This window comes from Indicator indicator, chromosome 23, assembly GCF_027791375.1.
Source record: "Indicator indicator isolate 239-I01 chromosome 23, UM_Iind_1.1, whole genome shotgun sequence".
Taxonomy (NCBI): domain Eukaryota; kingdom Metazoa; phylum Chordata; class Aves; order Piciformes; family Indicatoridae; genus Indicator; species Indicator indicator.
This window is the reverse complement of record NC_072032.1, coordinates 14,051,598-14,190,560: the sequence shown is the minus strand read 5'-3', so window position 1 is coordinate 14,190,560 and position 138,963 is coordinate 14,051,598. Positions and strand designations below refer to the sequence as shown.

Sequence of the window (138,963 nt, the reverse complement as noted above, 5' to 3'; positions counted from 1 at the left end):
AGCTTGGCACAGATGGCACAGTCAGTGGCACCCAGCCAACATCTCCATGGTTGTCCTTCACTTCAGAAAGCCTCTGGGACTTGAAACAGCAGCCTCAGCACAAACTGGACCTGGAGCCCCATCACACCCTCTGACAGCCCTTAAGTGTCACCTGAAGGGGAGCCACCAGCAGGGACAGGCAAGGGTGGGCTGTGGCATCTTCCAGCACCAGTGACATCCCTGCCTTTCACAGGGGACTGCAGCCCCTCCACTCAGCAGGGAAAAGAGGGAACAAAACCCCTGACACCCCATGGCCCTGCACCTTCCCCATCCCAATGCCCCTGGGAAGATCTGAAGATCTTCCAAAGCACATCCCAGGAGAGGTGAGCTCCAGCCAGACACCAGCCCACAGGACAGAGTCACCTTCAGCACTGACAACTTGACAGGGACCATGCCTGCTGTGACACCCTCCCAGCCAGCACCAACCTCCCAGCCAGCACCAACCTCCCAGCCAGCACCAACCTCCCAGCCAGCACCAACTCTAAGCCAGCACCAACTCTAAGCCAGCACCAACTCTAAGCCAGCACCAACCTCTAAGCCAGCACCAACCTCTAAGCCAGCACCAAACTCTAAGCCAGCACCAAACTCTAAGCCAGCACCAAATCTAAGCCAGCACCAAACTCTAAGCCAGCACCAACTCTAAGCCAGCACCAACTCTAAGCCACCACCAAACTCTAAGCCAGCACCAAACTCTAAGCCAGCACCAACTCTAAACCAGCACCAAACTCTAAGCCAGCACCAACTCTAAGCCAGCACCAAACTCTAAGCCAGCACCAACTTCCAAGCCAGCACCAACCTCCAAGCCAGCACCAAACTCTAAGCCAGCACCAACCTCCAAGCCAGCACCAACCTCCAAGCCAGCACCAACTCTAAGCCAGCACCAACCTCCAAGCCAGCAACAACCTCCAAGCCAGCACCAACTCTAAGCCAGCACCAACCTCCAAGCCAGCACCAACTTCCGAGCCCACACCAGCAACCTCCAAGCCAGCACCACCAACCTCCAGCCATGAGCATGCAGAGCTCCTCCACCACCCTGCCCCCCAGTCCCCCCTCCTGCCACCCCTCCCTTACCCTCCAGCTCCCCTCCAGGGGCCGAGATCTTGGCCATGCTGAGGTAGGCAGTGCCGATGACGTCGTTGTGAGTCACTCTGTCCCTGCAACACAACCCAGGCTGCCATCACCCCACAGACACCAGGGGTCTCCTCCTGCCCACCCCACTCCTCCAGCTCAGCTTTCCTCGTGGGCAGCCTCCCGTGGGGAGCCCCATCCCTGCTCACCAGTCGGTCACTCGGATCCTCATCTTCTCACACATGGAAGGGAACTGGGAAAAGAGAGAGGGAGAGGAGTGGTGAGGAGTGGTGAGCACTGGTGAGGGAGGTGGGGGGGAGGGAGGAGGAGTGGGTGTGGGAAGGGATGGGGATGGGTGGGAGGAGGACAGGGGGAGAAAGGATGGGGGAAGAGAGGACAGTGGTGGGGGTGGGAGAGGATGGGGCAGTAGGAGAGGACAGGGTTGGGAGGAGAACAGGAGGGTGGGTGGAGGACAGGAGGGTGGGTGGGAGGAGAATAGGGAGTGGGAGGGAGGAGGACAGGGAGTGGGAGGGAGGAGGACAGGGAGTGGGAGGGAGGAGGACAGGGAGTGGGAGGGAGGAGCCCAGGGGGTGTCTGTGCTCACCATGGCTGGCAGTGTCAGGCTCTGGTTCCACTGTGGGTTGGCATTCTTCTCCAGGATCTTTGAGTAGAGCTGCAGGTGTGAGATGGGGGAGGAGAAGTCAGAGCTGGAGGGTCTCAGACCCCCAGAATCCAGCTTCCACTCCCTGGGTGGCCTGGTGAGGCTCTGCACTGTGGGGTCAACCCCTCTGGGCAGCTGGTAGAGGATGGTATGAGCTGCTCGAGGTTCTCACCCCCCCAGCAAGGACCCCCTGGGACTCACCTCTTTCACAGAACCATTTTGCTTGGAAAAGACCTACAAACACCAACCCAGCACTGCCAGGTCCCCCTACGCCACTTTGGGGTCCTTTGTTGGACACACTCCAGCACCTCAATGTCCTTCTTAGAGTGAGGAGGCCAAAACTGAACTTGGGATTCAAGGTGTGCCCCCTCCAGTGCCAAGCACAGGAAGATCCCTGCCCAGCTCCTGCTGGCCATGCTGGTGCTGATCCAGGCCGGGATGCTGGTGGCCTTCCAGGCCACCTGGGGACACGCTGGCTTCATGTTCAGCTGGCTGCTGAATAGCTCAGGATACAATCTCCAGCCTCTGTCCCCAGTCAGGCACAGTCCCCAAGGGAAGATTTCTGAGCAAGGCAGACTCTCAGCTCCTTAGTGATGCTGAAGACCACAATACAAGTGGTGGCTCATGGCCATACATCTTGGTGAAGGTACTGGAGGAGTTGTGGCAGCAAAAGGAAGCAGGATGGGGCTCTGCAAAGCCACCAGAGTCACCTCCATGCCCTGGCTAGCCATGGGGGGTGGCAGATTTGGTGCTGAGAGGACAGCACCAAGAGCACCCTGAAGGAGATCAGCTTCTCCATCCCTATTTCTAATGCACCACAGGGAGTCCAGCAAAGAAACTACTCTGGTGCAGCAAATCATATCATGTCTGGTGGCACTGCTCAGCTCCAAATGTGCCATGAGCAGGGGGATAGGGCTGGGGACACCACCTGGGCTGCAGGACATTGCAGTCACAGAGTGGTTTGGGTTGGAAGGGACCTCTAAAGGTCATCTAGAAGCAGCCTCGCTGGAAGCCAGGGTGTGACAAGGACTGATGGGACCTCTGCAAATGCTCCATCAAAGAAAAGGACCAAATTTTGCCCCTGCTGGGACCAACTGCTTCCTGTGCTCAGCTGCCAGCCCAGCCCTGGGACCAGGGGGAGCTGTCCCCCTCTGGCCACTCACCGTCTTGCCTGCGAAGCTGACTTCCACGAAGGGATCCACCAGGTTCTTCTTGTTGCTCTCAAAGCCAAAGATCTGCCTAACGTTGTCCATGACAGCATCATCCACTGGGAGGGGAAGGAGAGGCTAAAAGCTCATGGAAGCAGATGGATGGCCCCAGCTCTGCAGGCAGGCTGTGCCACCAGGCAGGCTGTGCACCTCCGCGGAGCCAGGTGCAGAGGAAGAGGAGCACAAAGCCAGTGTGCACCAGCAAGAAGCTCCTCCCTCAGGGCATTGCAACTGACAAGTATCTGCAGGGGCTTTGGACCAAGGCTCCTTAGCTGAGCCCTGATTCTCTGTCCAGCAAAGGGGACACTCACTCTGGGGCAAGTCTTCAGCTTTGAAGATTTTCAGGCAGAAGTGAGCTGCTCGCAGGGTGACCCCAGTTGGGCGCAGGAGGTTGCTCTCAATGTCTTCCTTGTCTTCAGAGGCTTCCTTCTTCTCCAGCTGCAGGACAAGAGGACAAGAAGAAAACATGATGACCAAGCTTGCAAAAGATCCTGAAATCAGCAGCAAAACCCCCAAATCCAGCACTTTGCCCCCAAATCCAGCACTTTGCCTCCAAAAGAGATGAAGATCAAAGCCTCCTTCCTGCCAGCTTCCTGCTTGCTGCAGTGTGTCCAAAGCTGGGGAAGGGTCTAGAGCAGAAATTTTGTGAGGAGCAGCTGAGGGATCTGGGGTTGTTCAGCCTGGGGAAAAGTAGGCTGAGGGGAGACCTTCTGGCTCTCTAGAGCTCCCTGGAAGGAGGTTGGAGCCAGGTGGGGATTGGTCTCTTCTCCCAAGGAACAAGTGACAGGAGAAGAGGAAATGGCCTCAAGTTGCCTCAGGGGAGGTTCAAGTTGGACATGAGGAACAATTTCTTCCCCAAAACAGTTGTCAAGCCCTGGAAGAGGCTGCCCAGGGCAGTTGTGGAGTCCCCATCCCTGGAGGGGTTTCAAAGCTGTGTAGATGTGGTGCTGAGGGCCATGGTGAGCTGGCAGTGCTGGGTTAAGGGTGGGACTCCATGATCTTAAAGGTCTCTTCCAACCAGAATGATTTTCTGGTTCCCTGGGAACAGACATGGGTTTTGATGGCCCAGGGTGGTAGAGCAGCACAGTTGGAGCTTCCTCCCATCACAGCCACGGCAATACTCACAGGTGCTTCATCTCCAGGCCCCAGCACGAAGAGGCTGACTTTCAGATAGCCCTTGGCACCCGCAGAGAAGTCCTCTGGGTCAGAGAGCAACAGCCACTTCCTGAGAAAAGCATGTTCTGGGGGAGGGGAGAGACGGGGAGGGGAGAGACGGGGGAGGGGAGAGGAGAAGGAGAAGAGAGGAGGGGGAAAGGAGAAGGGGAAGGGGAAGGGGAAGGGGAAGGAGAAGGAGAAGGAGAAGGAGAAGGAGAAGGAGAAGGAGAAGGAGAAGGAGAAGGAGAAGGAGAAGGAGAAGGAGAAGGAGAAGGAGAAGGAGAAGGAGAAGGAGAAGGAGAAGGAGAAGGAGAAGGAGAAGGAGAAGGAGAAGGAGAAGGAGAAGGAGAAGGAGAAGGAGAAGGAGAAGGAGAAGAAGGGAGTTACATCTGGACTTGATCTTGAAGGTCTGGGGCTGCTCTGGCTGGGGCTGCACTGGCTGGGGATGCTCTGGCTGGGGACGCTCTGGCTGGGGACGCTCTGGCTGGGGATGCTTTTGCTGGGGATGATCTGGTTGGGGACGCTCTGGTTGGGGCTGCACTGGCTGGGGATGCTCTGGCTGGGGATGCTCTGGCTGGGGACGCTCTGGCTGGGGCTGCACTGGCTGGGGACGCTCTGGCTGGGGACGCTCTGGCTGGGGACGCTCTGGCTGGGGCTGCACTGGCTGGGGACGCTCTGGCTGGGGACGCTCTGGCTGGGGCTGCACTGGCTGGGGACGCTCTGGCTGGGGATGCTTTGGCTGGGGATGATCTGGTTGGGGATGCTCTGGTTGGGGAAGCTCTGGTTGGGGATGCTCTGGCTGGGGAAGCTCTGGCTGGGGACGCTCTGGCTGGGGCTGCACTGGCTGGGGATGCTCTGGCTGGGGACGCTCTGGCTGGGGATGCTTTGGCTGGGGATGATCTGGTTGGGGATGCTCTGGTTGGGGAAGCTCTGGTTGGGGATGCTCTGGCTGGGGAAGCTCTGGCTGGGGCTGCTCTGGCTGGGGCTGCACTCTTGGGACTTTCTGCCAGCCAGCCAACCAGCCAGTGGCACAATGGCTTGCAGGCCTCTAGGATGTCTGTCTTGGGCCAGGGAGTGGTGGTGGTGGATGCAGGGACCTGTCTGGCTTCCCAGGTGGCAGAGGTGTGTGTGGGGTTGCATTTCCCCTAGGCTTGGCCCAAAACCCAGGGGTTCCCCAAGTGATGCCAGACCCCAGCCCCTCCTTGGACTCACTTGGCTCCGAGTAGACAGCCTCGATGTCCATCTGTGCAGGGAAGCAAAGAGGAAATGTCAGTGCCCAGCCCATGGCTCAGCCTGGTGGGCAGTGGGGGTAAAGGGGGCACCTGGGGTGAAGGGGACAGGTGGGGGTGAAGAGGACAGGTGGGAGTGAAGGGGGCACCTGGGGGTGAAGGGGGCACCTGGAGGTGAAGTGGACTGGTGGGGGTGAAGGGGACACCTGGGGGTGAAGGGGACACCTGGGGGTGAAGGGGACACCTGAGGACCTCACCCGGAACTCCCCAAGCAGTGAGTCCGTCCGGAACGACCGAGAGTCCACAACCTGGGGGGAGGAAAAGGAGCAGACAAAGGCTTTCCAACCCAAAAAGCCTCCCAGGGTGCAGGGCTTGGCTGCATGGCTGTGCCCTGGGGAAGTGTGGGGACAGGGTGGCAGGGCCCCAGCTCACTGTGATGAAGATGGGAGCGTCAAAGAGCTCAGCTGGAGACTCGAAGACGTTGAAGAAGAAGGTCTGTAGGAAAGAGGGGAGAGGGTGCAAGGGGGAGGTCTGCCCCAACCTCCTCTCAGGCTGTGTTTGCACCTTCCGCCATCTCACATGTCCCCAGCTCCACAACCTGGAGCTTCTTCCCCTCCTCTCAGGTGAGACCTCCTGAGCAGCAACAGCCTCTCAAAGGGGCTGCCCTGGGTGACTGTGGTGCCCCAATGAGCAACATTCTCCAGTTTGCTTCTGCAGCTGGCCTGGGGCTGGTTCCCATCCAGATCAGCTCTCCTGGGCTTCTCCAAAGGAAGCACAGGGGCAGGCTGAAGCAGGCTTTGGGGACAGGGCTGGGGACAAGTCACCTGCAGCTTTCCAAGCATACTCCTCCTGCATGTCCAGCTGCATTGGACACCCCTCCCCAGGACATGCCACCTGCCTGTTACCAGTGGCTCTGGGCCATGAGCCATCTCTGGAAGGTGACCAAGATGAGCCCTGCCTGAAAGCAGGGGCTGCTGGACCTGCCAAAGGCAACCTGCTGCTCTTGGAGCTTCTCTCCCATTGCAGTCCCCAGCAGCACAGCCCAGCCTCAGGGCTGACCTGGGCTTTCCACCAACCCAGAGCATCCCTGAACCTTCCCTGATGCCCCCAGGCACACCCAGAGCCTCCCCCTCACCTCATCAAAGAAGGGGCTGTTGCCTTTCCGTATCCTGGTCCTCTTGGTCTGCCCAGCAACTGTCACCTTCACCACGGGCCTGATGTTGACCCCAGGGAGCTGCCTGCCCTCTATGACCCTCACCCTGATCTGGGAGGAGGAGGACAGGTGGTTGTTAGCATCAGTCCTACCCTGGGATAGGCACCCCCGGCGGGGATGAACCCCCTTGGGACAGCTTGGGGTGCCAAGGTGAGCAGCTCAGCCCCACCAGCCTTGTGTCACCTGGAAGTCCTGTGGCTTGTTGGACAGGGGCTTTTTGTGGGAGCTTCTCCTCCTCTTCAAGCCCTGCAGGTGGTGCATGTGGGGGGGCTTGTGGGGCACTAAGGGGGGTTCAGGTCCTGGGGGCCCTGAGGAGGAGGAGGGCTCTGTCTCATCTCCTGTCACCGTCTGATCCTCTGTCTCCTCCTCTCCGGCTGTCTCTGCATGGGGGAGAAAGGAGGTGGAGGACAGGAGTGAGGTGGGAGCAGGTGTGGGGCTGCAGGGTGAGGGGTCTGGGTGGAACAAACGTGGTGCTGGGGGGGACAGGGCCCCCAGGGTGCTGCAGGAGGAGGTTCCTGGTTACCAGTGACCGTGTCGGGCTCAGCAGCAGCCGGGGACGGCTCAGGGGCAGCCGGAGGGGGAAACAGGGGCACAGCTCCGGGTGGGGGCAGGTAGGACACTTGCAGGATGAGGAAAGCCTGGAAAAGAGGAAGTGGTCATTGTGTGGGGGTCCAGCAAGGCTCCTCCAGGGCGTCTGCCTCAGGGCTGGATGCCACCCATCACGTTCTGCCCAGACATGGGGGGTGGAGCTGAAACAAGTGCCAGGGAAAGGGGCAAAGCAGGGAGGTGGCAGTGAGAGGTGACCCAGGACTCATTGGGACACCAAGGGTGGGGATACTGCTCAGGCTGGTCTCAAACTGGGAGCTGTAACTGGCAGGACATCATCCTGACTGGTCCCCAACTAGGAGGTGCAACTTGCAGGGACAGTCCTCAGACTGGTCTCCAGCTGGGAGCTGCAGCTGGCAGGGACATGGCACAAACTGGTCTCCAGCTGGGAGCTGCAGCTGGCAGGGGTGTTGCTTGCACTGCTCTGACTGGTCCTCACGCAGGGACTCACCCCAGTGCTCTGCTTCTTGGTGTCCAGCAAGGGGATGTTGTAGGAGGCTGCCAGGCTGGGGGAGGAGAGGACATCTCGCAGGGGGACTCTGGCTTCTCCCAAAAATCTGGGGGGGAAGAGCAACAGGGGGTCAGGGGTAGCCTGACCCAGGGAAAGGGACTGAGGACCCATGGCTGGTGCCAGCCCAAGCACCAGTAACCAGCTGGAGGGGGATGGTGACATCTGCCAGCATCTCCAGTGAGGAACAAGCCCAAGGTGAGCATCCCTGAGGATTTTATCCCCTTTTTATCAAAGAAAACCCCCTAAAAGCCCACTCTGAGGAACCAAGAGCCATAAACCAAAGCACTGATGGACTTGTCTCTGCCAATGAAGCAAAGACAGGGACAGAAGGGATGGGGGTTCCACTGGGAGATCAGAGCCACCACCATCCAGGAGCATTTTAAACCTCCCTAAAACTGATTTTCTCCTGGTGAGTTTTGTAGAATCATGGAATGGTTTGACTCTGGGGGTGGGAGGAGCTGGGCAGCAGCTCTGCAGCCACTTCTCAGCCAGCCCTGCTCAGTGGAGAAATCATCATTGCTGGCTGGGCTGGGAAGTGGCATGGTGCAGGAAGGGTTAACCAGATGCCAAGCACCAGGAGATGATGATTCAAGGAGGAAGTTCTTCACTGTGAGGGCAGTGAGACACCCACCCCGGTGGCCCAGAGAGGTGGGAGATGCCTCATCCCTGGAAACAATCCTGGTCAGGTCATTTGGGGCTCTGAGCAACCTGCTCTAGTTGCTGAGGTCCCTGCTGAGTGCAGGAGGGTTGGAGGGGATGAGCTCTGAGTCCCTGCCAAGGCAAAGCAATCTGACTGCAGCCAGCCCCAGCAGCCAGCACAGGCCACGGAGTGCCTGTCCCTGGTCACTGTCCTGGAGGGTTCTCCTGCCAAGGGAACGAGAAGCAGAGCCTCACCATCCCCTCTGTGACAGAGGGCACCACAGTCCCTGTGGACCACAGAAGGAATCTCCCAGCACCAGGAGTGAGGACTCTGAGGCCATTCTCCCTCTATTTATAGACATGACACCCCTGAGCTGGACCAGACCCAGCTCCCACCTCCTTGGCCTCCAGCCCAAGAGCAAATCCAGCAGCAGCTCCAGCCCTGGAAATGAGATCCTTCATGCCAGGGTTGTCTTCCCCATCCCAGCTGGGTTCCCACCTTCCACTGCCCCCAAAATAAATCACTTCCCCTGGTTCTTGCCCTGTCCAAGCTGCAGTCCTGACCAAAGGAGCCTCCTGTGCAGACATGGGCCACTGGGTGTCCCAGAGCTGGAGCTGGCACCACCATCAGCTCTGCCTCTGCTCTGCACTGCAGCTGCTGGGAGGATGGAGCCCTCAGGGCCACGGTGGGACCTCCACTGCCCTCAGTGTGAGAGGCAGCAGGAGCTGCTGTGAGGAAGGAAGCTGTCCTGGGAGGTTTGTTTTGCAGACACTGCCCTTCCCAGCTCCAAGTGTCCTGGCCAGGAGCTGGGCCAGAGGAGCCTGGCTGCTGTCTCACACCTCCCTGGCCAAGTGCCCAGCACCAGGGCCTCCTGGTGCCAGCCTTGCTCCAGCCTTGCTCCAGCCCTGCTGGTGGAGCAGCCCGGGGGGGACAATGGGCACAAGGGTCCCCTTGTGTCCTCCCTGCCCTCACCCTGTCCTTGAGTGAAACAGCTCAGAAATGCAGCTCTTGCCTCCCACCAGCTACCCACATGGCAGCTGGCACCAAGGAGCAGCTCCCAGAGCTCCAGGAGAGCCCAAATGCCTCCCCTGGCCACCCCAGCCCTGGGTGAGGGTGTCAGGAGCAGGGCAGGGTGGTCAGAGCCCACACCTAATGCTTTCCTCACCTGTTTCTCCCCACAGTCTCATGGTCTTTCACAACCACAGTCAGCTCAGCACCTGGCTCCAGGGGAGTTCCCTTCAGGTCCCACTCAAAGCCCTGGAGGGGAGGAGAGAGGAGTCAGAATCAGCCCCCAGCTGTGATGCTCATGGTGGTGTCCATCACCTCCAGCACTGCCAGGGGCTCTTGATGCTGCAGCCACCCTGTCCTTCATCCCAGAAAAAACCTTGGCACCACACATGGGCCAGGTAAGATTCCACAGCTTCGGGAATCCTTTAGGCTGTAAAAGTCATTGGGTCCAACCCTTAACCCAGCACTGCCAGATCACCACTGTTTAGTGGCACCACATCTCCATGGCTTTGAAACCCCTCCAGGGATGGGGACTCCACCACTGCCCTGGACAGCCTCTCTCAGGCTTTGGTAACCCTTCCCATGAAGGAATTGTTCCTCATGATCACCTTGAGCCACCCCTGGCACAACTGGAGCCATTTCCTCCTGTCCTGTTGCTTGTTCCTTGGGAGGAGACTGACCCTCACCTTGCTCCAACCTCCTTTCAGGGAGCTGCAGAGAGCCAGAAGGTCTCCCCCTCAGCCTCCATTTCTGGCAGACCCCAGGGAAAAGCCTTCTCTCATCAAAAGAGAACCTGATGGGAGCTGGCACGCAGAGCTCTGGCACCAGCAAGGTCTTCCTTTGCTCACCAGAGCCCTTTGTTTTCTTACTGTGACCCAGGGCAGTGCAGGTCAGGGTTAGAAGGAAGAAGGTGCTGGAAAAAAAATCTCCTCCCAGTGGCCAGGCTGCTGCTGAGCCAAGCCCAGGCTGAGGAGCCAAGCAGGCTTTGTTTCCCCTTGGAGCTGCAATGTTTTTCAACAGCTCTTCCGAATGTGCCTGCTTGGCCCTGATAAGATCTTGATGGAAGGGGAAGAGGCTGGAGCAAAGGGCTGCAGCTGGCTCCATCCCTTCCTCCACTCCATGTCCACTCCAGATACAAAGCTGCCCAGGATGGAGCCCAGCCCCAGGCCCTCCATGGGATGACATCAGGGACTCATGGAAGCAGTTTGGTTGGTAAAGACTTTAAGGTCATCGAGCCCAGCCCTTACCCAGCACTGCCAGGGCACCACCAACCCATGGCCCTCAGCACCACAGCTACACAGCTTGGAAACCCTCCAGGGATGGAGACTCCACCACTGCCCTGGGCAGCCTGGGCCAAGGCTAGACAGCCTTCAAGGGGAGGAAATTGTTCCTCATATCCAAACTAACTCTCCCCCTGGTGCAACTTGTCCTGTGGCTTGTTCCTTAGGAGAAGAGACCAATCCCCAGCTGGCTCCAACCTCCTTTCAGAGAGCTGTAGAGAGCCAGGTGGTCTCCCCTCAGCCTCCTTTTCTCCAGGCTGAGCAACCCCAGTTCCCTCAGCTGCTCCTCACAGGACTGGTGCTCTGGACCCCACAGCACCCTTCATGCCCAGGCTGTGCCCCCTGGGGCTGGGGACACACTCACCTCGTTCCACACAGGGTTCACATTGTTCTTGATGACTTTAGTCCTCTTCTTCACCCCTGCAGGGAGCAGCACACAAAGCTCAGAGCAGCTTCCCCATCCAAACCACGAGGAAAGACCCCAAAAATTCCAGTCCCCTCCATGCACAGGAGTGGTTGGGAGACTCCAGTGAGACCTGCAGCTCCCAGGAGCAGGATCAGACCCTGGCCCTTGCACGTGGGCTGGGCTGTGCACAGATAGGCTCCAGAACCCTCCTGGGACCTCCAGCCCTGAAGGAGCCTCACTGGAAAACCCTGGAGAAGTCATCTCTTGGAGTCATGGAAGATCTCAAGTTAGAAGGGACCCATCAGGATGGAGTCAAAGCTCCCTGCTGCTCCCAGAACCACTGAAAACTGAACCACATGACTGAGAGCATCCTCCAGCTGCTCCTTGGATGCTGACAGCCTCTGCTCTAACCACTGCCCCAGGGAGCCTGCTCCAGGGAACCACCAAGCTCCCTGTTCTGGGAGGACTTCTCACCCCACACCTTCACAGATCTTCTTCCCTGGCAGATGTGGAGCTAACCCCCCCTCCCATCCTCACTTGGGGAAGCACCATGGCATGCCTCAGTTTCCCCAGGCCAGGAGCAGGGCACAGAGCAGTGGCTGCTGGGTGGCTTTTGAGCTGGAAGGTGCCATGAGGAGCAGGGACACCCAGCTGCCTCCACCCAAAACCAACATCCCGAGGAGCTCCAGCAGCAGGGGGCTCCAGCCCGGGCTGAGGAGCCCCCCTAAAGCTGCAGCCCCAAACCCTGACCCTCCCCAATCACACTGACAGCCTGCCAGGCCCCCAGGGAGGGACCAAGGGGAAGAGGAAGAGGAAGAAGCAAACAATAGCAGTGAGTCAAAGCCTGGGGTCACCAGTGATACCAGCAAGGCCTTATAGATCCAGACACACAGACAGGGGAGGGAGAGAGCCACACAGAGGTACAGAGAGAGGAACAGAGAAGCTCCCCAGGAGCCAGCAGTGCCCTCCTGCAGCCCTCAGGCAGCTGTGTGCTGGGCTGCAGCCAGAGGAGTGTGGGCAGCAGGGCAGCAGAGGGGATTCTGCCCTTGGCTCTGCTCTGCTCAGACCTCACCTCCAATCCTGCCTCCAGTTCTGGTGTCCCCAGCAGGAGAAGGACACAGAGCTGCTGGAGTGAGGCCAGAGGAGGCCACAAAGATGCTCCAAGGGCTGGAGCAGCTCTGCTGTGAGGCCAGGCTGAGGGAGCTGGGGGTGTGCAGCCTGGAGAGGAGAAGGCTCCAGGGAGACCCTAGAGCTGCCTACCAGCACATGAAGAGGTCCTGCAGGAAGGCTGCAGAGAGACTTTGCATGAGGGTGTCTAGAGACAGGCCAAGGGGGAATGGTTTGAAGCTGAGAGCAGGGTTAGACTGGATCCTAGGAAGAAGTTCTTCAGTATGAAGGTGGTGAGACTCTGGCACAGGCTGCCCAGGGAGGCTGTGGATGCCTCCTCCATTGGGATGCTCAAGGCCAGGCTGGATGAGGCCCTGAGCAGCTGAGTCTGGCTGAGAGGTGTCCCTGCCCATGGCAGGGAGGGTGGAGGAGATGAGCTCTGAGGTCCCTTCAACCTGAGCCATTCTGTGATTCTATGCAGTCTAGATTTAGAGATACAGAGAGAGCTACAGGGAGATTATAGAGAGAATACAGACAGCTGTGGAGATCTAGAGAGCTACATGGAGAGGGACAGAGAGAGTCAGAGGGATGTAGATGTATAGAGAACTATGGAGAGAGGGCTAGAGGGGTCCACAGAGAGCTATAGAGAGATTAGAGAGATCTATGGAGAGCTAGAGAGCTATATGGAGAAGGATACAGAGATAGAGAGAGAGAGGAATATACAGAGAGAACTATGTAGAGAGGGATAGAAGGATCCAGAGATACATGGAGAGATATAGAAATACACAGAGAAGAATATAGACAGAGAGAGCTGCATACAGATACAGAGAGCTAGAGAGACAGAAAGGGACAGAGAGAGGTAGAGAGACAGAGAGCGAGCTACATATGGATATATAAAGAGGGATATAGATATATAGAGAGTGAAATACAGAGGGCAATAGAGAGAGAGAGCTATACACAGAGGGATATAGAGATACATAGAGAAGGAAATACAGAGAGGGGTAGAGATAAAGAGAAAGCTATATCTGGAGGGCTATAAAGATACATAGAGAGCTCTACATGGAGTGATATATAGAGACATGCACAGAGATATGGAGACACATATCTAGAGAGAGCTATGAGAGAGAAGGACATAGAGAGAGAGGGAGTTAGACATATAGGAAGGAGAGAGAGAGATACTTAGAGATATAGAAAAAAAGGATATAGAGATATGGAGAGGGATATCCAGGGATAGAGAGAGGGATACACAGAGATGTGGAGCTACGGAGAGGTCCATACAGATGTACCTCTAGGCAGCCCAGGCTGTGGGTATGGCCCATGGGGCTGGCAGGGAGCCCAAGTTGCTCACTCAAAATATTCTCCTTTTTGTTCTCTCTTTTGTTCCAGCATCTCCAAATGGCTCTTTTCCTGTTTCCCTTTTTAAGGAGTTTCTGCTAAAGCTCCCAGCCTGGAGGCCAAGTGGCTGCTGGAGCCAGACCAGAGCCAGGGAGGTGGTCAAGCTGCCCCCACCCTGACACGGCACCTCTGGGCATTGTCACCCAGCCCAGGACACTCCAACCCCCTCGGGTTAGAGCCCATATCCTGCTTACACCTCATTCTCACGGGACACGGAGCCTGGAATTCCCCCCTCCCCCCCCCCCCAAGGCTCTCGGGATGGGGCCAAGGGGGAGGGATGGAGTCCACCCTGGGCAAGCACCCAGCACCCACCGCGGGATGAAGATGAGGGCTCCTGGGTGGGTGGGGGCCAGCAGCACCTTCCCCCCAGTCTGCACAGGAAAGGCCAAGTCAGAAGCTACTCAGCCTCTTCCTTTCCTTCTTTTTTTAATCTTTTTTTTTCCTTTTTGGCTAAAAATGAACATTTTCCAGGAAACAGCCATCTAAAAAAACCCTTCACATCCTGCAGCAAGTGCTTTCGAGGTGCTCCCTTCCCAGACATCCCCCCCTACCCCTATCCTCAGGGATAACCCTCTGGGTGAGGGCTTCTTCTTAGCCATCTCCTATTAATAATCAAGAGAAAAGCATCAGAGCAATCAGGAGCACTCCTGGGTGCAGCACCCTCCGGCAAAGCCAGCTCCTGATCCTGATGGCTACCCGATCGCTTCCAGAGGCAGTGAGAACCCTAAACGACCATCCCCACGTGTCCCAACACCACCTCAATCCCTGGGGAAACAAGATAGAGAGCACTCCATGGGTGCAGCATCCTGCAGCGAAGCCCTCTGCTGCCCTTCGCCGGGGTTCTCCCGCACATCCCAACACCTTCGGATGCTGTGACAGCCCCCCGAAGTGTCCCCACCCTGGGAAAAAAAAAAATCCCATGGGATTTCTCACTGTCGCCCACGCACCACAAAATCCTAGAGGAAGAGGGATAAAAACCACAGCCGTGGACGTGGTGGTGCCACAGGTGTGAGCAGGACACCGGGATGCATGGGGGAGGGCTTGGAGGGACGCGGGGGGAATGCGGTATGGAGCACTCAGTAGTGCGGTGGAGGGGAGGGGGTTTAGAAAGGAGTTAGGAGAAGGAGAGAGCTTAGCAAAACCCAGCGCTGCTCGAGGTGGCTGCAGAAGCAGGCAAGACAAACACCCCACCCCCTCTCGAGCCCAGATTTCGGGTCCCTCTCACCTCGGAAAGTCAAACTGGCCACCGGGTCGCTCTGCTTGTCCCCCTTCTCCAAGTTGGGAAGGTGGGTGGCTCGTTGGAGCAAGCACCGCAGCATGGCTGGCAGATGGAGCTGGGCACTGGCAGGTCAAGCTGTCGGACTTAGCCCTTTGGGGGCAGGATTTGGCCACCCCTCCACACCCACCCCCCCATCACCATTTCCTCCATCCCAGCCCTCCCCAGCTGGTGACACCAAGCGCCTCAACGCGGCAGCTCCGGAGGTTGCAAAGAGTTGGGATGCTGGGAGTTAGGAGGCTACTAAAGAACAGGGATTTGGGGATGTGAGAGCCCTGGGGATAGATTAAATCCCTGGGATCCAGGGAAGCTGCTAACCCCAAGGATGCTCGATCCATCCCTGTGGACTTGTGGACGCTGGGAACCCTAGGGATGCCTGAGCACTGGGATTGGGGGATGCTGTGAGCCCTGGGTGGGGTGAAGTAAATTATTGTGATCCAGGGATGCTGTGAACTCTGAGGATGCCCAAGCACCAGGATCTGGAGACGCTGTGAACCCCAGGAATCAATCACTAATACCCAGGGATGCTGCAAATCCCAAGGATGCCCAAGCACCAGGATCTGGAGACGCTGTGAACCCCAGGAATCAATCACTAACACCCAGGGATGCTGCAAATCCCAAGGATGCCAAAGCACCAGGATCTGGAGATGCTGCAAGCCCAAGGGATGGCAAATTAAATCACAGGGATCCAGGGATGCTGTGAACCCCGAGGACAACCAGACACCAGGACCTGGGGATGCTGTGAACTCCAAGGATGGCTGAGCAGTGGGATCTGGGAAGCCTGTAAGCCCTCATGGTAAATAAATCCCCTGGAGCTGGGGATGCTGCAAGCCCCAGAGATGGTGAATTAAATCATCAGGACCCAGGGCTGCTGTGGACTCTGAGGATGGGGAATAAAACACCAGGATTTGGGGATGCTGTGATCTCCAGAGAAGGCAAATTAAATCACTGGGAGATGGGAATGCTGTGAACCCTGAGGATGGCTGCACCAGGATGCAGGGATGAAACATCCCTGAGGATGCTGAAGCAGCAGGACATGGGAGGTGCCACACACACAGGATGCTGCTGACACTGGAGCACCCCAGGGGTGATGCACCACAGGGCTGCAGAGCTGCAGCAGCCCAGGGATGGTGGCAGCTGGGGAGGTCCCTGATCCAGGGATGGTACAGCACTGAGAGCATATCAGCATGGAGGGGTCCCACTGCTGGGCTGGGTTCTGAGCAACCTCACAGCACCCAAACCCCAGCTGGGCTCTTACCTGGGGGGGGGCAAGGGGCAGCAAGAACCTGATCAAAGCCCCCCACACCTCTGGGCCTGGCTTACGTTGGTGGCTGGGGGGCACAATAACTCTCTCAACAACCAACAACGGCAAAAACAAACAAAAACGCACAGCACACAAATACAGAAAAACAACAAACAAAACAAAATAACAAAACGCGGAGGAGGAGGAAACGCAGAGAGAAAAAATGTGCCCCCCCAAGCCACCAACGTAAGCCAGGCCCAGAGGTGTGGGGGGCTTTGATCAGGTTCTTGCTGCCCCTTGCCCCCCCCAGGTAAGAGCCCAGCTGGGGTTTGGGTGCTGTGAGGTTGCTCAGAACCCAGCCCAGCAGTGGGACCCCTCCATGCTGATATGCTCTCAGTGCTGTACCATCCCTGGATCAGGGACCTCCCCAGCTGCCACCATCCCTGGGCTGCTGCAGCTCTGCAGCCCTGTGGTGCATCACCCCTGGGGTGCTCCAGTGTCAGCAGCATCCTGTGTGTGTGGCACCTCCCATGTCCTGCTGCTTCAGCATCCTCAGGGATGTTTCATCCCTGCATCCTGGTGCAGCCATCCTCAGGGTTCACAGCATTCCCATCTCCCAGTGATTTAATTTGCCTTCTCTGGAGATCACAGCATCCCCAAATCCTGGTGTTTTATTCCCCATCCTCAGAGTCCACAGCAGCCCTGGGTCCTGATGATTTAATTCACCATCTCTGGGGCTTGCAGCATCCCCAGCTCCAGGGGATTTATTTACCATGAGGGCTTACAGGCTTCCCAGATCCCACTGCTCAGCCATCCTTGGAGTTCACAGCATCCCCAGGTCCTGGTGTCTGGTTGTCCTCGGGGTTCACAGCATCCCTGGATCCCTGTGATTTAATTTGCCATCCCTTGGGCTTGCAGCATCTCCAGATCCTGGTGCTTTGGCATCCTTGGGATTTGCAGCATCCCTGGGTGTTAGTGATTGATTCCTGGGGTTCACAGCGTCTCCAGATCCTGGTGCTTGGGCATCCTTGGGATTTGCAGCATCCCTGGGTATTAGTGATTGATTCCTGGGGTTCACAGCGTCTCCAGATCCTGGTGCTTGGGCATCCTCAGAGTTCACAGCATCCCTGGATCACAATAATTTACTTCACCCCACCCAGGGCTCACAGCATCCCCCAATCCCAGTGCTCAGGCATCCCTAGGGTTCCCAGCGTCCACAAGTCCACAGGGATGGATCGAGCATCCTTGGGGTTAGCAGCTTCCCTGGATCCCAGGGATTTAATCTATCCCCAGGGCTCTCACATCCCCAAATCCCTGTTCTTTAGTAGCCTCCTAACTCCCAGCATCCCAACTCTTTGCAACCTCCGGAGCTGCCGCGTTGAGGCGCTTGGTGTCACCAGCTGGGGAGGGCTGGGATGGAGGAAATGGTGATGGGGGGGTGGGTGTGGAGGGGTGGCCAAATCCTGCCCCCAAAGGGCTAAGTCCGACAGCTTGACCTGCCAGTGCCCAGCTCCATCTGCCAGCCATGCTGCGGTGCTTGCTCCAACGAGCCACCCACCTTCCCAACTTGGAGAAGGGGGACAAGCAGAGCGACCCGGTGGCCAGTTTGACTTTCCGAGGTGAGAGGGACCCGAAATCTGGGCTCGAGAGGGGGTGGGGTGTTTGTCTTGCCTGCTTCTGCAGCCACCTCGAGCAGCGCTGGGTTTTGCTAAGCTCTCTCCTTCTCCTAACTCCTTTCTAAACCCCCTCCCCTCCACCGCACTACTGAGTGCTCCATACCGCATTCCCCCCGCGTCCCTCCAAGCCCTCCCCCATGCATCCCGGTGTCCTGCTCACACCTGTGGCACCACCACGTCCACGGCTGTGGTTTTTATCCCTCTTCCTCTAGGATTTTGTGGTGCGTGGGCGACAGTGAGAAATCCCATGGGATTTTTTTTTTTCCCAGGGTGGGGACACTTCGGGGGGCTGTCACAGCATCCGAAGGTGTTGGGATGTGCGGGAGAACCCCGGCGAAGGGCAGCAGAGGGCTTCGCTGCAGGATGCTGCACCCATGGAGTGCTCTCTATCTTGTTTCCCCAGGGATTGAGGTGGTGTTGGGACACGTGGGGATGGTCGTTTAGGGTTCTCACTGCCTCTGGAAGCGATCGGGTAGCCATCAGGATCAGGAGCTGGCTTTGCCGGAGGGTGCTGCACCCAGGAGTGCTCCTGATTGCTCTGATGCTTTTCTCTTGATTATTAATAGGAGATGGCTAAGAAGAAGCCCTCACCCAGAGGGTTATCCCTGAGGATAGGGGTAGGGGGGGATGTCTGGGAAGGGAGCACCTCGAAAGCACTTGCTGCAGGATGTGAAGGGTTTTTTTAGATGGCTGTTTCCTGGAAAATGTTCATTTTTAGCCAAAAAGGAAAAAAAAAGATTAAAAAAAGAAGGAAAGGAAGAGGCTGAGTAGCTTCTGACTTGGCCTTTCCTGTGCAGACTGGGGGGAAGGTGCTGCTGGCCCCCACCCACCCAGGAGCCCTCATCTTCATCCCGCGGTGGGTGCTGGGTGCTTGCCCAGGGTGGACTCCATCCCTCCCCCTTGGCCCCATCCCGAGAGCCTTGGGGGGGGGGGGAGGGGGGAATTCCAGGCTCCGTGTCCCGTGAGAATGAGGTGTAAGCAGGATATGGGCTCTAACCCGAGGGGGTTGGAGTGTCCTGGGCTGGGTGACAATGCCCAGAGGTGCCGTGTCAGGGTGGGGGCAGCTTGACCACCTCCCTGGCTCTGGTCTGGCTCCAGCAGCCACTTGGCCTCCAGGCTGGGAGCTTTAGCAGAAACTCCTTAAAAAGGGAAACAGGAAAAGAGCCATTTGGAGATGCTGGAACAAAAGAGAGAACAAAAAGGAGAATATTTTGAGTGAGCAACTTGGGCTCCCTGCCAGCCCCATGGGCCATACCCACAGCCTGGGCTGCCTAGAGGTACATCTGTATGGACCTCTCCGTAGCTCCACATCTCTGTGTATCCCTCTCTCTATCCCTGGATATCCCTCTCCATATCTCTATATCCTTTTTTTCTATATCTCTAAGTATCTCTCTCTCTCCTTCCTATATGTCTAACTCCCTCTCTCTCTATGTCCTTCTCTCTCATAGCTCTCTCTAGATATGTGTCTCCATATCTCTGTGCATGTCTCTATATATCACTCCATGTAGAGCTCTCTATGTATCTTTATAGCCCTCCAGATATAGCTTTCTCTTTATCTCTACCCCTCTCTGTATTTCCTTCTCTATGTATCTCTATATCCCTCTGTGTATAGCTCTCTCTCTCTATTGCCCTCTGTATTTCACTCTCTATATATCTATATCCCTCTTTATATATCCATATGTAGCTCGCTCTCTGTCTCTCTACCTCTCTCTGTCCCTTTCTGTCTCTCTAGCTCTCTGTATCTGTATGCAGCTCTCTCTGTCTATATTCTTCTCTGTGTATTTCTATATCTCTCCATGTATCTCTGGATCCTTCTATCCCTCTCTACATAGTTCTCTCTGTATATTCCTCTCTCTCTCTATCTCTGTATCCTTCTCCATATAGCTCTCTAGCTCTCCATAGATCTCTCTAATCTCTCTATAGCTCTCTGTGGACCCCTCTAGCCCTCTCTCCATAGTTCTCTATACATCTACATCCCTCTGACTCTCTCTGTCCCTCTCCATGTAGCTCTCTAGATCTCCACAGCTGTCTGTATTCTCTCTATAATCTCCCTGTAGCTCTCTCTGTATCTCTAAATCTAGACTGCATAGAATCACAGAATGGCTCAGGTTGAAGGGACCTCAGAGCTCATCTCCTCCACCCTCCCTGCCATGGGCAGGGACACCTCTCAGCCAGACTCAGCTGCTCAGGGCCTCATCCAGCCTGGCCTTGAGCATCCCAATGGAGGAGGCATCCACAGCCTCCCTGGGCAGCCTGTGCCAGAGTCTCACCACCTTCATACTGAAGAACTTCTTCCTAGGATCCAGTCTAACCCTGCTCTCAGCTTCAAACCATTCCCCCTTGGCCTGTCTCTAGACACCCTCATGCAAAGTCTCTCTGCAGCCTTCCTGCAGGACCTCTTCATGTGCTGGTAGGCAGCTCTAGGGTCTCCCTGGAGCCTTCTCCTCTCCAGGCTGCACACCCCCAGCTCCCTCAGCCTGGCCTCACAGCAGAGCTGCTCCAGCCCTTGGAGCATCTTTGTGGCCTCCTCTGGCCTCACTCCAGCAGCTCTGTGTCCTTCTCCTGCTGGGGACACCAGAACTGGAGGCAGGATTGGAGGTGAGGTCTGAGCAGAGCAGAGCCAAGGGCAGAATCCCCTCTGCTGCCCTGCTGCCCACACTCCTCTGGCTGCAGCCCAGCACACAGCTGCCTGAGGGCTGCAGGAGGGCACTGCTGGCTCCTGGGGAGCTTCTCTGTTCCTCTCTCTGTACCTCTGTGTGGCTCTCTCCCTCCCCTGTCTGTGTGTCTGGATCTATAAGGCCTTGCTGGTATCACTGGTGACCCCAGGCTTTGACTCACTGCTATTGTTTGCTTCTTCCTCTTCCTCTTCCCCTTGGTCCCTCCCTGGGGGCCTGGCAGGCTGTCAGTGTGATTGGGGAGGGTCAGGGTTTGGGGCTGCAGCTTTAGGGGGGCTCCTCAGCCCGGGCTGGAGCCCCCTGCTGCTGGAGCTCCTCGGGATGTTGGTTTTGGGTGGAGGCAGCTGGGTGTCCCTGCTCCTCATGGCACCTTCCAGCTCAAAAGCCACCCAGCAGCCACTGCTCTGTGCCCTGCTCCTGGCCTGGGGAAACTGAGGCATGCCATGGTGCTTCCCCAAGTGAGGATGGGAGGGGGGGTTAGCTCCACATCTGCCAGGGAAGAAGATCTGTGAAGGTGTGGGGTGAGAAGTCCTCCCAGAACAGGGAGCTTGGTGGTTCCCTGGAGCAGGCTCCCTGGGGCAGTGGTTAGAGCAGAGGCTGTCAGCATCCAAGGAGCAGCTGGAGGATGCTCTCAGTCATGTGGTTCAGTTTTCAGTGGTTCTGGGAGCAGCAGGGAGCTTTGACTCCATCCTGATGGGTCCCTTCTAACTTGAGATCTTCCATGACTCCAAGAGATGACTTCTCCAGGGTTTTCCAGTGAGGCTCCTTCAGGGCTGGAGGTCCCAGGAGGGTTCTGGAGCCTATCTGTGCACAGCCCAGCCCACGTGCAAGGGCCAGGGTCTGATCCTGCTCCTGGGAGCTGCAGGTCTCACTGGAGTCTCCCAACCACTCCTGTGCATGGAGGGGACTGGAATTTTTGGGGTCTTTCCTCGTGGTTTGGATGGGGAAGCTGCTCTGAGCTTTGTGTGCTGCTCCCTGCAGGGGTGAAGAAGAGGACTAAAGTCATCAAGAACAATGTGAACCCTGTGTGGAACGAGGTGAGTGTGTCCCCAGCCCCAGGGGGCACAGCCTGGGCATGAAGGGTGCTGTGGGGTCCAGAGCACCAGTCCTGTGAGGAGCAGCTGAGGGAACTGGGGTTGCTCAGCCTGGAGAAAAGGAGGCTGAGGGGAGACCACCTGGCTCTCTACAGCTCTCTGAAAGGAGGTTGGAGCCAGCTGGGGATTGGTCTCTTCTCCTAAGGAACAAGCCACAGGACAAGTTGCACCAGGGGGAGAGTTAGTTTGGATATGAGGAACAATTTCCTCCCCTTGAAGGCTGTCTAGCCTTGGCCCAGGCTGCCCAGGGCAGTGGTGGAGTCTCCATCCCTGGAGGGTTTCCAAGCTGTGTAGCTGTGGTGCTGAGGGCCATGGGTTGGTGGTGCCCTGGCAGTGCTGGGTAAGGGCTGGGCTCGATGACCTTAAAGTCTTTACCAACCAAACTGCTTCCATGAGTCCCTGATGTCATCCCATGGAGGGCCTGGGGCTGGGCTCCATCCTGGGCAGCTTTGTATCTGGAGTGGACATGGAGTGGAGGAAGGGATGGAGCCAGCTGCAGCCCTTTGCTCCAGCCTCTTCCCCTTCCATCAAGATCTTATCAGGGCCAAGCAGGCACATTCGGAAGAGCTGTTGAAAAACATTGCAGCTCCAAGGGGAAACAAAGCCTGCTTGGCTCCTCAGCCTGGGCTTGGCTCAGCAGCAGCCTGGCCACTGGGAGGAGATTTTTTTTCCAGCACCTTCTTCCTTCTAACCCTGACCTGCACTGCCCTGGGTCACAGTAAGAAAACAAAGGGCTCTGGTGAGCAAAGGAAGACCTTGCTGGTGCCAGAGCTCTGCGTGCCAGCTCCCATCAGGTTCTCTTTTGATGAGAGAAGGCTTTTCCCTGGGGTCTGCCAGAAATGGAGGCTGAGGGGGAGACCTTCTGGCTCTCTGCAGCTCCCTGAAAGGAGGTTGGAGCAAGGTGAGGGTCAGTCTCCTCCCAAGGAACAAGCAACAGGACAGGAGGAAATGGCTCCAGTTGTGCCAGGGGTGGCTCAAGGTGATCATGAGGAACAATTCCTTCATGGGAAGGGTTACCAAAGCCTGAGAGAGGCTGTCCAGGGCAGTGGTGGAGTCCCCATCCCTGGAGGGGTTTCAAAGCCATGGAGATGTGGTGCCACTAAACAGTGGTGATCTGGCAGTGCTGGGTTAAGGGTTGGACCCAATGACTTTTACAGCCTAAAGGATTCCCGAAGCTGTGGAATCTTACCTGGCCCATGTGTGGTGCCAAGGTTTTTTCTGGGATGAAGGACAGGGTGGCTGCAGCATCAAGAGCCCCTGGCAGTGCTGGAGGTGATGGACACCACCATGAGCATCACAGCTGGGGGCTGATTCTGACTCCTCTCTCCTCCCCTCCAGGGCTTTGAGTGGGACCTGAAGGGAACTCCCCTGGAGCCAGGTGCTGAGCTGACTGTGGTTGTGAAAGACCATGAGACTGTGGGGAGAAACAGGTGAGGAAAGCATTAGGTGTGGGCTCTGACCACCCTGCCCTGCTCCTGACACCCTCACCCAGGGCTGGGGTGGCCAGGGGAGGCATTTGGGCTCTCCTGGAGCTCTGGGAGCTGCTCCTTGGTGCCAGCTGCCATGTGGGTAGCTGGTGGGAGGCAAGAGCTGCATTTCTGAGCTGTTTCACTCAAGGACAGGGTGAGGGCAGGGAGGACACAAGGGGACCCTTGTGCCCATTGTCCCCCCCGGGCTGCTCCACCAGCAGGGCTGGAGCAAGGCTGGAGCAAGGCTGGCACCAGGAGGCCCTGGTGCTGGGCACTTGGCCAGGGAGGTGTGAGACAGCAGCCAGGCTCCTCTGGCCCAGCTCCTGGCCAGGACACTTGGAGCTGGGAAGGGCAGTGTCTGCAAAACAAACCTCCCAGGACAGCTTCCTTCCTCACAGCAGCTCCTGCTGCCTCTCACACTGAGGGCAGTGGAGGTCCCACCGTGGCCCTGAGGGCTCCATCCTCCCAGCAGCTGCAGTGCAGAGCAGAGGCAGAGCTGATGGTGGTGCCAGCTCCAGCTCTGGGACACCCAGTGGCCCATGTCTGCACAGGAGGCTCCTTTGGTCAGGACTGCAGCTTGGACAGGGCAAGAACCAGGGGAAGTGATTTATTTTGGGGGCAGTGGAAGGTGGGAACCCAGCTGGGATGGGGAAGACAACCCTGGCATGAAGGATCTCATTTCCAGGGCTGGAGCTGCTGCTGGATTTGCTCTTGGGCTGGAGGCCAAGGAGGTGGGAGCTGGGTCTGGTCCAGCTCAGGGGTGTCATGTCTATAAATAGAGGGAGAATGGCCTCAGAGTCCTCACTCCTGGTGCTGGGAGATTCCTTCTGTGGTCCACAGGGACTGTGGTGCCCTCTGTCACAGAGGGGATGGTGAGGCTCTGCTTCTCGTTCCCTTGGCAGGAGAACCCTCCAGGACAGTGACCAGGGACAGGCACTCCGTGGCCTGTGCTGGCTGCTGGGGCTGGCTGCAGTCAGATTGCTTTGCCTTGGCAGGGACTCAGAGCTCATCCCCTCCAACCCTCCTGCACTCAGCAGGGACCTCAGCAACTAGAGCAGGTTGCTCAGAGCCCCAAATGACCTGACCAGGATTGTTTCCAGGGATGAGGCATCTCCCACCTCTCTGGGCCACCGGGGTGGGTGTCTCACTGCCCTCACAGTGAAGAACTTCCTCCTTGAATCATCATCTCCTGGTGCTTGGCATCTGGTTAACCCTTCCTGCACCATGCCACTTCCCAGCCCAGCCAGCAATGATGATTTCTCCACTGAGCAGGGCTGGCTGAGAAGTGGCTGCAGAGCTGCTGCCCAGCTCCTCCCACCCCCAGAGTCAAACCATTCCATGATTCTACAAAACTCACCAGGAGAAAATCAGTTTTAGGGAGGTTTAAAATGCTCCTGGATGGTGGTGGCTCTGATCTCCCAGTGGAACCCCCATCCCTTCTGTCCCTGTCTTTGCTTCATTGGCAGAGACAAGTCCATCAGTGCTTTGGTTTATGGCTCTTGGTTCCTCAGAGTGGGCTTTTAGGGGGTTTTCTTTGATAAAAAGGGGATAAAATCCTCAGGGATGCTCACCTTGGGCTTGTTCCTCACTGGAGATGCTGGCAGATGTCACCATCCCCCTCCAGCTGGTTACTGGTGCTTGGGCTGGCACCAGCCATGGGTCCTCAGTCCCTTTCCCTGGGTCAGGCTACCCCTGACCCCCTGTTGCTCTTCCCCCCCAGATTTTTGGGAGAAGCCAGAGTCCCCCTGCGAGATGTCCTCTCCTCCCCCAGCCTGGCAGCCTCCTACAACATCCCCTTGCTGGACACCAAGAAGCAGAGCACTGGGGTGAGTCCCTGCGTGAGGACCAGTCAGAGCAGTGCAAGCAACACCCCTGCCAGCTGCAGCTCCCAGCTGGAGACCAGTTTGTGCCATGTCCCTGCCAGCTGCAGCTCCCAGCTGGAGACCAGTTTGTGCCATGTCCCTGCCAGCTGCAGCTCCCAGCTGGAGACCAGTTTGTGCCATGTCCCTGCCAGCTGCAGCTCCCAGCTGGAGACCAGTCTGAGGACTGTCCCTGCAAGTTGCACCTCCTAGTTGGGGACCAGTCAGGATGATGTCCTGCCAGTTACAGCTCCCAGTTTGAGACCAGCCTGAGCAGTATCCCCACCCTTGGTGTCCCAATGAGTCCTGGGTCACCTCTCACTGCCACCTCCCTGCTCTGCCCCTTTCCCTGGCACTTGTTTCAGCTCCACCCCCCATGTCTGGGCAGAACGTGATGGGTGGCATCCAGCCCTGAGGCAGACGCCCTGGAGGAGCCTTGCTGGACCCCCACACAATGACCACTTCCTCTTTTCCAGGCTTTCCTCATCCTGCAAGTGTCCTACCTGCCCCCACCCGGAGCTGTGCCCCTGTTTCCCCCTCCGGCTGCCCCTGAGCCGTCCCCGGCTGCTGCTGAGCCCGACACGGTCACTGGTAACCAGGAACCTCCTCCTGCAGCACCCTGGGGGCCCTGTCCCCCCCAGCACCACGTTTGTTCCACCCAGACCCCTCACCCTGCAGCCCCACACCTGCTCCCACCTCACTCCTGTCCTCCACCTCCTTTCTCCCCCATGCAGAGACAGCCGGAGAGGAGGAGACAGAGGATCAGACGGTGACAGGAGATGAGACAGAGCCCTCCTCCTCCTCAGGGCCCCCAGGACCTGAACCCCCCTTAGTGCCCCACAAGCCCCCCCACATGCACCACCTGCAGGGCTTGAAGAGGAGGAGAAGCTCCCACAAAAAGCCCCTGTCCAACAAGCCACAGGACTTCCAGGTGACACAAGGCTGGTGGGGCTGAGCTGCTCACCTTGGCACCCCAAGCTGTCCCAAGGGGGTTCATCCCCGCCGGGGGTGCCTATCCCAGGGTAGGACTGATGCTAACAACCACCTGTCCTCCTCCTCCCAGATCAGGGTGAGGGTCATAGAGGGCAGGCAGCTCCCTGGGGTCAACATCAGGCCCGTGGTGAAGGTGACAGTTGCTGGGCAGACCAAGAGGACCAGGATACGGAAAGGCAACAGCCCCTTCTTTGATGAGGTGAGGGGGAGGCTCTGGGTGTGCCTGGGGGCATCAGGGAAGGTTCAGGGATGCTCTGGGTTGGTGGAAAGCCCAGGTCAGCCCTGAGGCTGGGCTGTGCTGCTGGGGACTGCAATGGGAGAGAAGCTCCAAGAGCAGCAGGTTGCCTTTGGCAGGTCCAGCAGCCCCTGCTTTCAGGCAGGGCTCATCTTGGTCACCTTCCAGAGATGGCTCATGGCCCAGAGCCACTGGTAACAGGCAGGTGGCATGTCCTGGGGAGGGGTGTCCAATGCAGCTGGACATGCAGGAGGAGTATGCTTGGAAAGCTGCAGGTGACTTGTCCCCAGCCCTGTCCCCAAAGCCTGCTTCAGCCTGCCCCTGTGCTTCCTTTGGAGAAGCCCAGGAGAGCTGATCTGGATGGGAACCAGCCCCAGGCCAGCTGCAGAAGCAAACTGGAGAATGTTGCTCATTGGGGCACCACAGTCACCCAGGGCAGCCCCTTTGAGAGGCTGTTGCTGCTCAGGAGGTCTCACCTGAGAGGAGGGGAAGAAGCTCCAGGTTGTGGAGCTGGGGACATGTGAGATGGCGGAAGGTGCAAACACAGCCTGAGAGGAGGTTGGGGCAGACCTCCCCCTTGCACCCTCTCCCCTCTTTCCTACAGACCTTCTTCTTCAACGTCTTCGAGTCTCCAGCTGAGCTCTTTGACGCTCCCATCTTCATCACAGTGAGCTGGGGCCCTGCCACCCTGTCCCCACACTTCCCCAGGGCACAGCCATGCAGCCAAGCCCTGCACCCTGGGAGGCTTTTTGGGTTGGAAAGCCTTTGTCTGCTCCTTTTCCTCCCCCCAGGTTGTGGACTCTCGGTCGTTCCGGACGGACTCACTGCTTGGGGAGTTCCGGGTGAGGTCCTCAGGTGTCCCCTTCACCCCCAGGTGTCCCCTTCACCCCTAGGTGTCCCCTTCACCCCCAGGTGTCCCCTTCACCCCCACCAGTCCACTTCACCTCCAGGTGCCCCCTTCACCCCCAGGTGCCCCCTTCACTCCCACCTGTCCTCTTCACCCCCACCTGTCCCCTTCACCCCAGGTGCCCCCTTTACCCCCACTGCCCACCAGGCTGAGCCATGGGCTGGGCACTGACATTTCCTCTTTGCTTCCCTGCACAGATGGACATCGAGGCTGTCTACTCGGAGCCAAGTGAGTCCAAGGAGGGGCTGGGGTCTGGCATCACTTGGGGAACCCCTGGGTTTTGGGCCAAGCCTAGGGGAAATGCAACCCCACACACACCTCTGCCACCTGGGAAGCCAGACAGGTCCCTGCATCCACCACCACCACTCCCTGGCCCAAGACAGACATCCTAGAGGCCTGCAAGCCATTGTGCCACTGGCTGGTTGGCTGGCTGGCAGAAAGTCCCAAGAGTGCAGCCCCAGCCAGAGCAGCCCCAGCCAGAGCTTCCCCAGCCAGAGCATCCCCAACCAGAGCTTCCCCAACCAGAGCATCCCCAACCAGATCATCCCCAGCCAAAGCATCCCCAGCCAGAGCGTCCCCAGCCAGAGCATCCCCAGCCAGTGCAGCCCCAGCCAGAGCGTCCCCAGCCAGAGCTTCCCCAGCCAGAGCATCCCCAACCAGAGCTTCCCCAACCAGAGCATCCCCAACCAGATCATCCCCAGCCAAAGCATCCCCAGCCAGAGCGTCCCCAGCCAGTGCAGCCCCAGCCAGAGCGTCCCCAGCCAGAGCGTCCCCAGCCAGTGCAGCCCCAGCCAGAGCGTCCCCAGCCAGAGCATCCCCAGCCAGTGCAGCCCCAACCAGAGCGTCCCCAACCAGATCATCCCCAGCAAAAGCATCCCCAGCCAGAGCATCCCCAGCCAGTGCAGCCCCAACCAGAGCGTCCCCAGCCAGATCATCCCCAGCAAAAGCATCCCCAGCCAGAGCATCCCCAGCCAGAGCATCCCCAGCCAGTGCAGCCCCAACCAGAGCGTCCCCAACCAGATCATCCCCAGCAAAAGCATCCCCAGCCAGAGCGTCCCCAGCCAGAGCGTCCCCAGCCAGAGTCCCAGCCAGCGTCCCCAGCCAGAGCATCCCCAGCCAGTGCAGCCCCAGCCAGAGCAGCCCCAGACCTTCAAGATCAAGTCCAGATGTAACTCCCTTCTTCTCCTTCTCCTTCTCCTTCTCCTTCTCCTTCTCCTTCTCCTTCTCCTTCTCCTTCTCCTTCTCCTTCTCCTTCTCCTTCTCCTTCTCCTTCTCCTTCTCCTTCTCCTTCTCCTTCTCCTTCTCCTTCTCCTTCTCCTTCTCCTTCTCCTTCTCCTTCTCCTTCTCCTTCTCCTTCTCCTTCTCCTTCCCCTTCCCCTTCCCCTTCCCCTTCTCCTTTCCCCCTCCTCTCCTTCTCCTCTCCTCCCTCTCCCCCTCCCCCGTCTCTCCCCTCCCCCAGAACATGCTTTTCTCAGGAAGTGGCTGTTGCTCTCTGACCCAGAGGACTTCTCTGCGGGTGCCAAGGGCTATCTGAAAGTCAGCCTCTTCGTGCTGGGGCCTGGAGATGAAGCACCTGTGAGTATTGCCGTGGCTGTGATGGGAGGAAGCTCCAACTGTGCTGCTCTACCACCCTGGGCCATCAAAACCCATGTCTGTTCCCAGGGAACCAGAAAATCATTCTGGTTGGAAGAGACCTTTAAGATCATGGAGTCCCACCCTTAACCCAGCACTGCCAGCTCACCATGGCCCTCAGCACCACATCTACACAGCTTTGAAACCCCTCCAGGGATGGGGACTCCACAACTGCCCTGGGCAGCCTCTTCCAGGGCTTGACAACTGTTTTGGGGAAGAAATTGTTCCTCATGTCCAACCTAAACCTCCCCTGGTGCAACTTGAGGCCATTTCCTCTTCTCCTGTCACTTGTTCCTTGGGAGAAGAGACCAATCCCCACCTGGCTCCAACCTCCTTCCAGGGAGCTCTAGAGAGCCAGAAGGTCTCCCCTCAGCCTACTTTTCCCCAGGCTGAACAACCCCAGATCCCTCAGCTGCTCCTCACAAAATTTCTGCTCTAGACCCTTCCCCAGCTTTGGACACACTGCAGCAAGCAGGAAGCTGGCAGGAAGGAGGCTTTGATCTTCATCTCTTTTGGAGGCAAAGTGCTGGATTTGGGGGCAAAGTGCTGGATTTGGGGGTTTTGCTGCTGATTTCAGGATCTTTTGCAAGCTTGGTCATCATGTTTTCTTCTTGTCCTCTTGTCCTGCAGCTGGAGAAGAAGGAAGCCTCTGAAGACAAGGAAGACATTGAGAGCAACCTCCTGCGCCCAACTGGGGTCACCCTGCGAGCAGCTCACTTCTGCCTGAAAATCTTCAAAGCTGAAGACTTGCCCCAGAGTGAGTGTCCCCTTTGCTGGACAGAGAATCAGGGCTCAGCTAAGGAGCCTTGGTCCAAAGCCCCTGCAGATACTTGTCAGTTGCAATGCCCTGAGGGAGGAGCTTCTTGCTGGTGCACACTGGCTTTGTGCTCCTCTTCCTCTGCACCTGGCTCCGCGGAGGTGCACAGCCTGCCTGGTGGCACAGCCTGCCTGCAGAGCTGGGGCCATCCATCTGCTTCCATGAGCTTTTAGCCTCTCCTTCCCCTCCCAGTGGATGATGCTGTCATGGACAACGTTAGGCAGATCTTTGGCTTTGAGAGCAACAAGAAGAACCTGGTGGATCCCTTCGTGGAAGTCAGCTTCGCAGGCAAGACGGTGAGTGGCCAGAGGGGGACAGCTCCCCCTGGTCCCAGGGCTGGGCTGGCAGCTGAGCACAGGAAGCAGTTGGTCCCAGCAGGGGCAAAATTTGGTCCTTTTCTTTGATGGAGCATTTGCAGAGGTCCCATCAGTCCTTGTCACACCCTGGCTTCCAGCGAGGCTGCTTCTAGATGACCTTTAGAGGTCCCTTCCAACCCAAACCACTCTGTGACTGCAATGTCCTGCAGCCCAGGTGGTGTCCCCAGCCCTATCCCCCTGCTCATGGCACATTTGGAGCTGAGCAGTGCCACCAGACATGATATGATTTGCTGCACCAGAGTAGTTTCTTTGCTGGACTCCCTGTGGTGCATTAGAAATAGGGATGGAGAAGCTGATCTCCTTCAGGGTGCTCTTGGTGCTGTCCTCTCAGCACCAAATCTGCCACCCCCCATGGCTAGCCAGGGCATGGAGGTGACTCTGGTGGCTTTGCAGAGCCCCATCCTGCTTCCTTTTGCTGCCACAACTCCTCCAGTACCTTCACCAAGATGTATGGCCATGAGCCACCACTTGTATTGTGGTCTTCAGCATCACTAAGGAGCTGAGAGTCTGCCTTGCTCAGAAATCTTCCCTTGGGGACTGTGCCTGACTGGGGACAGAGGCTGGAGATTGTATCCTGAGCTATTCAGCAGCCAGCTGAACATGAAGCCAGCGTGTCCCCAGGTGGCCTGGAAGGCCACCAGCATCCCGGCCTGGATCAGCACCAGCATGGCCAGCAGGAGCTGGGCAGGGATCTTCCTGTGCTTGGCACTGGAGGGGGCACACCTTGAATCCCAAGTTCAGTTTTGGCCTCCTCACTCTAAGAAGGACATTGAGGTGCTGGAGTGTGTCCAACAAAGGACCCCAAAGTGGCGTAGGGGGACCTGGCAGTGCTGGGTTGGTGTTTGTAGGTCTTTTCCAAGCAAAATGGTTCTGTGAAGGAGGTGAGTCCCAGGGGGTCCTTGCTGGGGGGGTGAGAACCTCGAGCAGCTCATACCATCCTCTACCAGCTGCCCAGAGGGGTTGACCCCACAGTGCAGAGCCTCACCAGGCCACCCAGGGAGTGGAAGCTGGATTCTGGGGGTCTGAGACCCTCCAGCTCTGACTTCTCCTCCCCCATCTCACACCTGCAGCTCTACTCAAAGATCCTGGAGAAGAATGCCAACCCACAGTGGAACCAGAGCCTGACACTGCCAGCCATGGTGAGCACAGACACCCCCTGGGCTCCTCCCTCCCACTCCCTGTCCTCCTCCCTCCCACTCCCTGTCCTCCTCCCTCCCACTCCCTGTCCTCCTCCCTCCCACTCCCTATTCTCTCCCACCCACCCTCCTGTCCTCCACCCACCCTCCTGTTCTCCTCCCAACCCTGTCCTCTCCTACTGCCCCATCCTCTCCCACCCCCACCACTGTCCTCTCTTCCCCCATCCTTTCTCCCCCTGTCCTCCTCCCACCCATCCCCATCCCTTCCCACACCCACTCCTCCTCCCTCCCCCCCACCTCCCTCACCAGTGCTCACCACTCCTCACCACTCCTCTCCCTCTCTCTTTTCCCAGTTCCCTTCCATGTGTGAGAAGATGAGGATCCGAGTGACCGACTGGTGAGCAGGGATGGGGCTCCCCACGGGAGGCTGCCCACGAGGAAAGCTGAGCTGGAGGAGTGGGGTGGGCAGGAGGAGACCCCTGGTGTCTGTGGGGTGATGGCAGCCTGGGTTGTGTTGCAGGGACAGAGTGACTCACAACGACGTCATCGGCACTGCCTACCTCAGCATGGCCAAGATCTCGGCCCCTGGAGGGGAGCTGGAGGGTAAGGGAGGGGTGGCAGGAGGGGGGCTGGGGGGCATGGTGGTGGAGGAGCTCTGCATGCTCATGGCTGGAGGTTGGTGGTGCTGGCTTGGAGGTTGCTGGTGTGGGCTCGGAAGTTGGTGCTGGCTTGGAGGTTGGTGCTGGCTTAGAGTTGGTGCTGGCTTGGAGGCTGGTGCTGGCTTAGAGTTGGTGCTGGCTTGGAGGTTGGTGCTGGCTTGGAGGTTGGTGCTGGCTTGGAGGTTGGTGCTGGCTTAGAGTTGGTGCTGGCTTGGAGGTTGGTGCTGGCTTGGAGTTGGTGCTGGCTTAGAGTTTGGTGCTGGCTTAGAGTTGGTGCTGGCTTAGAGTTTGGTGCTGGTTAGAGTTGGTGCTGGCTTAGAGTTTGGTGCTGGCTTAGAGTTTGGTGGTGGCTTAGAGTTGGTGCTGGCTTAGAGTTGGTGCTGGCTTAGAGTTTGGTGCTGGCTTAGATTTGGTGCTGGCTTAGATTTGGTGGTGGCTTAGAGTTTGGTGGTGGCTTAGAGGTTGGTGCTGGCTTAGAGTTGGTGCTGGCTGGGAGGTTGGTGCTGGCTGGGAGGTTGGTGCTGGCTGGGAGGGTGTCACAGCAGGCATGGTCCCTGTCAAGTTGTCAGTGCTGAAGGTGACTCTGTCCTGTGGGCTGGTGTCTGGCTGGAGCTCACCTCTCCTGGGATGTGCTTTGGAAGATCTTCAGATCTTCCCAGGGGCATTGGGATGGGGAAGGTGCAGGGCCATGGGGTGTCAGGGGTTTTGTTCCCTCTTTTCCCTGCTGAGTGGAGGGGCTGCAGTCCCCTGTGAAAGGCAGGGATGTCACTGGTGCTGGAAGATGCCACAGCCCACCCTTGCCTGTCCCTGCTGGTGGCTCCCCTTCAGGTGACACTTAAGGGCTGTCAGAGGGTGTGATGGGGCTCCAGGTCCAGTTTGTGCTGAGGCTGCTGTTTCAAGTCCCAGAGGCTTTCTGAAGTGAAGGACAACCATGGAGATGTTGGCTGGGTGCCACTGACTGTGCCATCTGTGCCAAGCTGGAGGGCAGAGAGCTGGGACACAGCTGTGGGGCTGCCAAGAGCCCCAGGAGCAGAGGCTGCCCTAACCTGCATGAGCATCTCCTGCTACTAACAAGCTTTGGTGGCACCTGCAACCCCATCAGACTTGTGCCTCTGAGTCTCTTGGCTCCTCTGCAACCCCCTGCCCCACTGCTAGCATCCTGCTGGCTTGGGCACATGAGATGGAGCTGGCACCAACTGCCAGGACATGAGCCTGGGGCCAAGCTGCAGCCACCTGTGTGTCTCCAGCACTGCCTGGCCATGCATGCAGGCATGGAGTTGGGGCTCTCCACCATGGTGCTTGTGTGTCTACCCTCACTCCTCTCCAGTTCCTGAGCAACTCCTGGGCTTGTCTGGAGAGAGAGAGAAAGGCTGGGGAGGGAGGAGGAGGCTGTGAGGAGTCTGCCCATGGCCAGCACACCTCACCTCACCACAGACCTGCTGGGGAGCTATGGGTCCCACCAGCCATGTGGCTCCATCCAGCCTTTGCAACCCCTTCAGGGATGCTGCAATCCTGTTTCCCACAGAATCCCACAGCTTCTGGGGAGGGCAACAGGGTGATAGGTCCCTGGTGAGCTCCCTGGAGTGGGACATTTTTCAGGAGAAGAGATGATGGTCTCAGACTGAAAGAGGGGAAAGGTGAGGAAGATGCTCTTCACTGTGAGGCTGCCCAGGGAGGCTGTGGATGCCCCATCCCTGGAAGTGTCCAAGGCCAGGCTGGATGGGGCTCTGAGCAACCTGATCTAGTTGAAGATGTCCCTGGCCAAGGCAGGGGTTGGACTAGATGATTGTTAGGCTCCCTTCCAACCTCTCCCATTCTGTGCTTTAACAACCTTGTCCTTCCTCTCTCTGTCTCTGCTGTGTCTTTGGGCACCGAAAGCCCAGGAGAGCATCCCCCCTGATTCCCATAACCCTCCATCCTCCCATGTGCTCCTCTGCCAGCCTTTCCTAACCTCCCTCCATTTCTTTGTGCCTCAGATGAGTTTCCTGCTCTTGTGAAGCCTCTGAAAGCCCCAGACCGTACGTTCCCCTTCCTCTCTCGGGTTGCAGTCACCACTTGGTAATGGTTCTGCTGCTTGAGCTGCTGGCAGGGCTGCAGCTCAGGCTGGAGCTCTAGACAGAGCTGTGGGAGCTCTGGCTGCACCATGCCTGAGCACCTTGGTGGGAAGAGGAGATGGCTTCTGCCCTGTGGAAGCTGGGAAGGGATTCTCCTGCCCCTCCTCACAGCGAGTTTGGGTCTGCATGTTGGGCAGCAACAGCTTTGTGGTCTGGCTGTGTGCAGAGCCAGCTGGGCACGGGGAGCAGCCAGCTCAGGAGCTCAGAGCAGGACCCTGCACATGGCTCCTGCTCCTTCTGCTCAAGGTGTCATAAATATGAGTCCTCCTCCTCCAAGCCCTCCCTTACTGCTTTGAGAAGCACTGGGCCAGCCTCTTGGCTGCTGGGAATCCCCTGTGCTGGCTCACAACAGGGAAGTGATGCTCTCCTTCCCTGGGGACACTTCCTGGGAATGGGGAGCTCTGATCCCCCCACCTCAGCCCCACCTCTACCTTGTCTTTCTCCTGCAATAAGGTAAGTGGCCATAGGACTCAAGAAGGGTGATAACCTGCAGTGTTCTCATAGTGATGGAATTGGTTTGGTTGGGAAAGAGCTGTAAGGTCACTGAGTCCAACAGCTAACCCAGCACCGCCAGCTCACCACCCAGCCCTGGCCCTCAGCACCACAGCTACACAGCTCTGAAACCCCTCCAGGAATGGGGATTCCACCACTGCCCTGGGCAGCCTGGGCCAGGCCTTGATAACCCTTTTGGGCAGGAAATTCTTCCTCATGTCCAACCTAAACCTACCCTGGGACAACTTGAAGCTGTTTCCTCTTGTCCTGTCACTTGTTCCTTGGGAGAAGAGACCAACCCCCAGCTGCCTCCAGCCTCCTTTCAAGGAGTTGTAGAGATGGAGGAGGAGACCTTCTGAGGGGAGCCTCAGCCTCCTTTTCTCCAGGCTGACCAACCCCATCTTGGTGGTCTCCAGCTGCACACATAGGATCCCCGTGGCCCAGCGGTGATGTCTCTGTGGGATGCACCCCTGAGGTGCCTTCAGGACTCTCCTCTAATGTCTCCTTTTGCCCCCATGGTGCCCAGTGGATGATGGCCTTGGCTTCCTGCCAACCTTTGGTCCCTGCTACATCAACCTGTACGGCAGTCCCCGGGAGTTCACCGGCTTCCCCGACCCCTACGAGACCCTCAATCTGGGAAAGGTGACCTCAGCTTCTCTCCAGCATGACAGAAACTAACCCAACCCCTCCTCCCTCCTTGCCCCAATCCAAGCTGCTCTTAACCCACGATGGCTTTGTCATTAGGAGCCTGCAGCACGTTTTTCTGGCTCTTCCTGCTGGATAATCACCTCCTGCCATTGCTCTGCTGCACAAACTCTCTGCCTTGGAAGCTCTTGCAGAAATACTTTGCCTGACCTCGCTCCCTCTACCACAAAGTCCACGGGGAGGGGGTACCAGGGTCCTGATGCCTCTCCCTGGTCTACCCCAAGGGCGAGGGAGTTGCATATCGTGGCAGGGTGCTGGTGGAGCTGGAGACCAAAGTGGTGGAGCACGTGGAGCAGAAGGTGGAGGACATCTCTGCAGATGACATCCTGCGGGTGGAGGTAATGGGGGGGCTCCAGGGGGTGTTGCTGCTTAGCAATGCCTAAAAGGTGGGGGGGGCAAGAGGATGGGGCCAGGCTCTTTGCAGTGGTGCCCAGTGACAGGGCGAGGGGCAAAGGGCACAAACTGGACCCCAGGAGGTTCCATCTTAATGTGAAGAGAAGCTTCTCTCCTGGAGCCCTGGAGCAGGCTGCCCAGAAAGGTTGTGGAGTCTCTTTCTGTGGAGAGATTCCAAACCTGCCTGGACACTGTGATCCGGAGCAAGCTGCTGTGGGTGACCCTGGACTAGATGATCTCCAGATGCCCCTTCTAACCCCTACCATTAAAATAAGGGTTGATTACCTTGAAAGGTCCCTTCCAACCCAAGTGCCTCTATAATTGTACCAAGTCCTGTGGGCTCAGGGGCTTTGCCCTCCATGGGATGCAGAACACTGTGGAAGGGTCATGGCTGTTGGGTGGATGATGTCCCTTGAGCAGTGGTCAGGGAGCTGCTGGAGGTGGCTGCTCTCCCTTGGAGGCCTGGAGAAGGCTCGGAGGCTTCTGCTGGAGGCGGGTGTGTGCGGGGCGGGCAGTGCCCTGCCTGCAGGGGGTGGGTGGTGGTGGTGCCCCCCGTGGCCATGGCCCTTTGCCCGCTGCAGAAGTTCCTGCGCCGCCGGCGGTACTGCCTCTTCGCTGCCTTCTACTCGGCCACCATGCTCCAGGACGTGGACGATGCCATCCAGTTCGAGGTCAGCATCGGCAACTACGGCAACAAGTTTGACACCACCTGCCTGCCGCTGGCCTCCACCACGCAGTACAGCAGGGCTGTCTTCGATGGTGAGCACCACCTGGTGGGAAACCAGCTCCTGGCAGGGGCTGCTTGAGGGCAGGCTCCATCCTTGGAGATCATAGAATCAGACAGGGTTGGAAGGGACCTCCAGGATCATCCAGTTCCAATCCCTCTGCCATGGGCAGGGACACCTCACACTAGAGCAGGTTGCTCACAGCCACATCCAGCCTGGCTGCAAAAACCTCCAGGGATGAGGCTTCCACCACCTCCCTGGGCAACCTCTGCCAGTCTCTCACCACCCTCATGGGGAAGAACTTCTTCCTAACACCTAATCTAAATCTCCCCTCCTCTAGCTTGGATCCATTCCTCTCAGTCCTATTACTGCAAAGTCCCTCTCCAGCTTTCCTGTAGCCCCCTTCAGGTCCTGGGAGGCCACAAGAAGGTCTCTTCAGAGCCTTCTCTTCTCCAGACTGCACAACCCCAACTCTCTCAACCTGTCTCCACAGCAGAGGTGCTCCAGCCCTCTGCTCATCCTTGTGGCCCTTCTCTGGACACCTTCCAGCACATAACCCCCATCCTCTTGCTCCAAAATAAGCCCCAGAGATGGGCTTCTGCCCGAGGCCAAATGCTGCTCAAGGCTTTCATCTCTGCTGTGGTCCTGAGGAGTGGGGTCTGCTGTCACTTCAATAGCATGAGCTCACCAGTGGTGCTGTGTCCCCCAGGCTGTCACTATTACTACCTGCCCTGGGGCAATGTGAAGCCTGTGGTGGTATTGTCATCCTACTGGGAAGATATCAGCGACCGGACTGACGCCCAGAACCTTCTCCTCTATGCAGCAGATAGGTTGGTGAGTGCCATGGTGGCATTGCCCACCTCCTCCTGCATCCTGCCTGGGGGAACAGGCAAGGGACAGAGCTTGTCTTCAGGCTGGGTCAGGTCTGGGGTCTGATGACTCTTGTGCTGTGGAGGGGAACACTGCCAGGGTCCCAAATGTCTCACTCAGTCCATGGATTGATGGAGGGTGAGGGACCACCTTCATCCCCACTGGGTGACAGGACCTTCCCTCAGCTCCTGAGCTCTTTGTGGGGTTTCTTGTTGGGGTTCACAGGAGCAAAGCCAGAGGTGCAGGGCCCTGGTGAGCCCCAGGATGGAGTTTCTCATCATGGGGAGCAGTCCCAAGCACTGGCTGGGAGGGTTCTGGACACAGAGCAGAACGAAGTGCCTGGGAGGTCTGTGCTATCCATCTCCTCTTCCTCTTCTTTCCTGCAGGAAGCAAACCTGGAGAAGATCCACCTGGCTCTCAAGGCCAATCACTCTCCAAGTGAGCTGGATGCTCTGGGTGCCCAGCTGGTGGATGACATCATTGCTGACTGCAGGTATTTGCTGCCAGCTTTGACTGGGAGCCTTTTCATGCCCTTTATTGCACAAGCTCTTGTTTGTCTTGGAAGGGTTTCCTCTGAGCAGTGCCAGTCCTTGGCTCATGCTGGTTTCCAAGGGGGCTGAGCCAAGGCATGGAGTTGAAAAGGTGACATTTAAGGCAAGCCATAAATTCCCAGTCTTCGTGTGAGGGCTGCAGCGTGGCTCACCTGAATGGGGAGCATTGTGGCAGGGCAGGAGCTAGAGCTGCTGGGGCTTGGGGGGATGAGGAGCCCCCAGTGGGGCTTCCCAGCTGAGCCCTGTGTGTGCCACATAGGAGGACCCCATACAGAGCACCCAAGGAGGTTGTCTGGCTCTGTGTGGGTGTTCCATGCTCAGCAGCTGGCCCTGGGGAAGGGCCATCCCACCACCCCCATGGGCAGCACCACAGCACCTGCTGCTGCTTTGTCTTTTTGAGCACTTGAACATCCCTTCAAGGGAGGCTGCTGGGGTTCCCTGAGCCTTTCCCCAATGTAGCCTCTTTTTTTTTGGAGCTGGATTGAGCTTTGTGGGGAGATGAGGAGCAGCTCTGGAGAGCAATGCTCTGATAGGGCCATGATAGGACCTCAAGGATCTCACAGCCTTCAGGAAGGTGTTTCTCAGGCACTGACCTCAACAGGGTCTTTGGACCAGGGTTCCCTTCCAGATATGTCCACGAAGATGTTCTCCAAGAGCTTGTTGCTCTCTACAGCTCCCTGAAAGGAGATTGGAGCAAAGTGGGGTTGGTCTCTTCTCCCAAGTAACAAGCGACAGGACAAGAAGAAATGGCCACAAATTGCCTCAGGGGAGGTTTAGGTTGGTCATGAGGAACAATTTCTTCCCCAAAAAGGCTGTCAAGCCCTGGAAGAGGCTGCTCAGGCTGCCCCCTACCCTGGAGGGGTTTAGAAGCCATGGAGATGTGGTGCTGAGGGACCTGGTTTAGTAATGACCTGGAAGTGCTGGATTCATGGTTAAAGATCTCTTCCAGCCTAAATGGTTCTGTGATTTCAGGGTTGTGTGGTTCCAGGGTTGTGTGGTTCCAGGGTTCTCTGGTTCCAGGGTTCTCTGGTTCCAGGGTCCTATGAACTTGGGCTTGCTTTTATTTGCAAAGGCAGCTGAACCATGACATGTCTTCCTGAGGCAGGAGGTGTTGTCCTTGTTTATCATGGAATGAAAACAAGGCTTACAGAGCCCATTCCCAGTGGGAACGCAGTGGCTGGGTCTGAGGAGAGCATTTCCCCTCAATTGCTGCATTTTACAGCAAAACCTCCATGTGGCTCAGCACAGTGATGATCTTCCTGGACTCCTGAAGCACTTCTTCACCAGCTTGGATCAATTTACACCAAACTGTGTGTGTGGGGTGCCTGACACAGCTCTGGCCCCATGCTGGCTGCTGTGGGTGGTGCGTGGGGCTGCCAGCATGGTTTGAAGCTCCTTTGCTCTTGGCATCACCACACTTCCAAATGTTTAAAAGGAGGGAAAGAACATTACATAAAGACAGGGAAGCCTCAGGAGAGGGTGACTGAGCTGCTAACACCATGTCCTTGCCTGTCCCCACAGCCTGAGCTTGCCTGATGTCCTGAAGAAGCCAGCCAGCACCCACCTGGACCAGAACATGTATCGGTTCCGCAGCACCAACCTGGAGCAGATAGTGAAGGCAGCCCTGAAGCTGAAGCACGAGGACTCGAGTCTGTCAGCAGCCCTGGAGCAGGCAGAGGACTGGCTCTCCAGGCTGAAGGCCATGGCAGAGGAGGTAATGCTGCTGTGATGGTGGCAGGAGCTGCTTTTCAGTTTGGGGAGGTCTCGTTCTTGCCAAGCTCACCATCACGGTGCTGGTCTGGCTTCCAGTTTGTGCCTGTTGTCCCCTCTCCTGTCACTGGGCACCACTGGAAGGAGTCTGGACCCATTTTCTTGCCCCCACTCTTTAGCTCTTGCTGAACATTGCTCAGATCCCCTCTGGGGCTGCTCCTCTCCAGGCTCTCAGCCCCAGGGCTCTCAGCCTTTCCTCCTCACAGAGATGCTCCAGGCCCCTCAGCATCTCTGTAGCCTCTGTTGGACTCTCTCCAGCAGTTCCCTGTCTCTCTTGAGCTGGGGAGCCCAGAATTGAACCTAGTACTCCAACTGTGGCCTCTCTAGGAAGGATAGAGTAGAGGGCAAGGAGGACTTCCCTCAACCTGCTGGTCACACTCTTCTAGAGGTATCCCAGAAGACCATTTGCCTTCTTGGTCATGAGGGCACATTGCTGGCTTACAGTGAGTTTGCTGTCCACCAACACTCCTAGGTCCTCCTCTGTGGAGTTGAAACCCTCAGCTGAAGTTGCTGCAGTAGCAACCTTGGCTGGCTGTGGAGGGCAGGACTTGGGGAAATGTGGGGCTGCTCTGCCTTGGTCAGACCCAGGTGGGATCTGGAGCTGCTGAGACGAACTTTGGGTGGATTGGTCTCACTCCATGGGCTTGGGTTGGCAGGGGGACATGGGGCACAGCTACTCTCCAACCTCCTGCATCCCTGAAGGGTTTGAAGCCCCTTGGTTAGACAGAGTGGCTTTTGTGTTTGCCAGCCCCAGAACAGCCTCCCCGATGTGGTGATCTGGATGCTGCAGGGGGACAAGCGCCTGGCCTACGCCCGGCTGCCAGCACACGAGGTCCTCTTCTCCAGGAACATCTCCAACTGCTGCGGCAAGAACTGTGGGAAGCTGCAGACCATCTTCCTGAAGGTACCTTGGCTTCAGTTGTGTGTGTGCAGGGTGGTGGGGTTTAGAACCTTTTACTCTATGAAAAAAAAAAAAAAGAGAGAAAGAAAATCAAAGCCAGGGGGAACCTCTGCTCAGCCCCCACCTGCAGTGCTGGGGCTAGCTCTGGAGTCCTCAGCACAGCACAGACAGGGACCTTCTGGTGTGGAGCCAGAGGAGGTCACAACAATGATCTGGAAGCCCTCTGCTGTGTGGTCAGGCTGAGAGAGTTGAGAGAAGAGAAGAGAGAAGAGAGAAGAGGAGGGAAGAGAGAAGAGGGAATGCAGAAAGCTGCAGGGAGACCTTCTGGTGGCCTTTCAGTACTTTAAGAGCTGATCAGAAAGCTGGAGACAGACTTTTGAGCAGGGCCTGTGGTGACAGGACAAGGGATGAGGGTTTGAAACTGAAAGAGGGAGATTCAGACTAGAGAGAAGAAAGAAATTTCTACTTTAAGGTTGGTGAGACCCTGGCCCAGGTTGCCCAGAGAGGTGATAGATGCCTGATGGCTGGAGAGATTCCAGGTCAGGTTGTTTGGGTCTCTGAGCAACCTGCTCTGGTTGCAGGTGTCCCTGCTGAATGTAGGGGGGTTGGACTGGATGTCCTTTGAAGGTCCCTTCCCAGCCAGACCTGTCTGTGACTGTTTTCTCGTGGCTCTCCCCCTGGCAGTACCCTCAGGAGGAGGCGATGGGGGCGAGGATCCCAGCCCAGATCCGTGTGCGGCTGTGGCTGGGGCTGGCGGTGGACCAGAAGGAGTTCAACCAATACGCCGAGGGCAGGCTCTCTGTCTTCGCTGAAACTGTGAGCATCCTCTGGAGGGCTGGCTGGTTTTCCTCTCTGGTGTGGGCAGCAGCTCCACCACATAGAGGTGAGGGTGGCCTGGACCATAGGTGGTGGTAACATCAGCCCCTACCCATCAGGAGAGGAGCTGCTGCCACCAGCACCCTGCCTGAAAGGTTGGGGAGTAGGCTGGTAACAAGTGAGGAAGCCTCCTCTTGGCCTCACATCTCCTTTCACCTCTGAGAGGGGGGAATCTGGAGGTGCTCATGGCAGCAGAGGGGCTGCTGGGGTTTGGGGTTAGGCTCTTCCCAGAGGTTTGTCCTCAGGATGGGGCTCTCCAGGAAGGAAGGGATCGTTCCAGGGGTTCCAGAAGGACTATTCGTGGGGTGCCAGGAGGATTATTCATGGGGTTCCAGAAGGATTATTCATGGGGCTCCAGGAGGATTATTCATAGGGCTCCAGGAGGATTATTCATGGGGTTCCAGAGGGATTATTCATGGGGTTCCGGAAGGATTATTCATGGGGTTCCAGGAGGATTATTCATGGGGTTCCAGAAGGACTATTCATGGGGTTCCAGAAGGATTATTCATTGGGTTCCAGAAGGATTATTCATGGGGCTCCAGGAGGATTATTCATGGGGTTCCAGAAGGATTATTCATGGGGTTCCAGAGGGATTATTCATGGGGTTCCAGAGGGATTATTCATGGGGTTCCAGAGGGATTATTCATGGGGTTCCAGAAGGATTATTCGTGGGGTTCCAGAGGGATTATTCATGGGGTTCCAGAAGGATTATTCGTGGGGTTTCAGGATTATTCATGGGGCTTTGTGACTCCAGTGAGAAAAACCTTTCTGCTTCTACTCCCTCAGTATGAGAACCAGACCAAGCTGGCACTGGTTGGGAACTGGGGCACAACTGGCCTGACCTACCCCAAATACTCAGATGTCACTGGCAAGATCAAGCTGCCCAAGGACAGCTTCCGCCCTTCCACCGGCTGGACCTGGGCTGGGGACTGGTTCATCTGCCCCGAGAAGACGTGAGTGATGCACAGAGCAGAGCCTGAATGGGCTACCCTGGGCTCCCCAGAAACCTGAGCAGGTGCTAAGCTGGTGGCAAAGCCACCCAGAAAGCTGGATGGAGGTCTAGGTTGCCATGGAGGTTCCTCATCTGCCTACCCTGTCTTTGTCTGTGTGCTGGGTGATGTCCCTGGGGTGGTGGCTGCTGCACTGGAGGTCATGGACATGGTGGCCCCAGCACCCAGCTCACTGGAGGGACTGTGCAAGTCCCATGCTGAGGAAATGGCATCTCAGTCGGGCACTGAGGGGGTGGGAGGGGATGGTGGATGCTCAGCACAGCTCTGCTGCCTGCATTTTGGGCTGGCATTGAAGCTCTGAGCTTCACCTGAGTTGGGTTGCTGAGGTCTCAGGAGAGCTTTGCTTGGTGCATCTGTGGTAGAAAGGGGTCTGGAGGCAAGGTGTGTGCTGGGGTGGCATGGCTGGCTCCAAGAGGACATGCTGCTGCCTGTGAAGGGCTGGGAGGGCAGGAGGGGGAACCCCTCACGTTGTGCATCTCCCTGGGGTGCAGGCTGCTGCATGATGTGGATGCTGGGCACCTGAGCTTCGTGGAGGAGGTGTTTGAGAACCAGGTCCGGCTGCCTGGAGGCCAGTGGATCCACATGACTGATGCCTACACAGATGTGGTAAGGGCAAAGGGGATAGCCTGGGGCCAGGCATCACCTCAGGCTGTGGGGACAGGAAGCTTGTGGGAGGGTTAGGCATCTGCTGGGCATCATTTGCTTGCAAACATCCTTGTGTCCCACAGAACGGGGAGAAGGTCCTGCACAAGGATGAGATTGAGTGTCCTCCAGGCTGGAAATGGGAAGATGTGGAGTGGGACACAGATCTCAACAGAGCTGTGGATGAGAAAGGTATCAGAGAGCAGTTTTGGGGGTGTGTCCTGTTTTCATCCCCTTTACTCTGCCCGTGGTGGCACCACCACCATCGTGGTGTTTTCTTCCCTGGTGCCATCCAGCACCAGGGTGGTGACATCCCCTTGGTGGCTGGATGAAGTGTCCCACTGGCTTTAGGAGAACAGCTCAGACCCTGGGGGGATCTCCTCTCCCTTGCTTTGGCTGAGGTGTGGAGGTTGTGGGGTAGGTAGCCACAAAGGCAGCACTTTCCTTGCTACTGGGGACAGTCCAGGATGTTCTTTTGGGTGATCTTAGCTGGCTTCTGGTGAAAGAGAGACAGAGGGGATCAGGCCAGAGAGCATCTGAGGTTGTCACAAGCACTGAGGTTGTCTGAGGACGGAGACAGTCCCATAGCTGTGACTTTGAGCTGGTAGGACAGCATGAATCCATCACTTGGGCACCCCCAGAGGGACCCCTCCATTGGGCAGCAGCAAGGGCAGGTCCACGTGGAGCAGCCAGCAGGGGAAGCAGCTTGCACCTGGAGAAACCTTTGCTATTCAGGCTGTTGCAGACTGCATGCACGTGGAGAGAGGTCCCTGGTGGGAGGCAAGGCGTGTGGGGGGGTTCTTCTGCCTTCACCCAGGTGTCACCTTGTCTCCAAGGCTGGGAATATGGCATCACCATCCCCCCTGAGCGCAGGCCCAAGGCCTGGGTGCCAGCAGAGAAGATGTACCACACCAACCGGCGCCGGCGCTGGGTGCGCCTCCGCCGCAGGGACCTGGCGCAGATGGAGGCCATGCGGAAGGTAGGGTGGGTGGGGAAGGGGAGGGGAGGGGGCTGGGGCCCCTGTTCCTGGCTCTCCATGTGAAGGTGGAGGCTACTTGGCCCCTACACAAACCTGCTGTGCTTTGCAGCCTGGTAGCCCTGGACTCTGGGCTGCAGCAGGTGGCAGCCTCTCTGATGTCCACCGAGGGGGTCGACAGCACCCAGAGGTGGAGATGAGTCCATGGGTGCTCGGTTGGACTGCGGGGTGGAATGGGGATCTCCATCAGCACCGTGAAGCCGGTCCGGGGACCGCGGCTGGCAGAGGTCCCCGGTCTGTCCCCTGTCCTGGTCCCTCCTCCCTCTAGGTGGTGCAATTGGACTGCAAATGCCGCCGCAGGGCTGCCGCTGCTCCTTCCCCCAGCCAGCTCCGCAGGACGCTTCTGTCCTTTCCAGCACTTTTTCTGGCTGAAAAGCTTGGAGATCCCCTGCCGGCCCATTGCCAAAGGGCTGCAAGTGTCATGGGGAGATGACACAGCTCTGGGGAGAAAGAGCCTTCGTGGGCTTGTGACTGATACCCCAGGGAGGCATTCCCCATGGGAAGGAAGGAGGGATCAGAGATGGTGGCAAAGTGGAGGGCAGGCTGGGAAGATGGGAGGCCCTGGTGCCATACAGGTCTGGGCAGGATGTGGCCCTCTCCTTGCTCAGAAAAGGCAGCCCCCAGCACAGCAACCCTTCTCCAAGTGGGGTACTCAAGGACTTCATCTAGAAAGCAGGAAACAGCCCAAATCACCTCCAGGGCTTTATCTCTCATTACTTTCCCAAGTAAGGTTGGACCAGATGATCCTGGAGGTCCTTCCCAATCTGGTATGATGCTGTGATCTTGGATATGGCAGAGGAGGCTCCTTGGAGGTGGGGTCTGTGCCCTGAGCACCAGCACAGATGGCTGAGGGACCTCAAGTGTCCTCTCCAGTGTCTGCATGGAGCCATAGGGCTCCAATGGGACACACACCTAAGGCTTAGCACCACTTGTGGGTAGTTGAGTGGGGCCAGAGGAGGTCACAGCAATGATCCGAGGGCTGGAAGCCCTCTGCTGTGAGGCCAGGCTGAGAGAGCTGAGGCTGCTCAGCCTGGGGAAGAGAAGGCTCCAGGGAGACCTTGCTCGTCGGGGTGGGTGAGACTCAGCCCCAGCCTGTGTGCCTTGCCCAGCTGCAGAAGCAGGAGGAGCTGGACGGGGAGGGCTGGGAGTACGCCTCGCTTTTCGGCTGGCGCTTCCACCTCAAGCAGCGCCGCACCGACAGCTTCCGCCGCCGCCGCTGGAGGCGCCGCATGGAGCCCCTGGAGCGCACCGGCGCGGCCGCCGTCTTCGCCTTGGAGGGAGCTCTGGTAGGTACCCACTTTCCCTCGCTCCAGAAGTGGGGTGGAAGGAGCCTGCTTGGATCTCCTGCCACCGCCCGTCCTACCCGAGAGGGAGGAGCCGGAGCCCAGCTCCTTATCTGCGGCTGTTATCTGCCGCCCGCACCCGCGGCTGTTTGCTTAACTGATGTCCTGGCTTTGGGAATCCTCTGGATTTCATAATCCTTTGGCTTTTCCAAGGCCTAAATGAGAACCAACCGCAGCAGCACAAAGCCCCTATTATGGGACTTTCTGTATTTTCTTTCCCCCATTTGGCTTTTTTCCCCTTCTTTCTCTGCTCTGTCCTTCCCTCCAGCCAGCCTTTGGACCCTGCAGCCCCTGTAAGACAGGAGCAGCTCTATGGTGTTTGCATCCATCAGCCCTGAGCTCATGCTGACCCCGTGTGTGGGCATTCAGCTTGCTGCCCACCCCTAGGGCTGCTGGTGGAACCCCAGCTTCTCCTTCTTCACCCCGGGGAGATTTTCAACCCTCTGCTTTATCCCTCAGCATTTCAGCAGTCCAGGAGCATACTGAGGGTGTTGGTCAGCAGTGGCTGAAGATGAGCCAGGGTGTGCCCAGGGGGCCAAGAAGGCCACCAGCATCCTGGCTGGGATCAGCAATAGTGTGGCCAGCAGGAGCAGGGCAGGGATTGTGTCCCTGTACTCAGCACTGCTGATGCCACGCCTTGAATCCTGGCTTCAGTTTTGTGCCTCTCGCTGCAGAAGGACATTGAGGTGCTGGAGTGTGTCCAGGGAAGGGCAGTGAAGCTGGAGAAGGATCTAGAGCACAGATCTTGGGAGGAGCATCTGGGGGACCTGGGGTTGTTCAGCCTGGAGGAAAGGAGGCTGAGAGGAGGCCTTTTGGCTCTCTGCAACTCCCTGAAAAGGGATTGGAGCCAGCTGGGGGTTGACCTCTTCCTGCAAGTGGTGCTGCTCCACTTGCCCTTCCCCATGCTGATGGTGTGCACGGGACAGGGCGGGGAAACTGGGAGGACCAGTGAGCAGAAAGATCATAAAAATAACTGAGGAGCTATTCAGCTTCTGTGGGGAGAGGTGAGGAAGGGAAGGCAGCACTGGAGGTGCCTTCCAACTCCTCATCACCATAAACACAGCACAGATCCAGGCCTTCCTCTGCAGACAGTGTCCTCGTGGGAAAGGTGAGGAGGGCTCTGCAGACCACCTCAGCTCCTGATGAATGTGTTTTTGGAACTAGACAGCTCCAGGCTCTGGAAACTCCATCCTGGACCTCCTATTTTTATCCCCCTCCTTTTTCTCCATCTTTCATTTCCCTCTTGTCCCTCCCTAACACTTGATAACTGAAAAATATTGAAAGATCAGACTTACACTCCCCAGGAAGTGACTTTTTTATGCTCCTTTTCCTGCAACTAAATATTTCAAGCCAAATGCAAGCAATTAGGAGGTGATAAAAAACCACCTCTCAGAGGAGAACACCAAAAGAGGGAAGAGAGATGGCCAAGGTTGGCTGAGCCTCCCCATGGGCAGCTAATGGGACACTTGGCTGCATTTGACACCATCTGTGTCACTGCTCACAGGGTTTGCACTCCATTAACTTCCCTTGCAAGGGGAGGCAGTGAAATGACTACTGAGTACAGCTCTGAGAGTGATGAACTTTTGGAGAAGGATATTGAGGTGCTGGAACCTGTCCAGAGAAAGGCAACAAAGCTGCTGAAGGGTCTACAGCACAAGTCTTGGAGGAGCAGCTGAGGGGAACTGGGTTTGTTCAGCCTGGAGACAAGAGGGCTCAAGGGAGACCTTCTGGCTCTCTACAGCTCCCTGAAAGGAGGCTGGATTGAGCTGGGGCTTGTCTCTTCTCCCAAGAAACAGCTGATGCAAAGCAAGGAAATGGCCTCAAGCTGCCCCAGGGGAGGTTTATGTTGGACACGAGGAACAGTTTCTTCCCCAATAGGGTTGTCCAGGCAGTGGTGGAGTCGCCATCCCTGGAGGGGTTTCAAAGCTGTGTAGATGTGGTGCTGAGGGCCATGGTTTGGTGGTGCCCTGGCAGTGCTGGCTTAAGGGCTGGACTCAATGATTTTGAAGGTCTTTTCCAACCAAGAAGATTTTATTGTATGATTCAAGGAGAGCCTTTTCCATGCTGCTGAGGTGCTAGGAGGTGAGTGGGGATGTGAGTCAGTGGTCCTTGGGCTGACTTGTCCTGTTTCCTCTGGGGTCTTATATGCCCTCCTTGGGCTGATGTGCCTGAGAATTCCTTCATAGGCTCCCTGGAGGCACTGGAAGCCTAAAGGTGTCACAGGAGGTTACTTCTGAACATGAGGAGGAACTTCTTTGGTGTGAGGGTGCTGGAGCCCTGGAGCAGGCTGCCCAGAGAGGTTGTGGATTCTCCTTCTATGGAGAGATTCCAAACCCACCTGGGCATTGTGATCCTGGGCAAGCTGCTGTGGGTGCCCTGCTTTGGCAGGGGGTTGGACTGGATGATTTCCACAGTTCCCTTCAAGCCCTCACCATGCTGTGATGCTGTGAGTGATACTCTGGAGGACCCAGTCCCTGTGTAGAAGCCCTCCAGCACTGCTGACCTTGCCTTGGTTTCTCTTGCAGGGTGGAGTGACAGATGACAAGAGTGATGATGGCAAATCCCTCTCCACCCTCAGTTTTGGTGTCAACAGACCCACCATCTCCTGCATATTTGACTGTAAGGCCCCAAGAGTTGGAGGGGAGAGGGGATGCCTGCAGTGAGTCCCAGCATGGGGGCTCTGCTGTGGGAGTTTTCTGTTCTCTTCCTCTCACTCACCACGAGGGAAGGTGTATGGCAAGGGGCAGGTGGGCAAGCTTGTCTCCTGAGTGAGGCTTCATCTCCAATACTGGGTCCAGGTCTGGGCTCCCCAGTTCAAGAGAACCATTGGAGAGAGTCCAGGGGAGGTTACAAAGATGCTGAGGGGCCTGGAGCAGCTCTGTGAGGAGCAAAGGCTGAGAGCCCTGGGGCTGAGAGCCTGGAGAAGAGCAGCCCCAGAGGGGATCTGAGCAATGCTCAGCAAGAGCTAAAGGGCAGGTGGCAAGAGGCTGGGACCAGACTCTTGTCAGTGGTGCCCAGGGCCAGGACAAGGGGCAATGGGCACAAGGTGGAACCCAGGAGGTTCCATGAGGAAAATCTTTGCTGTGAGGGTGCTGGAGCCCTGGAGCAGGCTGCCCAGAAAGGTTTTAGAGTCTGCTTCTGTGGAGAGCTTCCAACCCCCCCTGGACATTGTGATGCTGGGCAAGCTGCTGTGGGTGCCCTGCTTTAGCAGTGGGTTGGACTGGATGATCCCCAGAGGTCCCTTCCAGTCAGCACCATTGTGGGATTTTGTGACATGCTGTGAGGGCTCAGTGCTCTCTTGGGGAGCCATGGGGAGGATGCCGCCAAGCTTCCCTGCTCTCATCCCTGGACTCATCCCCTAACTGCTGCACGTTGCTCCATGCAGGTGGGAACAGGTACCACCTCCGCTGCTACATGTACCAGGCACGGGATCTGATTGCCATGGACAAGGACAGCTTCTCAGGTCAGCCCAAGTGCTCACACACACTTCTTGGTCCTTGTCATCAGTGCTGTAACAAATGCAGGGGAGCAGTGGGGGCTGCAAAGCTAATTTTGGGGTGCGTATTGGTAGAAATGAGGGGGGGTTCTGCAGCCAACCTGCTGAAGGCAGCAGCACGAGGCTTTCCCAAGGTGACCAACCTGGTGGCTTGATTTCCCAGCAGCAAAAAAATAACCCCAAAAGTGAGAGCTTCAAAAATCTCTTCTGTGAGAAACCAAGCAGAGACCACAAGTGAGGCAGGTCAGCTGTGAGTCAGAGCTGCTTGCTTTGCTCATGGCTCCTTCTCCTCCACCCGAGGGGAGGCTGAAGGCCCGTGCAAGGCTGGGGAGCAGACAGGGATGTTTACCATGGCACATTGCCTCCAGCCACCCCTGCCATCTGGTGCACTGCAGGGAGGGCTCTGGGCTGGTGTTGAAATGATGGAGCATGAGGTGGGAACCGCCATGAGATGAAAAAGGATGCAAGGGTGTAACAAGGGCTGTGGAGCAGTCAGGCACCATCCTTCCCAGTATACTCATGAAGTTCTGCCCAGGTGGCCAAGAAGGCCAACAGCATCCTGGCCTGGATCAGCAATAGTGTGGCCAGCAGGACCAGGGCAGGGATTGTCCCCCTGTAGTGGGCACTGCTGAAGATGCACCTTGAATCCTGGGTTCAGTTTTGGGCCCCTCACCCCAAGAAGGACATTGGGGGGCTGGAGTGTGTCCAGAGAAGGGCAAGGATGCTGGTAAAGGATCTAGAGCACAACTGAGGAGCAGCTGAGGGAACTGGGGCTCTTCAGCCTGGAGAAAAGGAGCTCAGAGGAGACCTTCTGGCTCTCTACAGTCCCTGAAGGGAGGTTGGAGCCAGGTGGGGGTTGGTTTCTTCTCCCAAGGATAAGGGGAGATGGTGTCAAGTTGTGCCAGGGAAGGTTTAGGTTGGACATGAGGAACAATTTCTCCCCCATGGGCTGGGCCTGAAGTGATGGATCTTGGATGGGATATACAGGGAGTGCTCCCCAGGGTGGTTGGACTTAGCACAGAATCACAGAATTGGTTTGGTTGGAAGGTTCCCCAAGATCACCAAGCCCAATGGTCAACCCAACACCACCATGGCCATTAAACCATGTCCCAAAGTGCTATAGCCACAGGTTTCTTGAACACCTCCAGGGATGGTGACTCCACCAGCTCCCTGGGCAGCCTGTTCCAATCCCTGACAGCTCTTGCAGGAGAGAAAATGTTCCTAATGTCCAACCTACACCTCCCCTGGCACAGTTTCAGGCCATTTTTTCTTGTCCTATCACCTGATACTAGGGAGAAGAGACCAACCCCCACCTCACTCCCATCTCCTTGCAGGTAGATTTGATGATCTTAAAGATCTTTTCCAACCTAAATGATTCCAGAGTGGGCAGCTGGGCGTCACCACAGCAGGCAGCAGGACCACAGCTCCAAGGGTGGGACTTTTGAAGCTGAGGAGCCTAGGGTGAGGTGGTGGTGGACACAAACACCCTGGAGAGGTGCAAAGCACCCAAACAATCACCCAGTGTCTGCTCCCCCCGAGGTCCTGCCTCCACAAAGGGTTTGTTGTTGAAGGTGGTGGTGGTGGGGACCGAGGTGATGTCATGGCCCCGCTCGGCGGAGCGGGAGGGGAGCTGAGTCCCTTCCTTGGGGAAAAAGGCAGCCAAGGACAACATGAGTAACACCATGGCACAATGTGGAATTGTGATCTCCACTGCCTTAACAAAGCATAAAGGAGTTCATTAAGGGGGCTTTACACAGCCAGACAAATAAACCTTCTGTGCACACGAGGGTCCAAACAAAGGGGCTTTGTGGAGGCCTCCTTGAAAAAAAGAAGAGAAGGGAAAGGGGAAAAAAAAAACCTCCAACCCCCCCCCCAAAAAAAAAAAAACCCCAACACCAAACCACTGAAAAAGAGCAAAAAGCAGCTCCAAAGCCGTGGATTTTGTTGTTGATTGTAAGGCATTCTGCTTCCCCTGGCTGGAAAAAAGCTCCTAAGTGGGAAAGGTTCTTCCCAGCGTGAGTGGGGCTCGCTCCAGCCCAGCCACCTCGGCCCAGCCCCGGCTCATTAAACACCTCTGCTGCTGCCACCAAGCAAAATACACCCCCCTGGAGCCCACCCCCCCTCCTCAGTCCATGGAAGAGGGGAGGGAGGGTGGGGGATGCTGCTCTGCTCAGCCAGCCCTGTGTTGAGGTGTCTGAAGGAGGTTTCTCCATCTCCGGTGCTGGCAGGACCTGGTTTGCTCTCAGCATTAGCTTGTGGTCTCCTGGCAGTGCTGGGGTTGGGGTGTCCATGGTGTTTTGGAGGGTGAAGGGACCTCTCATGGGACTGTTCCCCTCTGGCTGAAGCACTAAGGGTTGGGTTTGTAGGGTCTGCCATGCTCCTTCCACCAGTAGGTCTTCTGGGAATGGCTTTGGGGTGACCCTGCTGCATGCTGGTGGACACCCATGTACCGTCTGGTGCAGTTTGGAGCCCTTCACCCTGAAAAGGACATTGAGATGCTGCAGGTTGGACATGAGGAACCATTTCTTCCTTGTCAAGGCCTGGTCCAGGCTGCCCAGGGCAGTGGGGGAGTCCCCATCCCTGGAGGGGTTTCAGAGTTGTGTAGATGTGGTGCTGAGGGCCATGGTTTGGTGGTGCCCTGGCAGTGCTGGGCTAAGGATTGGACTGGATGATCCTAAAGGTCTGTTCCAACCAAAACAATTCTGTGATTCTATGATCCGGTGGAATGTTTCAAGCCTCTCACCCCGAGGTGAGACCTAGAACCTGCTGGTTTCACCACCACCCATCCTGCCCCCGTGCCCAGTGCCACTGCTAGTGTGGGCTGGATGTCCCCAGCAGGTTTGGGCCACAGGCTCTTTGAAGCTGTCTGGGAGAGGAGGTGTGAGAGGGGGCTCAGGTTTCATGCTTCCTCTGCTAATTGATCTCAGGCTTCCTGTGTTAATTGCTTTGGTTGTTAAGGGAGGCTGCTCCTCACAGCTTGCTACTGCCTCGCGGGGAGAAACCTCTGGCTTTGTCCCAAGCTGGGGGGTGAGACACTTTAGTCCCAGCTCAGTGCCTATGTGCAGGGCTCTGCTGAGACCCTGGAGTACCTGAGACATCTGTGTGGGGCTGGCAGATGTGGTGCAACAGCCCTAAGTGAGATGCATCTGGTGTGGCAGCTGGAGGCCAGGTGGGATCACTCGGAGCCCCAAACCCTCAAGACATGGAGGTTACCAAAGTTCATGCTGAGAGGATGACTGTGGCTGCTTGCTGGTGGCATCCTCAGCTCTTGTCCCTTCTGGAGATGTTCAAGACCTCAGCATTAACACCTCAGGCACCTTCTTTGTGGTCTGGTCTTCACAGTGCTCTCCCACAAGTGAGGTGCTGGCACCTCCTGCATCTCCTTGCCTTGTGGAAACAGTCTGTGCCCTCTGCTGTGCTGGAGGGTGACTCTTGGCACCACTGAAACCCTCCTGCTGGGTTAAGGGTTGGACTCAAGGATCCTAAAGGTCTCTTCTGACCCAAACGATTCTGTGGTTCTAAGTGTCAGGCAAGTTGGCCTCACTCCCCCCTCAGTGGGAGTGGCCTGGGTCATGCTGGGACTGCATTGCTGTTTCTAAAAGCTGCACAGCTCCTTCAGCCTGGCCGTGGCCTGCCCTGGCAGCCTGTTGGCCCCTGAATGCCCAGCAATTGCTTTCTCCTTCCTAGAGCCAGAGCTCTCACTCATCCTTTGCCTTCTGTCTTCCATCCCTTACAGACCCATATGCCATTGTCTCCTTCCTCCACCAAAGCCAGAAGACAGTGGTGATCAAGAACACCTTGAACCCCACCTGGGACCAGACCCTCATCTTCTATGAGATAGAGATCTTTGGGGACCCACAGAGCATAGCTGACTCCCCTCCTGACATCGTGGTGGAAATATATGACCAAGACACCTACGTAAGTGATGCCATGGGCTACACCCTCCTGATTGGAGTGTGCTGAGCTGCACAGGGCAAGTGCATGGCACCCATCCTGCCCTCTGGAGTGCACCCTCTGGGTGGCTCAGATGCTGAGCTGGGCACTCAGAAGATAAAGTTCAGCACACAGCTCTGCTAGGATGTCCTTAGTGGACCTAGTGTAGCCACCAGAGCTGTATCCGTGCTGGGTTTTGTTCCCTCAGCTGCCCAAAGGAATCCCAAGTGTCCTGTAATGATGGAGAGGGTGTAGAGCAAACCTTGAGTCCTCTCTGGGAAAACTGGGCTGTGTCACGATGCAGGAGCAGCAGAGGTTTCCAGCTGTGTGTGGGAGCAGTGCATTAGTGAAAAGCACTTAGAATACATCTCAAGAACCTTCCCTCCTCCAAAGGAAGCCACCAGCAATGGGCAAAGGCAACTGAAGATCTCGTTGCAGATCAGTCAGTGGGCACTGGAAATGCCTCAGGTTGCACCAGGGGAGGCTGAGGCTGGACGTGAGGAACAATTTCTTCCTCCAAAGGGTTGTTGAGGCTTGGGTGAGGCTGTCCCGGGTGGTGGTGGAGTCCCCATCCCTGGAGGGGTTTCAAAGCCATGGTGGTGGAGTCCTCATCCCTGGAGGGGTTTCAGAGCCATGGTGGTGGAGTCCTCATCCCTGGAGGGGTTTCAGAGCCATGGTGGTGGAGTCCTCATCCCTGGAGGGGTTTCAAAGCCATGGTGGTGGAGTCCTCATCCCTGGAGGGGTTTCAAAGCCATGGTGGCGGAGTCCTCATCCCTGGAGGGGTTTCAAAGCCATGCAGATGTGGTGCTGAGGGGCATGGTTCAGTGGTGCCCTGTCAGTGCTGGGTTCAGGGCTGGACTCCATGACCTTGAAGATCTCCAACCAAACCAATTCTCAGTTCTGTAATTCTATTTTTTTTTTTCCTGACCCAGTCCCCCAGTGCCTCATGCCTTGAGCCTGGTTTTTGGGTGGGAGGGTTTCAGAGGAGCTGTGTGTGTGGTGCTGGGCAGTGGGCTGTGAGGAAGGCCCCTGGTGGTGCTGTGCTTGCTTTCAGGGTGCTGATGAGTTCATGGGGCGCTGCATCTGCCGGCCCAGCCTGCAGCGCTCGCCGCGGCTCTCCTGGCACCCCGTCACCAGGGCCAACAGGAACGTTGGGGAGCTGCTTGCTGCCTTCGAGCTGATCCAGAGGGACAAGGTGAGCTGCTCCCCAGGGGAGGGTCCTAGAGCACTGCAACAGGCTGCCCAGAGAGGTTGTGCAGTCTCCCTCGCTGGAGACTTTCCAGCCCCATCTGGATGTGTTCCTGTGTGACCTGTGCTGGATTCTGTGGTCCTGCTCTGGCAGGGGGGTTGGACTTGATGATCTTTGAAGGTCCCTTCCAACCCCTAACATCCTATGGTCCTATGATCCTGACCCCATCCTTTCTCTGATTGCAATGCTGACTTCTCCTGTTGCAGCATCTGGCAGGATCCAGCACCTCTGTGCCTGCCTGCCCTTGGTTTCACTCCCATGAGTGGTGTGAGCAGACCTGGCTGCATCCCCAGCAGTGTGGGCAGCAGGTGGAGAGAGGGGGTTCTGCCCTTTTGCTCTGCTGTGCTCTGCTGAGACCTCCCTGCAGTTGTGGGGCCAGCTCTGGAGTCCTCAGCACAGACAGGGACCTGTTGGAGTGGGGCCAGAGGAGGCCACAGCAGTGATTGGACTGCTGGAAGCCCTCTGCTGTGAGGCCAGGCTGAGAGAGTTGGGGTTGTCCAGCCTGGAGAAGAGAAGGCTCCAGGGAGCCCTTCTGGTGGCCTTTCAGTGCTTAAAGGGGGCCTACAGGAATGATGGAGGTGGGACATTTTGCAATGGAAGTAGTGACAGGACAAGGAGTGATGGCTTGAAATTGAAAGAGGGAGACTCAGTCCAGAGAGCAGGAAGAAAATTCTTGGGCTGAGGATGATGAGACCCTGGCTCAGGTTGCCCAGAGAGGTGGTAGATGCCTCATGGCTGGAAACTTTCCAGGTCAGGTTGTTTGGAGCTCTGAGCATCCTGCTCTCATTGCAGATGTCCCTGCTGACTGCAGGGGGGTTGGACTGGATGACCTTTGAAGGTCCCTTCCATCCTAAACCATTCCATGATTCTATGATCTTGGAAAGGGAGATCCTCTCCCAGGACCTTGTCTAATCCTAGCAGAAAGCAGCTGGGTGGATGTTAGCCTCTGCTTGTGCCTCATTGCTGGAGGGAGAGCCCAGCTAGAGGCCTGCCCTTGTGTGCAGGCTTCTGGGGGCTGAGTGCTGGGCAGGGAGGGGACAGATGTGTGGCCATGGGAGGTCTGATGTTTCTCTGCCTGACCAAGCTGAGTTAGAACCAGGCCATGGAAAGTCTGTGATGTTTTTTTTTTCCTTCACAGCCAGCTGTCCATCACATCCCTGGCTTCGAGGTAATGCCTTTCTCCTCATGCCAGCAGCTCCTTGTCCCTGCACCCCTCAAACCTTGCCTGCATCTGTGGAGCTTCTGGGTCCTACCACCATCAGTTGCTCACACAGGGGTTTATAGTGGACTCTGCAGCCCAGCTTCTGCAGGCCACTTGTCCATCCTATCTTAAGATGAAGGAATCCCACTGCAGAGGTGCCAGTTTCCTTCAGCTGCTGGTAGAGAGCTGGAGTGAGTGGGGCAGCTCACTTTTGCCCCCTAAAGCAGGGCTGGTGTACCCCATGCCAGGTGTGATTCCTCAGCAGGCTGTCACCTTCCTGCCCTGATAATGTTAACATTATGAGGAGCTCTGCTTCTCAGCTGCTCCAGTGTGCTCCCTACCCCACACCCTGTCTGAGCAGAGGCATTGACTGCTGCTGGACTTTAAATGTCTTTAAGTGACCTGCACTGATTTCTTCTCAAGCTTTGAGGGTGGTGGTGTGCAGGCACCTGGGAAGCATCCTTGTTCCAGTCAGTTAGCAGCCACTGTCTGCCCCCTAGGATGGGTTTGAGGGTGAAGATTGCTCTAACTTCTGTACTCTCTCTTCTCCAGAGTGAGCTGTCCTCCAGCCTGGATGAGGTGAGTCCATAAGATTGACTTGTCTCTTCATCTTGGAGATGGTTAAAGTCATCCTTTCCTGGGGCTTTTCAGATGAGGCAAGCCAACAGCAGGAGGATTTTAGCAGGACAGGGCAGCTGGGCTCCATGCTTAGCCCAGGAGTTGTTCCCCAGTGGCAGGGCATGTTGGTTGATGCTTAAGCTGTGTGGGATGTGTGTGCATGAGGCCTGCTGATGTTCCACCCTTCCAAAGCATGCAAAAGCCTGGGCTGACCTTCAACTGGACCTCAACAGGAATCCCAGTTAGAAGGTTTGCATCCAGCATGGACTGGGGCATGTGCTGGACTGTTGCAGTTGTTCTGAAGGAAATTCTCTCATCAGGATCTCAAGGTGCTGCTCTCAACCTCTCAAAGCTGCTTACCCAGACCTTGTGCATCCTCCAGAGCACACCACAGGCTGGGCTGAACCGAGTGGTGTCAGGGTAGGCTGGTATCATGGAAAACAGAAGGCAGGGAGCTGAACAAGGGGCATGTCTGAGTGTCATGGTGGCCCTAGAGGCCAGTTAACCCCAAAGTCTGGGAGATGAGCTAGGAGGGACCTGGATCATGCCCAGAGCCTGGCCATATTTCCATGAAGGAAAGCTTGGATGGGATAAACAGTTAGGCAAGATGGGTTTCTTCCCCCCAAGCAGCCTTTCCTGGTGCTGTGGGGCTCATCTTGGTGCTCCACCTGGGCTGAGATGGATGAGCTCCTGTGAACATAACCATCTCTTTGCTTTCTCCATTTCTTGCCACTGCCATTTCTGGATGAGGCCCTCCACAGCTCTGCACCCCTGCCTTGTTCTCCGAGGGGCTCCTCCAATGGGTACCTTTTATGCTCAAGCACTTGGCTTTCCTTTGTTCCTCTGCCCAGAACCCAAGCAAAGTCCCAGCAGAGACTCTCAGATCAGCTCTTTCACACACAGCCTGCCCTGACCCACCTGCCCTGCAGGAACCCCATCCAGACCAACCCATGGAGCCTCCATCCAAAAGACTGATGCCAGCCTGAGGTCTCCAGTACCCTTAGCAGTAAATAATGAGCCTTGTGGAGAAGCTGAATGTGTCTGAACATCCAGGCTGGCATCACACTTCCTTCTACTGCCTTTCTGTTTGGTGCACAGGGGCCAGCCTGAGTCTCTTCTTGGTTCAGTTCATGCTTAAAGCCCTTTGATGTGCTCCAAGTGCTATGGGTCACAAACAAAAGCTCTTCAAGGGCCATTCAGGCTGTTCCTCTACCCCAAGGAAGGACCAGCTCATGTTGATGGTCCAGTGTCTAAGCAGCTTGAAATTAAGGCTGTAGGCAAGCAGGTGGGTTACTAGAAGTGCTGAGCACCCAAGCAATGCTCTGCACTTCTCCTTCAGCCCTCACCTCCTACTCAACCTTCCATCTCCTTGCTAGCACTAACGTTCAGCCCTCACCTCCTGGTCAACCTTCCCCCTCCCTGCTACCACTAACCATTTCTGCCATCAGCTGGGCCATGGGAGAGAACTGCCTGCCCCCAAATCCCCCATTTGTGGTGGAAACCTCTGCCCCTAAAGGGAGCTACTGAGGGTCTTCAGCTCATGAGCAGCTTGGTTCAGCAGCCACCACCAACTGCCAATGAAAATTGAAGCTTAGAGTCCCATCTACTTAACGTGCCACCATGGGGAATCCCTCTATAGATGCACATGGCCATCAGCCTGAACCAATCCTAGAACTGAAATCCATCTCTATGCTCCCTTTAATGCAAGACCATCCCAGTCTGAGAGAATTCCAGGCTCCAAAACTGCCTCCGACCACCCTTGGTTGAGGGTGGCATTTTTGGAGGTTTTGCTTCTCCTCCCTGCCCTTTTTGGTGAGGCTGAACTGCAAGATGCAGGTCAAGAAGAACTCCAACTCTGGGAGGGCTCAGAGCCTGTCCCCCAGGGGTGGCTGGGGATGTTTGGCTCCTTTGCTCAGCTCCTCAAATTTTGGGTCCCTCAGCCACTGCTCCAGATTAGGTCTCAACATCTCACTTTGTCCAGCTGCATTTCATTCATTAACCCTTTGCTGCTGCTTTGTCTCCTCTCCTCATCCCTAGTCATAACTCTCTCCCCATGGTCCTGGTGTGGGGTGGATGTGGTTTCATCTCCTCCTCCCTTAAAAGAGGCAGAAGCTTGATGGAGGGCAGACCCCTCTTAGTTATCACAGAATGGTTTGGAAGGGACCTTAAAGGTCATCTAGCTCCAACCCTGCTGCCACTGACAGGGACACCTTCTGCTAGATCCACTAGTTCCCTTGGGAAGGCTGAGGGATCTTTTCCAGGGTCACATTAGAGACGGATAAGCAGTTTGCAAGTCCCTTCATCCCTCCCAGCTCTCATCTCCTGCTGTCTCCTTCTGGGAGAAGATGTTTTGCAGGGAGAAGGAGACTCTGGGAGGGATGCAGTGAGGAGGAGAAGGTGATGGGGTTGGTGTCCTGTTGTGGCATGAGCTGATGTGTCCCTGGCACCTCTTGTCCCCACAGTCTGCTGACTCTGACCTGCCATACCCCCCGCCCCAGCGGGAGGCCAACATTTACATGGTCCCTCAGGGCATCAAACCCGTCCTGCAGCGCACAGCCATCGAGGTGAGTGGTTACCCTCACAGGGGAGCCCCCAGATGGGTGTCCCTAATGGGGAGATGACCCCCAGGAACGACCTCCAAGCCAGGCTGTGTGGGTACTGAGTCCCACCAGTGCTGGGAGCTGGTTCTGCTCGTGGGTTGTCTGTCCAAGAGTGTTACCCTGCTGGGAGCAGGAGTCTGAGCAAGCAGGAAAGCTCTAGGGCAGAGCACAGCCCTGGAGCACTCTTGCTTTGCAGAAAGTCAGTCTGCCTCAGGTGGGGGTGGTGTTTGCTCCAGACAGAGATGCTGCAGTGACAGATAAGCAGCTGTGGGCCTCGTGTGTTGGTGCATACAGAGAAACACTTGCTGTGTGACCTGGCTTCTCCTAGCACCACCTGTCCTACATGGTTGCTGTATCTCCCCTTGTGTCAGAGCTGAAATTCCCCCCCACTGACACCCCAACAAGCTGCCCCGACTGCAGACTGCAGAGTTTGTTTTGAGTAATAGTTCTTAAACATTTCTATCTATCCAATGGAAGTGTTTAGAGCAGTCATTATTTTGCTTTCTTATACCCAATAGTGACTTATTTACACTCTTTCACTTTCTCTGCTTGAACTTTGCAAAGAAAAATTAAAAAGACAGTTTCAAACCATCACACCCCTTCATGGTGGGCCAGCCATCAGGTCACTAAGAAGCTCAGTGAGAGACCTGGAGGCAGACCTTTAGCTCAGTCTTTGCTGTCTGTTCCCCTGTTACCCTTCAGACCCTGGCCTGGGGGCTGAGGAACCTCAAGAGCTACCAGCTGGCCAGTGTCACCTCTCCCAGCCTGCTGGTGGAATGTGGAGGCCAATTTGTGCAGTCCTGTGTCATCAAGAACGTCAAGAAGAACCCCAACTTCGATGTCTGTGTGCTCTACATGGAAGTGGTGAGAACCTGCTCCCCACCCTGCCGGGATGGGGTCCTAGCAGAGCTGCTTGAGCAGGACCTCTGCAGGTCCCATTACAAGAAGGCTTCCTAGGCGAAGCGAGTTCTGTGCTGCTCCCTTGGGGGAGGTGCAGAGCAGTTGTCCTGCCTGGCCTGCAGAGTTACATGGTGCCTCCCCTCCCCCCCCAGCGTCTGCCCAAGGAAAGCCTCTACAGCCCCCCCCTCACCATCAAGATCATCGACAACAGACCCTTTGGCCGCAGGCCTGTGGTGGGGCAGTGCACCGTCCGCGCCCTGCAGGGCTTCTACTGTGACCCCTACCGAGAGGAGAAGGATGGACCCCAAGAGCAGCCAGGTACGGGCTGCCACCAGCACCATGGAGTCCCAGCACGGACTGGGGAGGGGTTGGAAGGGATCTCTGGAGGTCCCAGGAGGGGCAGCTTGTCCAGGATCACAATGTCCAGGTGGGTTTGGAATCTCTCCACAGAAGGAGACTCCACAACCCCTCTGGGCAGCCTGCTCCAGGGCTCCAGCACCCTCACACCAAAGAAGTTTCTCCTCGTGTTTGTTCTCTTTGCACAGCTGAAGCTCAGGGGTGGTTTTAAATGATGGGATCTAAACAGTATCCATCACACAAGTGCTTGCAGGCTGCAGCACTGCAGCCCCTTTCCTCTTCTCCTTTCCTTTTCTCCTCCTGTTCAGATGGAACCTCCTGGGTCCCAGTTTGTGCCCATTGCCCCTTGTCCTGTTCCTGGGCACCATTGTAAAGACTCTGTCCCTATCCTCTTGCCCAGCATTGCTCAGATCCCCTCTGGAGCTCCTCTTCTCCAGGCTCTCAGCCCCAGGGCTCTCAGCCTTTCCCCCTCATGGTGATGCTCCAGGCCTCTCAGCAGCTTCGTAGCCTCTGCTGGACTCTCTCCAGTAGTTCCTTATCTCTCTTTAAATGGGGAGCCCAGACCTGGACCCAGTACTGCAGATGTGGCCTCACAAGGGCAGAGTAAAGGGGGAAGGAGAACCTGCTTTGACCTGCTGGCCACACTCCTCTTAATGCACCCCAGGACACCACTGACCTTCTTGGCCACAAGGGCACATTTCTGGCCCATGGTGAGCTTGTCCACCAGCACTCCCAGGTCCTTCTTCACAGAGCTGCTTTCCAGCAGGTCAATCCCTCCCCTGCAGTGCTGGCTGCACACCCATGTCCTTCTCCCAGGCGGAGCTGTGAGTCACTGTATGGTTGCTTTGATCTCTCCCCATCTGGAAATCTGATAGGAAAAGCCCAGGAGGTTCCAGGGAGGAGTTGAGGTTGGTTGGTGAGATGGGCTGCCCCTTGGCCAAGCTGCTCAAGCTCATGGGCATGAGCTTTGGTTGCTGTGAAGGCTCTGGGCAAGGGTGAGGTCACTGTTGGAGATTGATTCCAAGGGCATCTTGGGGTTGATTCCAAGGGTCTTTGGGGCTTCTAACAGTCTCCTGATCACATTCCTGCTTGCTCTGATTGCAGATGATGTGAGCCTCACACCCAGGGATGATGTCCTCATTGACATTGATGACAAAGAGCCTCTCATTCCTCTCCAGGTATGGAAAAATCTTGGTGGTGGGAAGACTGCATGGTATGGGGGAGCTTGTGTGGGTACAGGGCTGGAAGAGAGAGCAAATGTGAGGCCTTCTCTGGCTGGAACCTTCCTTTGGCAGCTTCCACCTCTGTTTTCAGCCCCTCTCCTCCACCACAACCAACAACCACAACCTCTTCCTTCTCCCCTGGGTTTAACCTGAGCTGTCAGGTTTGCTTTTCTGGGGCAGAGACAACAGCCTCCATGCTGGGCCCTTGCCTTTGGTGTCTCCTCCTCAAACCCATGGTTTGGTTTGAGGCTGAAGAAGGTTTTCAGCCATCCCCTCAGTGCTCTGCTCTGTGGGATGCTCTCTTGAAAATGACAGAGCCCCAAAGAGCTGACAGCCTTGAGGAGTCTTGCCCCAGTGCTGGAGAGGGTGGACTGCTGCTGGCACGTGGGACACTTTGCCCAAGGCCACACTAGAAGTGAAGGTTCCATGAGGTCTCTTCTGACCTCATGGCCAGGTCTCCTTTCCCCAGGTTTGCTCTGATGCTTTGCTGCTTCCAAACCTGCTCTCTGCTTTCAGCAGCTCCAGTGACTCTGCAGAAGGTCGTGGTGGGGATGGTGGTTGCAGCACAGCCCCCAGTGGTGGGATCTGGCCATGCCTGAGCAGGGAAGCAGGGAGGTGTTTCTGCCATTGCAGAAAGCAAACTTCTCTGTGCTTGAGTTTGATGGCTCTCAGCTGGATCAGGCTGGGCATGCCCCTGGGGTTGCTGTTTCCCCTTCCTGAAGCACAGCTGGAAGGTGCCTGGCCACCCTGGTGACACTGGTCCTGCTGCAGCTCCACGTTTCTATAGCCCTGGGGCTCAGAGCCCCACACAACCTGGAATGGTTCCAGGGCTAGGGCATCTCCCACCTCTTTAAAGAGCAGGTCTGTGGCAATGAGTGATGGAGGTGAAGGTAAAAAAGAGGCACCTCTGACCTAGTTGAAACGTGGTCCCTGCACCTTGGGTTGCCAAGGGAGGTGAGGTCTTGCTCTTGTTTGGCTTTCCTTTAGCCCAAACAAATGACACCATGCATTTCCTGAGGATATATTTGTTTTCCAAATGGCCAGCAAAGGTCAGAAAAATATTTCCCCTAGCAGTGTCCCCAGACCTGAAGGCAGAGCCTTCATCCCCTAGAACAGGCATGGGCAGCAGAAGGGATGCGCTCCGGAGGCTGCTCTGGGTGGAGCACCTCAGCTCTTCCCAAGGTCAGTCAGGCTCTGAGGCTCTCCCAGACCTTGCAGAGGCTTTGTGGTGATGTCACCAAACGCTCTCCCATCAGGCTTGTGGGGACACAGCTGCTGTTGTGCAGGTGGGCACGGCAGGGGCTGCCCCAGGGGCTGCAGAGGTCATGGAATCATCGAATGGTTTGGGTTGGAAGGGACCTTCAAAGGTGATAAAGTTCAACCTCCCTGCAGTCAGCAACTAGATCAGGATATTCAGAGTCCCTTCCAGCCTGACCTGGAAGGTTTCCAGGGACAGGGCATCTATGCCTCTCTGGGCAGCCTGGGCCAGGGTCTCACCACCCTCACAATAAAGAACTTCTTCCCTCCCCCCAGTCTAAATCTCCCTCTTTCTGTTCCAAACCATCACTCCTTGTCCTGTCACAGCAGGCCCTGCTAAAAATCTGTCCCCACCTTTCTGGTCAGCTCCTTTAAGCACTGAAAAGCCACCAGAAGGTCTCCTTGGAGCCTTCTCTTCTTCTGTTTGAGCAACTCCAACGGTCTAAAGCAGCAACAAACTCAGGGAACAGTTTCAGTGGGAGGTGGAGGGACAAGGAGGGGTAGAGGGACATGGCAACACCAAAGCACTCTGCTGGACTGGTTTCAAAGTGGAAGAATTGGACATTTCTTCAGTGAGAGCACCATTTCACATAGAGAACACCCTGCCTTGATTGGATCATTCAGTTTCACCCCAGGTTGAGCCTTCTCTGTTTGTTTGTTTGTCTTTCACTTTTGCCCTTTGTTTAGGGAGTGGAGGAGGAGGGAATGGTGTTAATGGAAAGCCAAACCCAAATTTCCACCATCTCCCTCCCTACCCTCTGTATCTTGGCCCTGGATGCTGTTCCTCCCATGCCTACCCTCTCCTGGACATGGCTTGGGATGACTTTTCCTTAGGTGGTCTGACACCCCAAAGTCATCAGAGTCCCTCCCCCCTGCTCTGCTCCCCTCTTGGGCCAGGGTTGGAGTGTGAAGGAGGAGTCTGTAGAGGCCATCCCACCCCTTCTCCCTGGGAAAGGGGATAAATCCCAGGCCAGGAGCCCATGCCCAGGGCTCTTCCCATGGTGACCTTGGAAGCAGGAGCTGGGATTGTTCCTGCCCGTGCATGTGTGCTTGGGTGTGTTTCATTGTGTGGCTCCAAAGCCTTTCTCCCTCTTTGCCAAGCCTGGCTTTGGTCCCTCCCCTGATGAGTGACTGGAACAAAGGATCACTTTGTTGTCCTCATCTGAAACAGAGAAAACAAACAGATGCAAAACTCCTCTGCTGTGAGGTTGTTGATTGTGTTGTCCACCTCGGCCAAGGGGGGTGAGAAGTTCAGCCTGAGGTCTGTTTCAAACAAATCCATGTGCACATGAAGTGGAAACATCATAGCACCACTTGAGAGGCTTTCCTCTTGTCCTCTTGTTTATTACTTGGGAGAAGAGAGCAACCCCCACCAGGCTCCAGCCTCCTTTCATGGACTTGTAGAGAGCCAGAAGGTCTCCCCTCAGCCTCTTTTCTCCAGGCTGAACAACCCCAGTTCCCTCAGCTGCTCCTCACTGGATTTGTGCTCTAGGTCCTTCAGCAGCTTTGTTGCCCTTCTCTGGGCATGCTCCAGCACCTCGAGGCCCCAAACCTGAACCCAGGATTTGAGGTGCAGCCTCACCAGCACCCAGTGCAGGGGGACAATCCCTGCCCTGGCCCTGCTGGCCACACTCTTGCTATCCAAGCCAAGATACTGTCAGATGTCTTTGCTCACTTCAAGGAGTTGGACTAGACAACCTTTCAAGCTCTCTTCCAACCCAAACCTTTCTCTAGCTCCATGATTCTCTGCAGCCATTCAACCCCAACCCCGCTGGCTGAGGAGCAATAGAACCACAACCCCTGCAGGCACGCCAGGGGTGCCTTGCCCAGGAGACACCAACCTCAGAAGGCAGTGGAGGGTGGGGGAGAGGCAGCACTTTTGGGGTTCATTCGTTGTTTTCCTCTGCTCTGCTGTAAGTTGGCCATGGTTCCCCTAAGCCCATTGCTAACCACTCCTTTTGATTTGTAGCTTGCAGAGGGTCTGACCAGCTCAGCATTAATTAACACGCCAGCTTCTTGGGCCCAGTCTCATGTATGTATGGCTTCCTTTCTAACTTCCTTGCTTGATTAATGGTTTTAATGAGTGGTGTCTGTGCAAACTGCTGTATTCCAAGATTTGCAGAAGCTGAGGCTTTGGGGAAGCTTCCCTTGGTGTCCCAGTAGAAGGGAATTTCGTCCTGCCCCAGGTCTGCCTGCGGTTCCCCAGCTCTTTGCCTTTCATGTCAAAGAAAGTGAGGTTGGTCTGGGGAGGAGGGATGAGAAAGGTTCATCCCTCATGTGGAGCCAGCAGGTTTGAAGCAGACCTGTCCCTTTGCAGAGGCCCTCCAACGTGAATCATAGGATGGTTTGGGTTGGAAGGGACCTCTAAAGGTCATCCAGTCCAACCCCCTGTGCAGTCAGCAGGGACATCCTCAACCAGATCAGGTTGCACAGAACCCTGTTCAGCCTCACCTTGAACATCTCCAGGGATGGGACATGGTTCATGCCTGTGCAGCTTCTCCACTGCCAGTTGTGAAATGGTCTGGCAAGATCTCCTCTCCATCAGCCTTCAGCTTCTAGCAGACATCAGGCAGTTCACGAGTGTCTCCCAGAGGAGAGGAGCTCACCAGGAGCCCTCAGACACCTCTGAACTACAAACCTGCAGTGCAGAAGCCTTCTCTGCCCCTCAAGGAGCACCAGGAGCTGCTTTCCATGCAGTTCTTCCCAGCCTTCTGCTGGCTTTGGTTGTAAGGAACACAAATAAGCCATCAAATGACAAGTTAGCAAAGCTGATCCTGGCCAAAGCCGAGGAGTCACAATCTGTAAACCATTTGGAGTAATTGGTTATTTGCTGTGTTTGCTGGTTCCAGAGCAGGGCACATATTTTACAGCTGATCCTGTTACTGTGAGCTGGAAGAGCTCTGGGTGTTGGATCCCTCCCGCTGGCGACGGTCGCCAAGCCGCCTTGCCCCCGGCAGCGTTCCTGCTGCCTTCTGTCCTCCTGGTGTTTCATAGAGCGCAACCATGGAGTGGTTTGGGTTGGAAGAGATGTTCAGAGGTCATCTTGAGCAGCACCCCTCCCTGCCCTGCAGTCAGCAAGCTCATTGCTCTCACACCAGCCAGGGCATGGTGCGCAGCAAGCAGATGGGGGACCCTGAAGGAACTTTTCCCTTCCATTCCATAAGGATCATTGAATGGTTTGGGGTGGGAAGGGACCTTTAAGGGTCATCTAGTCCAACAACCCAGCAGTCAGCAGGGACATTTTCAATGAGATCAGGTTGCTCAGCACCCTGTTGAACCTGATCTGGAATGGCTCCAGGGATGAGCCGTCAACCCTCACTCTGGGCAACCTGGGCCAGTGTTTCACCTCCTTCCTTGTACAAAATCTCTTCTTCGTGCACACTTGGGAGACAGCCCATGACCCTGCCATGGCTGAGGGGTGAAATCCCTCCTGGACCAACCTGGCTTTCCACCAGCTGTGTGACAGAGGAAAAGTGGAGACCAGAAGGTGTGTGAGTGGCTGCCTTTGGGACGTGGCTATGTCCGAGACTGAATGCTAGGCAGAGCAGCAGAGGGATTGAGGATGTGGTTGGGAAGCCCCAAGGAGTGGAGCTGTGGTGTTTAAAGGCATTTTTGTGTTCCCCAGCTGTCTGCAGTGGCCTCTCTGCTGGAGTTTCCTGTGCCCACAGGAGGACAGGGCTGGGCTGGGTTGGTTTAGCTGGGTAGGGATCTGAGCTGACCTGCCTGGCGTTGACACTGGAGCAGATGAGGATGCTAAGGTTGGAGTGAGGTGGGGATCAGTCTCTTCTCCCAAGGAAGAAGTGATTGGATGAGAGAAAACAGCCTCAAGTTGCACCAGGGGAGGCTTAGGTTGGACATGAGGAACAATTTCTTCACCAAATGGGTTGTCAAGCCCTGGAAGAGGCTGCCCAGGGCAGTGGTGGAGTCTCCTTCCCTGGAGGGGTTTCAAAGCTGTGTAGCTGTGGTGCTGAGGGCCATGGTTTGGTGGTGCCCTGGCAGTGCTGGGTTAGCTGTTGGGCTCCATGCTTGTAAAGGTCTCTTCCAAGCAAAGCAATTCTGTGCTCCTCTGATCTTCTAGCAGCCCCCTCTCCAAGGATGAGATGCAGGGTGTCATCTGCAACAGCCTGCTAACGAGCAGCTGGGGCAGCTGCATCTGTAAATGTCCAGGCTGTTTCCAGGGGGATCTGCTCAGCCCAGCTGTGGAGCTTTCAGACAGCAGGAAATCTGCCTCCCAGATGGGAGGTGTGAGTAGGGTCTGAGACTCAGGCTGAGCTTCTTTAGAGGCAGGATTTGTTAGGGCTGTAATTACCTGCTTTCCCCTGAGGGAAGAGCTGGCTCATCACTAGGAGAGCAAGCAGAAGTGGTAAGACTTCAGTTGTCTTATGCCTGCTCTTCCCTCTGGGCTTTGCTGTCTGGATGTGCCTCAGTTTCCCCTACAAGAGAGATAATGGTGCCGAGGGCCACGTTTCTCCAGAAGCCATTCTGTCTGTTGCAGGGTAACTCCTCAGGCTTCCACACCCCCTGTGGTTCCACCAGGGCCATTTCATCACATTTCATGAAAATTCAGTTGCGCTGGATGAGCTCAGAGTCCTGCTACCCTCACCTTGGAGTGCATCCAATGGGATAGTCTTGCAGGAACCCTGGACAGTAGGGAGAAAATTGCCCTGGCTCAGGCTTCCTGGGAAAAAGGAGGTGAAACCCAGTGATTCACAAAATCCAGCATGGGTTGTGTTGGAAGGGGTCTTGGGATCATCCAGTCCAACCCCTGTGCAGTCAGCAGGGGCATCCCCAACTACAGCAGGGTGCTCAGAGCGCCAAACAACCTGGGATAGGGCATCTGCCTCCTCTCTGGGCATCTGCCTCCTCTCTGGGCATCTACCTCCTCTCTGGGCATCTGCCTCCTCTCTGGGCATCTGCCTCCTCTCTGGGCATCTACCTCCTCTCTGGGCTACCTGAGCCGGGGTCTCAGCACCCTCACTGTGAACCATTTCTCCCTTCTCTCCAGCCTAAATCTCCCTCTTCTAGTTTCAAACCATCACCCCTTGTCCTGTCACCACAGGCCCTGCTCAACATTCTGTCCCCAGCTTTCTCATCAGCCCTTTAAGCACTGAAAGGCCACCAGAAGGTCTCCCTGGAGCCTTCTCTTCCCCAAGCTGAACAACCCCAGCTCTCTCAGCAGAGGGCTTCCAGCCCTCGGATCATTGCTGTGACCTCCTCTGGCCCCACTCAACTACCCACAAGTGGTGCTAAGCCTTAGGTGTGTGTCCCATTGCAGCCCTATGGCTCCATGCAGACAGTGGAGAGGACACTTGAGGTCCCTCAGCCATCTGTGCTGGTGCTCAGGGCACAGACCCCACCTCCAAGGAGCCTCCTCTGCCATATCCAAGATCACAGCATCATACCAGATTGGGAAGGACCTCCAGGATCATCTGGTCCAACCTTACTTGGGAAAGTAATGAGAGATAAAGCCCTGGAGGTGATTTGGGCTGTTTCCTGCTTTCTAGATGAAGTCCTTGAGTACAGTCACTTGGTGCTGGAGCCCTTGGTGCTGGAGCCCTTGTTGCTGGAGCCTTTGCTTTCCCTGGGCTTTCCCATTTGCACACAACTGGATCCATGTCCTCCACTATTAACATTCCAGTTGCTCCCTTTGACTCCTTTTTTTTTTTTTTTTAACTATTATTCCCTTTCCCCCCCCCACCCCCTTTTTATTTTTGGGTAACATCAGTAAAAAATCAGCAAAAAAAAAAAAAAAACAACCCCAACCCTCTAACCAACCTTTTTTTGTTTTGGTTTTGTGTCTTGGGGCTGCAGAAGATACCATGGGTAAGTCATCAGATTAGCTGAAGTGCTTTCTTTGTAACTTAGTACCTGTGGAATGTTGTAATAAAGCCACCATGGCCAGAGTGTAGCTTTGGAGACAATAAAGTAAGGGAAGTGATGAAAGGCAAAGGTTTCACTTTAATTTTTCAGCAAAAGAAAATAAAAAAGGGGAAGGAAAAAAAAAAAAGGGAAGGCAGCAGAGACCTCAGAGTTAATTTCTGTAATATTGCTCTTAAAAACAATGTCTCTCCAAGACAGCAATTCCAAGCCTGCACTCTTGGCTTCAAGTACAAATCCACTAAAGCCCTCTTATGATTCCTCCATGAGGTCAGTGTGAAGGAATTGGGGGGGGGACTTCTAAAATAAGACATCTTAATTTGTTCAGGAATGTGCCCTGAGTCGTGGTCAGAGCTCCTTGCTCTTTGCTTGCAGAAGCTGCAGGAAGGGTGCTGGTACAAAGCTGAGGTGTCTGCTGCAGCTGGCAGCTGCCTTTCTCCTTGGGACAGCAGCCTCAGGAGCTGGAATGCAGCTTGCTTGAAGGCAAATGCTCCTCCATGGCCTTGTGGGGCTGAGGTTGTGTGAGGTTTGCCTGTTGCTTGTGTGGTGTCACAGACCTCAGCCTGCTGGGGGCTTGCAAGGGACCTCTTGGGGGTCAGCTACCCTGCTCTTCTCCAGGTGAACCAGCCCCAGAGCTCTCAGCTTTTCCTCCTTAGAGAGATGCTCCAGGCCCCTCAGCATCTTCAAGCCTCTCTTCAGTAGTTCCCTGTCTCTCTCCATCAAGGAGAAGAGAGCTTCCTGAAGGGATTTGGCTGTTGCTTGTGTGGTGTCACAGACCCTCAGCCTGCTGAGGGCTTGGAAGGGACCTCTGGGGCTCATCCACTCTGCTTTTCTCCAGGTGAACCAGCCCCAGGTCTCTCAGCTTTTCCTCCTTAGAGAGATGCTCCAGGCACCTCAGCATCTTCAAGCCTCTCTTCAGTAGTTCCCTGTCTCTCTCCTGTTCTCTCCCTGTTCTTCCTGAGGGAGGTGCAGCCCCTTAGGACTACCTCATTGGTGTCAATGTATGCATTTGATGCATTTAGCTGTCTGCCCATGTGCTTTGATTGGGTGGGAAGTTTGGATGGTTCCAGGACACAACCCAGAAAGACAATCCCCATCCTAGAACCCCCAGTGCCTTCCAGACAAAGCCTAAAGCAAGGGCTGACTTCAACACCAGCCCTCACGTTCTCCCTGAATTTCAGGCTGTCAGGACCATGTTGGCACAAAAGTTGTATCATCTCCTGTGTGGTCCTTCACTGAGGTCCTCAGAATTCCACCACCTAAATGGCCAAAGTCTGCCCCTTTGGCCCCAAAATGCTGCAAAGCTTTTCTTGTGAGCTCTACCTCACCCTGTCATGGAGAATCACTGCCAAGCCCAGCCCATGGTGTTGCTGTGGCTGCAACAGCTGGATTTGGGCTGGAAGCATCCCAAAAGCACCTTGAAACCAGGGGTGAGGAGATGCAGGTTGGGGTCATGATGGCTTCATCACTTCTTCAGGCCATAGACCTCAAAGCCATGGGGTGAGGAGATGCAGGTTGGGTTCGTGATGGCTTCATCACTTCTTCAGGCCATAGACCTCAAAGCCATGGGGTGAGGAGCTGCAGATTGGGGTCGTGATGGCTTCATTGCCTCTGCAGGACAGAGACCCACCAAGGCCAGGGGTTGGTGCACAGGGCAGAAGGTCACCTCTAGCCATTATTGGAGATGCTGCTGTTGTTGATTGCTGGGGTTTGCTCGTGGAAGTTCCTGATTTTGGTTTCTCTTGCCACAGGAGGAAGAATTCATTGACTGGTGGAGCAAATTCTATGCTTCCATAGGAGAGAGGGAAAAATGTGGCTGCTATTTGGAGAAAGGCTTTGACACCTTGAAGGTAAGTGGCCTTGGTTCTGGCTTGTTGGACCTGCACTTGCCAAGGGTTTTTTCCATAAGCTTTGATAGTTTTTTAACACGGGAGCCCAAACAGGACTGAAATGGAGAAGACCTTGCCTGGTCTTAAAGAAGAAGGTCTCTTTGGTGATGAAAAGCACTCTGCAAGACCTTGGCTTGGTCTGTGACATCCCTGATGTGCTGTTTTTTATTGCAGGGTTGCCAAAGGTCTGTTCTTACTTATTGTAGGGTTGCCAAAGGTCTGTTCTTCATCACTGCCAAGGGTCCCAGGTCCCAGGACTCTGTCCCTGTGCGTGGCGTTTCCCCAGGACCGAGGAGCTTGGGTCAAGTCTTGACCCAGATTGGTAGAGTCACACTGCTGGTTCACCTGTGCCTGGGAGCAGCCCCTGCCCTCGTTCTCCATCTCTCCCCAGGTCTATGAGACAGAGCTGGAGAACGTGGAGGACTTTGAGTGCCTCTCTGACTTCTGCCACACCTTCAAGCTGTACCGCGGGCGGTCGCAGGACTCGAACGACGACCCCTCGGTGGTAGGGGAGTTCAAGGTGTGGTGGTCTCTCCCTGCCTGTACCTAGGAACACAAGGCTGCTGGCTGGAAGGTCTGGCTGCTGGGTGGGATGGTGCCAACTGACTGTTTTTGGTTAGGACTTCAGACAAGCAGAGCACTGGGTCCAGTTGGAGCAACCTGCTGGTGCAGGTCTGGCTGTTGTATTCCCAGCAGCAAGTTCCCTGTGTGCTTCAAACCAAGTTTAGGCTGCCAGCATCCTGGAGCAAAAACCCATCTGAAACCAATGCTGGATGTAAGCAGTGGAGCATCTTCTTCCTCTGGGGTGGGAGCATGTGTGAGCACAGTGCAGAGAAGTGATCAATCCTTTGCTCTTTTTGCCCTTTAGTAGCCTATTTGCAAGAGAAGAGGTCCCTGCAGCAAAAGTCTCACCTGAGCCTTTGGGGGAGGTTGGGCTAATTCATGTTGGCAACAAGGCTCCCTGCATAGGAGCTCTTTGAGAGCTTGAAGGCTAAACCAAGGGTGAAGAAGAGGAGGTAAAGGACAACCAGGCAGAGGTGTAGCAGAGTTTGCATTGATGTTCAAGCAAGGGATCACAGGATGCTGGAGTTTGGAAGGGACCTCTGGGGATCATCTGATACAGCTGCTCACCACCCTGCTCCTGGCTCCCTTGAGTTGAGATGCTGGCAGGACATGATCTGGTCTAGTAGACAGAGTCAGGATCTGGACTCTGTCGCCATCACTGTAGTAGGTGTAGATGCCCCATCCCTGGAAACATTCAGATTGGACAGGATTCTGAGCAGCCTTCTGAGTTGAAGGTGCAGGAGAGTTGGACTAGGTGACCTTTAAAAGTCCCTTCCAACCCAGACCATTCTGTTCAGACTGGACTTTATGATCAGTTTCTTCCCTGAAAGTATTGTCATAGCCTGGAGCAGGCTGCCCTGGACAGTGGTGGCCTCCCCCTCCCTGGAGGGATTTAAAAGCCATGGAGCTGTGGTGCTGAGGGCCATGGTTTAGGGGTGACCTGGCAGTGCTGGGTTGATGGTTGATGATCGTAAAGGTCTTTCCCAACCCAGATGATTCTGTGACCCTATGCAGCCATCCAGGCTGCTGCTGCAAGCCCCATCTGCAGGTGGCTGAACTTGTCTGTCCTTCCCAGGGCTCCTTCAAAATCTACCCTCTGCCAGACGACCCTCGAGCCCCAGTTCCTCCTCGCCAGTTCCACCAGCTGCCAGCCAGGGGACCCCAGGAGTGTCTCGTCCGCGTCTACATCGTCCGCGCCTTCCACCTCCAGCCCAAGGACACCAACGGGAAGGTATCCTGCTGGGGAAAGCTCTGCTGGACCTCACTGCTGCCTCAGGGGGTGGGCTCCTGTAGCAGAGGATCTGAGGACTGGAGCTGCTCCCCTTAGGAGCTCAGGCTGAGGGAGTTGGGGTTGTTCAGTCTGGAGAAGAGAAGGCTCCCAGGAGGACTTCCAGTTCTGAAGGAGGCTACAGGAAAGCTGGGGAGGGACTTTTTAGGGTGTCAGGGAGTGAGAGGACTGGGGAGGATGGGTCCAAGCTAGGGGAGAGGAGATTTAGATGAGTTTGAGATTTAGAGGAGATTTAGGGGAGATTGAGATGAGAGATTTAGATGCTATTGAAGTGACAGCAGACCCCACTCCTCAGGACCACAGCAGAGATGAAAGCCTTGAGCAGCATTTGGCCTCGGGCAGAAGCCCATCTCTGGGGCTTATTTTGGAGCAAGAGGATGGGGGTTATGTGCTGGAAGGTGTCCAGAGAAGGGCCACAAGGATGAGCAGAGGGCTGGAGCACCTCTGCTGTGGAGACAGACTGAGAGAGTTGGGGTTGTGCAGTCTGGAGAAGAGAAGGCTCTGAAGAGACCTTCTTGTGGCCTCCCAGGACCTGAAGGGGGCTACAGGAAAGCTGGAGAGGGACTTTGCAGTAATAGGACTGAGAGGAATGGATCCAAGCTAGAGGAGGGGAGATTTAGATTAGGTGTTAGGAAGAAATTCTTCCCCATGAGGGTGGTGAGACACTGGCACAGGTTGCCCAGGGAGGTGGTGGAAGCCTCATCCCTGGAGGTTTTTGCAGCCAGGTTGGATGTGGCTGTGAGCAACCTGCTCTAGTGTGAGGTGTCCCTGCCCATGGCAGGGGCTTGGAACTGGATAATCCCTGAGGTCCCTTCCAACCCTGACAGTTCTGTGATTCTATGAATTTATGCATATGGCTCAACCTTTAGAAACGATGGTGACAGCAGAAAGGATCTGCCTCTTCCTTCTGCCTCCATGGCAACATCTGGGAATCCCAGGAGCCAAGTCTTCCTCCATCCTGAGAGATTTTTCTCTAGGCCTGGGTAAAAGAGAGAAATGAGGTTTGGTTTGGGGTTTTCTTTTTCTTTTTTTTTTTTTTTTGGTATGTTGGTGCCAAAGGAAACAAAACGCTGCTTTTCACATGACTGCTTCTTGCAAAGCTTTGCCAAAAGGAAAAGTTGAGTGCAAGAAGAAAATTGCCTTGGTTTGAAAAGAAAAAAATGCTCATTTTTGGTTCAGTTTGCACAAAAAAAAAACCTCAGGGAAAAAAAAAATCCTTTGTTCCACTGGAAAATGGGGGGGAAAACTTAGAAAGATCAATTTTGACATGAAGAAAAAAAAAAAAAACAACAACCCTGGGTTTTATTCTGCCCAGTTTTCTGAAAATGCACTTGGAATGAAAGTTTGCAATGCCTTAGAAATCTCCCAGGAGAAACTCCTGGAGATCAAGAAGGAGCAGGAAAAAAATTGCCTATTTTTAAACACTGAACTCCAAAACCAATCCAAGCTTGCCCTACTGTCCTTCTCCCAATGCTGTGATGGGTCCTGAAGTCCACCCCAGTCGTGGGGAGGCAAAAGGAAAGGCCTGAATGCCCAGCAGGACCCTCCTCCCACTGCAAAGCTTCCCCCAGCTCTGCTTTTCCATCCTTCACTTCTTGAAGACATCAGCAAGGCAAGGGGAAGTGATGAGGAGCTTGGCCTGGGTGTTTTATCCAGTAACATACCTGGCTAATATCCCAGAATCCCAGCATGCTGGGGGTTGGAAGGGACCTTTGTAATCATCCAGTCCAACCCCTGCCAAAGCAGGGCACCCACAGCAGCTTGCCCAGGATCACAATGCCCAGGTGGGTTTGGAATCTCTCCAGAGGAGGAGGCTCCACAACCTCTCTGGGCAGCCTGAGACAGGGCTCAGCACCCTCACACCAAAGATGTTTCTCTTCATGGAAGTTCAGATGGAACCTGCTGGGTTCCACTTTGTGCCCATTGCCCCTTGTCCTGTCCCTGGGCACCACTGAGAAGAGTCTGTCCAACCTCTTGCCCCCTGCCCTTTAGCTGTTGCTGAGCATTGCTCAGATCCCCTCTCAGGATCTGACCAACATGCCCAGTGCCAAACTGGAGAATTATTCCTTCACCATCAAGACTGCTGTGTGATGACTCTGCCTTGCCTTTGTTTTCCTGCTTCAGTGTGATCCCTATGTGAAGATTTCAGTAGGAAAGAAATCCATAAATGACCAAGAGAATTACCTGCCCTGCACGCTGGAGCCTGTCTTTGGGAAGTAAGTTTGGGTTCACTCTGGAGTCCCTGGGAGTTTTTATGTCACATTGAGGGAGTGGAGCTGGGCCAGCCAGAGCTTCCTCTTCCATCCTACATTCAAGGCTGATGAACTTGAGTAACAGCAGGGTGCCCAGGACCACAGTGGGTTTGGAATCTCTCCAGAGAAGGAGACTCCACAACCTCTCTGGGCAGCCTGTTCCAAGGCTCCAACACCCTCACAGCAAAGAATTTTCTCCTGGTGTTCAGGTGGAACCTCCTGGATTCCAGTTTGTGCCAGTTGCTGCCACAGAGCTACTTTGCAGCAGCTCCAGCCCTCACCTGTCCTGGTGCAGGAGTTGTTCCTCCCCAGGTGCACCACCCTGCTTGAACTTCATGAGGTTCCCCTCCACCCAACCCTGCAGCTGCCCAACTCTCCCTGCCTGGCAGCACAGCCTGGCTGGATGTCAGCCACTCCTCCCAGTCCTGCCCCAGCAGCACACTGGCTGAGGGCACCCTGGCTGAGGGCACACTGCATGCCTTCACCCAGGCTGTTGGCTGACAGTGTGCATCAGGGCAGGCAGAGGGAGGTGGCAGCTCTGCCTTTCTGATGCTGATGCAAAGCTGCTGCTCCCTGTGCAGCGTGATGCAGCCCTAGCCTCTGGTGGGCCAGGGCCTCCTGCCCTGCTGCAGAGCCACAGCCAGCCCCTGTGGAGCTCTCCTAGGCTGAGCAAGCCCTTCATTGGCAGGTCTGGCTGCTGGCCAGAGGCCGTCTAGACAGCTTGCTGCACCTCCCACCTGGTCTTTAAAGCAAGATGTAAACCCCAGGTCCTGGCTGCTGCTGGCTATTAAAGCTCCCCCTGCTCAGGAGCTTTCCCTGGGCGCTGGCTGCCAGCCAGCCTCAGCTAATTACTTTCTGCTGACCCCAGTTCCTCCTCTGCTCTTAATTGGTGGCATAATCACTCACTTCCCCTCCTTAAAAGCTGCTGCAGGATGGGTGCTGGCTGTGGCAGTGGGGGTGATGTTTCTCCCCAGTCTTGCCTACCTTGCAGCAGCAGGTGGAGGGGTTCCTGCTGGGGCTGGGTCAGATGTGAACTGTTCTGCTCAGCCACTCCTGACCACCTTCCACATCACCAACATCCCCCCAGGAGCACTGCCTCAGCCTGGATCAGGGTGTGCTGTGTTTTGGAAGGGTCTTGGTGCTTTATCACAGAGTCACAGAAACATGGAGCTGTTTTAATTGGAAAAGATCTTTGAGTCCCACCCTTAACCCAGCACTGCCAGGTCACCACTAAGCCAGAGGCCTCAGCACCACATCAACATGGTTTTTCAACCCTCTCCAGGGATATGGACTCCCCCACTGCCCTGGGCAGCCTGGTCCAGGCCTTGACAACTCTTTTTGGGGAGAAATTGTTTCTCATATCCAACCTAAACCTCCCCTGGCTCCTCACATCCAACCTCAACCTCTTTTGCTGTTGTCCTATCTCTTGTTCCTTGGGAGAAGAGACCAACCCCCAGCTGGCTCCAGCCTCCTTTCAGGGTAGAGAGCCAGAAGGTCTCCTCTGAGCTGCACAGTCCCAGTTTCCTAGGCTGCTCTTCAGAAGACTTACTCTCCAGGTCCTTCACCAGCTGTGTTGCTCTCCTTTGGACACCCTCCAGCACCTCATTGTTACCTTATCTGAGGGCAGGGAGGAAGGTTTGCTCTTGCTTTATTTAATGCCAGTGTGTGGAGTGTGCTGTAGTGATGGCAGAGGAGACAGAACATTTGCTTAGGACTGGGAGAAGAGGACAAAGGAGCTTTGAGAGTCAGTCTGTGGCCAGAGGCAGGCTTGCCTGCTGTTTGGGACATTTGCTCTTGGGGCTCAGGGAGCAGATGGGCTTCCAAAGCTATCATTTCTTCCCTCAAATTCCATGTCCATGATGATTCCTGACTCTCACCTGCTGCTCTTTCCCCCTGGATAGTGCAGTGACTGCTGTCATCTCCAATTGGAAGGTGGAGAAGCCAAGCAGGGGCAAAGTTTGCTCGAGGATAAGTCACCCAGGCAAAGCAGGCTGATAGTCCTGGACCCGTGTGACAATGATGCGCAGAGTGCTGCCCTGGCTGGCACTGGTGGGCTGGGGGGCATGCCCTGTGTGGCTCTCAGCAGCATGGATCTCCATCTCATGGGTATTTCTTGGCTGCTGTCATGCAGGATGTTTGAGCTGAGCTGCACCCTGCCCCTGGAGAAGGACCTGAAGATCACTCTCTATGACTATGACCTCCTGTCAAAGGATGAGAAGATTGGGGAGACCATCATAGACCTGGAGAACCGCTTCCTGTCCAAGTATGGGGCACGCTGTGGCCTCCCCCAGACCTACTGCATGTAGGTACCTCTGTGGCCTTGGCCAGGGACTCTCTCTCTCTACTGCATGTAGGTACTTCTCTCTGTCAGGTCTCTGCAGTGCTGAGCTGGCCACGGGGACCAGGGCGATGTCCACCATGCCAGGGGCACCTGAGCAGTGCTGTACTTCACTGCAGAGATAGTTGAGTCAGATTCACACCACAGAAGCCCCACATCTGAGGAACCTGCCTGAGCCCTGCCTTTCCTCCAGAAGCATGAAATGCTTCAGACAACAGAAATGTGCTTGGGGAGATCCTCTTAGGTCCCTGGTGCCTCTTGGGCACACCTCCCATGCACAGGGCCAGGTGCAGGGTGACGTGATGGGGCCAGGGGACCCACCAGTGAACACAGTCTCTGAGCCAGCTGCACCTTCACCAGACCAGCCCTCTTTGGGGTAGCACTGCTGCTGCTGCCCCTTCCTAAGGCTGGAAGATGTCTTCTCCCATGCCAAGCTTGCTGATTCTCCTCCTGTTTGGTTGCAGCTCGGGACCCAACCAGTGGCGAGACCAACTCCGTCCGTCGCAGCTGCTCCACCTCTTCTCCCTGCAGCACAACTACAAGGCTCCCATCTACAAGCCTGACAGGATCACCTTCAGGGAGCAGGAGTACATCCTTTCTGAACTGGGTAAGGACCTGGAGATGCTGTGGGGTTGCAAATGTGTGCTGGGTTGAAAATTCCACCCGCCCCCCCAAAACCCTGCCCCACCATTAAATTTGCCAGACCAGCTCAGTTGGAAGCAAATGAAAGCTGGGTTTACAAGCAAACCCACAATCTCCAGTGGAATGCAATGGGTATGTACAAAATATACAGGAGTCACAATATTTACAGGGATTTACAATTAATAAACAGCACAAGGACCCCCCTGGACAAAGACCAGGGGAGCTGCAATAGCTTCTCCCTTCCCTGCATCCTCCCCTACCCCACCCCTGTGCAAAACAGGCAAGAGACAGAAGCAGAGAATTTAATACCAGTGAAAACAATGCAGCCAAGGTCAAGCAGAAGCACACAGTTAGTATCTCCCAGCCTGAGGAAGTGAGAAGAGAAGAGAGATTGTTTCAGGAACCAAATCTTCTGGTAGCTCTCTCTCCAATGGGATTAGTTAGAATTATCTTTATGTTCCTTTTTACACCCAAGCATGATTTGTTTACATTTTACTACTTTCCATTCAAGATCTGTGAAACGTTTTCAAGGCACAGCCTGAAGCTACCACAAAATGCCTCTCCTCTATCCAGAGCAAAGGATGGAGTTGGAGGTCATGAGGTTATCCCAGTGCAGGGGTTATCATGGAGGTCAGGGCTGAGCAATGGCCCTGCCCTCACCCTCTTCCCCTTGCTGTCCAGTTTGGCTCTGCTCCTTTCCCAATCTTGGCTCTGCCCCAAAGGCTGCAGATCACAGCTGGAGCTGCACCAAACACCAGACCTGCAATCCAGCCACCCTGACTTTGGCCCTGAGTGCTTGGTTTGCTCACAGCAAAGCAAGTCCATCACAGCCAGAGAGGCTCCAGCTTGCTGCTGGGGCTGGAGGAGCAGTTGTGCATCTCTGCATTTCAGGGCTGGAGTCACTAGATGGAGACAGTCTCATGCAGACAGTGCCCAGCCTGTCCCACCACAGCTCCTGCTTCAGAGCTCTGCTCCTGAGGGAAGTGCAGAGTCAGCCTCTGCCAGCAAGGGGAAAACATCACCGAGTGTTGCAGAGGCACAAAAAGCCACCAGCACTGACACCTGCAGTGTCCTGGACATCAGCTCCTGACTGGCATCCTTGGGGGCAGAAGTTTGCCTTTTAGGGAAGACTCTAAAGCATGGAAGGGAGGTTTCATAGAATGGTTTGGGTTAGAAGGGAGCTTTTAAAGGTCATCTAGACCAATCCCTCTCTAATGAGCAGGTTGCTCAGAGTTCTGTCCAAGTTGACTTGGAATGTTTCCAGGAATGGGGCATCTACCACCTCTCTGTGAGGGTGTTTCACCACCTTCAGTGTAAAACCTCCATGGTTTGGCCCAGGGAGGAGGTGAAACTCCACTGTACATGGCTGAGGAGATGCAGTTTATCTTCATGAGGGCCACTACAGTATTGCAGAGCTGTCAAAGAGGACTTGGTCTGCAGAGACATGAGGCTAAAGGCAATGGACAGAAACTGGAACCCAGGGGGTTCCATCTGAGCTGGAGGGGAAAAAAAAAAGCTTTGGTGTGAGGGTGCTGGAGCCCTGGAGCAGGCTGCCCAGAGAGGTTGTAGAGTCTCCTTTTGTGGAGAGATTCCAGACCCACCTGGACCTTGTGATCCTGGGCAGCCTGCTCTGGGTGACCCTGCTTGAGCAGGGAGTTGGACTGGATGATCTCCAAAGGTCCCTTCCAGCCCGTACCCAGCTGGGATTCAGCAGTTCTGTGAAGGCACAACCCAGGGCTGATCCCTCTCCCTGCTCCTGGGGATCAAAGCACAATCCATGGCTGTCCCCTGAGGAGGAGGAGGAGTGGGGAAGCAGCAGCTCCTTTGCTGCCTCTCGTTACGTGAAAGGTTTCCAGCCAGGGCTGGAAAGGTGTTAAACCAAGCAGGGTCTTCCCCCCTTCTCCCAGCCCCTGCCTTTCACCTTCCTCTGCTTTAATGGCAATCAGTTCAAAAACCAGAACAAAGTCTGATGCTTGACCTCCAGGAGATCTGGAAACCAGCTGTGCTCGCAGAGCAGCAGCAGATCTGAACCTGGCTGCCTAAAGTGAAGCTATTAAACAGGAGGGCTGGGCTTTTACAAGCTCTGCACCCCCACCATTATCCATAGCCACACAGTTGTTGTGTGCTGAGAGGGGGTTTGCTTCTTCCTCTGCACACACACACACTCACACACACACACACTCACACCAGGTTTCCACTGCCCATCTGGCTGAAGTTAAGCACTTCAAGCTCTTGCCAAGGAAGGAGCTGGGATATATCACCTGAAAGCTGCAGAGCCACAAGGGTATTTCTGGAGAGCATTTCATTTCAGAGCTCCTCCAAGGTGCATGGCCTTCAAATGCTGTGCTTGAAAGGCAGCATCTCAGGGGTGATGTCCTCCACCAGCCCTAACTTGGCATGTGGGATCATAGAATCCCAGAATCCCAGCGTGGTGGGGGTTGGAAGGGACCTTTGTATCATCCAGTTCTTGCAAGGGCACCCACAGCAGCTTGCCCATCCTACATTCAAGGCTGATGAACTTGAGTAACAGCAGGGTGCCCACAATGTCCAGTAGGGTTTGGAATCTCTCCAGAGAAGGAGACTCCACAACCCCTCTGGGCAGCCTGCTCCAGGGCTCCAGCACCCTCACACCAAAGAAGTTTCTCCTCGTGTTTGTTCTCTTTGCACAGCTGAAGCTCAGGGGTGGTTTTAAATGATGGGATCTAAACAGTATCCATCACACAAGTGCTTGCAGGCTGCAGCACTGCAGCCCCTTTCCTCTTCTCTCCCTGAAGACCTTTAATCTCCTTGGATAAATCTCTGCTGGGGATGGGAATGGCAGCAGAAGGGCAGCATGGGCTAGAAGCCTGCTGATGACCCTGAAGCCCCAACTCCTGTGATTTTAGGAGGCCTGAACTTTGACCAGGACCAAAGCCTGGACTCTTTTTTTTTTTTTTTTTTTTTTTTCCCTGTGTGCTTTAATGTGGTCCTTGCAATGCTTCACTCATTGTGATTTGAGGTGGGGGGCTTGCAAGAGAGTCCCTGCAGGTCCCTGTCCCATTGCACAGTGGCTGTCCCACTGCTCATGGGTTGTCCTGTGCCCAGGCAGTTTGGTGATGATGGTGATGGCTTTGATGCTCCTTCTGCTCCCTCCTGGCTGCAGCAAGGGCTGGTGGGCTCCTGCTTGCTTCACAGGATCAGAGGATGTTAGGGGTTGGAAGGGACCTCTGAGGATCATCAAGTCCAAATCCCCTGCCAGAGCAGGACCCTAGAATCCAGCACAGGTTGCACAGGAACACATCCAGATGGGTCTTGAAAGTCTCCAGAGAAGGAGACTCCACAACCTCTCTGGGCAGCCTGTTCCAGTGCTCTGTGACCCTCTCAGTGAAGAAGTTCCTCCTCATGTTGAGGTGGAACCTCCTGTGCTGGAGTTTATATCCATTGCCTCTTGTCCTATCACAGGGTGCAACTGAGCAGAGCCTGTCCTCTCCCTCTTGACCCCCAGCCCTCAGATATTTATAAACATTTATTAGATCCCCTCTCAGGCTTCTCCTCTCCTGACTAACCAGCCCCAGGGCTCTCAGCCTCTACTCATAGGGCAGTGCTCCAGTCCCTTCAGCATCCTCATAGCCTTCCATTGGACTCGGTCCAGCAGATCCCTGTCCCTCTTGAACTGGGGAGCCCAGAGCTGGATGCAATATTCCAGGTGAGGTCTCAGCAGGGTAGAGTAGAGGGGGAGGAGAACCTCCCTGGCTCTGCTGCACACACTCCTCTGAACGCCCCCCAGGATCCCATTGGCCCTCTTGGCCACCAGGGCACATTGCTGACCCACGGCTAACTTGTTACCCACCAGCACTGCCAGGCTTCTGTGGCATGGCCAGAAGGGTGCAGCCATGGTGACTGCCTGGTGTAACACTGCTCTTTGTCTGCTCTCTGGCAGAGGACAGCAAACCCTTCAACCCCCACCTGGGGCCGGCGGAGGAGCGCCTCGCCCTGCACGCCCTGCGCAGGCAGGGGCTGGTGCCGGAGCACGTGGAGACCAGACGCCTCTACAGCCCTCTGCAGCCAGAGATTGAGCAGGTGAGGAGGGGGAGGGGGAGGGGGGGCCAGGACAAGACCAAAAGCAGCATCTCCTTGTGGTGCAGTGCTACCCAGGATCCTTGCTCCAGGAGATGTTAGGCTTTTCCCAGGCAGGGGACTCAGCTGGTGGAACTGGCTGTAAAACGCAGGCTGGAGCTCAGCTCCGTGGCTGCCATCCTCAAGGAGCTTGGGGACATTGATTCCAGCCTCCTGTGCTTATTTCCATTGGGTCACAGACTGCCTTGGATTGGAAGGGATCTTTAAAGGTCATCTAATCCAATTCCCCTGCAGTCAGCAACTAGAGCAGGTTGCTCAGAGCCCCAACCAACCTGACCTGGAATGGTTCCAGGGATGGGGCAAATCCCACCTCCCTGGGCAACCGGGTTTGGAATCTCTCCAGAGGAGGAGGCTCCACAACCTCTCTGGGCAGCCTGAGACAGGGCTCAGCACTCTCACACCAAAGATGTTTCTCTTCATGGAAGTTCAGATGGAACCTCCTGGGTTCCACCTTGTGCCCATTGTCCCTTGTCCTGTCCCTGGGCACCACTGGAAAGAGTCTGGTCCCATTCTCTTGCCCCCTGCCCTTTAGCTGTTGCTGAGCATTGCTCAGATCCCCTCTGGGGCTGCTTTTTTCCAGGCTCAACAGCCCCAGGGCTCTCAGCCTTCCCTCCTCACAGAGCTGCTCCAGGCCCTTTAGCATCTTCATAGCCTCTGTTGTACTCTCTCCAGTAGTTCCCTGTCTCTCTTGATCTGGGGAGCCCAGACCTGGACCCAGTACCCCAGAAGTGGCCTCATGTGCATGTGTGCTTTATTTGGACCAAAAAGTGGTGCTTCCTGAAGAACAAAATGATTAATGGCCATCTGCCATACATGTTCCACTTGCATTATGAAGGCAGTTTCAAGCTGGTGTAGAAGTGCACAGCCACTGAGCTGCAGGATTCCAGCTGTTTCCCATCACTGGTTCATTTTTAACCACACCACCTCTCAAGTGGTGGAAGAGGAGAGTTGTCTGCAGATGTAAACTCACTGACAACTGCTCTGACATCTTCTCGTGGTAATTCACCCCAGGAAACTGATGATTAGAGGCAGGAGGTGGCTGCTCTCTCTTGGGCTGTGCTGTTCTTACAGGCACAGGTGTCATGGTCTGGTTGGATCAACCATGGAGAGTGGGAAAGTTGCTTCTGCCATGCCATGGCATTGTGGATGGGCTGAGCAATCAGTACCTCCTAACCAAGAGTAGCCATGGGAGTGATGCTGGGTGCAGGGGGTCCACCTGTGTGACCCAAGACTTGTTGCATTCATGGCTCTGACCTGCTCCCAAGCCTCAGATCAGGCTGGCTCTGGTGGGAGCTGAACACCAGGTTGGGCTTTTCAAGTTCTCTGCTGAAATGGAAGATTTTCTTGCCAAAAAGCAAGCAAACCACAAACCCCTCTGTGATGAGCTACTTCTCAAAGGATGGGTTGTTGTTTGGTTGGGGTTTTTTTGACTTTCAGCTCTTGGGACTGCACAATAAAATGTTTTATTGGCACCCACTGGTGGTTTACAGCAAAAGAGACCACCTAAAACCACCCCCAGCCTGAGATTTCAGCTTTGTTTCTGCTGCTCTCTCCCTGGAAGGATGTCGTGAAAGGAGAAATGGATTTGTGGAATCACAGAGTCATTTTGGCTGGAAGGGGTCTTTAGGATCATCAAGTCCTGCTGGTGGCACAGCACTGCCAGGTCACCACATGGCCCTCAGCACCACATCTACACAGATTTTAAACCCCTCCAGGGATGGAGACTCCACCACTACCCTGGGCAGCTTGAGCCAGGCCTTGACAACCCTTTTGGGGAAGAAATTGTTCCTCATGTCCAACCTAAATCTCCCCTGGCACAACCTGAGGATGTTTCCTCTTGTCTTGTCTTTTGTTACTTCAGAGAAGAGACCAACCCCCATCTGGCTCCAACCTTTCTAGTTGGAGAGAGCCAGAAGGTCTCCCCTCAGCCTCCTTTTCTCCAGGCTGAACACCCCCAGCTCCCTCAGCTGCTCCTCACAAGATTTGTGCTCTAGACCCTTCCCCAGCTTCGTTGCCCTTCCCTGGACCCACTCCAGCACCTCAATGTGCTTCCAGCACTGTGTGATTCCCCTCTCCTCGTCCCATCCTGCACTCCCATGGCCAGAAGCCCTTAAACCAGCTGTGTTTCTGGTGACAGAAGGTAACTCCATGGAAAAGAAGTGAGCTGCTTCCCCTGCAGCACCTCCCATGGACCTGGGCTTCAGTCTGTCCCTATGTGAAGATAGTCAGCCAGGGGGAGTAAAGCCAGAGTACACCTTCAGGTGATCCAGACCAACCAGTTCCATATCAGAAGCCATTAACATACCCACCTGTCACTAAAGTAATTTAAATAGAATCATTAATGACACTTTTAGCCCTAGTCTTCAACTAAGGAACACTGGAGCCCTCCAGGGGCACTTTGCTCTCTCCATGGGCTGAGCAGGTGAAGGTAAGCCAGTGGGGGAGGCTCAGCAAGCTTCCTGTGTCCTTCTTTCCATACAGGGAAAGCTACAGATGTGGGTGGACCTGTTCCCCAAATCCTTGGGTCAGCCTGGGCCCCCTTTCAACATCACCCCACGCAAAGCCAAGAGGTAACTTGCTTTTCATTTGGTTCCAGCACCTTCTGGTTGGGGAGGGCTGAGGAGAGGGCTTGGGGGTGTCAGATCATAGAATCAGTCAGGGTTGGAAGGGACCACAAGGATCATCCAGTTGCAACCCCCCTGCCATGGGTAGGGACACCTCACACTAGATCAGGCTGGCCAGAGCCTCATCCAGCCTGGATGAGATCTGGGGCTGGGGCAGGGGGAGGGGGAATGATTCACCTGCCAAGCTGAGAAATGTCTGTGTGGGGTCCTCTGCAGAGAAAGGTGATTGAGGTCTGAGCTCCTTCAGCTGGCTGGCTGAGCAGTACAGCCCTGCTGCCTAGGGGGGATCTCTGGAGCAAGGTTTCCACCTTCTCAGGCTGCTTTGTTTGTGGGGCTGCTCAGGTTCTTCCTGCGCTGCATCGTCTGGAACACCAAGGACGTCATCCTGGATGACCTCAGCATCACTGGGGAGAAGATGAGTGACATCTATGTCAAAGGGTAAGCTTCTGCCTCCTCCAGGGGCTGGAGCCTGAGGGTACAAGAGCAGCAACCAAGGAGTTAACACAGCCCTTGCATCAGCTTTACTGGGGTAGACATCAGCCCCCACTGGGATGGAGGGGCCACTCACACCTCTCCAGCCATGGGCCCAGCTTCTGCTAGGCTCATAACTGCCTTGAGGTGTCAAGTTGTGGTTTGCACCTCTTGGATTTCAGGTGACAACATCTGTGTGCAGAGGTAAGATGCAGTGAGGCAGCCTAGAGTTGGAGAGAAGGGGATGTGGTCTGCTCTGGAGTCCTCAGCACAGGAAGGACATCAGCCTCTTGCAGGGGGTCAGGAGGAGGCCACAAAAATGATCCAAGGGCTGGAAGCTCTCTGCTGTGAGGCCAGGCTGAGAGAGTTGGGGTTGTTCAGCCTGGAGGAGAGAAGGGAGACCTTCTTGCAGCCTTTCAGAGCTTAAAGGGGATAATAAGAAAGCTGGGGACAGACTTTCTAGCAGGGCCTGTGGTGACAGGACAAGGGGTGATGGCTTGAAGCTAAAAGAGGGAGATGCACACTAGAGAGAAGGGAGAGATGGCTCCAGTGAGGGTGGTGAAGTGCTGGAGTGAGTTGCCCAAAGAGGTGACAGATGCCCCAAACCTGGAACCATTCCAGGTTAGGTTGTTTGGGTCTCTGAGCAACCTGCTCTAGCTGCATGTATCCCTACTGACTGCAGGGAAGTTACAGTAGGTGACATTTAAAGATCCCTTCCAACCCAAACCACTCCATGATTCTATGATTTCAGCTGCCAGCTCCATCCCAACTCCTTTCCTGGGACACCCATACACAGGTTGGCTTCTTTGCAGAGCTGCCTTGGGTTTGGTTGTTTGTTTTTTTTTTTTTAATTCCTCTTTTTTTTTTTTTTTCCCTTGAAGCACAGAAAAATGTGGCAAGCAGCAGTTAGCTCCTCTGGCACATTCCCTTCCCTGCCTGCCTCCATTTATGTTTTATCTGGTGTAAAATGGTGCAGTCCCAGCCAAGGGACTGACTTAGTTTGTGCATTCTTTGGATTTATGGGCAGGAAGAGGTAGGATTTTGAAACAGACTGTAAAGCCCTCTTTTACAATCCCAATTTTCCTCCTGTAAATCCAGAATGCACCACACTTACCTGGTATTCACATCAAGTGCTTGGTTATCAGCTCCAGTTAAGCTGCTCTGTGCACTTCAGGGCCCTGAAATGCTGCTTGCAGGGGGTTACTGGGAAGAGGAGAGCATCCACTGCATGCTGAGAGCCTTTGCCTGCCTTTTAGCATCCCCAATGGCCAAGCAAATCTCCCTTTTGGCATCCCCAGTGACCAAAAATATCTCCCTTTTGGCATCCCCAATGACCAAGCAAATCTTTTTAGCACCCCCAGTGACCAAGCAAATCTTTTTAGCATCCCCAGTGACCAAGCAAATCTTTTTAGCACCCTCAATGACCAAGCAAATCTTTTTAGTGCCCCCAAGAACCAAGCAAATCTCTTTAGCATTCCCAATGACCAAGCAAATATTTTTGGCACCCCCAATGACCAAGCAAATCTTTTTAGCACCCCCAATGACCAAGCAAATCTTTTTAGCACCCCCAATGACCAAGCAAATCTTTTTAGTGCCCCCAAGAACCAAGCAAATCCCTCTAGCATTCCCAATGACCAAGCAAATATTTTTGGCACCCCCAATGACCAAGCAAATCTTTTTAGCACCCCCAGTGACCAAAAAAATTCTTTTTAGCATCCCCAATGACCAAGCAAATCTTTTTAGCACCCCCAAGGACCAAGCAAATCTCTCCTTTGGCATCCCCAATGTCCCCAAGCACATCTCCCAGAGCTGTAAATGAGACAAAATCTTGCCCAGCTTCCTCATCTCTCCCTCCTCCTCTCCCCCATGCAGGGCTGCATCACCACCATCCCTGGGCAAGGTATGAAGAAGGTTATTGGGAGGGGCAGCCCTGGTCCTTCTTGTGCTTAAACATCCTCTTCCAACCACTGCTAAGCCTTATGTGTCATGATGTGGTATCTTTCAAACTCACCTACAGCTCCTTTTGGGTTCCTGAGTGAAAGAAGGTTCTGGGTCCTCCAAAATCTGACTTTTGTGATGAGCAAGGAGTGAGGTGTGTGAGGTTTGAGTCCAACCCTGCTGCAGTCAGGTTGCTCAGGGTCCCCAGACAGCCTGACCTGGATTGTTTCCAGGGATGGGACATCTCCCACCTCTCTGGGCAGCCTGGGCCAGGTTCTCCTCACTCTCACAGTGATGAACTTCTTCCTTCTCTCCAGTCTAAATCTCCCTCTTTTAGTTCCAAACCATCACTCCTAGCCCCATCATGACATACCCTGATAAAAATGTCCCTCCAGCTTCAGGCTCCCTTTAACTACTGAAAGACCACAGGGAGGTCTCCCTGGAGCCTTCTCTTCTCCAGGCTGAGTAACTCCAACTCTCAGCCTGTCCTCCCAGAGAGGTGTTTCTGTTTTCATGCTAACATCCTCCCCATCTCCTTGAACTCCACCAAGAGGGACTTGGTGCTGTTGGTCCTGGTCACAGGCAGGGTCCTGCCCTTGGTGGGCCTTTTGTTGGACCACCAATATAACCTAAGTCATATTTCTAGTTCTGGGGCACTGTGGAGTGAATGCTCTTGATTTCTGGCATCTTCTGCTGCAGTGAGCAAGCTGCAGCAAGTTCTGCAGGAAAGCAAACCCCCAGCTGTGCCCAAGGCATCAGAGTGAAGCACTCAGTTGTTCTTTTTGGTTGCCTGCAAGGAGAGGCCACTCAGACTGCATCCTCTGAAGGTTCCTGCCAAGCTTTGGAGGATGTGAATAAGCACATGGGCTCCCATTTTGATCCCCACAGATCCAGTCAGACAATCCAGCAGCAGCTCACCACACAGTCCCTGCTGCCACCAAGCCCTCCCTGTCCATTTAACACCTGTCCATGGGAGGTGGTCTGTAGGATGAACTCACACAGACCTCCCTTCCCTGTCTCCCACAACTCTTTTGGGTTGGGACATGTGCTCCTCTGAAGCACTGCAGAAGAAGGAATCATTTGTAGAGCTGGGCCAAACAAACTCTCTTCTTTTCAATTTAAGTGAAAAACAATCAAGCAAGATAATTGTTTTCATTAGAGAGTCCCTCTGAACCTCCTGGCTTTCCTCCAGAAGGGCTCTAAAGACACAAATGGATGCATTTTCATGTTGTGTTTTGTTGATTGCTGAAGATTGGAAAAAAAATATAATTCTTGGACAGGGAAAGAGAAACCAGACAGAAAGAGAGAGAGAGAAAAAAAAACGAGAAACTATCTCACAGTTGCAAAACTCCCAGCTGGAAAAAAAAAGTAGTTATGGAAAGTTTTCAGTTGTGGGGTGATCATGGCAAGGGTTTGTAGACCAGGAGGGGAACTGTGATCAGCAGTGCAGAGTTGGAGGCCTGTAGCTCACAGTATCACACAGCATCACAGTACATTGGAGGTTGGAAGGGACCTCCAGAGATCATTGAGTCCATCCCCCCTGCCAGAGCAGGATCACCCAGGGTAGTCTGCACAGGAATGCATCCAGACAGTTCCAGATGCATCCAGTGCTCACCAGGGCCAGGGCTGGGTCTAGTCTGGCTTGATATCTTCATCAACAACCTGGATGAAGGGACACAGTGGACCCTCAGCCAGTCTGCTGTGGTACAGAACTGGGAGGAGTGGCTGACACCCAGGCAGGGAGAGCTGGGCAGGCTGCAGAGCTGGGTGAGAGGAACCTCCTGAGGTTCAGCAAGGGCAGGGGTAGGGTCCTGGACATGGGGAGGAACAATACAATGGGCCAAGAACTCCTCTGGGCAAGCTGCTGTGGGTGAGCCTGCTTTAGCAGGAGAGCTGGACTAGATGATCCCCAGAGGTCCATTCCAACCCCCAGCATTCTGGGATTCTGTGTAACTGAGCTGTGAGGAGCTTCTTTAAGGAGAGTGGCTGGAGATCACCATGGCCACATCAGGGTCTGGCCACTCTGGGCTTTTCCTGGGGAAGAGCTTCTTGGCCATTTAAGGACTTGCAAATAATAATCTTTGAGAAATCAATGAAGAATAGAGGGGTGAAATGGTCCTTTGGTCCTTCTGCCTGCTTGCCTCTTCCACAGGACTGTCTTTAGAGGTGAGCTAGAGTGTCAGGTGGTTGGTTTGGCTGCAAAGGTCAAGGGACCTCTCACCAGGGCATGTTGGAAATTGATGTGTGCTTATGGATGGGTAAATGACAGCTTGAGGCCAGAGCTTAAGGTAATCTTGAGTCTGTAAAGCACCCATGACACTCAGGGGAGGGAGAAGAAGAGATTGCAGAGCTTCTCAGCCTGCTACCACCAGCACTGGTTCAACTCCCAGCACTGCAGGGACTGTTGCATTCCCTGTCAAGTCTCCTGTGGACTCCAGGTTATCTCTAGAGACAGCAGCCACAGGGATGAAAGACATTTTATTGCCTGCTCATGGCCTCTGTGATGCTGAGTGAGCTCCAAAATCCTTGATGTGTGTCTCATGCAATACTTTTGCATTCTGCAGCTGGCTGGTTGGCCACGAGGAGAACAAGCAGAAGACAGATGTGCACTACAGGTCCATGGGAGGAGAGGGCAACTTCAACTGGAGGTTCATCTTCCCCTTTGACTATCTCCCTGCTGAGCAAATGTGTTATGTCTCAAAAAAGGTGAGTGTCCCTGGACAGATGTTTCTACCTTCTCCTCACAGCTCTGGGGTGGATTTGTGCTTCATGAGCTACACAACTGCAGCACAAATGGAGCTGTGCAAGGCTCAGCTTTGACTCTGTGCTAACTGAAAGTGATCCACACCTGGGAGGAGTGGCTGACACCCCCTGGTGTGTCCTGAACACCAGTTGGGCTGTACCTGATGTGGGTATGGGAAGGAAAACTTTGAGTTGGGGTGAAGGGTGAAGTGGATGTGATTTTTTGACACCCCCCCCTCCCCCCATTCCTACCTCTCCTTCTGGTGTTCCTTAGATAAGTCAGGGCAATGTGATGATCAGATACAGATTGGGAGCTGCACAGAGAGTGAGGAACAGGGATGGAGCTGGGCTGCATACATGGCAAAGCCCTGGGGGATATTGGATTGGCTCTCATGGAACACTTCAGGGGAGAGAGATCTACTCACTTGAATTTCCTGCTCCTCACCTGGAGATGAAGAACAGCACTGTTGGATCTGTGTGGGCAGCAGGGACAGCCCCAGCTTATGAGACCTGGTCCTGTTATGTGACACCTCCCTCTTTTTTTTTTGTGCTGCCTCCCAAGGAGCAAGTGACAGGACAAGAGGAAACAGCCTCAAGTTGCACCAGAGGAGGTTTAGGTTGGATGTAAGAAGCAGTTCCTTCATGGGTCTGCAGAACAAGCCTCCTGAGGAGCAGCTGAGTGAATTGGTGATGTTTAGCCTGGAGAAAAGGAGGCTCAGGGGAGACCTTCTGTCTCTCTACAACTCCCTGAGAGGAAGGAGATTGGAGCCAGGTCGGGGTTGGTCTCTTCTCCCAAAGAACAAGTGATAGGACAACAGGAAACAAGGTTTAGGTTGGACATGAGGAACCAGGGAAAGTTTAGGTTGGACATGAGGAACAATTTCTTCCCCTTGAGGGTTGTGAAGGCCTGGCCCAGGCTGCCCAGGGCAGTGGTGGAGTCCCCATCCCTGGGAGGGTTTCAAAGCCATGTTTGTGTGGTGCTGAGGGCCAGGGTTTGGTGGTAACTTGGCAGTGCTGGGTTAAGGGCTGGACTCAGTAATCTTAAAGGTCTCTTCCAACCCAAATCATTCTGTTACTCCATGAATTGCCACCCAACCCTGAGTCTTCATCCCTGCTCCCTGCTTTGCTGCTGTGAACTCATCCTCAGGGTCTGTTGGAGTGTAAAGCTTTGTTGTGGCCGTGGGACCATCTGCATCCAGTAGGGCTCCCCAGGCTCCCCCATCCCAGCTTATTTCATGGGGCCAGCAAGCTCCCAGCACAGCCTGGCTTGGCCCTGGTGCTTTGGTGGGGGAAGATACCCAGCAAGTTCCCCATCCCTTGAGCCAAACAATCCCTGCAAGGAGGCCTGGCTTCCCAAGGAATGGCTGGGCAGTTAAAGTGAGTGACAGGATCATAGCTGTACCCATTTCACGCTTCATGTTAAACAAATCAAAAGTACAGTGTGTACTACATCCAATTATCCCCTCCCTCCCCCTCCTCCCAACCTTTGAAAAAGCAAAGACCACCCCCACCCCCCCCTTATAAACCCTTTAAGCAAATACATCCCACTGTGCTGATATTGATTCTCCTCCGACCACATGTCTGCCAACACTGTATCAGAAAATAAACAGCTTGTAAAAGCTCTCTGTAAAGGCACAAAATAATGAAGGAGAAGCTGTGCCTCGTGTTTGGGGGGACACATTCCTCTCTGGCAAGGTTTGATCTCACCATGTGCTGTTTGAACTCCAGGTTCATTACTGCTGCTGTAGCACACACACAAAAAAAAAAAAAAAGAAAAAAAGAAAAAAAGAAGAAGAAAAAAAGAAAAAAAGAAGAAGAAAAAAAAAAAAGCCCCCATGTGCCCAACTTGAAAAGCAGGCTGTGGAAAAAAAAAAAAAAAAAAAAGTGGAATTTCAATCCCAAAAAGCTCTCAGATGGCAAATCCTGAGCTGCTCAAAGCCACCTGCACCCAGCCCTCGGAGGGAGTGTGGCTGGTTGGGGGTAGGCAGAAAGCAGCTTTCAGGCTGCTCTCCTTTGTTTGCTTCCCTTTGCCTCCTCCTTCCAGCAAAGTTGGAGCTCCCTGTGGTGTTGCAGGATGGACCTCAGCAGTGGGTCAGCCCCAAGCAAGGATGCCCTTGGCCAGCAGGGTCTCTGTGGAGTTTACAACACCCCCAGCCTGGTGAGGGTTGAAAGGGACCTCTAGGGATCATCTGGAACAAGCTGCTCCAGGGGGGTTGTGGAGTCTTCTTCTCTGGAGATATTCAAAACCTGCCTGGATGAGTTCCTGTGTGATCTACTCCAGGTGATCCTGCTCTGGCAGGGGGGGTTGGACCGGATGATCTTTTGAGGTCATTTCCAACCCCTAACCTTCTGTGATTCTGTGATCTAGTCCAAGCCCTGCTAAAGCAGGGTCACCCAGAGCAGGTTGCCCGGGGTCACAATGTCCAGGCAGGTTTTAAAGATGACCAGAGATGGAGACTCCACAACCTCTGAGCAGCCTGCTCCAGGGCTCCAGCACCCTCCCAGGAAAGAATCAGCAGTCATGTGGCCAGCAGGACCAGGGCAGTGATTTTCCCCCTGTACTGGGCACTGGTGAGGCTGCACCCCAAATCCTGGGTTCATTTTTGGGCCCTTCACTCCAAGAAGGACATTGAAGTGCTAGAGGATGTCCAAAGAAGAGCAGTGTGAAGGGTCTAGAGAACAAAGTTGTGTGAGGAGCAGTTGAAGGAACTGGGATGGTTCAGCTTGGAGAAAAAGAGGCTGAGGGGAGACCTTCTGGCTCTCTCCAGGTCCCTGAAAAGAGGTTGGAGCCAGTTGGGGGTCATTCTGTTCTCCCAAGGAACAAGTGATAGGACAAGAGGAAATGGCCTCAAGTTGTGCCAGGGGAGGTTTAGGTTGGACATGAGGAACAGTTTCTCCTCCATGGGCTGGGCCTGAAGTTATGGATCTTGGATGGGATACACAGGGAGGAGGTTGGTCTCTTCTCCAAAGCAACAAAAGGCAGGACAAGAGGAAACATCCTCAAGTTGTGCCTGGGGAGATTTAGGCTGGACATGAGGAACAATTTCTTTCCCAAGAGGGTTGTCAAGGCTGCCTGGAGCAGCGACGGAGTTCTTGTCCCTGAAGGGAGTTAAAATCTGTGTAGATGTGGTGCTGAGGGCCATGGTTAGTGGTGCCCTGGCAGTGCTGGGTTAATGGTTGGACTTGCTGATCAGAAAGGTCTCTTCCAACACAAACACTGCTGTGTTTCTCTGTTGGAATGCTGCTGTTTGCCAGCCCAGGGTGGCAGTGTAGATTCAGCACCCCTGAGCTGTTTGTGTGACATTCTGCCCTAAGGAGGGGAGAAGCAGATAGCTCCAGGTCCCAGAGGAGTACAACACTTTGCTGCCAGCCAACAGAGAGAGAAGAGCAGATGCCTGCAGGGTTTAAACCTTAAATCCCCAGGTGTGAGCCTGGCAGGTCTTGGCTCTTGCAGACAATGTTATCAGATGGTCATGGTGCGACCAGAGCCTGTCGAGATAGGCTGGCTGGGGCTCACGTTTCACTGGGCACCACCTCAGAGGGGCCCTCAGCCCCCACCTCTCACAGGCACTGGGGAGGTGGAAAATGCATGAAATTGATTTAGAAATGTTGAGCTCCAAGTGCCAATTCCTGTGGTAGCTGCATCTTGCTGCCAAAGCTGAGTTCTAGCTGTCCTCCAGGGCAGAAGGAGCTTGACACTGAATGTCTGAACAAATGTCATCTGCATAAACCAGCAGTCAGGGTGGAATTTCAAGAGCATCTCCAGAAACAAGTTAAAAGCTGCTGGGGTTTGAGGGGACCTGCAAATAAACCACTAAGCTGGAGCTTCCAAGACCTGGCTGGGCTGTTCAGCTAACATCTGAAAAGTGTTGAGTACAAGAAATTCCAGGAGGTGAAGAGAGGGAGTGTGGAAGTGTCGTTGGAGGGTTCCAATCTGTGCCATGCCATGGGCAGAAACCAGACCAAGGGACGTAGCTGTTGCCTTCAGACTTGTTCTGCTACCAGGCTTCAGTGTTAGGTGTCAACAAAAAAATGCTGCATTGATGCCAGAGCACAGAATGGCTTGGCCTGCAAAGACCAAAAAGCCACTGGAAGAGGATCCATCCCACTACTGTAAGAGAAACTGCAGGCAACTCCCTGGCTTCTTCAGAGGGAAGGTTGGGGTAGTTCACAGGATCATGGAATGGTTTGGGTTGGAAGGGACCCCAGTCCAAGAGAGACAGAGACCTGCTGGAGAGAATCCAACAGAGAGCCACGAGGATGATTTGGGGACTTGAGCATCTCCCCTGTGAAGAGAGACTGAGAGCCCTGGGGCTGTTTAGTGTGGAGAAGAGAAGGCTGAGAGGGATCTGATCAATGTCTATCAATAGCTGAGGGGTGGGTGTCAAGGGGAGGGGGCCAGGCTCTTTTGGGTGGTGCACAGTGATAAGCCAAGGAACAATGGATTCAAACTAGAACAGAGAAGATTTCAGCTCAACATGAGGAGAAACTTCTTTCCAGTGAGGGTGACAGAGCCCTGGAACAGGCTGCCCAGGGGAGTTGTGGAGTCTCCTTCTCTGGAGACTTTCCAAACCCACCTGGATGCATTCCTGTGCAGACTATCCTAAGTGATCCTGCTCTGGCAGGGGGGTTGGACCTGATGATCTCTGGAGGTCCCTTCCAACCCCTGATACACTGTGAGACTGTGACCTTTAAAGGCAGAGTGAGACAAGAGAGTCCTGTGTGATGTGTTTCAGGGAGAGATGCAGCAGTCTCCTGTGATGGGACAGGGGCAGTGGTGATGGCCTGAGCTGCACCTTCACCCTCTGTGATGTTCAGTGGCTGTTGGGGATTTTGGGTTCCAGTGGGTGCATGGAGGGGGAAAGCGTGACAGTGTCTGGAGCTGAAGGTCAAACAGTGCTGTTCACAAACTGTCAGGAGCTCCCTAAAGGGCAGCAGGATGGTCCTGTGGCCTGGAAAAGCCTGATAAACTCTGCCAGAAGGGAAGCATGGGAGGCTGAGAAACGATGATAGAGTGACAGAATGGATTTGCTGGGAAGGGACTTCTGAAAGTCATCCAGTCCAATCCCCCTGTGGGCAGCAGGGACATCTGCAGCCAGAGCAGGTTGCTCAGAGTCCCAAACAACCTGACCTGGAATGGTTCCAGGGATGGGGCATCTGTCACCTCCCTGGGCAACTTGCTCCAGCACTTCACCACCCTCACTAGAGAGATTTCTTCCTTCTCTCCAGTCTAAATCTCCCTCTGTTAGTTTCAAGCCATCCCCCCTTGTCCTGTCATGACAAGCCCTGATAAAAAGTCTGTCATCAGCTTTCTTGCAGGCTCCTGAAGGTACTAAAAGGCCACCAGAAGGGCTCCCTGGAGCCTTCTCTTCTCCAGGTTGAACAATCCCAACTCTCTCAGCCTGGCCTCACAGCAGACGGCTCCAACAGGTCCCTGTCTGTGCTGTGCTGAGGACTCCAGAGCCGGCCCCAGCACTGCAGGTGGGGTCTCAGCAGAGCAGAGCAGCAGAATCTCCTCCCTCTACCTGCTGCCCACACTGCTGGGATGCAGCCCAGGACATGGTTGGCTTCTGAACTCCAGAGGTCCCTTCCAACCCCCACCGTGCTGGGATTCTGGGATCTTACTCAGTTGCCATCTGGTCCATGGAAAATGCAGAACACCAAGCACAGGGAGACCTGGGATGCAGGAGCTCTCCATGGACATGCTGGCCGAGGCCAGGCTTGCTTGGGCAGGACCACGCTGGAGCTTCACTGCCTCCCCAGAGCCACAGGTTGCTCCTTGCTTTGTATTCCACAGCACCTAAGCAGGAAATGCAGCCCTGTCAGCACTTGCCTGGTGACAGGAGCTTATTTTCTTTCCTGCCTCCCCTGCTGCATTATTCACGACCGTAAAATATTCACCAGCCTCCCCTCTCCCCCTGCCCCTGCTGCAAAACAAACCCAACCTCCCCCCAAACCAAACCAAGAACTCAAGCCTCTTCCTCCTCATGGCTTGCAGAAGGCAAGGGACTAAATGTCTTGCTGTGGGTTGTTTTCATAGTGAGCTTCTGCGGCGAGATTTAATCATGGAGGCAAATTTCACACTGCCTTGAAAGGGACCCCATCAGCTCAGCTCAGCATCACATTCCTGCTTCCCCAGCTCTCCTCTGCCATGGCTTCCTGGGGCTCTGAGGAGGAAAGCTCCTCCACCAGCCAAACCACATTGACAGCCTTTTTCCACAAGAAAGGCCAAAGCTGTGGAGATGGTGCTGGTGTGCAAGCTCTGTGCTGCCACCTGGGAAGGGTCAAACCCTACTGGAGTCATCCTTCATCAGGCAGGGAGTCCCCAGCATGCCAGGGCATTGCTGTTGGGGGTGGAAGTGGTGCTGGGGGCAGGGCAGGAGGATGCAGTGAGTGTCCACTTGAGCAGGGTTTGGTTTGCTTCAAGCCTGAGCAGGTCCATGGGCGTTGCACTGGGAAGAAGGGAAGGTGGAAACCCCAAATGCTGTGTTTGGCAGCAGCTGGTGGGTGAAAAGCTGGACATGAATTACCAATGTGCTCCCACAGCCCAGAACCAACTATGGCCTGAGCTGCATCCCCAACAGTGTGAGCAGCAGGTGGAGGGAGGGGATTCTGCCCCACTGCTCCACTCTGCTGAGACCCCCCCCCCCCTTACAGTGCTGGAGCTCTGGAGCCCTCAGCACAGACAGGGACCTGTTGGTGTGGGGCCAGAGGAGGCAACAGCAGTGCTGGCAGGGCTGGAAGCCTTCTGCTGTGAGGCCAGGCTGAGAGAGCTGGGGTGGTTCAGCCTGGAGAAGAGAAGGCTCCAGGGAGACCTTATTAGTGAGCTCAGCCAGCACCACAGACGGGGAAGGAACTCACCAAGAGGAGGGGGCCTGCAGCAGCAGAGCAGAGACTGGGAGCAGTAATTTGGGTCTTTAAACAGCCTGCTCCTTCTCCTGGTTCCTACCCTTTCCTCATGAGGGCATTCATGGGATGAGGTCTTCCAGCAGGCAGGACCTTTGTCAGAGAGCAGAGCTGCCACCACCTCAGCTCCCTTTCAGAGAGGCTCCTCATGCAGAGGGTTTTGCTCACGCTGAGTTTCAGGTGGGTGGAGTAGTGCCAAGAGCAAGCCAGCAGGTGCTTGGAGAGCTGCTTCTACCCAAGCAGCCACATAGCAATGCTCTTGGAGCATGGACAGGCCTGATGGATGCAGCTGTGGTAAAATCAGCCTCTGAGCTAGGGACAGTTGTCACTGGAGAGGAAGGGGCACTTGTAGGATATGTTTCAATCTCTTCCATGCAGAGCATAGAGCACAGAATTGTTCTGGTTGGAGGACACCATTCAGACCATCAAGTCCAGCTGTTAATTAATTTCAGGGGGCAACTGGAAGGAGTCTGTAGTGTCTTGCTGTGGTGCAAGCCATGGGAGATGAGTTTCCTACATCTTACAGGTGAACCCTTCCAACACATGAAGGGGGCTACAAGAAGGATGGAGAGAGACAGTTTACAAAGGCCTGCAGTGACAGCATGAGAGGCAATGGCTTCAAACTAGGACACAGCAGATTTAGATTGGATGTTAGGAACAAGTTCTGCACCATGAGGGTGGTGGAACACTGGAAGAGGTTGCCCAGGGAGGTGGTTGAGGACCCATCCCTGGAGATATTCAAGGTGAGGCTGGACAGGGCTCTGGGCAACCTGCTCTGGTTGAGGATGTCCCTGCTGAGTGCAGAGGGTCTTGGACTAGAGGACCTCTGGAGATCCCTTCCAACCCAGACCAGTCTGTGATTGTCTGAATCTGTGGTTCTCTGGTGAGATCACCTGGCTGTGGTTTTCTTCAGGCCTGGGCACATGCTTCCTGGGGGCCTTCTGCATGGCTGACAACCCTTCTGCAGCCCAGGACCCAACCAATACATGGGAAAGGGAAGAACCACCACAAGCACTTTCCCTTTTTAGCAGTTTTAATTTAAAATGACTTATTAGCTGGGAAAACATGAACCCCCCTCCCCTCCCCCTGGAGAAACAGCCAGGCCATGTGTGGAGGGAGCTGGGGGGGAAAGGAGATGGAAGTTTCCATTGCCTCTCTTTGATTTTTGCTAGATTCTAAACCATTTAAAAAAGCATAAATAAAATGCTCCATCACCCAAAGCATGGCCAGCACCAGGGTTGAACTGAAATACAACCATCCAGGGTGAGCTCTTCAAGTGAAACTGCTTTCAGTGGGATTTCAGTGTCCACAGTCTCCCTTGCCTTTGGATATTTATGTTCTTCTGGAGTGTGACACATTCTTCTTTTGAATTTTTTTTTCCTTGTATTTTCTTTTTCTTTTCTTTCCTTTTTCTTTTTCTTTTTTTTTTTTTTTAATTTAATATTGCACCACATAATGACTCAGAGCCTTGTAGCCACCGGGGTGGATTTATAGCCCTACGTATGTGTGGTGAATAACGCTGAAGTTTCCTGCTTTTAATTAAATCTGCTCCCTTTATGATGCTGCTGCCATGTTGCAAGAGCACCCACAGGACGCCCCTCTCAGCCCCTGCTGTCAGCAGACCCCAGCCCTGACTCTGCTCTCTTCTTGCCAGGCTTGGTTAGAGCCAGGACTAACAAGCCCCTCGCTCCTTTTGTGCGCCTCTGTCTCCTGGTGCGTCTTAGACCCAGCTCCCAGGCAGCTTGGGGTGTCCCCAGAGTGGCATTTTTGAGCCCTGCTGGGCCATGGTGCTGGTTGCCACCACATGAAGAGCAGATTTGGTGGTGTGGGCATGTCTCCAGCATATGTGGTCGTGGTGTGACCATGAGCTCCTTGTCAGGGTACAATGGGATTGAAATCCTCCCTGTTAGAGACGTCCAATTTGTGCCCCACTCCTGCTGAGCAGCCATTTTAATTGATGGGGTTTTTTTGTGTCCCTGGGTGTCTTCTCTTGCTGGGATTTTAGGAGCACTTCTGGAGCTTGGACAAGACAGAAAACAAGATTCCACCCCAGCTGATCTTCCAGATTTGGGACAATGACAAGTTCTCCTTTGATGACTATTTGGGTAAGTTTGGAGAGGCTCTGACTCCATCTCTGCTGATGCAGACAGGAGGGGAAGGGTTACTGAATCCTTTCAGGGTATGAAGAAAGTGTCATCAGCCTGGGCAAGGAAGCTGGTGAAGGGCACAAGCCTTGTGAGGAGCAGCGGAGGGAGCTGGGGTTGTTCAGCCTGGAGGAAAGGAGGCTCAAGAGAGACCTTCTCACTCTCTACAGCTCCCTGAAAGGAGGCTGGAATAAGATGGGACTGAGTCTCTTCTTGCAAGGAGCAAGCAACAGGGTGAGAGGAAATAGCCTCAAATTGCACCAGGAGAGGTTTAGGCTGGACATGAGGAACATTTTCTTCATGGAAGGGGTTGTCAAGCTGGGGACCAGGCTGCCCAGGGCCGTGGTGGAGTTCCCATCCTGGAGGGGTTTAAAACTCATGTAGATGTGGTGCTGAGGGCCATGGTTTAGTGGTGACCTGGCAGTGCTGGGTTAAGGGTTGGACCTGATGATCCTAAAGGTCTTTACCAACCTACACAATTCTATGATTCCATGATTCTATGACATTCTAGAAGGATTTCCTGGCCCAGGTCTTCCTAAGCACAATGGTGATGGCACTGGCTCATTCCTAGGAAGAGCCACTGACCCAAACTAGTGCTGTGCTTGAACATGGAGCCACACCTGGGCCTTGGGGCTGTCTGCCAAAGCTCCCTGAGGTCAGGAGGATGCCACAAGGAATCTTTCTTCTGGGCAAGAGTCTCAGTTTCAAAGATCTGTTACACCAAGGTGTCTCACCAGGAATGTTCTTCCCTCACAGGCTCCATTCAGATGGATCTCAACAAGATGCCTAAACCTGCCAAGACTGCTGAGAAGTGCTCCTTGGAGCTGGTAGATGAAGCTTTGTCTGCCAGTCGCTTTGTGTCCCTCTTTGAGCAGAAAACTGTCAAGGGCTGGTGGCCCTGTGTGGCTGAGCAGAATCAGAAGAGGATCCTGGCGGTAAGGTTCACCTGGGGAACTTGCTCAGAGCGTTGAGGAGAAACCTGGGCTGGGCCAAGCACATGCAGGATGCCCTGGGCAGGGCAAGCAATGGAGTCCTGGGCTGCAAATTTTCCAGTTGGATGTTTTCCAAGGTGTGTTCAGCACTGTGCAAATGCCTCAGGAGGAATTCCCTCATCTGTAGGACTTCTGCTGTGGTTTTTTTTCCTTTGGACATGCCACCGAGTTTGACTCTGTGTCACATCTGTTCTTAGTGGTATGGAACAAAGCTGGGAGTGAGGAGATTCAGACTGGATGTCAGGAAGAAGTTCTTCACCATGAGAGTGGTGAGACCCTGGAACAGGTTGTCCAGGGAGGTGGTTGAGGCCCCATCCCTGGAGGTGTTTGCAGCCAGGCTGGATGAGGCTCTGGCCAGCCTGCTGTAGTGTGAGGTGTCCCTGCCCATGGCAGGGGGGTTGGAACTGGATGAGCCTTGTGGTCCCTTCCAACCCTGACAGTTCTGTGATTCTGTGTGGTGGTGTGACAAGTGCAAGGGAGAGGTTCCAGCTGTCAGGTCAATGTACTTCAATGTGTCTGAACTTCTGTACATGTCCTGGGTGACTTCAGCACAACGTGAGGGAGTCCAGGCAGTGAATTAAGTCATTCAACCAAAGAGTCCTGAGTTGGTTGCCTAAACTTGGGTGACAGTGACCTCTGGGATGTGCTGGAGTGTCTGCTAAGAACATTGTGGTGGGCAGATGAGGGATCTGTGTGAAATCCACTCTTCCTGGGCTCCTCATGGTCCTGGGTTGCACTCAGAGTGGTTTGCCTTTCCCCAGGCAGTATTTTGCTTTGAACATTTACTTCTCCACTCTCCTTTTATTTTTTTTTTCTCTTTGCTGGGGGCCTGGTTTTTTTCCTTTTTAACTCTGTTTTGGTTTAACTCATGCAGGGCAAATTGGAGATGACTTTGGAAATCGTGGCAGAACAAGAGCATGAAGAGAGGCCAGCTGGCATGGGTCGAGATGAGCCCAATATGAACCCCAAGCTGGAGGACCCCAAGTAAGGGCATCTTGAATGGAAAAGTAACCAGCAGGGGCCCAGGTCTGCCATCTGCCATGGGCTTGTCCCCTGTAGGCTCCATCCTTCAGGGGGCCTACAGGAAAGCTGGGGAGGGACCTTTTAGGCTATCAGGTAGTGGTAGGACTGGGGGGAATGGAATAAATCTGGGAGTGGGGAGATTCAGACTGGATGTGAGGAAGAAGTTCTTCACCATGAGGGTGGTGAGAGCCTGGAATGGGTTGTCCAGGGAGGTGGTTGAGGCCCCATCCCTGGAGGTGTTTGCAGCCAGGCTGGATGAGGCTCTGGCCAGCCTGATGTAGTGTGAGGTGTCCCTGGCCATGGCAGGGGGGTTGGAACTGGATGATCCTTGTGGTCCCTTCCAACCCTGACTGATTCTATGATTCTATGATTCTCTGATTTCTGACTGGTTGAAGCTTAGACTGCATGAGCTCAGTCTATCCAGGGGGGCTGGGAGGCTGATCTGGACCACCCAGGAGGGTGCTGGACGTGTTCTGCCCTGAGGGATGTAGGTTTGCAGGGCTCTGCTCCCTGGCTGGGGATCCAGGAGGGTGAAACTGCAGTGACCTCAACTCTGTTTGGCTGCAGGCGCCCAGAAACCTCCTTCCTGTGGTTCACCTCCCCATACAAGACCCTGAAGTACATCCTGTGGAGACGGTACAAGTGGGCGCTGCTCCTGGCCCTCCTGCTCTTCATCCTGCTGCTCTTCCTGGGAATCTTCATCTACGCCTTCCCGGTAGGAGGGGTGTGGGAGAGGACAGGCAGGCTGGCCAAGGGCACAGCTCTTCATGGGGGTCTCTGTGGCTGCTGTGCTGCTGTGCTGACAGAGGTGGTCCCAGGGCAGTCCCATGCTGGTCCCTCAGGAGGAATTTGGGTGACCGTCACAGGCTCACAGGGTGTTAGGGGTTGGAGAGGACCTCTGAAGATCATCAAGTCCAAACCCCCTGGCAGAGCAGGACCATAGAATCCAGCACAGGTCACACAGGAATGCATCCAGATGGGTCTTGAAAGTCTCCAGAGAAGGAGACTCCACAACCTCTCCGGTGCTCTGTGACCCTCACAGTGAAGAGGTTCCCTCTCATGTCGAGGTGGAACCTCCTGTGCTGGAGTTTATATCCATGATGGCTCAAAAAGAGCTGCACAGACAGCAGGTGGAGGGAGGGGATTGTGCCCCTCTGCTCTGCAGTGCTGGAGTCCTCAGCACAGGCAGGGTCCTGTTGGAGTGAGGCCAGAGGAGGTCACCAGTGGTGGTGGAGGTCACAACAATGATCAGGGAGGGCTGGAAGGGCTGGAAGCCCTCTGCTGTGAGGCCAGGCTGGGAGAGTTGGGGTTGTTCAGCCTGGAGAAGAGAAGGCTCTGAGGGGAACCACTTACAGCCTTTCAGTGCTTGAAGAGGGCAGTCAGAAAGCTGGGGACAGAGTTTCTAGCAGGGCCTGTTGTGGCAGGACAAGAGGTGATGGTTTGAAACTCAAAGAGGGTGATTCAGACTGGAGAGAAGGAAGAAATTCTTTTATGCTGAGGGTGGTGAAACCTAGATTGCCCAGAGAGGTGGCAGGTACTCCATCTCTGGAAACCCTCCAGCTCAGGTTGTTTGGAGCTCTGAGCAGCCTCCTCCAGTTGCAGATGTCCCTGGTGACTGCAGGTGAGGCAGAACTCGGTGACCTTCGAAGGTCCCTTCCAGCTCCAGCCATGCTGTGATGACTCTTGGTGGGAAGGTCCCTGGCAGCCTAAGCAGAGCTGCAGCTGCTTCACAGGGGCTGAGCATGGCCTGGGATTGCTGAAAGGTGCTGGGAGTCACCAGGCACTGGGGCAGCCACATCTCCTCCTCTCAGGGCTTGGAGCACGTTCTACCAGAGCAGTGCCTGCAGGGAGGGGGAGAGTTTTCACCTCATCACTCAGCACAGCAGCTTTCTCTTGCCTGGCTGTCAGTTCCACTGGCAAAACAAGATAAACAAATATCAGAGCCCTGGCCTTCCAGTTTGGCTTAGGATGGGATTTTGATGGGATTTTGTATCCTCCTCTGTTTCTGCAGCACTGGAATAAGTCATGCTGGCTCTTAGATGCCTTTTCCCCTCCTCACAGACTGATAAGAAAAATGACTCACCTCTCTTTTTCCAGCACATCACAAATTCTGCTCCTTCTGTGTGATTATTTTATATATACATATATATATATTTTTTTTTTTTTTTGCTATAAAAGAACCCATTGGGGTCATTTCTAACTTCACAGGAGAGAATGGGGCTGCCTCTTGCAGATGGCTTTGTGTGCTCTCAGTGTGCAGCTGAGAAGTGTGGTGTGGAATTTCTCCTCCCCTGTTGTAATCACTTTCAGATGATTTGCAGTTGTTCTCATAGAGCAAAAAGAAAAGAAAGAAAAGAGAGGCTGGGATCACAGAGGATCATGGGATCACAGAGGATCATGGAATCACAGGAATCATTCTGGTTGGAAGATACCTGTGAGATCACAGAGTCCAACCCTTAACCCAGCACTGCCAGGTCACAACTTGACCATGGCCCTCAGCACCACAGCTACACAGCTTTGAAACCCTTCCAGCAGCTTTGATGGGAGCCCCACCATGAGGTGACCCTCCAGGACCCCACACAGAATCATCATTTTGGTTGGAAGAGATCTTTAAGGTCATTGAGTCCAGCTGGTAACCCAGCAATGCCAGGGCACCACTCAACCATGGTCCTCAGCACCACAGCTCCATGGCTTTGAAACTCCTACAGGGATGAGGACTCTACCACTACTCTGGGCAACCTTTTCAAGGCCTTGACAACCCTTTTGGGGAAGTAATTTGTCCTCATGGCCAACCTATACCTCCCCTCTTTTCCTCTTGCTTTTTCCTAGAGAGAAGAGACCAACCCCCAGCTGGCTCCAGTCTCCTTTCAGGGAGTTGTAGGGAGCCAGAAGGTCTCCCCTCAGCCTCCCTTTCTCCAGGCTGAACAACCCCAGCTCCCTACAAGACTTTTTCTCTCCTCATCTTTTTATCCTTGTGTCCATAGGAAGGGCTGGGATCTTTCTGCTGGCAAAATGATAGCAGAGCTGCTGCATGGCCTGAAGGAAGAGGGCGAGCGCAGAGCTGTGCTGTGTTGCCTCCTCCTTGTTCTGTACTCAGAGCCATTCCTGGAGACTCCACCTTCATGTCAAGCAGGAGATCCCAAACCTTTTCAACCAAGTACTCAGAGTTTCCCTTGAAGATGCAAGTGGCTTTGCATTCATTCCTGTGGTATCCTATAAAAACAAGGTTGGGAGGAGAGGGGGGAAAAAAAAAGCTCTCAGACTATAACTATTGCTCTGCACCCAGCTTTGCTTGGGATGTTTCCCTGTTTTTCCTGGGGAGATGTTGTTGTATTTCATTTCATGTTGGGTCAGGGCAGTTTTTAGTTGCATTTTGAAAGACTAAGGCCACGTTTCATGGAATTTTTCAGTTTCTCTGTCCTTGGCCAGCTGCCCCTGGATGTTTGAGGTCACTGCTTCTGTATCTGCTCAGAGGTCTCAGCTCCTTTCCTGTTTCATCAGGCACTAAATTTGACAGTTGTGCTGGAGGATGCCCCTGGCATCCTGGCCTTTGGCAGGGCTCAGCATTACCCCCCCCCCCCCTTGATTTAATGCAGAGGAAACCAATCCCTCCTCAATTCTGTTCTGATTCCTGTGCCAGGAGCACCATCAGGTCCTGTTTAAAATAAGGACCCTGCTGCCTGTAATCTTCCTAGAATCATGGACATGTTTGGGTTGGAAGGGACCTTTAAAGGTCATCTAGTCCAAGCCCCCTGCAGTGAGCAGGGACATCTGCAACTAGAGCAGGTTGATCTTGCTGCTGCAGATGCAGTTTGGAGGTCCCATGCTGCAGGTCAATAGCTTGGTGTGTGTCCTGCACCTCTCATCCTGGGCAAAGGGATGGGAGATGGGAGGGGAACCTGAAGGGAAGCCTGTGAGGGTACAATGCCCATCAGTCCAAACAGGCAGAGGGAAAGGCACAGAGGCAGAAGGATGCTGAGGTGGTGCACAGGGAGGTGAAGTTGCTCTTTTCCTGCTCTCTCTTGCCCTTCTTGTGGCCTTGCCTGAAAAGCTTTACCACAGCCTGCTGCTTTTGGGCACCTCCACTGGGACCTCTGGGATCCTCCCAGTCCTTGCTGGCTCTAGTTGTGGAGCCCTGAGAGCTGCCTGCAGTCTGAATATCCCTGTCTGCAGATGGATCAGCTTTCCATGCAGCCTTAACTCCACAGCCTAAGCCAACCCTGCCTGGGTCACCCTCCACCCCAGAGAGACAGGAATCTCCCCTGAAAACCAACCCAGGGCATTTGCCCTGCCTTTTGGGATAAAAATGGGCTATTTTTTTTTCATTAATTTCTATTTTTCATGCAGTGCTGAAAGCTTCCAACCACAGTTCCAGCTCTGTGGTCAGGGTAGCTGGAGGGTAAGAGCAAATGTCCCATTTGAAAGCTTTGTGCTTCCACCCAAACCAGGGAAAAGCTGTCAGTGGTTCCCAACACAGAATCACAGGATCCAAGGGTGGTGGGGGTTGGAAGGGACCTCTGGAGATCATCCAGTCCAACCCCTGCCAAAGCAGGGTCACCCACAGCAGCTTGCCCAGGAGCACAATGTCCAGGTGGGTTTGGAAGCTCTCCAGAGAAGGAGACTCCACAACCTCTCTGGGCAGCCTGAGACAGGGCTCCAGCACCCTCACACCAAAGAAGTTTCTCCTCCTCTTCAGTTGGAACCTCCTGGGTTCCAGTTTGTGCTCTTTGCCCTTTGTCCTGTCCCTGGGCACCACTGAGAAGAGTCTGACCCCATCCTCTTGATCCCACCCTTTAGCTATTGATCAGCATTGCTCAGATCCCCTCTGGGGCTGCTCTTCTCCAGGCTCAACAGTCCCAGGGCTCTCAGCCTCTTGCCCCCAAAGGTCCCTTCCCAACCCCCACCATGTTGGGATTCTGTGATTCATCCAACAACCCTAGCTGAGAAGACCTCTGCCTTCTGCTATGAGAATGGTCAAGTGAACGTCTTGAGCTAGAGAGGACATCAGAAGAAAAGATTACAAATGCCCAGCTTGGGTTTCTCCATCCATAACATGGCAGGGAACAGGGTGGTGAAGCTATTATGATTCTTGTCAAGATTTGAGTGGCTACCACCAGAGAGAAACCTGCCTCCTCTGCCAGCTGGAGCCAGCTCTGCTCTGCAGCACCATGAGCATGTTGAGTACCTTCTGAGGCTGTGTTTGTGTTCTGGGAGCCCAGCATTGCTTCCATCACCATCAGCTGTCATTACAGCTGGCTCCCCGTGCTGCTGGGTCATCCTGCCTGGCTTTCAGCACTTTGTTAACACAAGTCCAGAGCAGCCCAGCAAACCTGCTACCCTCCAGAGCACATCCCCAAAGCAGAACAAATGGGTTATAGAATCACTGGAGGCTTTTCTAATAAAGTGCCCTAAGGTTGCCTGCTTGATTTATGGCTTTGGTACAAATCCTCTGCTGGACAGCTTCCTTTCCCTTTCCCTTTCCCTTTCCCTTTCCCTTTCCCTTTCCCTTTCCCTTTCCCTTTCCCTTTCCCTTTCCCTTTCCCTTTCCCTTTCCCTTTCCCTTTCCCTTTCCCTTTCCCTTTCCCTTTCCCTTTCCCTTTCCCTTTCCCTTCACTTCCCCTTCCCTTTCCCTTTCCCTTTCCCTTCCCCTTTCCCTTCCCCTTTCCCTTTCCCTTTCCCTTTCCCTTCCCCTTCCCCTTCCCCTTTCCCTTCCCCTTTCCCTTTCCCTTCCCCTTCCCCTTCCCCGTCCCCTTCCCCGTCCCCTTCCCCGTCCCCTTCCCCTTCCCCTTCCCCTCCCCCTTCCCCTTCCCCTCCCCCTCCCCCTTCCCCTTCTCCTCCCCCAGGGAGGTGGTGCAGTCACCATCACTGGAGGTCTTTAAGAAAACATTGGCTGTGGCCCTTGGTGGCAGGGGTCTAGCTGATGCAGTAGAGTTGGGTCATAGCCTGGACTTGATCTCAGAGGTGTTTTCCAGCCTCTGTGATTTTATGATTCTATGTTAAGGGTTGGAAGGGACCTCTGGAGATCTTCCAGTCCGAGCTCCCTGCCAGAGCAGGACCGTAGAATCCAGCACAGGTCACACAGGAACACATCCAGACAGGGCTGGAAAGTCTCCAGAGAAGGAGACTCCACAACCTCTCTGGGCAGCCTGTTCCAGGGCTCTGTGACCCTTGCAGTCAAGAAGTTCTTTCTCCTGTTGAGGTGGAACCTCCTGTGCTGCAGTTTACGTCCACTGCCCCTTGTCCTAATACAATGATCTTGAAGGTCTTTTCCAGCTCAAAAAGCTCCATGGTTCTATCCATGGTAGAGGTAATGTGCTTTTGGCTTGCTTGTCTCTGCAGACTGGGGTTTTGGCCATCATGCCTGCCCTGAATGAAGTTCTCTGCCATGCCCCAAAGTCTCCTTTAGCTTCCACATGCCACCCTTCTGTACCTGCTTTAAATCCCTTTTCTTTTCCCACCTCTCCAGAACTACGCTGCTATGAAACTGGTGAAACCTTTCAACTGAAGCTGTGCTGGAAAATGTCTGCAAGGTCCAGTGCCTGCCTGGGGATGTTGGAAAAGGAGCTGCAGCTTCCTGTTGGATCACATCAGCAGCTGGAGGTGGAGAAGGAACAGCCTCACCTCCTGAGATGCAGCCCTGAGAGCCCCCTGGCAGAGCACCCAGAGTCCCTCCTACAGCACTCACCTTGGAGGCAGCCCAGAATGAATTCCCTCCCCCAAATATTTCTTATTTTCCTTATTTTTCTCTCTTTCCTTTTTTTTTTTCCCCTGTCCTTTTTCTCTTTATATTAAGCTGCTCTGATCTGTAAAGCTTGAATAACTGGTTCAAACCCAAAGAGAGTGGAGATGAAGAGAACCTTTCCACGAGCTGTTGGAGAGCTCAGCAGAGGAGCCACGAGCTGCCGGCGTGGGCAGCAAGTGCAACCCAAGAATCTCTCAGGTCCTGAGCACCCTTCTCTTCCTTCTCTTTGCACTCTGCACAAGCCTCAGTCTCCCCTTTGCTGTGCAATGTTTATTACCTGGTTTCTCTGCCTCTGAAGTCTGCTGGAGACACACAAAGTGCTGCACAGCCTGGAGGCCTGGGCTGAAAGAGCAAAGCCCATCAGATAGAGGAGCCAGGAGAAAGGCTGAGATGCAAAACCTGGGCAGCAGCTGGTGGTAAATGCTCAATCCCAACTCCCTCTGAGTTTTGTGCTCATGAAGGGCTGCACAGTCTGGCTCATGTGGTTTGGAGCTTGTTTTCCCTCTGAGCTGCTCCTTCACCTCCACAGTCCCACGCACCTCCCTTTCAAACCAGTGGCAGAAAATGGAGTCATAAAATCCCAGAATCCCAGCATGGCTGGGGTTGGAAGGGACCTCTGGGGATCATCCAGTCCACCCACCCTACTAAAGCAGGGTCACCCACAGCAGCTTGCCCAGGATCACAATGGCTAGGTGGGTTTGGAATCTCTCCAGAGAAGAAGACTCCACAACCAACCCTACCAAAACACCTCCTGTGTCACCTCTCCAGAGCCTCTACCATTAGTCAACCACATTTTATTCCCCAGCGCTTCCCAGCAGCCCTTCCCTGACCAAGTAGAATGGGTCAGCAGTGATGGGAGGGTGGGATCCAGGGCATCCAGCTCCATGAAGAACATCCCTGCTTACAACCTTCCATGCTGGCTGCAGGGGCAGTTTTCATGCCAAGAACTCTGTGGGATTGGGGTGGGTAAAAGCAGGTCTGAGGGTCTGAAAACACCAACTCAGTTGCATTTGGTTGCTACTTGAGCAGCCAGGCTCATCTCTGCCTGGCTGTGAGCCTTCCTTACCTTGGTTATGTCTCTTGACCAGAGGCAGCCAGGAGGTAGAACCTACATCAAGTATTCCCTGTGGCTCTAAAATTGCCTGGGAGATGTTTGTCTCATCTGTCCTATGCCTTACACACAGTCATGCAAAATGGTTGCAAATGAAATGCTCTGAAGCCTTCTCCTTTCCTGGTGTGGTTTATTGTGTGGATGGAACTGTGAGACCTTCCCTCTTGTGTGTGGGAATGCACAAGTCCCAGAACCCCAGAGAGTGCTGGGGATTGGAAGGGACCTCTGGAGATCACAGGATCACAGGGGCTTAGGGGTTGGGAAGGACCTCTGGAGATCACAGGATCACAGGGGGTAGGGATGGGAAGGGACCTCTGGAGATCACAGGATCACAGGGGGGCAGGGCTTGGAAGGGACCTCTGGAGATCACAGGATCACAGGGGACAGGGATGGGAAGGGACCTCTGGAGATCACAGGATCACAGAGGTTGGAAGGGACCTCTGGAGATCACAGGATCACAGAGGGACAGGGATGGGAAGGGACCTCTGGAGATCACAGAGGGACAGGGATGGGAAGGGACCTCTGGAGATCACAGGATCACAGGGGGTTAGGGGTTGGGAAGGACCTCTGGAGATCACAGGATCACAGGGTGATAGGGGTTGGGAAGGACCTCTGGAGATCACAGGATCACAGGGGGTTAGGGGTTGGAAGGGACCTCTGGAGATCACAGGATGAAGGGGTTGGGAAGGACCCCTGGAGATCACAGGATGAAGGGGTTGGAAAGGACCCCTGGAGATCACAGGATCACAGGGGGTTAGGGGGTGGAAAGGACCTCTGGAGATCACAGGATGAAGGGGTTGGAAAGGACCCCTGGAGATCACAGGATCACAGGGGGTTAGGGGTTGGAAAGGACCCCTGGAGATCACAGGATGAAGGGGTTGGAAAGGACCCCTGGAGATCACAGGATCACAGGGGGTTAGGGGTTGGAAAGGACCCCTGGAGATCACAGGATGAAGGGGTTGGAAAGGACCCCTGGAGATCACAGGATCACAGGGGGTTAGGGGGTGGAAAGGACCTCTGGAGATCATCTAGTCCAACCCAGCTGCTTAAGCAGGTGGAGCTCAGCCCTCCAGCTGACCCAAGCATGTGTGCATGAGTCTGGACAGATGCTCATCAGGATGGGCCTGAGCTGCTGGAATGAGACAGGTCCAGGTCCTTCTCAGGACTCAGCCCCAGCAGCTCTTAGCCCAAGTGAAGACCCTTCTCGAGCTTCTTTCTGTTGCTCTTCTTATTTCTGGACACCACACAAAGTCCCTTTGGGACTGGGTCTGTTTCTTCCCTAGAGGGAAGGACTCATGGAGCCAATGCAGCCATCATCCATTCTTCCCAGAGGGGGTTGTCAGACACTGGAATGGTCTGCCCAGGGCAGTGCTGGAGTCCCCATCCCTGGGGCTGTTCAAGCAGCCTGTGGGCCTGGTGCTGAGGGACATGGTTTAGTGGTGACCCTTCAGTGCTGGGTTGGAGGTTGGGCTGGATGAGCTGGGAGGTCTCTTCCAACTGGATGTTGTCTGATTCTGACCCAGAGGATTAATACTCTGGCACCTTTGTGGAGCTGGTCAGAACTCACAGCCTGTGTCAAGGAGATGCTCTGGCTGTGCAGAGAGGTTTTGCTGCTGAGACTGCTGCTGCTTGTGCCTGAATCACAGAATGTTAGGGGTTGGAAGGGACCTCCAGAGATCATCAAGTCCAACCCCTCAAATGCCTTCCAGTTGCTCTGGAAGGGCTAAGTTGGACACTGCCTGCTTTGGCAGGGGAGAACCCCTCCAGTGCTTCACATTTTGGGATGGTGCCTGGGCTCAAGGGAGGCAGGAGATGAGATCTGAATGTCCTGGACTTCATCTGAGGAAGACACAGGGGTTCAGGCATGCTGAGCTGGCATTGTCTGTGCCCAACCCACCCAGCCCCACCTCACCCTCTCATCCCCCCTCATCCTCTCACCCTCCCCCCCCATCAGCATCTCCTCATGGACAGCACTGTGCCATCACTGCTAGGACAGTGTTGCTGCAGCCTGATTTCATCCCAGGCAGGCCAAAAGCCATGGCCCTGGGGGGATGATTTGTGTTGATCTGTGTCTCTGTGGTGGCCATGGCATCTCCTCTTCTTGTCTTCAGCCACATCTGCCTGCTGAGTCTCAAGGACCTTGTGCTTTCTGTCCCTGCTGTGAGCTGCAGCACAGAGGCAGTGCCTGGGGTGGGATGAATCCTACCCAGTCTGTGCTCTCTGTCTCTCAATATCTCATGACCAGTGTGCTGCAGTTTTCAGGCTCAGGCAACGTCTTAGCAATGGCCTGGAGACTGAAAGGGTGAGGAGAGGATGAGCCTGGGCTGAGTGGTGAGCTGGGATTTGTCCTGGGTTGCAGGGGTAGAGACGTTTTCACACCACAGGTCCGGCTGTCGATGACAGCAGAAGAGTTTCTCCGAGCTGTGTGTGGCCAGGCTCTACCTTCCCTTTGCTTTCCCCCCCTCTCCTTGGTCTTTTCCCCTTCTCTCCATCCTCTCCTCCTTTTTCACTTCTTGTTTGCCATCAATTTGTGTCCAGACCTCACCAAAGAGGAGAGGGCTGGAGAATTACAGCCTCCTGAAGTAGGAAAGCTGCAGCTCTCTCCAAGCCTGCTTCCCTCTCTTGCCTCTCTTCTCAACACGTGTGAAAGAAATTCATCCCTTCTCCTACCTCCTGAGGATAGGACCTCTTTGGAGCTTTTCCTTGGAAGCAGCATAATCCCATGTTTATAAAAACCCCACGAAGCCAGGCCACTTAAAGTGGATTGAATGCAGGAGAAGGAACTGGAGGAGGCAGCAGCCTCTTTATCCCCCCACCCCCCCTTTATTTTTTTCTGTCCCTTTGGAGCAGACTCAAGGTTGTTCTTCTGTCTGAAGCAAATAAAGACAAATAGGATTTGGTGGATATGGAAAAGATGGAAGGGGGTGTGGGGGGGAAGACCTCTGAACAGGCAAGAGATTTATGGTTGCTGTATGCCAATGAAAACACAGTGGGAAGAGTCATCTGCTTGCAATGTAGATGGTTGCAGGCTGGAAAACAAAGCCTGGATTGATTGTCTTCCTCTGGAGTCACAGAAACAATTGGCACCTGTCACTGGGATGAGTCACAGCAGCTGAAGGCAGTGTCTCAAAGTGAAGGACTGGATCTGGCCAGGGCCTTGGAGCTGCCCAATGGCTCTAGAGGGGTGAGAAGGTCATGGAGGTGGTTTGCAACCTCCATCCTCAGTGCTGGAAGGCCAGCAAGATGCCTCCAAGCTCAGGTCTGGTGGAGCTCCCCATGTGGCCACCCATTGTGGTCCTGAGGACTGTGAGGGATCTGGAGTTCAGGTCCCTCAAAATACTTTTTAGCAGTTATGCAACCTGAAGAGAGGAGAATAGAGAGGATAACAGAGAGGCTGCTCCCCTTTCTGAGTGATCAGAGAGTTGGAGTTCCAAGGTCTTCTTTGTTAGTAAAAAACCCTAAACCTGCAGATCTTTTCTTTTCTCACTTGAGAGCTGCCATTCTGACCTTGCCCTCCACTCCGGCACCATGCCTTTGTAAGAAATACCAGAAAACATCAACTCTGTGGGCAATGGAGACAGCTGACATCATTGTCCTCATGGCTTGAAACTTGGAGTAGTGTTGGAGCCCTTTACTGATCCTCAAATGGTTCATAAAGGATAAAACCTTGACAGGACAATCCCTTCCTTCCTACCTCCACTGCTCATCTCAGCCAGGTGAGGAGAAGAGTTAGCATGAACTGGGGGGCTTGGCTCAAGTTTAGTCCATTCTGGGCAGCTTCAGCCTTCCTGCAAAAGTGGAGGAGGAGGGGGAGCCAGCCAAGGAGCTGGAGCAAAGGCAGAGAAGAGAGATGAGGCGTCTAGGAGATCCTTGTAGGAAGAGGTTAGAAGGTGTAGGCTTATTTAGCCTAGCAAGAGACAGATCCAGAGGCCCCTGACAACCACAAAACAGGCTGGAGGAAATCCAGAAGACATGAAGGAAAATCTCAGAATCACAGAATCCATTTGGTTGGAGGAGACCTCTGAGCTCCTCAGGTTGCTCACTGAGGGTTCAGTTCACAGAATCACAGAATCAATAAGGTTGGAAAAGACCTCAAGGATCATCAAAGTCCAACCTGTCACCCAAGACCTCATGACTGCTAAACCGTGGCACCAGGTTGCTTTCTTTCCTCTCTTCCAGCCCTGTTTTGAGGCCTGAGCAGAGGCAGGCTTGGATGGGGGAGCCCTGTGCCTGCTGCCAGCCATGCTGCAGGCAATCTCTTGCAGGTGAGCTGCAGAGCACACTCCACCCTGCACAGGTTACTGACATTCCAACCACCAGGGCTGGAGGCTCCATTGCTTTGAGGTGATGAGGAAGCTGACATATCTGCTCAGGGGCTTCCCAAGGCTGGGATGCAGGGAAAGGGCAGACCTGGTGTTTTTCCACCCTGCAGCCCACTAGCAGCTTTTGCTGTGCTTTGACTTCTCCTGCAGCGTTCCTTGCACAGCTCACTGTATATAAAAATAAACTGCCAGTTCTGAAAGCCTGCTGCTGAAAAGTAGCATTTAATGGTCTCCAAGTGCTTCAGCTGCTCTCCTGCACTCTAATAGCAAGCAGACCTCACTGAGCTAGGCAGCCTGGAGTGTCTCATCCCCTCGCCAGCACACCAGAAATGGATTTCCTTTGCTTCTCCTTGGCAGGGTGAGAGTGCGGAGGACTTGGACCTGAGGGCTTGTAATGTCCCCGTGGCTCAGAGTGATGCCTGTGGCTTCACTCGGGGCCATGGAGCAGGAGTTAAGAAGAGCCCAGAGCGGATCAAATGCCTCTGGTGAGGCCACACCTTGAGTATTGTGTCCAGTTTTTGGCACCTCAATGCAAGAGAGATGTGGAGGTGCTGGAGCCAGGACAGAGGAGGGCAAGGAAGCTGGGAAGGGCCTGGAGAAGAAATCTGGTGAAGAGAGACTGAAGGAGCTGGGGATGGTTAGTGTGAAGCAGAGGAGGCTGAGGGGAGACCTCATTGCTCTCTACAACTACCTGAAAGAAGGTTGTGGAGGGGCTGGTGCTGGTCTCTTCTCACAGGTGATGAGTGATAGAACAAGAGGGAATGGGCTCAGGCTACCACTGGGTAGGTCTAGACTGGACATTAGGAAAGACCTTTTCCCATCGAGAGTGGTCAGGGATTGGAATGAGCTGCCCAGGGAGGTGGTGGAGTCCCCAAGCCTGGCTGTGTTTAAATGTGGTTTGGATGTGGTGCTTGGGGCTCTGGTTTAGGGGTGACCCTTGTGGGGTAGGGTTCTGGGTTGGACTTGGTGATCCTGAGGGGCTTTCCCAACCTGAATGTTTCTGTGATTCTGTGATTTCTGTGATTCTGAGAGTTTTCCTGATGCCATGATGAGGGCAAGGAGAGAATCAGCAACTGCCCTCACCAGTGGGGCTGTCAACCATCCACGTTCAGGCTTCAGTTCTTCATGAATCATAGAATGGTTTGAGTTGGAAAGAACCCTTGAAAGGTCATCTGGTCCGATCTTCAATTGGAGCAGGTTGCTCAGCTTCCCTTGTGACAGATAAACACTTCAGCACCAGCCCCCCACGGCCCTCCAGCCTGGGTGAAATACAGTGGGGCTGGTCCCAGTGCAACCAGTCACAGCCACCTGAACCACCTGTGTGGTGCTTCTCAGGCTGCAAGTGTCTGAGAGGTTCTGCTTTGCTAGGAGGAGGGCAGTGCATGGTTACATTTGCCTTTATCCAGTCTTGTGGCATGTTTGGAGCCAGGTTGATGGGGAAAGCCTCCCTGTTTAGCAGAGCATCTTTCCTGTGGAGACAGTAATGAGCATCCCAGGGACACTGGAAAGGAAACTGACAGCTGGAGCTCTGGGCAGCTGAAGAGCAGCTCCTGTTACAGTGGGTGAAGCCAGCAGGAGCTGAGGGCTGTGCAGATCACAGCTGAGCCTCAGGCAGCAAACCCCTGGTGGTGGAAAGCCTGAGGCTGGGGAGATGAAGCACCATGGAGGATGGGCTGACCTTGAGGGAGGGTCAAGCTCCAATACAGCCTCAACTGGTGCTCTAGCTGCAAGAAAAGCCTGGATGCACCCACAGCCTTTTCCTCTCCCTTTTCTCTCTTCTGTAGAGAGTTCTCTGTTGGAACATGTAGTCCTTGTTATGGCAAGGGTTGTGATAGCACAAGAGGAAATGGCCTCAGATTGTACCAGGGGAGGCTTAGGTTGGACATGAGGAACAAATTCTTCCCCAAAAGGGTTGTCAAGCCCTGGCCCAGGCTGCCCAGAGCAGTGGTGGAGTCCCCATCCCTGGAGGGGTTTGGAGGTTGTAGATGTGGTGCTGAAGGAAATGGTTCAGTGGTGGACTTGGCAGCTGGACCTGGTGATCTTGAAGGCCTTTTCCAAGCAAAGCAATCCTGTGAGTCCAGGATTCTAATACCTAAAGGAGAACTTAAAATGAGACTCCTGGTTGCAGCAGGTCCCTTCCTCCCACTTTTCCAACACTTTGAACCATTTCTAATGCCAGAGGCTAGCTCTGCTGGGAGAAGAGACATTGCCAAAACCATGGGCAGAAGATGCAGGGAGGCTGAGGAACAGGTGAAGAAGCAAAGTGCTTTCCCTGACCACGTGAGAGAATGAAAAAAAAAAAAACCAACAAAACATTGCAGAATGCTCATTTCACTCAGAAGCTCCCAGAGGAATTTGGGAGGCTCCTGACAGCAAACCCCAAACTGTTCTGGCTTAAAACAGAATGAAAAATAAAAAAGGTCACATTTGGTGGTTTTATGTCACCCTTATTTTCTCTCCTGGTCTTGTGTGGTGGAAACAACAAAGCTCAAAATGGAAACATGCAACCAAATAAGAACTGTCTGCAGCCACTGGTCCCTCAGCCAAGGCACTGGGGACTCTCCCTGTCAAACAAGCTAATGGAAAGCAGCTCCATAGAGAAGGACCTGAGGGACAATGAGCCAGCAAATGTGCCCTTGTGGCCAAGAAGGTCAATGGTCTCTTGGGGTGTGTTAAAGAAAAGGGTGGCCAGCAGGTCAAGGAATGGTTTTGGCCCCTTTCTTTGGCCCTAGTGAGGTCACATCTTGAGTACTGGGTGGAGTTCTGGGCTCCCCAGTTCAAGAGAGGCAGGGAATGACTGGAGAGAGCCCACAGAAGGGCTACAAAGCTGCTGAGGGGCCTGGAGCATCTCTGTGAGGAGGAAAAGCTGAGAGCCCTGGGGCTGAGAGCCTGGAGAAGAGCAGCTCCAGAGGGGATCTGAGCAATGCTGTGATCAGTGGACAATGTCCTTCTGTCCCTGCCCCATGAGCATGGTGGAGCAGGAGGTCATGGCCTCACTGGGGACTTCTTAAATGTGGCATATTTGCCACCTTCCCCCCAACCCCCCCAGTGAACTCAGTGCTGGGGAAAAGCCTGGTCTGTGTCAGCAGCAAGAGACTGAGAACCAGGTAAAGGAGGGGATGAGGATGGACAGGAGAAGGGGAGGTTTATTGCCAACAGAGTGAAACAGTTGAGTTCTTCTCCTCCTCACCAGATCCTTCCAGCACAGTAAATCATCCAAACCTTGATGAGAGGAGAGTTGCCAACTTGGACAGAAGACTGATTGCATGACAGGAGTCCAGTTGCTCCAGCTCTGGGGATTTGGGGTAAGGGGAGCTGGGTCTGGCTTGACACAAATGCTATGCCAAGAGAATGGATGACTGAAGCTCTGCTCCCTGTGCCTTTATGAGCTCCATGATCCTGCTGAGGGGCTGCCAGCACTGCTGGCTCTTGGACCTCTGAAGGAAGGGCTGAGGGGGGGCCCAAAACCTGGCCTGTTTTACAGGACCAATAAAAGTCCCTAAGGAAGAGAAGAAAATAGATACTCATTGCCTGGATCAACATGAAAGCCATTCACACACATCTTGATGGCTCCTAGAAGAGGAGCAGTGGGGAGGGAAACCATTGCAGGGTGGATGGAGGAAAGAGTTTGCTCCTTGGTAGCAAACAGCTGCTGGTAAAAGGAGCAAAATAATTGCTGGAGGCATATAAAATGGGGCAGGTACCACCCAAACCAGCCCCTGCTGTGGCAGCTGGAGGCTGCAGCCCTGGTGAGACCTTGTCATGCTTCCCCCTGGGTCAAGAGGGGGCAGGAGGTGGACCATGCCTCTCCCAGTGTCTGAGCTTTGCTTGGTGTGATCTGCAATGCAGAAACAGGAGGAGACAGCAGGAGAAGGAGGGAGAGGACAGCCTGTCTGGGATGCTTGCTTGGGGCAGGAACAGAACCTGGCAGAGTGCTCCCATCTACAGCCTGAGAGGATGAGAGAGGTGGGATGTCTGGTCCTCATTAGCTGCTCCACAGTCCAGTAGGAACAGATCCAGTTCTGGGCATTTCATTGCCAACAAAAACAGCTTCTCTCCTTCTCCTTCTCCTTCTCCTTCTCCTTCTCCTTCTCCTTCTCCTTCTCCTTCTCCTTCTCCTTCTCCTTCTCCTTCTCCTTCTCCTTCTCCTTCTCCTTCTCCTTCTCCTTCTCCTTCTCCTTCTCCTTCTCCTTCTCCTTCTCCTTCTTTTCCTCTTCCCCTTCCCCTTCTCCTCCAGTTCTCCCATTGCTGACTCCCCCACCTCTGTGGTGGTCACCCATCTGGGTAGATGTTGTGCCCATCAAGCCTGCACTGAAACATTTCCTGCCCAGCCTGATCGTGACCCCTTGGCTGTTGTGTGGTGCCTGAGTGGCCACACACCAGGATGTGATGATGGAGTCTCTGTTACCTTGTGCTCCACTGACATCCAGCTCAGCAGACTCACCAGCAGCTGGCAGGGTATTCTGGGGACTCAGCTCACCCTATCTGTACCCCAGCTCTTAAATACTTCTCAAAGCCAGTTTGACTTGCCCCCAGGCATTCAGCATGGTACCACTCAGGGCAGGTACAGAATCCATCACTGCACTTGATAAAACAGCCTTTCTGGCTGGACCATGCTGGAAAAGTCCTTCCCCAGCAGGATCCAACCATCCCCATGCTCCTGGCCATGGTACTCCATGGAGTTACCACCTCCCCAGTGGGCTGAGTCCAAGCACTACAAGGAGGAGAAGGACTCCCACTGGGAACCCACTAGGAGCAGATGGACATTGTGAGGGCAGGTCAAAGAGGAGCTGGCAGCTTGCAGAAGAGCTTCCTTCTCTCTGGACTCATAGAATCATAGAATCAACCAGGTTGGAAGAGACCTCCAAGATCATCCAGTCCAACCTATCACCCAGCCCTCACCAATCAACCAGACCATGGCACTAAGTCATTCATGGTAGGGCCTTGGAGCAGCTCAGGCTCATGAGAGATGGGGGGAAGGTCCCAGCCAGCACCAGGCCAAACACTGGGATTTGCTGGGACCTTTTTTTTGTGGTAATAAATCGAGATTTGGTGGAAAAAAAAAAAAAAAGAAACTTCCTCTGAGTAGAGTTTGGTGTCATCAGATTGCTCTTTTTTTTTTTTTTTGGGGGTGGGGGAAGGGGGAGTGGAAATAAAAATTTTAAAAAAAGCTTAAAAAATCAAACCTGGAAAGAACAAGAAGGCCATTAAAAAAAAAAAGTGGAATGACTTTTTTTAGCTCATTTTGGGAACAAAGCATTTTGATGGTCTGATGTGAGGCAAAGCCTTGTTTTGAAATTTCCTCCTAGCTATTTCGAGAACACTATAAAAAGAAAAACAACCCCCCCCAAAAAAAAAAACCCCAAACCCAACCCCCACCTCCCCCCCAAAAAAAAAAAAAAAAAAACAAACCCAAAAAAAACAAAAAAACCCAATCCTGTCTGGAGCTGGAAGGAAAACATTTCATTTCTGGTAGAATTAATGTCAGAGACTGGGCTTTTTTTTTTTTTTTTTTTTTTTTTTAGATTTGCTGCTGAAGAGGAAAATTCATCACTTGTTTGATTTGCCTTCTTCTTGCCCCAGTGGCAAAGCACAGTCCAGGGACATGAAACAATGCATCCAGCAGCTCTCAGAGCTGGGACCTGGACTCCTGCTGTCAAAATCCTAGTTAAATATGCCAGCTGGGAGCACAAGGGTCTGAGCCATGCATTAAGCTGGAGGTGAGGCTTTGCCCTGCTTTCCCACCTCTTGCTCTCCAGCTGTTCAGGGTGAATCAAAGCCCTGGGTCAAGCTGTGCCATCTGCAATGTGCTGAGTTTCCATTCCCCTTTGTATAGAACTCATAGAATCACAGAACTGTCAGGGTTGGAAGGGACCTCAAGGCTCATCCAGTTCCAACCCCCCTGCCATGGGCAGGGACACCTCACACCACAGCAGGTTGCTCACAGCCACATCCAGCCTGGCTGCAAAAACCTCCAGGGATGAGGCTTCCACCACCTCCCTGGGCAACCTGTGCCAGTCTCTCACCACCCTCATGGGGAAGAATTTCTTCCTAATATCCAATCTGAATCTCCCCATTTCTAGTTTTGCTCCATCCCCCCATGTCCTGTCACTACCTGACACCATAAAAAGTCCCTCCCCAGCTTTCTTGGAGGCTCTCTTAAGATAATAATAGCAGCAATAATAATAATAATAATAATAATAATAATAATAATACCACCAATAACAACAACAATAATAACACCACCACCACCAATAACAACAACAATAATAATACAACACTTAGGATGATGATGATGATGATGATGATGATGATGATAAAGGGATCCTGAGAATGTTTCAAACCTGTTAATCATTCCCATCCTCTTCACTAACTCAGCACAATAATGGTCATCATTTGCCTTGGCCTTTGGGATGGGGGAGAGGTTCCAAACAGCGTTGGAGCCATACAGAACTCTGGGGAAATGTTTCCTTCAGCTCCCCCAGCAGCTTCCATGGGAGCCCCATCATGAGGTGAGCCTCCAGAACCCCACATAGAATTGTTTTGGTTGGAAGAGATCTTTAAGCTCATTGAGTCCAGCTGTGAGCCCAGCACCACCAGGTCACCACTGAACCATGGTCCTCAGCATCACATCTCCATGTCTTTGAAACTCCTAGAAGGATGAGGACTCTACTGCTACTTTGAGCAACCTTTTCAAGGGCTTGACAACCCTCAAGGGGAAGAAATTGTTCCTCACATCCAACCTAAACCTCCCCTGGCACAACTTGAAGCTGTTTCCTCTTGTCCTATCACTTGTTCCTTGGGAGAAGGGACTGACCCCCACCTGGCTCCAGCCTCCTTCCAGGGAGTTGTGAAGAGCCAGAGGGTCTCCCCTCAGCCTCTTTTTCTCCAGGCTGAACAAGCTCACTTCCCTCAGCTGCTCCTCACAAGACTTGTGCTCTAGATCTAATGGTGTTCTAAGGAGAAGGGAGCCTCTGCTGCTCGCCACTGGGCCACTTCAGTGCTGTGATAATGAATTTCAGTGGCTTCATGACTGGTTTTGGCATTCACAGTTGAGTTTGCTGTTAGTTTTTGGCACTGCTGCCTTTCTGACCCCCTCACCCCACCCCAGACAGGATACCTCATGCACATGTGCTCACATACACCCAATATTTATTGCTGCTGAGGCTCCACTTTCTCTCTCCAGCATGGGAGCTAATGTCCTCACTGAGGTCCTCAGGGATGCTCAAGGGGAAATTCAATTCTGCACCCACTGAGGGTGACTGATGGATGGGAGCAGCCAGCCCAGCAGCCCCTCTCCCAGCTGGTGTGATATTAAAGTCAGCATATTTCACACATCATCTTGGAGCCTGCTGCAGGCTCTTGGTTTTAATTGGAAATGCTGTGTGAATGCTGTGGAGATGTGAAAAGGTGTGGATTTTGGCCCTTGCAAAGGTGTAGGGGAGAACCTGAGACCTCGTGGGAAGCCTCTGAGCTGGACTTTTCTGCTCAAGCTCCTAGTAACAAACTGGGCAGGAGCAGCCTGTGAACAGCCTTCACTGGGTTCCCATGCTGAGGAGCAGAGTGGGGCCATTCACACCTCTAAAAATCCCCTTTCTGGGCTGTTGAACCCTCTGCTCAGCAGCAGCACCTCACATTTTCATGTTTCTTGCCCTTGTTTTAGTGCAAAGTGGCAAGGTCTGTGGGCAATGAAGTCTGAGAGTGTGTGGAAGCCCTCAGACGTGTTCCCTGCAGATTTAAAGCTTCTCAGCCCAGTCACCAGGCAGGCAAACAGATGTTCCCCATCCATAGATATATGGGGTGCCTTGAGCAGAGTGTGGCCAGCAGGTTGGAGAAGGTTCTCCTCCCTCTCTACTCTGCCAGAGGGAAGCCTGGGTCCAGCTCTGGGCTTCCCGGTTCAAGCCAGACACTGGACTCCCAGAGAGGCCAGCAAAGGGCATGAAGATATTGCTGAGGGGGCTGGAACATCTCTCTGACTCTGATCTTATAAATCTTAAAGGTTTTGACACAAATTCCCCCCCTCCCCCAGGTCCTCTGTGCTCTTCTGTATCCAGGCCATCCTCACCTGCCTGGCCATGCATCAGCTTTGGATCCCAGTGATTGGAACAAGGGAACACCAGCGGTGCTGAAGGTTTACATGGGAAAGCACAGCTTTGGGGCTGTTCCCACCAGTTCCTGCAGTGACTTCTGCCATCAGGCCCTTCCCTGCTTGGAGGAGAGCAGATTTCCCTCCCCTCCCTTCAGCAAGACCCTAGCAGGAGCAGCTCAGCTCTTCCCACAGCAGCCTCCGCTTCTATTTTTAAGCCTCCCGAGGACGAGGCTGTGGAAGGAATAGAAGCCCAGCTGCAAGGGGAAACCAGAAGAGAAGGTGCCAAGCAGACTTTGGTCTCAAATTCATGCACAAGAATCCCTGAGAAATTGGTTCCAGATAAGGGGTGACCTCTGCTGGGTTTGACAGCTGTGCCTCGGGCAGCTGCCACTGCACCAGCCCCGACTGCATCCAGATGTGCCACCCCCAGCCTCCCTCGGCGTGCTGCAGCCAGAGAGGAGAAACTTTCCACCCTGACCATGCTCCCTTGTGCCAAAAGAAGCCTGGGACTAGATGTGCTGACATGATGGATGGCTTGCTGCTTCATCCCAGTCTCCAGAGAGGGGCTAGTGTTTGGTGTGGGGAACATCTGGGCAGCTCAGTTCTCAGCACTGTGGCCTGAGCCTCAGCTCCCTGCTTGCTCCAGAGTGAACTGGGCCAGGCTTTCAGAAGGCTCTCCCTACCTTTTTTGGGCTGCCCAGGGAGGTGGGGGATTCAGTGTCCCTGGAGGTGTTTAAGAAAAGCCTGGATGAGGCACTCAGTGCCATGGTCTAGGTGATTAGTTAGGGTTGGGAGATCAGTTGGACTTGATGGTCCTGGAGGTCTCTTCCAATCTGGTTGGATTCTGTGACCTTCTCTGCTAACTGTGCTGAACCACTGCTGTCAAGCCCCTTTTCTTCCTCTTGTCTTAGTGCCTCTCCATCAGACTCTTCTGGGTGGACCTGCAAGACCTTTGAGGTCTGGACTCTTACACCTAGCACCTGGGAGAGCTTTTACTTGGGTCAGAGCATCCAGGAGCTACTGCAGAGTAACAGGAAGGAGCTCATCTGGTGGGTAACTACCACACAGTGGTGGAAATGGGCCTGTGTGGAGGAGATGACAAATAGTTTTGTGGTTAAAAATATAATAAACACACTGTAAAAGACAGCCCCTCAAAGAGTCCTTGCTAGAGACTGCTGCCAGCCAAGAAGTGCTGCCTGGTTCTGCTCCCAGGCCATTCTAAGATGACTCCTCCTTCCTCTCCAACCTGGAAGTCCTGCTGAACAACAAATTCACCAGGAGCCAGCAATGTGCTCTCATGGCCAAGGTGACCAATGGTCTCCTGGTGTGCATTAAGAAGAGTGTGACCAGCAGCAGGTCAAGGGACATTCTCCTTCCACTCTGCTCTGCCCTAGGGAGGCCACATCTGGAGTACTGACTTCAGCTCTGGGCTCCCCAGTTCAAGAGAGACAGAGAACTACTGCAGAGAGTCCAGCAGAGACTGCAAAGATGCTGAAGGGCCTGGAGCAGCTCTGAGAGGAGGAAAGGCTGAGAGCCCTGGGGGATTTCTAGGCTCAGTCACTCTATGTTCAGAAGTTCTGTGGCATGAGGTTTGTTACGGGCTGGACCAAGGCTCCTGGGTACCACCAGGATTTCTCAGCACTGTTGCACCCTTGGTCCAGTTGGCTGTTGGGAAGGCTGCTGGCTGATTTGGAGTTAACATGATGAATAATGCCTGCAGGACAACCATAACCCCACTCTTCCCTCCCCCAGAGCTAATTTTTTTTTCATCTTCCTCTGTTTATTCCTTCCTGACAAAGGTTCATTAGCAGCATTTTTAGCAGCTGTTGGCAATGGCCTTTGTTTGTCAATTTGCAGCCGGGGCTTAGGAGGAGAAGGAGAAGCAAAAACCTGGATTTAATTTGAAAGCAAGGCCAGGAGGCATTTGGGACTCTGGTTGCAGTAGGAGGTTGCTGGTGTGGAAGGTTTAAGTTTCCAAACAGCCTCGTGGTGCAGCAAGTCTTGGAGGCCTGCTTGCAATTTTATCCCCCAGCAGCCCCCCAAGAAAGAAAAAGAAAAGAGCTGAGCTGAGGTTTGATAGGAAAGGCCAGGGTCAGCTTGTGGCAACTGGAAAGGTTTTATCCCTCCCCTCCCCCCTTCCTTTTTCCTTCTTCCCTGAAGGGTCATAGCTTGTGAAAAGTCACAGTTGGATGCCATGGGAATCTGGCTTGTTGTGGAGCCTGGGTGCCATTCCCTGCTGCTTCATAACTACCTGTTGCAAAGTAAATTATGGGTTAAAGTCACTGGAGAGGCACTTTGAGATAATTCCAACCTTTGGGCTGTTTCCTGTGCCCTGAGCATGACCTTTGGGAAGAAGAAAGAGGAAATAAAAAAAAAAAAAAAGAAAGAAAGAAAAAAGAAGAAAGAAGAATGGAGAGAGAGAGAAAAAAAATCCCAGCTTCTCTCCTAATAAGAGGAGTGAAATATGAAATCATCACTAAACCATAATGGTTGATTTTCTTCTCATTAGTTTCCTGGGGGAGAGTGGAGCACCTGCATTCTGCAGCTGGAAGAGAGCTGCTGGAGTCCATGGGATGCTGAAGCATCACTGGGTCCTGCATGGCAGCTGGAAGAGAGCTGCTGGAGTCCATGGGATGCTGAAGCATCACTGGGTCCTGCATGGCAGCTGGAAGAGAGCTGCTGGAGTCCATGGGATGCTGAAGCATCACTGGGTCCTGCATGGCAGCTGGAAGAGAGCTGCTGGAGTCCATGGGATGCTGAAGCATCACTGGGTCCTGCATGGCAGCTGGAAGAGAGCTGCTGGAGTCCATGGGATGCTGAAGCATCACTGGGTCCTGCATGGCAGCTGGAAGGCAGAAGCAAGAATCATGGAAACACAGTCACAGATCATGTTGGGTTGGAAGGGAGCTTTAAAAGTTGTCCAGTCCAACCCTTTGCAGTCAGCAGGGACATCTGCAACTAGAGAAGGGTGCTCAGAGCTCTGAACACCTGACCTGGGGTGTTTCCAGGGATGAGACATCTAACACCACTCTGGGCAACCTCTGCTACATCTACAGCTTTCAAATCCCTCCAGGGATGGGGACTCCACCACTGGCCTGGGTAGCCTCTTCCAGAGCTTAATGGGGAGCAAAACCTAAACCTCCCCTGGTACAACTGGAGGTCATCCCCTCTTGTCTTGTCACTTGCTCCTTGGGAGAAGAGACCAACCCCCAGCTGGCTTCAACCTTCCTTTGAGAAGTTGTAGAGAACCAGAAGGTCTTCCCTCAGCCTCCTTTGCTCCAGTTCCCTCAGCTGGTCCTTGCAAGATTTGTGCTCTAGATCCTTCACCAGCTTCAGTGCCCTCCTCTGGACCTGCTCCAGCTCCTCAGTGTCCTTCCTGTGTGCCCTGGTGTAGGTGATCCTGCTCTGGCAGGGGGGCTGGACTGGGTGATCTCTTGAGGTCCCTTCCAGCCCCTGACATCCTGTGATTCTGTGATCTAGGCTCAAGTTCCCCCTTCAAACTGCACCACTGAGTTAGGAACCCCCAACCCCAGGTCAGGACCTGCATTTGACAGCCAAGAAGTGAAGTCCCAACAGCAGTCAGTGCCTCCTGCCTCATCCACATTAAATTATGTTTGAAAGAGAGGCTGCACCCCAAAAATTCCTTGGGGCAAAGGACAGAAAGGAGCACAGAGCAGAGAGCCACAGGTGGTGAGCATCATGAAGCTCTCCTGAAAGAACTTTGGTGTGAAGAATCTTGCAAGGCTGGAGGCAAGATCTGTGAGCTGTGCTGCACACAGAAGCTATTTTTAGCCTTGCAGCACAGCCATGCTTCAGCATCCTCTGCTCCTGCTGCATTTGGGCTTTCAAACCCCAGAACCTCTTTTTTATATCTGTGCCTCTAGCTGGGTTTTGATGTTTTTTGGCTAAAAAAAAACACAAAACACCCAACAAACCAACCCCCAACCTAACCCTCCTCCCCCCACCCCACCAAACCAGGCTTCCTGACAGTCTTTTAATGCTTACTTGACCCAAATCCAACTTCACTCCAGCTTGGCTCCCTCAGTAAGAGTTTCCCCCTCTCTGTTCTGTTCTGCTTTATGTGCTTTCCATGCCCTGACACGACCCCCATTAATTTCAGTGTAAAAAAGGTTTGTCTGAAGAGCTCCTCTGGCTTTTTTCACCTTCCCCCCCCCTCCCCTCACCCCCCTCCAAGCCTCTGTTCCTGGGCTAATAATTTTTTACGAGTTAAGTGATTTCTAGTGACTAATTTGCAAGCTCCGTTCATTATTTCCATGTTGGGCTTTTATTGGCAGGGAAGGTAAACAAATAACAGTTGTTGCCATACAGTCCATAACACCTCCCCCACCCCCCAGCCCTGTTTTATTCTTTACCTCCAAGCCTGGCTTCTGTTTGTCTCATGTCCCATGGCCATGTGGAAGGGATCTTGAAGCCAAAAGGTTTTGGATCCTGGCTTTGCTGGTGGCTCTGTGCAGACCAGGGCTGTGCTGAAAAGAAGGGAGGTTTAGACTGGATGGAAAGAAGAAATGTTTCACACTGAGGGTGGGTAGATCCTGGCCCAGGTTGCCCACAGAGGTGGTAGAAGCCCCATCCCTGGACCACTTCGGGTCAGGTTTGTGTGGGGCTCTGAGCAACCTGCTCTAGTTGCAGATGTCCCTGCTGACTGCAGGGGGGTTGGACTGGATGAGCTTTAAAGGTCCCTTCCACCCCAGACCTTTCTGTGATCCTCTGATTCCTGTGGAATGGAGGGGAAAAAGTTATTTTGGGGCCCTGTGTCACATTTGGAGGGTTCACCTGCTTGCTGTGCACCATGTCCTGGCTGGTGAGAGAGCAATGAGCCCTGGGCTGTGCTGTTTCACCAGGACCAACTCATTTCCTCCTCATCATGGGTGATGACCAAGCTGTGTTAAAGGCACAAATTCTCTTCTTTTGTCTTGTACTCTTTCTCTGCTTTCCCCATGGGACAGCACAAAGGTTTCCAAGCACTTGAGGGCTACAAAGCTGCTGAGGGTTCTGGAGCAGCTCTGTGAGGGGGAAAGGCTGAGAGTCCTGGGGCTGTTGAGCCTGGAGAAGAGCAGCCCCAGAGGGGATCTGAGCAATGCTCAGCAAGAGCTAAAGGAGCTGTGGGGGGCAAGAGGCTGGGGCCAGACTCTTGTCAGTGGTGCCCAGGGACAGCACAAGGGGCAATGGGCACAAGGTGGAAGCCAGGAGGTTCCATCTGAACAGGAGGAGAAACAACTTTGCTGTGAAGGTGCTGGAGCCCTGTCTCAGGCTGCCCAGAGAGGTTGTGGAGTCTCCTTCTGTGGAGAGCTTCCAAACCCACCTGGACATTGTGATGCTGGGCAAGCTGCTGTGGGTGCCCTGCTTTAGCAGGGGCTGGACTGATTGATCTCCAGAAGTCCCTTCCAACCCTCACCATGCTGGGATTCTGGGATTGTGGGAAGTGTGCTCTCCTTTAGCACAAGAGTTTAGCCTGGAAGGGGGTTTTCCATCACCCCAAATCAAAGAGGCTCAGCTAGGTTCACCTCTTGGCTTTGTCATCCCAGCTTTTGTCCTGGCCTGTGGTGCAAGGAACACACTGTTTAGCTTCATTGTACATAAACACAGAGGCCAAATCAGCTCTAGTTTAATGCCACATAATCCAGTGGAAACTTAGCCACTGTTGTACAGAAGCACGTTCAGCTCCATCAGAAAGTTTTCAGGCAGGGAGTCTTCAGTCCTATGGCCTGGGTTAAGAAAAGGGAGGGGAAAAAAAAGAAAAGAGAGAGAGAGAGAAGGAAAAATCCATCATTTGCTGCTGTTACAGCATCTTGAGTATGTTTTTTGAAGTGACTGCTACGTCCAAGAATCTGCCTCCTGACCACAGCCCTTTTCACATTTCAGTTGTGTGTGATTCCTGCCCTCTCTGGAGGCAGCCCTGGGACTCTGGCTGCTGTCCTGCAAAGGCTCTTGAGTGACACAGCTCATGGGCTGTGCACCATGGCCAGTGCCACCCCTGGAAATGTCTCAGGCCAAGCAGAGATGTGTCCCCAGGCACCATGGCACGATGCTCCTGGCCTGTGTACAAGGAGTCCTTGGGCTGTCACAGAGGGATGAGGCTCTCAGAGATGCTGAGCCAGGTTTAGAAGCTCCCCACTGCTTTGGCAAGAGGGAGGAGCTGGAAAGTCGCCTCCACTCTCCAGGAGATCCCAACTGGATGGGTCCAGCAGTCCTTGGAATCGCCCTGTGCCCAGTTCCATGTGGCAAATCGATCCCAGGTTTCAGGGCTGCTTTGGGGGGGAGAGGAATGTAAATAGCAGGCTCAGCTCAGAGCTAAGGCTGGACTCCACCTCTCTGTAGGCTGTGGGCATTTCCAGCCAGCCTTGCAGAGTGGGGATCTGGTGTGCAAAGGTTCTGCATGCTGGACCCCAGCAACACTGCAAGAAGGGGGAGGTGTCCCTGCCCGTGGCAGGGGGGTTGGAACTGGATGATCCTTGTGGTCCCTTCCAACCCTGACTGATTCTATGATTCTTTCTTTTTGATTCCTTACTTGATATTCATCTTCTGTCTCCCTTGATCATGTGCACCCTCTCTTCTCATTGCTCTCTACAACTACCTGAAAGGAGGTTGTAGAGAGGTTGGTGCTGGGCTCTTCTCCCAAGTAATTAGTGATAGAACAAGAGGGAATGGCCTCAAGCTGTGACTGGGTAGGTCTAGAGTGGACATTAGGGAAAAAATTTTCCCAGCAAGAGAGCTCAGGGATTGGAATGAGCTGCCCAGGGAGGTGGTGGAGTCCCCAAGCCTGGCTGAGTTTGAAGGTGGTTTGGCTGTGGTGCTTGGGGATATGGTATAGGGGTGACCCTTGAAGAGTAGGGTTCTGGGTTGGACTTGGTGATCCTGAGGGTCTGTTCCAACCTGAAAGTTTCTGTGATTCTGTGACTTTTTAGGCTATCAGGTAGTGGCAGGACTAGGGGACTGGGGGGAGTGGAATGAAGCTGGAAGTGGGGAGATTCAGACTGGATGTGAGGAAGAAGTTCTTCACCATGAGAGTGGTGAGACCCTGGAATTGTCCAGGGAGGTGGTGGAAGCCTCATCCCTGGAGGTGTTTAAGGCCAGGCTGGATGTGGCTGTGAGCAACCTGCTGTAGTGTGAGGTGTCCCTGCCCATGGCAGGGGGGTTGGAACTGGATGATCCTTGAGGTCCCTTCCAACCCTGACTGATTCTATGATTCTATGCAGCACTGTCTAGTGGTGGGGGAAGTGTAAATCTAGAGCAGCCAAGAGATATTCTTGGGGATTGGACTGGATGATCTTTTGAGTCCCTTCCAACCCTGACTGATTCTATGATTCTAAGGTCTCAACTCTCCTCTCTGGGATCACCATGGAGTCATGGAATTATTTAGGTTGGAAGAGATCCTTAAGATCATCAACCCAGCACTGCCAGGTCACCACCACTGGCCCTCAGCACCACATCTGCACAGCTTTGAAAGCCCTCCAGGGATGGGGACCCCACCACTGCTCTAGGCAACCTTTTCAAGGGCTTGACAACCCTTGAGGAGGCAGGGGGAGGGACAGAAATTGTTCCTAAGAAGGCAAAATCCTTGCCTTGAGGAGCACCACAGAAGAAGCAGCTCCAGCACACAGGTTGTGAGCAAGGATTGGTACAAAGGCCCAGTCCTGAAGCAAGCTGAGAAGGTTCAGATTCTCCCAGGCAGTGGTGGAGCTGATTTATAGTGCAGAGAGATAGGTGAAGAATGAATCTTTCTTTTCAGCAAATGACCTGGAAAATTTGGGGCTGGAGTCGATTAGCAAACTTGATTTTCTGGTGTGGAGAACAAAGAATCTCTCTCAGGAGTTTTGAGCCTGAAAAACACGAAACAAACCCAAACAAACCCAAGAGTGTGTGTGTGTAATGTAGCACAGTGTTTGGCTTTGACCTGAAACAACAACAACAAAAAGTTCCTTTAGACTGTGGAACTGCCTCTGATTGAAAACCTTTCTTTAGCTTGCAGAGCCAAAATGCAGCCTCTGGTTGTCCACCCTGAAACAACTGCAAGAAGAGGGTGATCCTTTGCAGAAGGAAACCTCAAGAGCAGAGGACTGAGCTCCAACCAGGCTCTGAGCCACCCTGACATGAGACTTGGGTCTCCTTGCCTGGAAGCTGCAGGAACAAAAGCTGCAGATCTGGTTTAAGTTTCTGGCCTTCTGAAGCTGCTGCCCCTAGATGGAGGCCAGACAGCTAATTGGGTGGTTAAAAATAGGTGAAAAGTTACCAGTCATCTTGACTAAATTAAAGGGCTTGGGTGCTTTGGTTTCCTGGCCATGCAAGGTGCATTTCTCAAGCCTTGAGTCATTGCCCTCTGCTGGATCCTCCAATAAATCATCATTCCTGGGCAAGGAAATGTCACAGTGCTGAGCTGAGACATGGGGCTGAGGCAGCCTGGGAGGACTGCTTGGCCAAGCTCAATGGCATTTCCTATTGTTGTGAATATAAAGAGCAAAGTGCAACTCTGTTAGGGCAGACCAAGCAGTGCCAGGGTCAGCAAAGAGGAACAGAGCTGCAGAGTGGCCACAGAGCCACACAGAGTGGGCTGGGCTGGAAGGCACCTCCAAAGCTCATCCAGTTGCACCTTTGTGTTGAACAGCCCTGGATGGTTTCTGCTCCATGAGCTCCTCCTGTCACCCCCCAGAAGCTGTGGAACCTTGTGGTTTTCACAGCTCCCCTGCACATCTTGGCTCTGCCATGTGTGAAGGGCCACTTCCTTCTTTTGCTTGGAATTTCATCCTGCTTCCAGCAGTCCTCTTGGACATTTCCTATATGTTAGTGCAGATGGCAACTAGTCCATGACATAAGTGGAAACTTGGGCTTCATAAATCCCTCGGCTGCTGAGGGCCAGAAGAATCAATCATCATAGAATGGCTTGAGTTGGAAGGGAGCTTAAAGATCCTCCAGTTCCAACTCCCCCCTGCCTTGGGCAGGGACACCTCCCACTAAGCCAGGTTGCTCAAAGCATCATCCAGCTTGGTTTTAAACACTTCCAGGGAGGAGGTGTCCACAACTTCTCTGGGCAGCCCATTCCAGGGTCAGATCCATGCAGTGTGTGCTATCATCTTGGATTCTCTCTGCTTCCATCTGATCTGGGCTCTGCAGGCAAAAGCACACTGGGCTAGGGGAAGATTTGGCCCAAGCCATTGTAGCTCTGATCTTATCGTGCTAGCAGGGGAAGCAGGGGGTGACATCCAGAAGATAACCTCTCTTTTAACTCCTGTCCTCTGACCAGGAATTCCTGCACAGTTCATTTCAGGAGCACAGGACACTTCAAGTCTGTATGATTACTAACCTGGAGCTGTATGAAGGTTCAAGTGAGGAAGTGTTTCCCTAAGAGCCCTGCCCCAGGGAAACCTCCAGCCTTGGTATCTGTGCTGTGGACACCCATGAGGTCTGGCAAAACCTCAGTGAAGTCAGGCTCCAGACACAATTTGCCTTTTCTCCCCTCCTTCTCCATAGACCCTGAGGGCACATGGGACTTCCTGGAACCCTGCTCTGCCTTCTGCTCTTGAGAAGAGATCAAAATAGTTTAGTGTCCTGCTCTGAGCCAGAACAGAACTCATTCTGCTCAGGGATTTGACTTCTCAGCTCAGGCTCTGCTCACTGAGGCACTCTCTGCAGTTCAGGGCAGGGTTGCACAGCCAGGGGCTGCTCCTAGCAGTGAGAAGCTGCTGGGGAGAGCTCCTGCCAAGGGCTGGGCTGCAGAGAGGCTCTGGCTGAGACTTGCTCCTGGGCACACCAAGGGCACTGCCACAGCTTGTGTGCCACCTTGGGGTGCAGGAAGTCAGAGGTGACACCTGCAGGGAAGAACAGACAGGACAGGTGACCCTCAACTGGGCAATAAGGGATTGCAGCCCATGGATGGCATCTTCAGGAGAAAGCTGAAGCTCAAGCCTCTTCTTCAGTGGTTGGTGTCCAAGCAGAACTCTGTCCCTTCTGCCTTTGATCCTCATCTTTGTATTCCTGAATCCAGTTTCAGAGCCCAGCTCCTAAATCTGGTTCCTGTCTGCTGCTGAGTCCAGTCTGGGACTTCCCCAGTGCCTGCCCCCAGCACCAGTGGTGACAATGCTGCTGTCATTGCCATCAGGGCTTGGGTTGGATATTGGTCTGTACCTCTCTATCTCTATTCCATTTGATTGTTCTCATTTCCATCCCAGCTGCTTTAGCTTCCTTCCCACCCCATCAGCCTCTCTCCCTTTTCCCCTTTCTCTTCCCTTTGGGAAGCAGAGTGGTTCATAGAGAGCCTCTGACACTTCTCTAGTGGGCAGCCCAGCCCTACCCCTGGACAATGTGACATTCCCAGGAGCTCTTGGAAGTCCAGACCCACCTTTGAAACAGCTAAGTGAGCTCCAGGTATGAGCAGGCCATGCCATGAGACATCATCCCACCAGCCTGCAAATGGGTAACCCCATGTACATTGTCCCCAGGCAGGCACCATCCTAGAACCAGTCCCTAGGAGGCTGGGATTAAATTTGGACTTTATCAGAAAATGCTATTTTTAGAGCCCAGTAGCTGAGCTTGATTTTAATGTGCTGGTTATTTGTTTTTTTTTCAATACCCCTGGCAAGTGGCCACCTTTAAATCAGCCTTGATTGGAAGCTAAATAAAATCACTGCACCTCTACATCTGCCTGCTGCCAACTGGGGTTAGGATTTTACCTTTTTGTTGCGTTTAAAAGAAAATAATTAAAAAAAAAAAAGAGCCACAAAAATTGCTCTCATTATGTTTTATGGGTCTCTATAATAGAAAAGTCTTTGCTCCTATTTGTTCTGGATGGTAAACCCAACAACTGTGGCCCCTGATGGAGAGCTGTTCGCAGCCCTGGCCTCAGCTGTCACAGCAGACTCTGGGCTTTGCTTCCTCTTGCACCCAGGGAGGAGGAACTGAGCAAGGGCAATGCCCAGGGTGAGGAGGGAAGGTGCAGAGCCCTGGTGTTCCTCCTGCTGAGGTTATTTGTGTAGCTGGAGCCTTGAAACACTCTGAGGAGGAAAGGCTGAAAGACCTGAGGCTGTTCAGCCTGGAGAAGAGCAGCCCCAGAGGGGAGCTCGGCAAGAGCTAAAGGGCAGGGGGCAAGAGGCTGGGGCCAGACTCTTTTCAGTGGTGCTCAGGGACAGGACAAGGGACAATGGGCACGAAGTGGAAGCCAGGAGGTTCCATCTGAACAGGAGGAGAAACAACTTTGCTGTGAAGGTGCTGGAGCCCTGTCTCAGGCTGCCCAGAGAGGTTGTGGAGTCTCCTTCTGTGGAGAGCTTCCAAACCCACCTGGACATTGTGATGCTGGGCAAGCTGCTGTGGGTGCCCTGTTTTAGCAGAGGGGTTGGACTGGCTGATCTCCAGAAGTCCCTTCCACCCCTCACCATGCTGAGGTTCTGGGATTGCATGAAGTGTGCTCTCCTTTTGCACCAGAGTTTAGCCTGGAAGGGAGTTTTTCATCACCCCAAATCAGTGGGGTTGCACTGGCTGATCTCCAGAGGTCCCTTCCAGCCCCCACCAAGGTGGTATCCTGTGATTCCATGAGTCTGTGAAAACCCAGCTGAATGCACAGAGGGCTTCACCATTCCCAGAGCCCAGCTCCCAGGTCAGGAAGGTCACTCAGCCTTATTCCAACCTGGGGCTTCCCTTTCTGTCAGAAGCCTTCCAGCAAGCCAGAAGCAGCTGAGCCTCCCTCAGGACCCTCAAGTCATTCCTTCCAGCCTTTGCTTGGGCTCACCCTGCCTGGGCCATGAAAATAGAAACTCTCACTATGAACTCAACTTTCTCCCACTTGTCTGCGAGCCAGGATTTAGGCTGCACTATAAATTATGATCCCAAGTCAGCTTGTGCCAGCCCTTAATTTGTGGTAACTTTATCCCATAAATGCCCTCATTGTTCAGGGAGGTGACACTTTTGCTTTCATTTCTATATTTATAACTTGCTTAATGACCCCTTTTACATGGGTTTGCTTGGATAACAAAAGGCAGCATGCTGCCTTCTTCCTCTCCCTCCCCAACCCACCTCAGCTCTCATCCTTCTGAATCGAGGAAAAGAAAAAAAAATTGAAAAGGGAAAGAAAAATCAACTGCAAAAGAAAGCTCCAGCCTAGGGGAGAGAATGGTTTGGGTGGGAAGGGACCTTCAGAGGTCATCCAGTCCAACCCCCCTGCAGTCAGCAGGCACATCTGCAACTAGAGCAGGTTGCTCAGAGCCCCAAACAACCTCATCTGGAATGGTTCTGGCCAGGGGGCATCTACCACCTCTCTGGGCATCCTAGGCCAGGGTCTCACCACCCTCACTGTAAAACAGTTTTTCCTTCTCTCCAGTCTAAATCTCTCTCTTTTAGTTTCAAACCATCACCCCTTGTCCTGTCACAGCAGGCCCGGCTCACAAGTCTGTCCCCAGCTTTCTGATTGGACCCTGTAAGTATTGAAATGCCACCAGAAGGTCTACCTGAGCCCTTCTCTTCTCCAGACACATCTCCCACCACCTGCTGCCACACTGCTGGGGATGCAGCTTGTGACATGATTGGCTTCTCATGTTGGCAATGACCTCACGTTGGCAATGACCTCATGTTGGCAATGACCTCACGTTGGCAATGACCTCATGTTGCCTCTCAGCAGTAGCCTGAGGACCTGCATCATCCAAGCTGCCTTATCTTCAGCCCTTGGTTAGAGCCCCAAAAGCTGCTGGGCACTCAAGCCTGGGGTACAGCCAGCTGCTGAGGGGTCTGCTAGGGTCCTGGTCACTGGTTTGAGCAAACCCTACGTGGAGAGTGTCCAAGAAGCAGCCCTTCCTCCTGAGGTTGGTGGAACCTTTCCTCTCAGTACCTAGGGAATACACAGCCCCAGGGATGTTCCTACCCCTCAGCTGGTTGTGTTGTCTACCCCACAGCTGAGTCTTTACATCATCAAGAATTTAATCAAGCCCTCAATCAAGGCAGCCCAGTTGGTTGCTCCTCTCTCATTTCCCATCTCCTCTGATCCTCCTTCAAGCTGCTGGTGCTCCATGTGTCCTAACCTGCCATCCCATAGAGCAATGCACATCTGCTGGATCTCCTCTCCCCCAGGGATTCAGGGAGGCTCCAGTTCCATTTGGGAAGGAGCAGGGAGAGGCTGAGCTGCCACCCCCTGTGCTGGACCAGGTTGAAGGGGTTCACTCCTTGTGGGGGCAGCAGATGTTTGGCTTCATAGCTCTCTGCCTTGATGACTGCATTTGATCTGAGTGAGCTTTGCATGCCATCATCAGAAGTTCATGTGGACTTCATATGTCTGGTGAGACCTCCTGCTGCTGGCTGGTGACTCATGGCTGTGAAGTTCTCCTGCCCACAGGACCCTTTCCAAAATCCAAGGGCTGCTGGATGCATCTGGGCTGTGGCTGCTTTGTCATTGATTGTTTTTCTCTGCTGACATGAGGAAGTCCAACAGGACACAATAACTCCCACTCAATGTGGTGGAGGCCAGAAGAACACCCAGAAGGTCCAGGAGAGAGGCTGAGTGTTCCTCAAGAATGACTCCTCCAGGGTGTGGGTCTTGGGCTTCTGTTTTTAGGGGAAGAAAGTTTGAAACCCAGGCTGATGGAAATGCCAAGGTTTTGGAAATGATTTTTGCTCCCCCCAGGCTTGGATTTGGTTCTTGTCACAGCTCCCTGATTTCTTGTTGTGTCTTTGCTGCATGGAGCCCTCCCAGACAAGGTTTTGGCTCTTGCAGGTGAGTACAGTGGCTCTGTATAGAATCATGGAATAGTTTGTGTTGGAAGAGGCCTTTCAGATCATGAAGTCCAAGCACTCACCCAGCACCACCAGGTCACCACTAAACCATGTCCCTCAGCACCACATCTCCATGGCTTTTAAATCCCTCCAGGGATGGGGATTCCCCCACCTCCCTGGGCAGCCTGTTCTAGAGCTTGGCAATGCTTTTGGGGAAGAAATTGTTCCTCATGTCCAACCTGAACCTCCCATGGCACAGCTTGAGACTGTTTCCTCTCATCCCTGAAAGCCTGGTTCTGAACTCTTTAATCTCACCCCTTTGAGACAGGCTCAGTTTGAAGTCAGTTAAGTGGGAGCTGCCTTGAAGTTTGGGAAATATTGATGGAGAGGTTTCTGCAGCCCTGTGGCTTTGGCTGTAGCATTGCCTTGTGCTCAGGGAGGTTGCTGAAGGATCCATTTCATGCTGCCAGCCCCCTCAGGAGAGGGGACACATCCTTCCTGCAAGCTGACTCACCTTGCTAAGTGAGCTTATGTGACTTGAAGAGCCTGCTGGAGGAAGCTGCTTCTGAATTCATTCTCTGAGCTAACGAGGTGACCTTTATTACTAATTCACTTCAGAAGGGCTTTGTGCTCATTCCCTCTTCCAGGCACCTTGGCAAACAAGAGAAATGAGATGCTACTTGTAGGGATCAAGAGGAAAAATAGAGGCAGAAACTACCCATCAGAGAGATTTTGTTGAAGGCTTGGAAGGTCTACAGCAGGATGCCTCCAGAACTAGTGGGTTTTGTTCAAGAGCTGCTTCTTGCCTTGGATGGATTCTTAATTTAGTTAAATGGAAAAGAAGCAATTTCCAGAAAGCTTCAACAGGGCTCAAGCACCTGTGAGTTCCTGAGAGCCTTTGGATGATGTTGTCAGCATTGTTTTCTAACCAAATTACTGGGGGATGCTTCACTGAAAAGTCCCTGAGTGCCTTGCTCCAACAGTGTCCAGGGATGGGTCCTGCTTTGAAAGGTGGAAGTGATGCTGAGGAGTCCTTTTCTCTGCTGATCAAGGTTGGACTTGATGACCTTAGGAGGTCTATTTCCAACCTTAGTGACTCTATGATTGAATGATTCAAGAGGCAGAGAGTCCCCAGGAGCCCCTTAGCCTGGGCTGGAGTGGGATGGACAGGTCCTACCCAAGATGGTTGGAATTTCCTGCTTGACCTCAGGCTTTTGCCCCCCACCTCATTTCTAGCAGCCTCTCACAGTTTCCTATGAGGAATTTAATGCTGTAAAGAGGAAAAGTCACCAAAATCCCAAGGGGAAGGGATAAGGATTGGTTGGAGGTAGATCTTGAGACTCTGGAAGTGAGTCTCTCTTTGCTTGATGCCAACTTGCTATTTCCTCCCATCTGATCCTTATTTCTGGTCTGCTCTGGTCTGGCCTCTCTTGCTCCTCATCTCTTCAGCTCTGCAGATTCCCCTTTCTCCAAAACTTCATATCCTCATCCATGCAGAAACTCATCCCAGGGTGATTGTTGTCTCCTGGTGGGAACCCATCACACACAGAGACACCATCACCACAACCCTGGAGCCAGGAGAGGAGAAGCCTGAGAGGGGATCTAATAAATGTCTATAAATATCTGAGGGGTCAAGAGGGAGGGGACAGGCTCTGCTCAGTTGTGCCCTGGGATAGGACAAGGGGCAATGGATGGAAACTACAGCTCAGGAGGTTCCACCTCAACATGAAGAGGAACTTCTCCACTGTGAGGCTCACAGAGCACTGGAACAGGCTCCCCAGAGGGGTTGTGGAGTCTCCTTCTCTGGAGACTTTCCAGCCCCATCTGGATGCATTCCTGTGTGACCTGTGCTGGATTCCATGGTCCTGCTCTGCCAGGGGGTTGGATTCAGTGATTTTCAAGAGGTCCCTTCCAATCCCTAACATCCTGTGATCCTATGATCCTATGAACCCCACAGATGCCCCAGCTCCAAGGTGGGCTTCTTGGATCTGCAGCAGCAGCCAGTGAGTGCCCATGGCTGGAGGGACCATCCCTGGCTTCTCTCAGGGAGGTAATAAAAAAAAAAACCCAAACATCACCAATAACCTGAACCCAGCAAAGCCCAGAGGTGCCACTTGAGAGGCAGAGTAGCTGGTGGAGTTCAGCAGCATGTTCTGGGGTAAGAGCAAGGTTAGTTGCTCCCAGGGGGGGAGCTAGGTTTGCTTACTTACTATTAGTTTCATGCTAGAAAAACATTTACTGGAATTTGGAGTGAATTATGCTCAGATCTGCCTGTGGTCAGTCCCACATCTCCCTGAGTTGGTGTTACCATGGCACAAAGGCAAACAAGCTTTCCAGGGCTTCCTTTGGTCAATGAAAAAAAAAAGAAAAAAGAGCCATAAATGAAATATATGGAGCAAACCTGATAAGTGCAGAGGAACAGCAGCTTTGTTCACCAGCTTTGACTTTTTTTCCTCCTCCCCCTTTCCCTTTTGTTTCCCAGGGAAGGGCTAAAAGCCCTCCCAAGGGCTGGAAGATGTCCCTCACCCCATTTGAAGCTGATGTCCCCAGGGCTGTTTGAAAGCAAGGCTCCAGAGGAATTTCCCAGGTGTGAGGGAGCAGGCCATGGAGTTTCCATCCAGGCTGGTGGGTGGTTGGCCTTTGCTTTAAGCAACTGGAGAGATGGATTTATAGCCTTGCCTGCCACAGTGAGGCCCCAGCCCAGATGAAGTTTCTCCAGGTGAGTGTGCAGCAGATAAATAAGAAGGAACCCTGTGAGGCTGGATGGGGCTGGGCACCAGCACCCACCTCCAATCCTGTGTGCAAACACAGCCCTTTGCTTCTGCCAGCAGCAGGAGCTCTTAGCTATTAGAACACAGCTCTCTGAGGACCCTGGTTGTACCCTGCTCTAGCTCCAGCTGGAAGCCATCCTGGCAGATGCACCTTGCCAGAGCCTGAGGTCTCTGAGGGGCTCTGGGCTGCCTTTGGAGAGGACAATCCATTGGTCTGGCAGCTGGGAGATGGTTCCAGGTACACAGCATGGGAAGAGATCCTTCAATGTCCTACCCACTTGGTGGACTGAACAGAACTCTTAAATTCCCACAAAACTCCAAATCTAAATTCAGTGACTTGAGATCCATCATTTTTCTTTTTTTTTTTTTTTTAACCAAGCTGATGTCATTTTTGGACATTTAATCAAATAAATCTTGAGGACAGAGGGTCTGGTTCAGCCAGAGCCTGTTGGTTTGGTGGCTTCTAGATCACTGCCTATCACTGTAAGTCATTAAATGACAGTATCCCAGAATCCCAGTGTGGTGGGGGTTGGAAGGGACCTCTGGAGATCATCCAGTTCAGCCCCTGCTAAAGCAGGGCACCCACAGCAGCTTGCCCAGCATCACAATGCCCAGGTGGGTTTGGAAGCTCTCCAGGGAAGGAGACTCCACAACCTCTCTGGGCAGCCTGAGACAGGGCTCCAGCACCCTCACAGCAAAGAAGTTTCTCCTCCTCTTCAGTTGGAACCTCCTGGGTTACAGTTTGTGCCTCTTGTCTTGTTACTGAGCAACACTGGAAAGAGTCTGGCCCCATCCTCTTGCCCCCCACAGCTCCTTCAGCTCTTGCTGAGCATTGCTCAGATCCCCTCTGGGGCTGCTCTTCTCCAGGCTCTCAGCCCCAGGGCTCTCAGCCTTTCCTCCTCACAGAGATGCTCCAGGCCCCTCAGCATCTGTGTAGCCTCCACTGGACTGTCTCCAATAGTCCCTGACTTCCTTAGTGGTTTTGGTTGGATCTCTTCACTTTTTTCATGCCCTCACCAAATGTGATTCATAGCACGCTTCAAGGAGGAGGAATGAACTGGGGTTCAGCATATCCAGATTGCCTAGAAGCCTTCCTTTGTTTTATTTTTTCTTCCTTTTTCTTTCTTTTTCTTTTTCTTTTTCTTTTTCTTTTTCTTTTTCTTTTTCTTTTTCTTTTTCTTTTTCTTTTTCTTTTTCTTTTTCTTTTTCTTTTTCTTTTTCTTTTTCTTTTTCTTTTTCTTTTTCTTTTTCTTTTTCTTTTTCTTTTTCTTTTTCTTTTTCTTTTTCTTTTTCTTTTTCTTTTTCTTTTTCTTTTTCTTTTTCTTTTTCTTTTTTTCTTTTCCTTTTCTCTTTCTTTTTCTTTTCCTTTTCTCTTTCTTTTTCTTTTCCTTTTTCTTTTTCTCTTTCTTTATCATTTTTTCTTTTTCTATTTTATTTTTTCTTCTCCTTTCTCTTTTCCATTTTTGTCTCTTTTCCTTTCTATCTTTTCCTTTCTCCTAGTATCTTTCTCATTTTCTCTCTCCCTATTTCTTTCTTTTTTCACATGCCTATATTTTCTATATTTCAGATCTTATCCCACTGCTTGTCCTGTTCTGAATCCAGGTACATTTGATGACATCTTTGGAGGTGCTTTTTCCATACTGAAAGGAAATAAAAGGAACTTCAAAGCCCCTCTGTAACACATCTCCCACCTCTGTGGTGAGTTCTGTTTGCATTCCCTGCAGCAAATTGTCCTTTCCAGCAAGAGGAACATCTGAGAGGGAAGGGGTAGGAGGAAAGGGATGGATAAAATGGGAGAGGCACATCTGTGTCTGAGAAAAACCCAACCAACTATCCCTGAAAGTCTAGAGATGCGTGGCTGGAATGTAAAGTCCATTTCCCCAGGAAGGATGCTGTGATGGTTGGATACAGCCAAGAAAGGAGCTTCAGACGCTGAAGGGAGCTTTGAGTCTTTCACTGCTGCTGTTTTCCACTGCATTTGGTTATGGATTTGGCAGCTCTGCCAAACTGGAGTTCTCCCCTTGGCCAGTGAACAGCAAGTGCCCATTCAGGCCTCCCAGCACAGCCTCCTTCTCATGTAGCTTTGGAGAGATGAATCCAAGCCAAACGGAGGTTCATACACCATGGCCCAGCCAAGCACTGCCCTTCCTGCCAAGATTAAAAGCAAGGGGAATAGTGAGTGCAGACAAGGAGAGGACATGGAGGCAGGATGCAGTGTGGGGACTGGGGACAAGGGAGAACAAGCTGACAGCCCAGGCCTGAGTACTTGTTTGGCTTTCTGCAAGAAAAAAAGACCAAAAGATTCACCACTGTCCAGGGACTGCCTGGCCAGTGCAGGGTAGCACTGAAAACCACAGAATCCAAAAAAACCAGTGTGGTATGGACTGGAAGGAAATCCTGGGGATCATCCAGTCCAACCCCCTGCTAAAGCAGGGCACCCACAGCAGCTTGCCCAGGATCACAATGTCCAGGTGGGTTTGGAATCTCTCCACTGAAGGAGACTTCACAACTTCTCTGGGCAGCCTGAGACAGGGCTCCAGAACCCTCCCAGCGAAGAATTTGGTTCTTGTGTTCCTTAT

General features: G+C 54.0%; 1 protein-coding gene across 5 annotated transcripts; it reads left to right on the top strand.

Moving 5' to 3' along the window:
• Nucleotides 1–17,570: 17,570 nt before the first annotated feature.
• Nucleotides 17,571–106,147, top strand: DYSF (dysferlin). Of its 5 annotated transcripts, XM_054391699.1 has the most exons (56): nucleotides 17,571–17,664; nucleotides 21,378–21,433; nucleotides 22,829–22,920; nucleotides 24,680–24,785; nucleotides 25,295–25,409; nucleotides 25,553–25,749; nucleotides 25,882–26,010; nucleotides 26,651–26,713; nucleotides 26,838–26,888; nucleotides 27,151–27,181; nucleotides 28,413–28,528; nucleotides 29,216–29,342; nucleotides 29,595–29,698; nucleotides 30,850–30,918; nucleotides 31,269–31,312; nucleotides 31,436–31,518; nucleotides 33,551–33,592; nucleotides 34,707–34,822; nucleotides 35,110–35,223; nucleotides 35,860–36,037; nucleotides 36,713–36,837; nucleotides 37,260–37,366; nucleotides 38,946–39,138; nucleotides 39,943–40,098; nucleotides 40,780–40,911; nucleotides 41,758–41,924; nucleotides 42,473–42,587; nucleotides 42,710–42,815; nucleotides 43,460–43,602; nucleotides 44,769–44,945; nucleotides 47,528–47,621; nucleotides 48,388–48,465; nucleotides 52,235–52,416; nucleotides 53,486–53,626; nucleotides 54,819–54,853; nucleotides 55,436–55,460; nucleotides 57,962–58,063; nucleotides 58,802–58,963; nucleotides 59,152–59,317; nucleotides 60,461–60,534; nucleotides 63,806–63,868; nucleotides 69,465–69,563; nucleotides 69,994–70,122; nucleotides 71,242–71,397; nucleotides 73,579–73,670; nucleotides 75,838–76,008; nucleotides 76,509–76,651; nucleotides 80,606–80,745; nucleotides 83,284–83,372; nucleotides 83,769–83,864; nucleotides 88,400–88,541; nucleotides 97,489–97,588; nucleotides 98,384–98,562; nucleotides 99,494–99,603; nucleotides 100,210–100,357; nucleotides 106,109–106,147. In XM_054391699.1, the coding sequence occupies exons 1-56, from the start codon at nucleotides 17,571–17,573 to the stop codon at nucleotides 106,145–106,147; spliced, it is 6,303 nt and encodes a 2,100-aa protein (XP_054247674.1). The 5 variants fall into 5 exon arrangements, with proteins under 5 accessions (XP_054247674.1, XP_054247675.1, XP_054247676.1 ...); XM_054391700.1 differs by lacking the exon at nucleotides 33,551–33,592; XM_054391701.1 differs by lacking the exon at nucleotides 63,806–63,868.
• Nucleotides 106,148–138,963: the final 32,816 nt, after the last annotated feature.

Excerpts from the sequence above, each read along its gene's own strand:
- DYSF (XM_054391698.1), top strand. The coding sequence starts at position 17,571 with ATGCTGCGGTGCTTGCTCCAACGAGCCACCCACCTTCCCAACTTGGAG. Across the intron at positions 30,919-31,268 it reads GCCTGACACTGCCAGCCATG|TTCCCTTCCATGTGTGAGAA; the intron begins GTGAGCACAGAC and ends CTCTTTTCCCAG. Across the intron at positions 70,123-71,241 it reads CGGTGGTAGGGGAGTTCAAG|GGCTCCTTCAAAATCTACCC; the intron begins GTGTGGTGGTCT and ends TGTCCTTCCCAG.